Source organism: Mastigoproctus giganteus, unplaced genomic scaffold (assembly GCF_048544385.1).
Source record: "Mastigoproctus giganteus isolate SK-2022 unplaced genomic scaffold, ASM4854438v1 scaffold_15, whole genome shotgun sequence".
NCBI classification, from domain to species: domain Eukaryota; kingdom Metazoa; phylum Arthropoda; class Arachnida; order Uropygi; family Thelyphonidae; genus Mastigoproctus; species Mastigoproctus giganteus.
The window spans coordinates 597,335-741,513 of NW_028328292.1; the positions used below are offsets into that span (position 1 = coordinate 597,335).

The 144,179-nt window shown below is 37.5% G+C and overlaps 1 protein-coding gene across 1 annotated transcript; it reads left to right on the forward strand.

The window, feature by feature from the left end:
• Positions 1 to 564: 564 nt before the first annotated feature.
• Positions 565 to 77,584, forward strand: RpL4 (ribosomal protein L4). The gene is made up of 9 exons (XM_090389389.1): positions 565 to 661; positions 25,753 to 25,930; positions 30,491 to 30,736; positions 35,142 to 35,266; positions 42,237 to 42,366; positions 48,730 to 48,886; positions 62,396 to 62,479; positions 67,374 to 67,533; positions 77,420 to 77,584. The coding sequence occupies exons 1-9, from the start codon at positions 659 to 661 to the stop codon at positions 77,531 to 77,533; spliced, it is 1,197 nt and encodes a 398-aa protein (XP_090245515.1). The 5' UTR covers positions 565 to 658; the 3' UTR covers positions 77,534 to 77,584.
• The last annotated feature ends 66,595 nt before the right edge of the window (positions 77,585 to 144,179 follow it).

A 144,179-nucleotide genomic window follows, 5' to 3' on the forward strand; every position in this document is an offset into this window, starting at 1 on the left:
TCCATCCACAGTGCCGAGACGTATGACATACTGTATGACATATTAAGCCAGCATGCGACTGCCCGGCTTCGAGTCCTTCAACTGACTGCAATCTCAAAGAATCATCTAAACGACGATGGCTTGTTATCCTGAGTACTGGAAAAGGTGGTATCCCACTGAGCAAGCCAAGAAACGGGAATGAAGCGTTTTGGTCTCAACCCTTATTTTATAGTATGCGGCTCTGTAAGGTGGTAGATCTATTTCTATTGGATATTCGGAATTTGCATGCCAGGATTCTTATTATATCAAATGTACGCCGTCGGGCGAGTCACCGACGAATATTCAATAAAATATTCATGAAAATTATTTTGTCCTGATAATTTTTTCGAACAGTGTAGAAAGAGGACTTGTTTTGTGAATTCTAAATCAATACAAAAAAAAAAAAAGGGAGGAACACCGCTGTTACTGTGATAGTGTTATCGTTATAATGTATATTTTTGAATGGTGAGAAATGCATTAATTTCCTCTTGTGTGTAGCTTCTTTGTGTTTTAAAATTATTTTAAAGAGAAAACGTCTTTGTCGATAGGTGGCTCCTAGACAACTATTTTCCTCCATTTTGTCGATAACGAGGAATTTCTTAGGGACACGTGTCTGAAAGCTGTAAAGAAATTAGAGAAGATGGTGAGAACTCATTAATTTCGGTTTTTTTTTGTTTTATTTTTACTTAGTGAGATAGTACCCTCCGAGAACACAACTTATATTATTATTTCGCATTGTTTTATATATCGATTATTCATGTTCACTATTGGTTCTATTGATGACTACTGTGAAGTGTGATTTCGATGAAAAGAAAGGCATTGAGTTTCTATCATTGGTATAATTATGTGAAATATTGCTTATCGTTATTATGGTAGTATGGTGCACTTTGGAAATAAGCACCGCCCACTTTAAATTATTTGGATACTGGCCATGTTTGGAACAACTAATTTGACTTTCAAATAAGCAGTTGCTGTCCTACTAAATACCCCTTAATTTTTCGTCCATTCATATGTTATGGTAATAATTTTGTAAATGATATTTTGGATCTACTTTATCCCGTATTGCATAATGATTTTTTTTTTTTTTTTTACAATCACATGTGCATACAACCCTTCCCCCCCCCCATCTTTTACCTTGTTCACTAAAATTACATGTTATATTATATGCTAATAACTTCAATATCAGGCAGTGTTGAACATCATGTTTTCCCCTGGGACTTTTTTTTTTCTTCCCATCCTTTTCCCATACAGCATCCCATGTTGCTTGATAATCGTAATGTTCATCAAAATTTGGACCAATAAAAAAATCAACTTTATTAAAACATTAAATTATTAAACATTAAAACCAGTGTTAATTGTAAAATTCAATTTTGTTTAAAATTGAATTTTGCAAATTCGGTTTGTAAAATTCAAATTTAAAATAATAACCTGTTTAAAAAAATGCATTGTATACAGGAATAACCAGTGAAAATAAATGTATAAGTTGTTACAGTTATTTTTTTTTTTTTTAATTCTTCAAATAAAGGGCCCTAAATGAGGTCCCATTTTCTAACCCATGCAGAGGTACTATATAGTATCTTAACTTTAGTGTTTGGGGTGTTTGTTCTTAAAAAACATTATGGCCTTAGCTGCCAATGCACCATTAAAAATCAAATCAAATCTTAAAAAAATTCAACAATGATTAAAGTTACTAAAAAAAATTTAAAACACAAAAAGACCCCTTTATAACATCATTGTGTTATAAAATATGCCCAAGATTATTACTGTATTTAATACCACTCATATACCATGTAAATTAATAATATAGTTTGCTTATTCTCCATTTTATGGTTACACCTTGTCACCACATTGCAGGTGTGGCTGAAGAACAGTGATTTTCTGGCCGAGTTCTGTGAGTGGCTGATTACTGTGAATGCATAATTTCTTTTTGATTGTTTAATTGGATGCAAATCTGCTTCTGATTTTAACGGTAAATGCAAAATTATTATTAGCTTTGTTTTACTGTGTTGTTTAATCGTTAATGTGCTCGGTTATTGTTTAGTCATCACTATCGTGCTACTCTCTGACATTTCTTTACTGCCATGTTCTCTGCTGCCATCACTTATTCTCTTCCTTTTTTTGTTTTTTATCTGTCGTGTTTTTTTTTTGTTATTCCTTGTTCAATCCCAGTAGAGTGACTGACTGCAAAAATGTTGTATGGTTTAGAAAAGGACAGATGTAAGGCTGTGATTGGTGTACTAATGTGAATTTGATTGCTTCTGAGTACAAATGTTTTCAGTGTGGATGTTTGATGAAATTGGCCACACAAAAGGAGCTTAATAATGGTTTTAAGTGGGTCTGTTGAAAGAAAGGGGCCAATTCTCATCATGTTAAAAGGTCTGTTCATCAAGTATACCAGCTGGCGTGTCAGAACTGATGAGGTGAGGTTTTTTTTTTTTGTGTTAGAGTAGTTTTATGAAAACTTGATTGTTTTTGCAGCTATTGTATTAGTTGTTAGTGTAAGATTCCCTTTATACAGTTCTCTTGATGGGTGTGGAGGCATAACCCCCAGACCTCCACTTATATAAATTGGCCAGTCTTATATTGACCCTTATACTGACCAGTCAGCACCAGAACTGTTAGGCTTTTTTTTTTTTTTTTTTTTTTTGCGGCGCCTCCGTAGCCAGGTGGGAAGGAGCAGCAGTGCGTAGCACACGCTTCTTGATTAGACCGGGGTTCGAGCCCGTCACCACCGAATACGGAGGATGCGGAAAGGTCATTCAGGGAATGACCACCGCATATCCCGGAGCAATATGGCCTTAGTTGCTAATGCTCCTAAAAACCAAATAACAAACAAACATAACAAAAGCTTTTTTTTGTTTTGGATTTTATTGGCACATTAGAAACTATGGCTATGATGTGTAAAAACTAGGTCATGTATAAAAAATTTAAGCTTTCAGTGACCTCATAAATTAATCACCATGTTAAGATATATAATGACATACTGTTAGGCTGAGTAGATCTGAATTATGTGAAGGAAAATCCTGGTGACAGCACCAAGCAGATAGCAGCAGCAAATTAGCATTAGTAGAGGCTTATACAGCATCAGCCAAAAAAAAAAAAACCCTTCCTCTTTCACCCATCCATTCGCTCCAAAACGTTTTTCCACTTTGAAATTAATTTAAGTTATCAGCTTCCACAACGACAGATGGAAATTTATTCCAGCAATCTGGCTAAAGGCAAATTTCTGCACATTTGTTTGACAACTGTCTTTCCTCAATTTCAGTTTATGCCCACTCAGGTTTGTAATCTCAGCAAGAGGTAGAATCCCATCAACATTGAGCCTGCTCAATCCATTCAAGGCCTTATACACCTCAATCAGATCACCTCGCAGGTGCCAAGTCTCCAGATGCTGCAATTTGCAAAACTTAAGCCTTTCTTCATAAGAGCACCTCTTTGTTCCCCTCACTAGTCTTGTTGCCCTTCTCTGTACTCATTCTAGCAACTCTGCATGCTTCCCAAACTGAGGCTTTCAAACCTGTATGCAGTATTCGAGGTGTGGCCAGACCATTGCCTTATACAAGAGGAGAATCACCTCCTTATCCCTGCTAGGAAAATTCCTGTATATCGTTGACAGACCCCCATGAGCTACTCTTGCAGCCTGTCTGCAGTGCTCAAAAAACTTCATAGCTAATTGCACAATTACCCCCAGGTCTCTTTCATTCTCCGCTACCCTGAGTGTAACACCACACAGTTGGTACATTTCTCTGTGGTTACTGCTAGTCATATGCAGTACTTTGCATTTGTCAATGTTAAACTTCAGTTGACACTTCTTAGCCCATCTTTCCAACTTTGCCAGATCCTATTGCAGTAGCATACTGTCAACAACCCTACCAACCTTTGTATAATTTGCAAACTTCGACATTAAGCCTGATATACTTTCATCAATATCATTGATTAATATACAAAACAACAATGGGCTCAACAGCAAACCCTGGGGGGACTACAATAAGAACATTAGTCCACAAAGAGCAGTATACATTGATTATCACTCTGTTTTCTCCCGCTCAACCATCTTTTTATCATTTGTAGCAACTTGCTCTTAATGCCATACTACTCCAATTTGTACCGTAGTCTTCCATGTGCACCAGTATCAAAAACTTTCCTGAAATCCAATTACAGGGTGGCCATAATTAAAGTATCCCTATTCAGAGCTCGCTGTAGCTCTAAGTAATAAGCAGAATGCCACCAAAATTAGTAAGTAAACTATTAAAGACACGGGGAGAAGGATCCTCTGAAAAAAAAATTTGTTCCAAAATCTGCCGATATGGGATAATATGGCACTGTACAAGAGGAAAGACGTGACAAAGTACCAACAAATAAATAACTAAGACAAACCTTAACGAAATTACAAATTTTAATTTGTGCCTTTGCAAAAAAACAAAGAAACTGAATCGCACAAAATTTTTAGATCCAAACTAAAAAATATATCACCTAAGAGAGCAAAATTTTGCATAAATCTAGGTTAATTTAATTTTCCGCAGCAGAGAGCTATAAAGGCACAACGCAAACATCGCAAGTGTATTCTGTAAGTTTACCGTTAACAGTGTCTCACTCTGCCTGATTGTGCTTTTATTGCAAAGTTCTTCTACGTTAATGGATGCACTGCAGCAGCTGCTCTGCATGAATTTAGGTGCTTGCAGTTAGAAAGATGATTAACAAATTTGAGGAAATTGGGTCCTTTGTTGTTAAGCCTGGAAGAGGGAAGCCTGTTTCACCTCAGGTAGCAGTTGAAGTTGCAACGGCTATCTTCGACGAATCCATGGATACAGCTGCTGCAATTGGATGTCCCATATTCCACTGTGTGGAAAATTCTTCAGAAACTAATCCACTATTATCCATACAAGATCAGTCGCCAGCAGCAGCTGCAAAGAGATGATCCTGAAAAACAAATGGCATTTGCTCTAAAGATTTTTGGCCAGAATGGAAGTGGACGATGCCTGGCCACGGAACATTCTTTGGCGAGATGAGGCCCATTTTTATCTGGATGGGACTGTCAACACCCAAAACTGCCAGATATGGGCTTCAGAAGCACTGCATGCTATTCAGCAAATCCCATTGCACACCACACCAGACTGCATGGTGTGCAATGGGATGGCGTGGTGTGACTTCAAATTTCACCTATGGCCATACTTTTTCAAGGAATTGCACCCAGCAGGAGCAACCACTTGTTCTGTTACAGCAGCTTCATCATTCCTCAACTGCAGCAAAGAGGATGCTTGGATGGGACAATTTTTATGCAAGATGTGGCTACTCGTATCACACAACCAATACACCAGCTTTTCTGGCATCACTTTACTGCAGAAAGCATCAGACATTTGTTTCCCGTTTTGTGGCCAACATGTTAGCCTGACCTTACACCGGGGCCAGATTTTCCATTAGGCACCAATGCCTAGAGCCTAAGAAGGAAGGGTGAAATTTAAAAAAAGAGAAAAAGTTTACTCTTTTCACTGTGACTAATGAAAAATGAGCTTAGAAAACATGTGCGCAGTCGACTCTAGGAGCTTCAATTCAATACACATGTGCTATCTGGCGGCTAGTTCTTGAAATTAGAAGAAAAGAGATGGTCACTCAGTCAATTGAGGTGGATTGTTATTTATTATAGTTGAAACTTTAGTCACATTTTAATTGACGTGATTTGTAGTCAGTGTTAAAATACGTAGAAGAAAAATTTTATCTCCCCCCCCCCCACACACACACCAAACACAGTTCGGAATAAAAGTGCCGAGGGCCTACAAACACCAAAATCCGGCCCTGCCTTACGTGTTATTTTTGGCTGTGGGGTCACCTCATGGCCAATGTCTATCGAGGTAAAAAAAGTAAACTGCAGTCATTATCAACCCACTGCAGGATGGAAGCCTCCTCAACAATTCATGCTAAGGGAAAATGGACCATAATCTGCCATGCTGGTCCAGTGCGGGTTGGCAGATTGTCCGTATTTAGCAGTCAGGGGCTTGGACTCCAGTCTTCTCAAAGAGCATGTGTTACCGTACTCCCGCTCCTGACCACGCGGATGGAGGGGAAGTGTCCCTAACCACACATGCTGCATTACATTGTCCTTAAAGGACAATGTAACGCAGCATGTGTGGAACGTTACTCCAGAGATGTTGCATTCTGCAGTCGAGCACACTGCAATCGAATGCAATTTCTGGTCCAGAACAATGGTAATCACATTGAAAACGAACTCCACCATCAGCAACATCATTGATCATCAGGAGTAAACTGTGAGTTTGGAGCTGTGAAACCATTTCCTCTTCCAGTTTAGCTCAATTTCTTTCTGTTTTTTTGCAAAGAGCACAAATAAAAATTTGTAATTTCATTAAGGTTTGTCTTGTTTGTTTGTTTGTTTGTTGGTACTTTGTCATGTCTTTCCTCTTGTATAGCGCCATATTATCCCCTATCGGATGATTTTGGAACAAATTTTTTTTTTTCATGGGATCCTTCTCCCCATGCCTTGAATAGCTTGCTTACTAATTTTGGTGGCATTCCGCTTATTACCTAGAGCTACAGAGAGCTATGAATAGGGATACTTTAATTATGGCCACCCTATATATGATATCAAAATTATTTTTTGCATCCCGTTCCTTTGTGACCACAACACAGTATCCAATTAAATTGGTCAGGCAAGACTTAACAAACCAATGCTGTCTGAATTATTACTACAGTCTTGTCTAGATGATCCTGCAGTGCTTCTTAAACCAGTGACTACATTATTTTCCCCGGAAAAGAAGTTAAGCTAACAGGTCTGTAATTACTCGTGTCACCCTTTGATCCCCCTTTGTGAATTGGAAATACATTTGCACATCTCCAGTCCGTGGGATCCTCCTCTAAATCCAATGATTCTCTCATAATTATGACTAAGGGTTTGCTTACTTGTTTTGCTGCCTCCTTTAATATAACTGGATAGATCCTGTCCACCCTTGGTGCCTTTGTTATGTTTAAGTTCAACAATTTCTCCACTTTGCTCTCAGTTATTACAAAATCATTAAACTTCCTGTTAGAGTTTGATAAGCTTCTGTTCTCCACTTCTCTGTAGAATTCCTCATGTGAGAATGTAGATGCAGAATACTCATTCAGTTTGGCAGCTATCTAAATGCAGCTGTAAAAAAAAATTACAGAAACAACTGCTTTATCCATATCCCATTCAAAGATTGTGGTCTTACTGAAGCCGATTTCCTGTTACAAGTTTTTTGTTGTTTCCTACAACATTGTGCTCAATTCTTTTTCATATGGTTCCACAAAAATTCCTCTTGCTGTCTGATGTCATATATGGTTTTTGAACAATTATGCTGTTTTATTTTATTTAAGCAGTTAGAATATTTAGATAAGCTTTAGCTGATAAAATGAGTAGGCTGTGGCTTGCTCACTTCCCACACCTAAATCAACTTGATTTTTACATGTGGAGGTTATCTGAAATCCTTCATTTACACAACACCCATTAATAAAATTGAAGTTTTTAATTAGTATATTGAATAAAAATGCCAATAAACCTGAACAACACCCAAATTTTTCAACATATTAGACAGTCCATGATAAGTCATATTCAAGTGCAGGCAGGTCATTTTGAGCACTTCCTTTAATTAATCGGTGGTCACAACCCAGTTTAGCGAAGTACAGGTCACACTAGCCCTGTTGAGTGACCAAACCAACTTTGTTTTTTATTTATAGAGAAGGTTTTTGAATTCTGCTTTGCAGTATACCAATGTCTTTTTTTTTCTTAATCAATTTCTGTACTTTATTGTATCTGATTTTTGTTTAATAAGAAATGTTTTAAAATGCTATGATATTCACATGTGTTATTAAAATAAAAAAGTTACAGCTATAATACTATTCATTTTACTCTTTGCTATAATGCTATCGCAGCTCATTGTAACTCTCTTTTACCAGTGTACAGATTGAATTTGTGAATTGAATTCTTTTACAGATTGAATTTTTAGCATGTTTAATGAAAACTTTTCATCTGATGTAGTCGATAGCATGAAAATGAATAGCAAAACAGCATTGAAACATTTCCCATGCCGACTTGAGAAATTTTCTGACGCTCAGTAAAATTTTCTCTCACACTAATTTAATTGCAGTCCAGTGACTTGTTATGTAGTTCTGAGATCATCATTTGAAAAAATAATTAAGTTAAGGAATATGCAGTATTGATTGAATATTTGCATTATATGCATTTATCCAAAGTCTAGTCATCACTCAGTAAACTGTCAGTATCATCTGTAACTGACAGTTTATTCGAGCATTTTATCATAATTAATGCAACGCAGTTACATTTTCGAAGAGTTAATAATGGCTAATAAGAATGAAAAGGCAACAACGTCTGGTCTTGGTATGAAGACTATATAAAGGTAAGAAAAAGATTGAGGTTGAAAATTAAATTAAATGTTTTGAAGCAAACCGATTCTGGTCAGTGACGAGTGGATTGCGTGCAATAATTTAGAACTGGCAGTTTCAATTGTAAGAACAATTATAAAAAAATAAAGAATTAATTTTAGCAGCAGGGAGGACAACTGTTCCACTGCAGGCAACTAAATTGACTAGGGCCAGGCTGGCTATTATGATTGAAATGGAGAGACTTCTAAATAATTTTATTGAAAATAATACCCAATACAGAATTGTGTTAAGTTCAATTATTATTAAAGAAAAAGCAATTATCCTATATGAAGATCTGAAGAAAGCTGACCACCTCAAAAAATATGGAACCATTTTTAGGGTTAGTAAGAGCTGGTTCAATAGATTTGAAAAGCACTACAAACTACACAACATAGCAATCCAGGGAGAAGCCCGAAATGCAGATCAACGAGGAGCCAAAACTTTCAAAAAAGAACTTGTTAAAATTGTTGACAAGGGGTGTCACCCTGCTCAAGTTTTTAACATAGATGAAACAGGACTTTTTTTGGAAATTAACACCTAAAAGAAGTTTCATATATAAAGAAGAAAACATGCCTGGCTTCAAAGTGGCGAAGGATCAGGGGGGAACTTTATTGCTGGGTGGTAACACTGCGGGGGATTTTAAATTAAAACCCCTTTCGGTTTACCATTCAGAAAATCCAAGGGCTCTTAAAGGTTTCACTAAATCAAACCTACCTGTAATTTGGAAGGCTAATAAAAAAGACTTGGGTAACCAGTCCTCTTTTCGTTGATTGGTACTCTAAATTCTTCTGTCCCGCAGTGGAAAGATATTGTGCAAAAAAATAACCTTGATTACAAAGCAATTCTGATCATGTACAACGTGTCAGGACATCCAAGCAAAGAGAGCTTAGAAGACTTGAACAATCATATAAAAAAAAAATTTTACATGCCTCCAAACACTACTTCTCTAATCTAACCAATGGACCAAGGTGTTATTGCCACATTTAAAGCTTACTACATAAGGAACACCTTTTCCCAAGCTATTAAAACCATTAGCACTGGTGAAAATGTACCAAGCCTAAAGTGCCTGGGATGAAGCAACTCAGAAAACCATGAATGGAGCTTGGAGGAAAGTTTGGAAGGATTTCTTGAAGGATTCCCAAGAACCTGATGATTTGGTTGAGAATGTTAAGGTGCAAATTGTTGAGCTCAGAAAAGAAGTAGAATTGGATGGAATTGACAATGATGACGTACAAGAGATGACTGACAACGACAGGGATGGCCTCTCCAATGAACTCGTGGAAATGAGAAAAGAACAAGAGCTTGAATTGAGGGAAAAGATGATCAAGATCCTATATACGAAGAACTGATAAAGTCGCTGACTTTAAAAGGACTTAGTAAAGCTTTCAAACACTTTGAAGAAATGTGTGATTATTTCTAGGAGAATGACCCTGACATGGAACAAAGTTCCAGGAAATTTAAAGAAAGAAATGAACCCTTACTTGATTTTGTATGAGAGGAAGAGAGACAAAGTACAGTCCAAAAGCAAGACATTTTTCAGTCCAAAGATACGAAAACTCGACTGCCCAGGGCCATCAGATTAATAAAATCGTGATTTTAATTTGCATTTTAAGTTTAATTTTGATACGTAATGTGGTTACATCATAATTATATATGTATGTAATATAGAATATTTTATATGTATAAAATTTTTGTATATTAAATATTGACTGATATTTGTGCATCTTTTCACTGCCGTTTTTTATTGATTATATAATACTAATAATTGATTAGGAAATATCCCATGGTATAGACTGGAACTCACAAATACATGTTACCGTATGGGAATATGGCACTCTCTTAGTGCTGATTCACTTGCTGCTCTTTTTTTTTTTTTTTTTTTTTTTTGGAACGAATTTTCAGTGTTGAGTGGAGATCGCCTGTAGTTTCCTTCCAAATTCCAGAAAACAGTTAAGATCACAAAATTTCACCTTTGCACAATATCACAATATATGTGCAAAGAAAGTATAATGACAATTACACACAATTACATAGGAGTGTAAGGGCGGAAACACACTACTATCACTTCACAAGACTTCACTTGTATACATGTCATCAAATGTGGGGGAGCTATATCTACCAATTAGTTTATTGCTTGGAGAACACTGTTGTCATTGGCTGTATTCACAAGATAACACGTCAGGCTTCAAGGTCGAATGGCATTGGCAGGAGCTTAGATTTTTCTGTTCTAACAGAAATTTCGTTAGGCATGACAAGAAGAAAATGGAGGAAATGCTAATAGAAAATTAAATTAGAAGTAAATAATCTGTTTTGAGCGCACAAGTAAGTATATCTGAAAACAAATAACAACAACATCAAGGACGTGTGCCTATTCCAAAACACCCTCCACTTCGACCAGCTACTCGGCATACTCACCGCAAGTGTCCAGAATTAAATTTGCAGTATTTCAACATTCCTTAAACATACAACTAATTTTTCCTTAGCACTGATTGAATTTTTAAATTACATATTTTACCCTTGAATGTCATCCTTAATTGGATTATATAGGAAATTTAATTCTTCTTTATTCATCCGTAAGGACAATTTCATCTTCTAAGTCCTGAAATAAATGATGGAATTTGCCCTTTTCTGTTCACTTCCAGTTGATGTCGTGTATCCATTGCGTACTCTCTTGTTTTCTCGGCTATAAGAGAAGCAGATGCATTTTCAAAATCTGAAGAGGAGGATGAACTGTGGCAATTCATTTCGCTTCAACTTTCCTCAACGAGAATGACACATATACAACATTACAGGTTTCCAGACGTATCCCTTTTGGAATTATAATAAAATTTCCAAGGTACACCTTTTTTAACATTTGAAATGGGGAATTTGAAAAAAGAAGAAATCATAAAACAACCTGTTGAGATGATATTTAGGAAGAAAGAATTAACTGATGATAAAGTTGTTGTTGAAATGCAGCCTTAAAGACTCAAAAAAATGACATATCCTATTTACAAAGGGGGTTACAGAATATTTGTACAGTATTATGCTTACTTTGTAACCTTTTACATTCTACTTGACTTCATTATTTCATTGTAATGGTTTAAGGCTCAGGCAACAAACTTTTTTTAATTTAAAATTCCCAATATCAATATCGATTTGCTCTATGAAGAATATGTTCTGTTGAAATCATTCCATAAAAATGTTGTGACAAAAGACCTCAAAAATACCACAGATGTTTGGATAAAAAAATTTTAATGCGTACGAAGTACGTAATAAAGGGGGGGGGGGAAAGACCCATATCCAATCATCCAAGGTCCTGTGTTGTTGTGTTAGTAATGGGACTCTGCTGGGTCAGCAGCTCCCACAACCTACTGCAGCTAACGATCACCTGATGGTCTCGGTGGAGATGTTTCTGGCATCACCCCCTCGTTGAAGTCTGCGGTGATTTGTGCCACTGTTGCTCTCCGGTTGGCTGAAACAATGCTAGACAGGTCAACGGCCACGTTTATCCACCACCTTTCTCCAACCACAGCGCTGTCCATGATGAGATGTTATTCCAGAAATAGCGTATTCCTGATACACTCTTGATACTGTCGAACGGGGAATAGTGCAATTTCTATACCACCTCCACGAGGGTGACTCATGCGTCAGGCACTTGCTATCATCTCTCTTTCAAAGTCAGTTAACTCACGATGTTTATCCATACTGACATCAAATTACCATCTACATGAATGCAGTATACCTACATAATTGCCAAGTGATGAGTTCATCCACTAGCGTGAGGGATGACAGCGTCGCGTTGCCCAGGAAACAAGTATCCCATGAATGACCACATCTTAGTGTCCAGTGAAATTGGTCTGACAAGGTTTCCCCCTTAACAAACCCATGCTGTGTTTGAAGCATAAATGCATCCTCATCTAGATGATCCTGCATTACTTTTACTAGTGACTCCATTATTTTCTCTGGAACAGAAGTTAAACTAGCAGATATGTAATTACTGTATTCGTGTTCACCCTTTGATCTCCCTTTGTGAATTAGGGATACAGTTACACATCTCCAGTCCACAGGAACCTCCCTTGAATACAAGATGCCTCTCATAATTATAGCTATGTATTTGCTTACTTCCTTTGCTGCCTCCCCTAATATAATTGGATAGACATCTACGCCAGGGGCCATTCTTATGTTTAACTTCTTATGCTAGGATGAGGACCTCCTTGATCAGTTGAGTGGTTGGTAGTGATGGTTTGGATCAGGTCTTCCCAAAATTTTTTAAGGAGGGCCACATTTGGAATATTCAGAGTAGTAGGCAAGCTGGATCCAAAAATTTGTTTTGCGTTTTATAATATCTGTTTAATTAAGTAGTTAACTGCACACACATATATATATATTTAAATAATGGTTTAAAAGTTTAACATAAAATAAGAAAATATTAAGCTATCATTAGAGGCAGCAAAATGCACCTCCTCCACATGAAGCCCTGATATATCCAATAATTCAAAATAAAATAACGTAAAACATAAGCCAGTAGTATGGCAAAAAATGTAGAGCGAAAAATTAACATAAAATAAACAAACAGGTAGGGGAAGTAAAGGTAAGATATATAAACAGTAGCCGATAGTCCCCTATATAATTTAGCACTTTAATTCCAATTAACAAGACCGGTGTAAAATTTAAAATAATGCCAATTATAATATAATTTAGCGGTACCCCCCCCCCCCAGAAGGTGCTAGTTCCGAAAAAATGTGAAATATTACCAAAAAAGGGGTTTAAAAGAACTACTGAAAGAAAAACAAAATATCAAAATAATAGACTGACCATCATGCCCCATATTGACAGAGGACCACGAGGCCAATAATGGTCATAGAATCACTGCATTTCAATCGCTATACAAATCATCGCAAAGGCGAAAAGATCGAAGAACCAAACCACCCATTCCTTCTCCGATCGATCCACCAATGCAGAGGATTTGCACGGCGGTGGTCTTTATGCAGCGAGAAAAAATTTATAGAACAGACAGCACTCTAGATCAGAGCCACACCACTAACATAATGTAAGCTTAGTCGGCTTATATAAAAGAAAAGAAAGGAAATAGATGGCGGTATAGGCGCTGCTTATTTAGCATATCAACCCACTACTGCCAGTAGTGGGTGGTAGTGCTGGTGTTGCTGTGTCCACAGGAGATGTGCTCTCTTGTTCTTCATTGATAACAGATACCGATGTGGCCGTCGACTGTTGTAGCCCATTCGCGACAGTGCGACTAGTGGTCCGTTGCGATATTTTGTTCTGTGCACCAAGGTTGTATTCTGACGTTATGTGTGACATTGTGGCCCATCTGTTTGCTTGCATAATTCTGGCCATCCTCCTGACCTCTCTCATCAACAAGCGATTTTCTCCCACAGGAGTGCCGTTGAGAGGATGTTTTCTGTTTGTTGCACCATTCTCGATATACCCTTGAAATTGTGGTGTGTGAAGAGCAGGCGCCTCCGTAGCCAGGTGGGAAGGAGCAGCAGTGCGTAGCACAAGCTTCTTGATTAGACCGGGGTTCGAGCCCGTCACCACCAAATACGGAGGATGCGGAAAGGTCAGGGAATGACCACCGCATATCCTGGAGCAATATGGCCTTAGTTGCTAATGCTCCTAAAAACCAAATAACAAATAACACACGCGTGAAGAGTTCAGGAGAACTGCCGTTTTGAAAATGCTTTGTCCAGCATGCCTTGCACCTACTACCATGCCACGTTAGATCACTCCTTTTCCCTATTCTTGCTATGGTTTGTACGCTTAACTGATACTAGAAAGGTTGTTCTGCTGCATTTATATCCACAACTGTGGTCATGCAACTTGCAACGTTGTGGGATAAATGTTTGTGTGCACAGCAGGGGTGTACCTAATAAAGTGGCAGCACAGTGTACAAAGTAATACTTAAATAAAATAACTAAACATAGAAACGCCAAATATTTCAAGTTATTATTAGTAGTAGTAGCAGTAATAGTGGCATATGATACAAGAAAGAAAATTTATAAAAGCATCAACCAAAAAAAAGAGAGAGAGAGAAGAAAACCACCTCCACATCATCTGCCCATCCCCTCCAATAATTTGTCTTTTTCTTGAATTAACTCGAACTGCTCACTTCCACAACTGCTGGCTGAAGGCAAACTTCTGCATATCTATCCTTTGCCACCTTTCCTCATTGTGAATTTTTGTCCCCCTCATGTGTAGCCTGAGGAAGAATTCCATCAGCATTGAGCTTGCTCAATTAATTCAAAACTTTAAACACATCAATCAAATCGCCTTGCAAGTGTGTGGTCTCCTGATGCTGCAATTTACAGAACTGATGCGTGCTTGGTAAGACCACCCTTTCGTTCCCTTCACCAATCTCGTCCTTCTCTGCACCCATTCCAGCAGATCTACATCCTTTCTAAGATGTGGCTTCACCATTGCCTTATACAATATGATAATCATTTCTTATCCCTACTAACAAAGCTTATGCATATCATAAGTAAAACTCCATGAGTTATCCTGACTGCAGAATTATTCCCAAGTCTTTCATTTTCCATTACCCGCAGTGTACTACCAGACAGTTGGTATATTAATCTAGAATTGATGCTATCCATATTCAGGACTTTGTGTTTGTCAATGTTAAACTTCAACTGCCATATCTGCCTGCTTTTTTTTTTTTTTTTTTAGATCTTGTGGAAAAAGCTCTGATTACTGTCATTAACCACCCTGCAAACTGAGACATTAAGCCTGATATACCTTCATTATTAATGAATATAGGAAACAACAGTGGGCCCAGCTCTGGAACCCGAGGGGAACCACTAATAACATCGGTCCGTGAAGAGCACTGTCCATTAATAACCACACTCTTCTTCCACTTACCCATCCCTTTATCCAGAGCAGTATCATCATCAGCCATTTTCAATCCACTGCAGGATGAAGGCCTCTCCAGCAACTTTTGAGTTCCTTCCGTTTTGTGTGCAATGGCCATCCATTTACTACCCACAAACTCATGAATTTCATCTGTCCATCTCTGTTGTCTTCCAGATTTTTTCTTAGTCCATCTGTCATCGTGTCTTCGAGCTATGTGTCCTGCCCAAGACCATTCTAGTTTTGATAAGAATGTCCTTTACTTGCTTGAGTTTGCTGCGTAATCCATGTGTTTCTCTTATCTAACAGTCTGATTCCCAATATAATTTGTTCCATTCTTTGCTGTGTAGTTCTCAGCTTCTCTTCCATTCTTTTGGTGAGTGCTCAAGTTTCACTTCCATAAGTCATGGTGGGGAGTATACATTGGTTCATTATTTTACGTTTCAGACAAATTGGAATATTGCTCCTCAGTATGTGACTATATTTCCTTGAATGCTATCCATCCAAAATTTATTCTTCTCTTGACTTCCATCCATTTATCATTATTACAACTAATGACTTGTCCCAGATAAGTATATGAATCCACCTTTTCAATTACTGCTCCTTCAATCATTATATCCCTTTTTGTGGCATACTTGTTCATCATTACTTTTGTTTTAGCCATATTCATCTTTAGTCCAAAATCCTTACTAACTCTGCATAACTGATTAAGATTTTCCTCTAATTCTTTGGGATCGTGGCTTATGCCACAATGTCATCTGTAAATGGTTTAGGTACTCTCCATTTACATTGACTCCTTTCTGCGACCAGTCTAATCTTCTGAAAGCTTCCTACAGGGCAGCAGTAAACTTTGGAGATATTGTGTCTCCTTGTCAAATTCCTTTCTCAATTTTAAATTTGTTACTGTCTTTGTCTAGTCTAATAAAGGAGGTAGCATTCTCATATTTTCTTCAAAATCATAATATATGGGGTATCTATGCCTTGTACTTCCAGTGCCTGAAACATTGCCTTATGCTGTATGGAGTCAAATGCCTTTTCATAATCCACAAATGCCAGGCATAATGGTGTTTTATATTCATTTGCCTTCTCCATTAGCTGTGTCATTACATGAAGCTGATCCATAGTTGAGAATCCTGTTCTAAAGCCAGCTTGCTCTTTCGGTTGATTCTCATCAAGTATTCTTTCTAATCTGTTAGTAATGATCCTTGTGAACAACTTGTAGATGTGGGATAACAAGCTAATTGGTCTATAATTTCCAATTTCTGATTTATCTCCTTTCTTATGCAGCAAAACTGATTGCATTATCCAGAGCAGTAACTTGCCATTAATGCCATTCTTCTCCAGATTTTGTCTTTTATGTGCAATAGTATTAAAAGCTTTCCTGAAATCCAAATATATGATATCAAAATTATTTTTTTCATCTAGTTCCTTTGTTACTGCATTGTAGTATCCAATCAGATTGGTCAGACAAGATCACCTCTTAACAAATCCATGCTGTGACTACCGTATAATTGCATTCCTATCTGGATGGTCCTGCATTACATCTTTAATCTGACTCCATTATTTTCCCTGGAACAGAAGTCAATCTAATGCGTCTCTCATTACTCATGCCACCCTGTGATCTGTTGTGAATTGGAGATATATTTGGACATTTCTTGTCCACAGAAACCTCTCTTAAATCCAGAATTTCTTTCATAGTTAGGGCTAAGGGTTTGCTTACCTCCTTTGCTGCCTCCCTTAATATAATTGGATATTTTTTTGTGTTGAGCTTCAAAAATTTCTCTTCTGCTTTCCTCTGAGTTATCACAAAATCATTTAGCTCCCTGTTAGATTTTGACGAACATCTGGAATTCCTCTCCCTAAAGAACTCCATCGGTGAATATAGATGCAACATACCTATTCAGTTTGTTAGAAACCTGAGCAGGCTCAAAAACAGTTAAACTATTGACATCAAGTGGACAAATGTGATTTATTGCTTGTACTGAATTTGGGAAATGCAATGTGTACAGAAACAACAGACAGGATAGGATGGGAGGAGGGGGTTATACTGTTAGGAAACAAAATCTAAGGCAGTGCATCCAGTTGACATGGGTGGTTAGCGCAACTTTGGCCCAGTTTGGTAGTAGTAGTAGAGGCATGTGGTGCAAGAACGCAAGCGTATGAGCTTATGTAACTGCTACATAAGCTCATAAAAAGCAATTCACACATCCATGAATTGCTTTTTATGCTCATCCATGATTGGGTTGAGCACACTGAATCCCATCAGAATTCAGTGTGCTTAACCCATTCAAGGCCTTAATACCTCAATCAGATCACCTCACAGCTGCCTAGTCTCCAGGTGCTGCAATTTGCAGAACTTAAGCCGTAGGAGCCCTTTGTTCCCCTCACCAGCCATGTTGCCCTTCGCTACATCCTTCCTAAAATGAGGCCTCCAGACCTATATGCAGTACTCAAGGTGTGGCCTGACCATTGCCTTATACAATGGAAAAATCACCTCCTTATCCTTGCTAGCAAAATTCCTATATATTATTGATAAGACACCATGAGCTAACCTTACGGACTGTCTGCACTGCTCAGAAAACTTCACATCTGACTGCACACTTGCTCCCAGGTCATTTTCTACCAATCTAAGTCTACCACACCGTTGGTACGTTTCTGTGGGGTTATTTCTGTCCATATGCAGTACTTTGCATTTGTCAATGTTAAACTTCAGTTGCCACTTCTCAGTGCATCTGCCCAACTTTTCTAGATCTTGTTGTAGTAGCACACTGCCATTACTGTCATTAAAAACCCTGCCAACCTTTGTAACATCTGCATACTTGGACATTAAACCTGATATACCTTCATCAATGTCATTGATAAATATACAAAAGAGCAGGGGGCCCAACACCAAACCGTGGCGGGCTCCACTCATAACAATAGTGGATTCCCCCAGGTGTGAGACATAACTTCTTTGTGTAACATAAGCACTGGGAAAGCAAAAATAAAAGTAGGAGTGTGTTATAGGCCTAATGACTGATGAGTACAACAAACAGCTGTATAGAGAAAAAGTCAGCCAGTAAATCAGAATGTCATAATGGGAGAATTTACTTTCCAGATATTTACTAGGTTGGTCACTTGCACACTAGCAAGACTTTTGTGGGTTTATTTGGTAATTGCTTTCTACAGTAGCATCATGTTTGAGAGGCAACCAGAGGGGGTAATGCTCTTGATCTGATTATCATCAGTGATTATTCATGCAACAAGAATCTGAAGATAATGGAACCATTAGGTGACAGTGATCACAGTGTAGTGATGTGGGATTTAATTAAAGAAGTAACTACCATCATGGGTAAAGGGATGTGTTTTGCTTTTGTAAAGGTAATTGTGGTGGTTTCAGACAGTGTTTAAATTCTATACAGTGGGACCAACTGATGATATTATCAACAGCAAATTCTAAATGGGAAGCAATCAAGGAATTAATCTTGGAAACTACTAGGCTTTTCATACCAACTGAAATACTGTTTGTGGTTTCAGCTTAAATGGATATCAGATGAACTAACGAGACTCATGGCAGAGAAAAAAGTGCATGAGATGAATATAAATTATCAGACAACACAGAAGCGTATGTTAGATATAAGCTAGTCTGTATCAAGTGAAAAAGGAGCTTAGACAAGCGAAGGCAGATTATGAAAAATCTTTGGCAGAGAATGCAAAGAAAAACAGCAAAGACATCTTTACTTATGTAACCTTTAGAAGGAAGGAGATGAATCAGATTGATCCACTTGATATTGATGGTTTGACTGTTTATAATCCTACTCAGGTTGCTGACAAATTGAACGAATATTTTGCATCTACATTCACATGTGAGGAATTCTGTAGGGAAGTGGAGGCCAGAAGTTTATCAAACTCTAATATCAAGCCAAATGACTTTGTAATAACTGAGAGGAAAGTGGAGGAGAAATTTGTTGAAGTTAAACATAAGAAAGCCACCTAGAGTGGATCTTTAGCATCTTTAGATTCAGGGGAGGTCCCGATGAACTGGAGATGTGTCAATGTTTCCCCAATTCACAAAGGGGGATAGATGGGTGACACGAGTAATTACAGATCTGTTAGTTTAGCTTCTGTTACTGGGAAAATAATGGAGGCTGTTGTAAAGGAAGCAATGTAGGATCAAATAGACAGGACTGCAGTTATAGTTCAGACATATACTGGGTTTGTTAAGGGAAATCTTGAATAACCAATTTGATTGGATACTTTGATGTGGTCACAAAGCAACTGGATGCAAAAAAATAATTTTGATATCCTATGCTTGAATTTCAGGAAAGCTTTTGATACCGTTGCACATAAAATACTGCTGTACAAATATAGAGCAGTATGGCAGGTAAAGTGGCCAGATATATTATATGTTAAAGTGGGACAGTTCAAACTTAAAAAAAAGAAATGTGCCATTTATAGTGTTTATTACTACTGTTGCATTCAATCATAACAATTATTAAAATAATAAAATTAAACAACACTAATAATTATCATATTTTCAGTTGTACTTTTCACTGACGTAAATTAAAATAAAGGTATTAAAATATAACTATAGTCATATTTTGGGTAAAAATCGGATGAATAATGAATCAAACTCTGTTTTCACATTTGGATCTAAAAACTGTTTAATATAAACATTTTTTAATCTTTAATAATAATATCTATGTTCACTTTCCAAAAATGAATAAACAATGAATTATAATCAATAATCTAATTAATATTTTAACATCACTGTTAAACGTCACTAACCATATGCTACAGAACCTGCATATATGTATAGGTCAGCAGCTATTTCCAACTAAAACGAAGATGCTTATTTCCAGTATATATATAGCCAAAAAACCAGATAGTTTTGGTATAAAGTTTTGGTTGGCAGCTGACACAACTTCAGAATGGCTTTCCTTATTTGGGGAAAGATATGTTCCCAGCTAGTCAACCACTTTCTGAATATGTTGTCCTAAAACTAATGGGACCATGTTTGAATCAAGGTAGAAATGTAACCACTGATAACTATACCAGTTTTGAATTGGTAAAGTGGGAACTGTGAATTGTGCTTTTAAAGAAGTTCCAGCATCCATAAAAAAAGGAGACAGAATTATATTGCACTTCAATTTTCAAACTTGATGATTACACTTGGACAAATTATCAGACCAAAGCAAATAATGTCATAAATGTTGAGTACACTTTATACAAGTGTTGCTGTAAGTAATGATACAAAGAAGCCTGACACAGTATTATATTACAACTAAAGAAGGTACCAGGATTGATGGTTTAGAACAAAAAGCTAAAAAAAAAAAAAATTCAACAAAAGCAGGTTCACATAGATGGCCAGTTCACATATTTTATAATATATTAGATCTTGCAGTAATTAATGCTTGGATTATTTATAAAGAAGTGACATGGAAAGTTGTTTTTTTTTTTTTTTATGAAAACCCCAAACACGAAAGGTATCAAAACCTATAGTACTTAGTACCATGCATGGGTTGAAGGAGAAGTATGGGGGGTGGGGGGATGCCGGAAACTTTGCTCTAGAGACTAAACATGGGTTTCACCACTTCAAGCCTCCAATAAGCAAAGTGGTGGTATTTCACCGGTTGATTTTATATTGAATCTGGCTGAAGATCTCAAAAAAAGAATATACAGATTCACAGAAAGCAGCATCTCAAAATAAGCCTCCAGACCTGCATGAAGTACTCAAGATTCGGCCTAAACATTGCCTTGTACAGTGAGATAATCACTTCCTTATGCCTGTTAGCAAAGTTTCTGTGTATCAGGGTGGCCTACTAGTCGATCGCAGCTTTAATTTCAGTCAATCACAATGAATTTTAAATAAATGTATATATATAAACAGATTAGTCGAAATCTAAATATTGTTATTATGCACCTCACTATATACGCTTATTACAAATCCACTGAATCACTTGACTACTCTTGTCGCTGTGCAGCCCTAGGCTTGTCTAGTGAAAATGCACACAGTTACATTATGGAGAGCATATTGTATGCGTCGAATTATTTAGCTTACTTAATATTAATAACTGGACAGTACTTATATGTTTATTTAATAACCTTTGATTTAAAATTAATACTACAGAAAAGAGCAAACCGTATCATTTTCATCAAGAGTGGGAACTAGACTACTTTTTTGTAAGGATAAAAGAAAAATGTTTGATTCCGTGGCTATGCCCAAAAAAGGAAATTTAGAAAGGCACTTCAACTACACTAATTAGTAGTATTTCTCCATATAAATATCAATTGTTGACGATGTCAAAGGATCCCAAAGAAAGAAAAATTTCGATAATTTTGCAAATATGCAAGAGCATTTGCAAAAATATCCTGTTTTTGAATTTTATAGTGAGAAATATGTTTCTGAAATTGATTAAGTTGTGGATGATTTTGAAACCAGATTCAGTTATTTTAATACAATTGAAGACATTATTCAATATATTTCTTTATCCATTTAATGTCAACTTAGATACAAAGAAAAAATCGCTGAGATTTTTCAAACGGAGAAAATATTAAATGAAAATGAAATTATTACATTACAAAACGATGTCTTCCTAAAAGCCAGATCATCAGAAAAAGACTTGGAAATATGTTTGCCGTCTTTGTTTGTTTCAAATACAAAATGGCCGATTCACATAGACATGTGGAACCAAAACAGGAATTTAAAAGTTCACTGCATTTTTTGACATTTCGGTACTTCTCCTAAAATGAGGTCTCCGGACCTGTACAGAGTACTCTAGGTGTAGCCTGACCATTGCCTTGTACAATGGAATAATCACCTCCCTGTCCCTGCTAGCAAAATTCCTATATATCATTGACAAGACTCCGTGAGCTGCCCTGGCCACCCATCTGCACTGCTCAGCAAACTTCATATTTGGCTGCACAATTACCCTCAGGTCTTTTTCACTTTCTGCTTCCCTGTGTGTAGTATCACACAGTTGGTATATTTCTCTTGGGTTATTGCTACCCATATGCAGTACTTTGCCTTTGTCAACGTTAAACTTCAGTTGCCTCCACTTCTCAGCCCATTTTCATAACTTACCTAGATCCAGTTGAAGTAGCATACTGTCATTAACAACCTTGCCAACCTTTGTATCATCTGCAAACTTGGACATTAATCCTGATATACTTTCATCAATATTATTGATGAATACACAAAACAACAATGGGCCCAGCACCGAACCCTGGGGAACTACACTAATAACATTTGTCCACGAAGAGCAGTGTCCATTGATTACCACTCTCTGTAATTCAAGATTCAAGATTTCTAAGAGGTACAAGCTAAAGATTATAATGATTTATGCACCAACATCGAGCCATGATGATGAAGAGGTTGAAGAAATGTACACTGAAATTGAGTCTTCTAGATGAGCAGAAAACCCACTACACTATTATTATGGGGGACTTCAATGCTAAGGTTGGAAAAAGGCAAAACAGCGCAGAAAGAGCAACTATAGGAAATTTTGGAATTGGTGAAAGAAATAAAAGAGGTGAAAGACTTGTGGAATTTGCAGAATCTCAAGGACTGTCAGTAATGAACACTTTTTTCAAGAAAAGGGTGAACAGAAAGTGGACATGGAAGAGTCCAAATGGATTAACAACTAATGAAATCGACTTCATCCTCACTAACAGAAGATATATTGTGAATGATGTTACCGTCCTGAGTAAGGTAAATGTTGGAAGTGATCACAGAATGGTAAGATGTACACTTGATATAGATGTAGGAAAGGAAAGGAAAAAACTGACTCGAGTAAATAATACAAAGGTCTTTGAAATAACAGAGGAGGAGAAAAAGCAGTATGTACTGGAACTTAAGAACAAGTTTGAGCTTCTGCAGACTGCTCAGGACCAAGATATCGACGAGGAATATTACAACTTTCTGAAAGTGATAAAGCCCAAGAAACCTATAGGGAAACAGAAATCCAAAGAAGAAAAAATTAGTCAAGAAACACTTGTCATGATGAAACAAAGACGACAAATGAAGAGCAAGAAAATTGAGTATACTGAGTTATGCAAAGCCATTAGAAAGAGACTCAGAGAGGACATAAGATTTAACACAAGAAAAGTAGAACAGGCATTAAGGGAAAACAAAGGATTTAAATTAGCAGCCATGAGCAGTAATACAGAAAGACAAATGATACTGAAACTGAAGAATAGCGATGGTGTACTTATAAACAGCAGAGAAGGCATAATTCAAATAGCAGAAGACTACTATGGAGAATTATACAAGGAGCGAGGGAATGATACCAGCAGTGGGGAACATGGATTGCAAAGTAGCAACACATACGACATACCCGATATTCTTCCTGATGAGGTAGAACATGCATTGAAGAAAATGAAGAATCGGAAAGCCCCGGGGGAAGATGAAGTTACTGTAGAGTTGTTAAAATTGGGAGGAAGAGACATAACACAAAAACTGGCAAGGCTCTTCACAAAGTGCATTAGAAAAGGTGTGATGCCTAAGCAGTGGAATAATGCAATCATAGTTTTGCTGCATAAGAAAGGAGATAAATCAGAAATTGGAAATTATAGACTAATTAGCTTGTTATCCCATATCTACAAGTTGTTCACAAGGGTCATTACTAACAGATTAGAAAGAATACTTGATGAGAATCAACCGAAAGAGCAAGCTGGCGTTAGGACAGGATTCTCAACTATGGATCACCTTCATGTAATATCACAGCTAATGGAGAAAGCAAATGAATATAAAACACCATTATGCCTAGCATTTGTGGATTATGAAAAGGCGTTTGACTCCATACAGCATAAGGCAATGTTTCGGGCAATGGAAAGACAAGGCATAGATACTCCATATATTATGATTTTGAAGAAAATATATGAGAGTGCTACATCCTTTATTAGACTAGACAAAGACAGTAGCAAATTTAAAATCGAGAAAGGAGTTCGACAAGGAGACACAATATCTCCGAAGCTGTTTACTGCTGCCCTTGAGGAAGCTTTCAGAAGATTAGACTGGTCGCAGAAAGGAGTCAGTGTGAACGGTGAGTACCTAAACCATTTACGATTTGCAGATGACATTGTGGTCATAAGCTACGATCCCAAAGAATTAGAGGAAAATCTTAATCAGTTATGCAGAGTTAGTAAGGATTTTGGACTAAAGATGAATATGGCTAAAACAAAAGTAATGATGAACAAGTATGCCACGGAAAGGGAAATAATGATTGAAGGAGCAGTAATTGAAAAGGTGGAGTCATATACTTATCTGGGACAAGTTATTAGCTGTAATAATGATAAATGGCTGGAAGTCAAGAGAAGAATAAATTTTGGATGGATAGCATTCAGAAAATATAGTCACATACTGAAGAGCAATATCCCAGCATGACTTATGGAAGTGAAACTTGGGCACTCACCAAAAGAATGGAAGAGAAGCTAAGAACTACACAGCGAAGAATGGAACGAATTATATTGGGAATCAGGCTGTTAGATAAGAAGAGAAACTCATGGATTAGGCAGCAAACTCAAGTAAAGGACATTCTTATCAAAACTAAAGAACTAAAAATGGTCTTGGGCAGGACACATAGCTCAAAGACATGATGACAGATAGACTAAGAAAATAACAGAATGGTACCCAAGAGGAGCTAGAAGAAAACCTGGAAGACAAAGGCGGAGATGAATAGATGAAATTCGTGAGTTTTTGAGTAGTAAATGGATGGCCAGTGCTCAAAACAGAAGGAACTGGAAAGTTGCTGGAGATGCCTTCATCCTGCAGTGGATTGAAAATGGCTGATGATGATGATGATCTCAATTATGCCTGTTTGTAGTTCATAATTGCTAATCATTTAAGTGATTTGTCATAATCAAATAAATTGATCATAATGATCATTACCATTTTTATTAATGGTTTTTTCAGAATAATTTCTATACCTATTTCTCCCAGATAGGTAATGTAATGAACTATAAACAGTAAACTATTTCAGACATGTTTCAGTAGCATAGATTTCTCTTTTATTGTGTCATATTTACATAATACACAATTTCATTTTGGATAAGATTTTTGCATTTGGGAATAATTAATTATTTCTTTTTTTTTTTTTTTTACAGATATAAAGTAACTATAATAAAGTAACGGTAGAATGGTGGTTCAGAGAAATTACATTTGTGTTGTGGTCTAAGTATGCTGGTTGTGCATACTTAGATCTTTATGCTAAACATGTACTTTTAATGTCTTTGGAATATCAAAAGTTGTTGCTTAGCTTGCTCTGTTCTTCAGTGGAAGTTTGCCTTGGATGTGTAATGAAATCTATGGCAACAGTTATAGCGACAATTTTCAAGATAATATAAGTTGGTTATGTGTGAATAGGTTGACGTAGGGGCAGGATTTGCATAGTGTTAATACAGAAGCTGAGAGTCAGTCAAATGCTAATAAATTAATACGTTTAAATATTTAAGTTATAATTTAAAATAATTTATATATTGTCTTTTTTTTTTTAGGCTGTTGCTGCAGCTCGACCATTGGTCACTGTTTATAGTGAGAAGAATGAACCATCGGGTAACACAGTATCTTTGCCTGCTGTGTTTAGAGCTCCCATTCGACCTGATATTGTTAATTTTGTGCACATGAATATGGCCAAAAATCGGCGTCATCCTTATGCTGTATCTAAAGAAGCTGGTAACTATTTCAAAATTTTGAAAGTAATCAAGCTACAAAAGTTTTAATACTTATGGAATTTTACCTGCACTCCCATTAATTATTAACACATTCACATTGGTGCAACCTATTAGCGAATTGCTCAGTGACTGTTCATTGGGCAGAATGAGCTACTTCTGGGTCACCAGGTGCTGCAATGTATTCTTGTGCCTGCTTTACTGGTGTGTCTGAAGAAATATTTTTCACACTCCACCTTACATACAAGCTGTAATTTATGTAAGAAGCACAATAGTAAAGTATTTGAATATTTTATTAGGAAACTACTACCTTGCTTAGTAACTACTTATCAGATAAAGCAACCCAATGGTGGATCATTCAGAATTACAGAAATTCATTTGAATGTGACTGAATTTTCCACCTGTGCTTCATACTTCAATTACAGTATATTTAATAATATACTAATAGTCTTAGAATTATAAAATTACATTTCAAAATTTATCTATATTATTTTTAAAAAAATTATACTGTTTGTGAATAAAGGAAGCATTTTTTTTTTTCTGTCATCAGCTGCTGTAGTATTCATAAGTGACGTCTCTTTTCGTGTTGAGTGCAAAAGCACTTGTTGGCTTTCGATCGACTGCTCTTTCCTCCCCCCATCCTAGCTGATTTTTCTGACATTCTGTATCCTTGCTAACCCACCCTTTTTTTTTTTTTTTTTTTTTTTTTCAGAAAGCATTTCTATCAAAAGCTGTTTTGCAATAGCTTCTTGAAATTTAAAATTGGAAATTATCAGCTTTGAATTGGAGCTGAACTTTTTATCACAATATCAGGAATACCGTTTGTATCTTTCAGCATCCTGTGGACACTTACAAATATATCTCAGTAGCATAGATTTCTCTTTTATTGTGTCAGATTTACATAATTTACATAATACACAATTTCATTTTGGATAAGGTTATATGTTTTGATTTACATAATATTACTCAGGAATGTGTTTTGTAAGTGTTCTGTAAATACCTATATTGTGAGGCGAAAAGTGTTCTGTGACTAAAAAAGTTTGGAAAACGCTGCATTACACAAATATTGTAAGTGTATCCTTCTGGGTAAACAGAGCTTGTATACTTTGACACCATACCTGTGGGTTTTGTTTAAAAGGTATTTCTAAAACAGCCTGCCACACCGTGGAACCATACTTTTCATCTATCACATTTTTCCTGGAAAAGAAAAAAAACTTTTCGAAAGTTTGATTAGTTTCACTAACAGCTCACTGATTTTTAATATCTGATCATCACTTTCAATGGCATTATCATGAAAGTAAAAAATCTGTCTCTAGGCACTGCCTCTTTGATAAAAGAGTATACTTGTTTTTTGTCCAGTAGAGGCAAATTTCTGGGGCATGCCAAAAGAATCTGTTTATTTCTTCTTTAGTTGTGAATTTCCATTTCATTGACTTCTTATTTCTGTGACAAGTAGGCAAGCATAGATCTGTGCAACGTTTCATTTCTTTCACAATAAAATCTGTAACATCATTGGTAATGGGTGAACAATAAATTGTGAAGGGATTATCGGTAGGACTAGTTTGGCATTGCCAGCAAATTCTTGTAATGTCACTTTGATGAGATGCATTACGTAGATCATCCCACCGTTAACATCCTTGAATTTTGTCACCAAATGCCTCACAAATTTCATTGGTGTGTGTCTTTATCTTCAGTTGTGCAACTACTTTCAAAAGTAAATCGGAATAATCTTCTATATGTAATGTTTCAATAAGTACAGAATACTTATTGCAAACACTAAGTGACATGCTTTCCCATATTCTCCTGACAAATATATGTGATTGGTTTGGGGAAAGGGTTTCCTGCATACTCTGAGCGATCTTATTGGCCAGTTACGTTTTAGTAGATCTGAGTACAAGGCTTTGATAAGCTAGTAGGGTTCAGAGTTGTTTATTTTCAGGGTGAGAGTTCAAAATTGCCGTGAGTGACTTTTTTTTATTATTTTTTTTTATTATTATTGGCCAGGTGCTAAATGTGGCCGAGAATCTGCATTGTTCCTTTCCTTTTCATATGTAGCTGTTGATATACTCAAAGTGCTATATTCTAAAGGCACAATCGTATTCACAATCGTGTGAGTGCATTTTTGGTTCTGGAGATATTTTTGTATAGATATGTGGCTGAGCTGGCACAAGTTGAGCAGTTTCTAGGAGTCTACAGGACCATACTAAAATATAATTTAGTTTGTTTGCAAGCTGTCATTACATTTCCTATCTTATAACAAGTTGTATTTGGTATATGAGTATTGATTGGAAAATTCAGTGGCATCATCCTGCACATTTTATATCAACTGTATTTGATAGAAATATTGAATTATTACATGGGGACAGTTATTATTTTCTTTCAAAGATTGTTCTTGTGTACAGGTATCTGCCCTGATTGAACATAACTTTTATAGATTACTAAATTGCTTTTTTATATCTTCTTATTGTGCAAAAAATTAACACATATCATGTTTTCCTAAAAATATTTATCATATTTTCATATTGTTTATGCAGCACATAAAAGATAAGCAGACACTGGGAGATCACTCTCTTGCTTATTATATCAGTGACATCAGGCAGAGTGTTCACTGGTGGATTGCTACAGTTTTTGATATAAATTCTCTAATTATTCATCACTACATATTGCAAGAAACAACTTCTGAAATTTTCCTTTTACTTTCTGAACGGTGTGAGAGAACTGATCATAATATCAAATGTGCCATTTTATCAGTGGTAGTATCTGGCTGAGCATGTGTGATGTAAAGCCTGGCATGAACATGTTAAAATGCTTACTGCTTTACTATATTCTTTTAAAGTTATATTAAAATATTATAAACATTAATGCTCCTGGTTTTTATTGATATTAGTGTCCGTTTAAATTAAACTTTTTAGGTGCTATATGAGACAGCATATTGCATGAGGCTTGTTGTACATGAACTGCTAAACTAACTTTAAACAGTTCTAATTAAATGATCAGCAGATTTTTATGGGTCAAATTCTTACATTATGCTCCTCTCCCTTTGAGTTTTAAAATTACATCAAAAGAGTGGTGCAGCTTATGAACCATCAATTGGGAAAGATGTTACCAGTCAGTGGCTGGATGAGAATTGACTCAAATGTGGGGAGAAATTTTTCTTTGATGGGGCAAAGAACTGGGAATTAACTGCATGCTTAACTTTGTTCATGGCTAAGAATAGAAAACTGTATAAAAGGAATGAATCCATAATTCTTTTATGAGCTCTGGAAATGCAGGCTCTGGTTACAGTTTTTCAAACATGGAAACTAATGGATCTAATATTAACTATAGAATTTTTTATTCCTTTGCTGCAAATTTATGGAGAATTAAGGACAAACAAAATAATTAGGACCACAAGTTTTGCCTCCTGTCCATTGATGCTTATGTGCCACTGTTACACCTCGGTGATTCCAGTTGGTGTACATTGTATTCAATAATAGTTGATCCTCTCTTTCTCTCTCAGCTACAGCTGAGAGATTTGTTCAGCTGGAATAGCTCATCACAACATACCTTACGGGTATTGTCATGCTATTATCACTCTTATAATATATTAATAGTTCAATTCACACTTATTTGTATATAGTATTGTAATGGTAATAAGAGCTCTGAGAATGGAAATTAATATTTGTAAACTGTAGAATACAAAAACAGTAGAATTTTCAATTATAGATTAATGATCAAGCAGTAGACTATTCAAAAGAGAAATTAGGTTAAGTAATAATACCTCTTTTATAAACACACTCCACGCTTTATCCTGAATTGGGGTTTACAGTTTCACTTCTTTCCTGCAAGAACATGCATCAGCTAGCCAACAAACATTCATGTTCAACTCCAACATTGCCAAACAAATTCTCCTTCATTTGTACCTTCTACTTCTGTTCTTTGGAACAAGTCTTTTCCAGGCGTCTCCGTAGCCAGGTAGGCAGGAGGAGCAGTGCGTAGCACACGCTTCTTGATTGGACCAGGGTTCGAGCCCGTGAACGCCAAATACAGAGGATGCGGAAAGGTCAGGGAATGACCACCGCATATCCCCAGAGCAATAGGACCTTAGTTGCTAATGCTCCTAAAAAAAAAAAAAAAACCAAAGAACAACAAACAAACAAGTCTTTTCCTGTAATGCTAGAGCCTTCTGTTTGGAATTACTAAAGGAAATGGATTATAATTCTGATTACACTTTTCTTGCTCATTTATCAATGATTTTTCTTCACCTTGAGAGTTGATTTATTTGTAAAAATATTTTTATCCTTTATTGGAACACTTGTATTTGTAAATAATATCAATGTAATTGTTATTTGTCCTGTTAAGTGATGGCATCTAGTAATGCCTTCAATTCTAACATCTAACAAGAAGAGGGATTCGCTTTATTAAGTGTTAAGATGTAAGATGTAGTGATATGACTTACATTTGGGGGGAAAAGATGCAAAGCTATATAAACATTTAAGTTTCTGCAATTCTGAAGAGTGGATCTGGTCCACAAAACTGTTGGAAATAACACATTAAGTTCATAATAGTTACACTTTCTTTGTAGGCCATCAGACATCAGCAGAATCCTGGGGAACCGGAAGAGCTGTCGCTCGTATTCCTCGTGTTAGAGGTGGTGGTACTCACCGTTCTGGACAGGGTGCCTTTGGCAATATGTGTCGTGGAGGTCGAATGTTTGCTCCAACCAAGACCTGGCGCAGATGGCACCGTAAAATTAATATCAATCAGCGTCGTTATGCTGTTTGCTCTGCTATTGCAGCAACTGGTATACCAGCACTTGTAATGTCAAAAGGTATTTGGTTTTTATAATTTCCTTAGGAATACTGTATAAATTGTAGTTAATATAAAAGTTGCATGCTTTAGTAACCACTGACAAATATATATTTGTTGAACGCTGCTATTTTTAAGTAATTAATTGGAAGTCATGATTGACAGAGTTCAGAAACGTTGGGTTGCCATAAAAGAATGCTTGTTTTTAATTTAAATATTTATTAAATGCTATAAAAAATTTATTGTCCGAAAAACAGGCAAACCAGCAATCGCTGGGACATTCTACCTGTAATGGATCTAGATAATCCAAATCCCCTCCTGTCTCCAAGCTACACTGCTTTTAAAAGTCAGTTGTCGGTGGCAATGGCTTATATTAGGACAAATATGGTAAATTCTATAAGATCAACCAATGGTTTGTTCAAATTTTATGGAGGAATAGGTCATTGAACCGAGGTGAAAATGGTAGGAAAGTTTCAGCCTCCTTAATGAAGTGAAAGAATTTTTCTATATCAGTGGTTGCATCCCAGTTTGTTGGAATGTGGGCTTGCACTGCATCTGACAGGTGGCAAACTGTTTTTTATTTGTGGAAAAGATTTTTGGGCTTTGAATCTGCTTGCACTATATTAGTATATCTTTACTTAAGATTTCCTTACTGTATCTAAATTTTTATTTTTTTAATAGGAAAATTAATATTTAAAAAATGCTGTGCATTTTAAACATTTTTAAAGAATAAAAATCTTACTTCTGTTGAAGGCCAAAAAAAAAAGGTTACAGCCATAAAATATAAACAACATGAAGCTAATAGTTTCTTCCATTTTCCATTGCAGAAAACTATTAAGAGTATGAAAGTTCAAAATCGCATTTCAAATCGACATATTTTTGCTTATATCCTATGGAGCTGACATAATCAGTAACTTTTATTTATTATTTTTTTTAAAAATGGTTTAATAAAATATAAATGTAAAACTGTTAAGCCACTTTGATTTTAGAATTGATAAAATTGTTATGTGCAAAAACTCAATTTCATTGCACATATTCCTGCTTGTATATATGAGGTGCTAACCAAAAGTTCCCAAAATGTATTTATAAAATAGACTCGCCCTGGGTCTTATTCATTACTATCACCTTTGAGGTAGTCCCATTGAGAGCATAAACACCAATCCCAGTGCTTCTCCCATGATTTGAATGTGTCCTGAAAGTCCTTCATCGTAGTGTTCAGCACCGCCTGCAATTCGATTTGGATATCCTCTGTGCTGTCAAATCTGCGACCCTTCAGCTTTATTTTCATTCTTGAGAAGAGGAAGAAGTCGCATGGGGCTAAGTCTGTGAATAAGGGGGTAGGAACGATTCTCACATTTTTGGATGCCAGAAACTGCACCAGAGCGAGAGGTGTGTGGGCCGACGCATTATCATGATGAAGGATCCAGTTCTTTGTGCACCACTTCTCTGGACATTTCCTAATGACGGCTTCCCTTAACTGCCTCAGGACATTGCAGTAGAACTTTGCATTGCCAGTGTGGCCGGGAGGAACGAATTCCTTGTGGATAATCCCATCAATGTCCAAAAAACAGATCAGCAAGGACTTCACATTGCTCCCCACTTCTTGGGCTTTCTTTTCTGTCCCATATATTGAACAGTGGCACAAACAGCTTAACAGATTCTTTAAAGATACTGAATTTAAAATTGTGGCCAAGCCAATACGAAAATTACACACTATACCGAACAATCGCTCAGTCCTTCCCTCGTTCGCAACACAAATTAACGACCTGGTATACAACATTTCTTACAGTGATTGCGACTCGTCTTACCAAGGTTCAATGCGTTTTTCTTTGAATATTCATGTTAATCAACCTGCAGCGTCAGAATTAGCCTTTTGCACCGTTAACGAAAAACATACTTTTTTATTTAACGAGGCCAAAATACTTAGTGTCCAACGTAATTATATGCGACTATTAATTGCAGAAACCGTAGAAATGAAATTACACAAAAATTCTGTTAGTGTTCGTCGTCCATATCTCATCTCCAATTCATGGGCGTAAAAGCGCATGTGTGAAGACAAATAATCCCTATTTGAGTTTCATACTCACCCCTATTTGGTAATTTTCATTCCTGTGATCACGACATACGGTCGAAAAGCATTGTCAGCTTCGGGGAGGAAAATCGTTTTTTAATTGCGTTGAATTGATTTTTAATTATTTTTTTAAATTAATTGTTACTCTAATGTAAGTTTTTCATTTTAATTTCTGGGAAGTGTCATACGGAAGTGTTCTATGTAGTATATTGAGGTAAACTTCTTATTATTTTACAAATATTGATATCAACGTAGAATGTATTGAGCATTACACAGCTCTGGTTCATACTATCTAATAAAACAGAAAGGAATGTAACAAGCAGTGAAGTATAAAGCACACGCATGCACACATTTACATTACTATTTCATACACTATTATCTCTTAGCATATAGCTGAGTTGCATTATATCTGGTTTAAATAGAAAGTAAAATTGAAAAACAATTCGCACACTTGCATAGTAGGCTATTTTATTTATACTCTAAATCACTGGTCCCCCAACCTTATGACCTGCAGGTCACTATTTGTTGACCCACTTGAGAAATTTTAGTTTCTTTCTAAAAATCAAATTATGTAACATTATATTGTTATAGTAGTTTGCAAATTTGTATGCATTAGATGATGCTTTTTTTTTTCTAAATTTTATTAGATAATTTACCCATATAAAAAACTAATTTGTTTTTTATAATCAACTTCAATAATATAATATAAGGATTGTTAACTGTACAGATAAAAATTTGTTTAAATTTTAATACTGACCCATTAGATGACAAAGACTGACCCACTATAAAAAAAAAGTTGATGACTACTGCTCTAAATAATTTACTGAATTCAAAACAGGTCTTCTACTGTCCCTTCAAGGAGAAAGAGAGAAATACCAACATGGAGTATAAATGAAAATTAACAGAAGAAAAGATAAGAGAGCAAACGAAGACCCTGTATGCTCCAAAACAACAGAAGAAAAGATTTTTAGTCGACTTAATGGCAACTGTATGGTAGCAAAGCATTGACGGATATCCTTATTCAATCTGTAACAGCCTGTGATGGCACTTGGGGAAGGGGGAACCATGATAAAGCTTATTTTAAAATGCTAGAGCAGCTAGAGAAAATGTTACCATAATATTTTAATGTGAATGAATAAATAGAAATTTATTTATTAGTAGAAAAAGTAGAAATTTCATGAAACATCAGTACATATCAGCAGTTTTGTTTATTTTTTATGCTTATAAAAATGAAAAGTATAATCCATGCAAGCCGTACTCATAATACATAAATATGTACAGTGGGTAAGAGAGTTATGCTTTGGAAGGTGTCATATTATATTACATATTGTCAATGTTCATGGAATCCACTTTGCTGATTTGTATAATTTAAATCTTGAGGTCAGTTTCTTGATCATGACTATTGTTAGTCTGCTATTGCAGCGTGCATCTTCACGATTTTTTTTTATATGAAAACCCCGAACACTACTTATAGTACTTAGAACTGTGCATAGGTTGGAGGTTGAGAAGATGAAAGATGTTTGGGTGTTCTCAGCTCATACATAGCACTGGGATTGCTGTAGGTTTCTGTAACCTTAATAGACTTTGTCTCTTAGTACATGATCCTTTGTTTTCCATGTTTTATGATGTGAGCCATTCTGTCATAAAGGTTGGGAAATGCTTCTTTATATATGTGTAAGCATTGAAATGAATGGTTGGTGACAGAACTATCTGCCGACCGGGCTAGCCAGGTGGGTAAAGTGCAGCCTGGCAACCCAAAGGTTGCGGGTTCAAATCCCGCCTCAGGCTTGGATCAGAGTAGAAAATGCAAAAACCTTGGGAGGTGCAATATGGTCACAGAAGCCGGTGTGTGTGTGTGTGTGTGTGTGTGTCCTACAGGAGTACTCTTCCATTTTCCAAAATGTGTTGTGTATGTTAATGCTTTCCTCTGCTTTAAAAAGGGCAGCAAAATCATGGTGAACACAATTTATAAAAAGTGTTTGCTAAATGTATTAACTTTTTAACTTAACTTTTTATTTTAAAAAGTTAATTTTAACTTTTTGTTAGAAGCAAATTCATTCATTTTTCTAAGTCTGGTATGTAACATTATAGTATATCAAATGTAAATGAATGGTTTTCAGCCTTATTATTCCTATTATTGTGCTTGTGATTCATAAATCTAATTATTGCAGGCCAGATATTTGTGTTGGCATGGTGGAAAAATCAAATTTTTATAATGCAACCCACACATAGCTGCCAAAGGTGCAGTGCAAGTCCCTCATTGATTTGGAGTTCAGTTCTAGTTTGTGGTGTATTTCTGTAGTTATTCTTATTTGCCTTATGATTTTTATATATATTTTTTAATGGTATTTATTAGGACATAAAATTGAAGAAATTCCAGAAGTACCTCTTGTGATTACAGACAAGATTCAAGAATTGACTAAAACTAAACAGGCTGTTCATTTTCTTAGAAAACTTAAAGTTTGGAATGATATTAAAAAGGTAATTAAATATTTAAAATAAGCAGGAATTTTACATTCAGGATACAACTTATGCTAATATTAAAGTTTAAGTGTTGGGGTAGGTAGGTGAATTTTTTTGCCTTGCTTAAGAAATTTATAACTTGGTTTGAATAGTGAAGAACTTGTGGAAAATAAGAAAATAAAAAAAATTGTTAAAATATTCTTTAAAATGAATGATTTCAATTTAAAGCATTATATTTGGGTTTTATTTTAAAGTATTATTTTGTTTTTAAAGTTTATATCTTTATTGAGGATAGCCAAGCACCTTGCTTTCTTTTTTTTGTTGTTTTATATATATAGAAAATTATTTGGTAATGCAGTATGAAGGCAACTTGGAAGGTGAAGGGTAGGAAATGATGCTATTATAGCAAAAGAATGTTTCTGGTGTCGTAAATATATTAAATAGTCTGATAATTACTTTAATATATTTATATAAAATAATCCTAAAGATCTTTACCTATCTTTATACTGAAATTTTAGTGGTCGGCATATTTTATTTGTTCAAAGGAATGGTTCTGTGGGCAATCATGATAAAATAAATCAAAGTCTATAGATGTTTTTTGGTTAGAGCATTTGATTTTTCTGATTCTGGTATTTTATTTATTTAATTTAATTTTATTTTTTTATATTATTTTCAAGGTACACAAAACAAATGAAAAAGAGGCTGATGGTCTTCGTCACTATGAATAATGCCCAAGAAAGCAGTAAGACACTTGCATACAGCAGTATTCTGTGAAATAGGGTATTTACTAACCTGTGTGTCATGATGGGCAAGGATAATAAAGACAACCATAATAGCAAAAATAGTGAAGCATGAAGTGTTTATACTGGCAGAATATGCTGATATCCACCATGTATGGGTTTTGTGAAGTATAATTCTAGAGAAGTGGGAGGGGGGCGGGATCAATGGCACTTTCTGGGACAATGAAGCCCTGGTTTATTTTTTATTTTGTGAACAAGGGTTGCATGTTTGTTGCAGATTACAGCAATCGTGCTTCGTAATACCAAACAGACTATAGACAGCCGAGTGGGTAAAGTACCTGCCCGGCAACCCAAAGGTCGTGGGTTCGATTCCCGCCTCGAGCTTGGATCAAAGTACTGCAAAAACCTTGGGAGGTGCAATATGGCCACAGAAGCCGCCAACAACTACCAAATCAAAAAAAAAAAAAAAAAAAAAAAAGGGACTATAGACATTTTTGTTCGGGGTATATGTTACATAGATCTGACTGGATTATTGCAATTAGAATTCTTTGATATTTAGACATTTCTATGAATGTAATTGTTCATTATGGAAGACGAGCCATTTGGTGTTTGTGCTGTCAATGGTCTATAATAGTGTAACACTACCATAGTTCAACTGACAAGCAAAAGCATGGTTAAACAGACATTATTAGTATTGTCATTGCATCAGGATTGCTACAATCTCTGGACTTCAACCCACTTGATGGGGGATATCTGACGTTTCAGTACTCAGAGGCTGTCATCACACAAGAGAATGTGAAATCTCTTCCTTATATTCTCTTGTGGAGCAGTGCTCTATATCAAACCTAGGAACATTTGGAAACTTGCCTGCACATTCAACATGCATCAGGCATTTCAAAAACCTTAAATGAATCTGTCCTGGTCTTATGTTGGTCCAGTTTAAAATTCCCACTGCGTCAAAGGTTAGTGTTTCTGATCGTCTTGTGAGGGTATTTTTATTTATTTTCTCTAAATCAGAATTTATGCAATAAAGGTTGGAACATGTTTATTGTGTGGCTCTAATCAAAAAAAATTCACTTAACTTTATGGACTGTTTTTGTCATGAAGATTATACACAAGAATTCACTCAATGTTGATCCTCTTAGGATCAATATTGAGTGAATTCTTGTTACTTTTCATATACTGTCACCATTATATTAAGATTACCCTGATGATATATTAAGGAATCCTTATGTGCTGTGATGTAACAACTAGATCGTAGGTATAGCTCAGCTTAATTATCAGCACTCACCTCATAGTAATCTGCTTAGTTTGAAAGTTTCAACACGTACATAGTAGTTATGAAATTTTAAAATTCCGATTAGTAGCTATTTTTAACTTAAAGAAATTGTGAATTTAAAAAAAATTAGAAATTACTAAATTGAACTTTATAAATTGTTAAAATTTGCCTAAATAAGGAAAGTGCACATTCCATTCTATAGTTGTCTAATTAAAATTATGTATTAAAAATAAAATAAAAGTGAGATAAAAGCTAATAGCCGCGCACGAGTGACTTTCGAAACCGTCTTCAGTTAGCTATAGTGGAAAGAGAAGAACACGCAAAATATGTTATATACTGGTTAAGTTCCCGAAATGCATATAACTGGAATTTAGTTTAACTACTGTAATAGCCAAATCGATGAGCGGGGTATGATTATAAGATTGAACATGTTGTGTTAGTTCTGTACCCGATAAATTAGATTTGAAGCTATTAAAATGGTAGTAGGCACGTGTGTTAGAATTTTTTGAAGTCCCAAATTTAGCTGTAGTACTACCAATGTAACATGCTTGACAATCTGATTGACATCTAATCAAATATATGTTATTATAATCTTGTGTCACATATTCATATGTTGTCTTGTATGAATTAAATTTAGAATGTAATTTATTATAAAATGTAAATATTAACTTGATATCTGTATTCTTAAAAACCTGTTGAAGTCGTCTAGCATATTGTTGATAGTATGGAAGGATGATAAGGGATTTATGTATCTTATTCACATGGTTATTAATGTTGTTAGGGTTATTAATACTATTATGGACTTTAGTAATGGTTTCTTTTATTAGTTGTAATGGGTATTTCCCGTCGATAAATTTTTTAGTGAGGTATTGCAATTCTACGGGTAGATCTGTTTGTGTGTGACTATATTTAATAGCATTGTGTATCTGATTATAAAGAACTGTTTTTTTTTTTTTTTTTATGTATAGAGAATGGTGTGAGTAGTAAAGTAAGAACTTACCTGTATGTGTGTTCTTTATATTTTGATGCCTAAAACTAACCCCCCACAACTTGGTACATGGACCAGAACAACACACGGATTCGGGCAACTCTAAGTCACATTACACAAAAGCACACCAAGAAATGGGATATACTCACCAGAAGATAGAAAAAAATCCCAAACAACTCGGTTGTTAACATTTCTACACAAACATTTTCCCCTAATGAACTTTCTAGTTTAGAATATGGATTTGATTTTACCATTAACAGCAATCACTGTCCAGTTAAAGATGCCATGATTGAAATACAAACTAAGCTTGATAACCAACCAGATAAATATTGTATCATACATGAAACCAATGCTGTTTTTAACTCCCAATTAACTAGTAAACTTAATATTCACCAACAACAATTAACCCACACACAAGACTTCATGAAAAATCCGAACAATATAATACAAAAGGCGACACCATCGCAATCGTGGACAAAAATACATATATAGAGAAAATGTTACACATCCTGTCAGATTCAGCGACATACAGAGTTTACAACACGTTTAACATTAACAAACTTAAAAATAAACTTGGTGGGATCCTAAGGAAACTCAGAGCCAACAAACAAATTAATTTACACACCCTCCAACAAATAAGTATATGCAGTAATATTCTTCCACATATTTTTGGAATAGTTAAACTCCATAAACAAGATTATCCTTTGAGACCTATTGTTTCCTTTAAACAGTCCGCTGATGCTAATCTATCCATATTCCTCATCAAAATTATTTCACCTTTAATGAGATTTTCTCGGTTCGGGGTTTACAATACTAAGCATGCACACGAACGTATAACTTCCGTGACCATATTGAAAATGATATTCTCGCATCCTTCCACTTCATCTCCCTATATACAAACGTGCACATTGAAACCATGCTACTAGCTCTTAAAGAACTATTAATTAAAGACGACACTTTGACAAAACGTACTGACTTAAATATTAATGACATTTTAGAGCTCACGTCACTGTTACTTAATGCCAAGCAGTTTAGATTTCAAAATAAAATCTATGAACAAATTTTTGGCCTTCCTGTGGGCCTTGATATCTTTGCCCCTTTATCCGAAATCTACCTTGCTTCTATTGAAGAAAAAATACGTCAACCGTTTCCTCTAGGTATCAAATTGTATATGAGATACACGGTCGACTTCCTTTTGACACTTTACACTTTACTTAATAAAATTGACACTTTATTTAATACAATGCATGAGGAGCTCAAATTTATCCTTGCAGTAGAAATCTATACTAAAATTAATTTTCTAAATCTCACTATATAAAATCAGTACATTTTTAGGCACCAAAATATACAGAAGGAACACACATACAGGTAAGTTCTTACATTACTGCTCACACCGTCCTCTACATCAAAAAAGCAGTTCTTGATAATCAGATACATAATGCTATTAAATATAGTCACACACAAACAGATCTATCCATAGAATTGCAATACCTCACTAAAAATTTATCAACAGGAAATGCCCATTACAACTAATAAAAGAAACCATGTGAATAAGATACACAAACCCCTTATCGCCCTTCCATAGCATCAACAATATACTAGACGACTTCAACAGGTTTTTAAGAATACAGATATCAAGTTAATATTTACATCTTATAATAAATTAGGTTCTAAATTTAATTCCTACAAGACAACATATGAATATGTGACACAGGATTATAATAACATTATATATTTGATTAGATATCAATCAGATTGTCAAGCATGTTACATTGGTAGTACAACAGCTAAATTTGGGACTTCAAAAATTTCTAATACGTGCCTACTATCATTTTAATAGCTTCAAATCTGATTTATCGAGTACAGAAATAACACAACATGTTCAATCTTATAATCATAACCCGCTCATCGATTCGACTATTACAGTAGTTAAACTAAATTCCAGTTATAAAATTCTTCAAAATGAAGCTCTCCTCATTGAGCGGTTTAAGTGCCACATATCGTTCAACATGTTAAACAAGAAAATTCCAACAAACTTCTCCCTTATTTGGAATTTAGCACGTATAAAGTTTCCACGTGCACTGAGATGCATTTCAGGAACTTAACCAGTATATAACATACTTAAACCATTTTGAAGCTTCATCGTGTGGCTCCAAATGAAACTCTCGTCATTGAGTGGTTTAAGCGCCACACATCGTTCAACATATTAAACAGGAAAATTCCAACCAACGTTTCCCCTATTTCGAATTTAGCACATATAAATTTTCCACGTGCACTGAGATGCATTTTGGGAACTTAACCAGTATATAACCTACTTCGCGTGTTCTTCTCTTTACACTATAGCTAACTGAAGATGGTTCCGAAAGTCGCTCGTGCATGGCTATTAGCTTTTATCTCACTTTTATTTTATTTTTAATACATAATTTTAATTAGACAACTATAGAATGGAATGTGCACTTTCCTTTTTTAGGCAAATTTTAACAATTTTTAAAGCTCATAGTTTAGTAATTTCTAATTTTTTTTAAATTCATAATTTCTTTAAGTTAAAAATAGCTACTAATCGGAATTTTAAAATTTCATAACTACTATGTACATGTAGAAACTTTCATCAAACTAAGCAGATTACCATGAGGTGAGTGCTGATAATACCTACGATCTAGTTATTAATATCACCTATAATGAACTTAACATTTTAGCTCTATTATATTCAAGTCGGGAACTACAGAGAGGATGCAGACTTCATATCATGTTAGTAGTTAGCATTACTCTTGCTAGTGGCATGTGATTGCTTCAGCGGTGTGCTGGGACAGGATGAGGCACATTCATATATATGAACCAGTACCGTGTGTAACTTAATTTTGAGTAACTGCTTTCTTAAAGATTACTGGTGTATTTTAAGAATTATTAAAGCTTCCCCCTCCCTACACACACACATACATTGGTTTAATCATTTAGTTTTGTGAAAATTTGTGGGTACCAAGGCTTTGTTTATGTGCAATGCAGTGTTTCCCAAACTTTTTTTAGTCGCAGAACACTTTTCATCTCACAATATATTTATGGAACACTTATATTTGTGGAATACTTACGAAACAAAAGTTTAGTGGGAGCCAAAAAAGTGTTTGCTAATATTTTATTGCATATGACGCACTGTGCATCGGGATCATCTTTATTTCCAATATATGTAAAGCTGAAATTCAAATAGCTGTCATCATACTTTCATTTTGGTCTTTTATTAGTTGGTTCCTGTTTTTTCACTTCGGATTTTTGGGGAACAAAAGGCTGCAATTTTTTGTCCTTACTTTAAAGTGTGACAATATTGTGGTCATTTTCATTAGCCACCACAGTCACAATACTAGAAGTACTTGCTTCTCCTTTTAAAGTTCCTTTTTTCAGTCACAAATCCATGGTCATTTATTTTAATATGTCAAAATACTGATAATTATCAAAAAAAAAAATTTTATACAAGGAAGTGAGTTTAGTTATATCAGTTTGCTTCACCCCGTGTACTCCAGGCTAAACTGCATACGAATGACATATTAGATCACTACATTGCTACTTTTTTTGTAGATGTCATTACCTCTACGCATACTTCTCTATGCAAAAGCTCACCAAAATAAAGTGTTCCGTGGCCTATTTGATTATTAGTTTATGCCAGTATGTTAATAACCAAAAAAAAAAAATTATGTAAATTATAATGACACGAAAGTGGTGTGTGCTACAAATATGCAAAATTTATTTATTTATTATATATATTTTTTTAATTATTAATTACAATTTTTCACAGACACTTGTTTACATCTCATGGAACACAGTTTGGGAAACGCTGGTCTAATGCATTACCAGCAACAGTCGCCCTCTGCCCTTTGTTTCTGCAATTTTTTTTTTTTAACCAGATTTCTAATATTCAGTTTTTAGTTACTGAACTTACAATAAAGCAGTATAGGTGCGAGTTATACCTGATTGACTTTTAACTTTATATAGGTATACAAATCTAAGCGATTCAGAGCTGGCAAAGGTAAAATGAGGAATAGGCGAAGAATACAACGTTTAGGTCCTGTGATTGTGTACCGTAAAGATAATGGTTTAACACGTGCATTTAGGAACATTCCAGGTAATATACATGCTTTAAATATTCTTTTCCTTGTATAACATTTATGAAATATGTAGACTGATGTATACATTTCTCTGTTGTATAAACCATCAGATTATTCTTTTTATCAATCTGTACTGCATTGTGTGATATATTTTGCATGTCTGACACTTAGGTAATGTACACAGTGTGTACATTACCTAAGTGTCATTACCTTACTTGGAAAACAGTATCTTAACCAAATGTATGCTAAACTGAACATTAATTTCCCATATAAATTTGTGACTTGCCAAGATATGTTCCCAAAGTTTATGAATAATTTGATTTTTTTTGTGCGTACATTTTTCATCAAGCCATATTTTCAAAAGTATTTTCATTTTTTCCATTGTGCTACCATTGTGCACACGAGTAATTCACTGACTGCTCAGACTCATTTTTACATGTTTCATAATTTGTACTTGATCCTTCTCTGTCATACTTATTACTGAGTGAGCTGATTCTAACTCACAGCTGATAAATGCCATACTTTCTTTTCAATCACACATCTCGACCACATGATAAATACTTCAACAAGTTACTATTGGACTGAAAATGTGTTACTACAATAGCAATACTTGAAACTACCGAAAAAGCAAAGCTAAAACATTTGTTTCAGTTTCACTTTTGGATTTATAAGGCACATTTTATCTTAATCTCAAATAAATTTTCTGTTTATACAGATCAGATAGGGATCAATCACAGGGATCAGAGGAGTGTACAGTTACAGTAGTTGTTTCAAGGATAATATTATAGTGCTCCAGAGACATGAAACTATGCATAATTGCAGATGTATATATATAACATTTCTCTGATATCAGACAAAGGGTATTAATGTGGAATGTATGTTAAACAAGCAATAGCTGTATTTATTGATTGAGTTATTTATTAAAAATGATATTTCAATTTTATAATGGATATAACATTATTGATCAAGAAAAGGAAATTAACACAGCATTCTTATTTTGCTGCATTGTAAAATGCTATATGTTGCAGATGTGAAAATGACTGCTTAATATTATTAATTTTTTTTTAATAATTTTAAGTAATTGAGACTGTGAATACAATAATTTAGAGTTAAGGTGAGCATATTCTTAACTAGAAAAAGAAGAACGAGTATTTTCCAGAAGTGACTTCCTCTTCTGCTGTTAATTTTGCACGATACAGTGAATGGTGAAAGCTATATTCACATGCTGCAGACAATCATTTTCCCTGATGTAAGAAACTGCCCAAATTCACAGCAACTCTTTGTACAAGATGGTGCAGTGTGCGGAGCTCCACTCCTTCATTCCTCTGCACAACTGGCTGGATATCACTCTTTCCAGCATATGGATAGGTATACATGGACTAAGAGAGTTCCCAGCCAGGAGTCCCACTTTCATGCTGGTGGACTTTTCGTGGGGCTGGGTAAAGGAAAATGTTAGAGCAAAAAAACTACTGGTGAGTTGGAGATTACTATTCAGAAAGGGATGGATCTGTTCACAGAGATCTAATCACCTTATACAATAGAAAATAATTCGAGGCTTTTGTTACAAAACAGTCTAAGCACAAAATTAAAATCAGTTCAAAATAGTTTTGTCTTGATACCATATTGAAAACTATAATGAGGTAAGGGCTGGAGTTATACTGTCATGACCTTTTTGAAATACATTTATTTTCATGCTCAATTTTTGCTTTCATCTTGCTAGATTGTGAACCCCATATGTAAAAGGAATATTGCAATATTCTTGGTTACAATAAAGATCACCTCTTGGTTTCCATTGCTTGATAAAGCTGCACTTTATCAGGTTATTGGCATTTTTTGCATGCACAAATTTAAAAAAAAAAAAAAAACTTTCCACTGGTTGAAATATTCCTTTGAGCAACCATGTTTTTCTCATATCAGTTAAAAGAGACAAGAATATTGTCTAGGCTAGTGGTTCCACGACTACTAGCCTACATTAAATATATGATCCATGAGGTTTTTACTTATAGTTTTCTAGCTCTTGTCTTAATTTGCCCAGATGTGGACTTGGGTGAAATTAGAGATTGAAAAATTATGGGGGGGGGGGGGCCTCAAAAAAGATTTGCAGTAGTTGTGATAGAAGGTTGAAACAAACATCATGTATTATACTTTATCAACATAATGACTAGACAAAACAACACATTTTTGCCATCTCTCAATACACTTCTGTAGGCTAGTTTTGTAGAAGTCATCTGACTGTCCTTCAAACCATGACTCAGAAAGGACTGGGCAGGAAAGAGGAAGAAATCTGAGGATACAAGGTTTGTGGGCACACCTTTTGACAGCTTTCCCCGTCTCTTTTCTTTTATAGCAGCATGTGACTTTATGGGGAGGTTCGAATAATACTTTGCCATCACAGTACAGCCCTTTTGAAGGTAATCTGTTAATATTACACCATGCTGATCCCAAAAAAACTGACAGCATCACCTTGTCAGCATTTGGTTTGCAAACTCTGTTATAGCCGAGTGGGTAAAGTACCTGCCCGGCAACCCAAAGGTCGCAGGTTCGATTCCCACCTCGGGCTTGGATCAAAGTACTGCAAAAACCTTGGGAGTTGCAATATGGCCACAGAAGCCGATGCACCAACAACTACCAAATCAAAAAAAAAAAAAAAAAACTCTGTTATAACAGTTGCTGGGCATCCTGGGACTTCACCATGCATTGAGGGTTCTTCCACATTTGAATTATTTATATTTCTATCAATATGCAGCAACCACACTGTAAGCAGTCTTCTCCATAAACAGTAACCATTTCTTTGTGGATTGTTTTGGGTGTTTTCTCTTGCAAAAATAAGAACTGAATCGCTGATCTGTATTCCACTTTATCCATTGTGCCACTTTACTTCATTCAGCACTGCAAAGAAAAAACTCAATTGTCAGATCGAAACCAAAATTTGTGTGGTTGCTTTAGAGATTTCAAAGTATCAAACCAAAAAAAAACATTCCTCTTTCTATCACAACTACTTCTGAGTGAATACAAATCTCTTTGGATCCCCCCCCCCCTCATACAGTCTGTCCTCGTATAGCACGATAGTTGCGTTCCTAGAAACCCTCGTGCAATGCAAAATCGTGCAATATAAACAACAGGCCCTATGGGAAAAGTGGGGTTAGGTGCCGACCACCCAAGATTGAACACACATTTGGAACCAAAACATTACCAAACACAATAAATAATCGGGTAATTTTAATCGTTATAAAATACTTACGTATTTTATAGCGATTAAAATACGTAATAAAAATAATATTATATTATAATAAAGTATTTTTAGTATTTTTTAATACTAAAAAAGTATTTTTTACGAATAAAATACGTATTTTATTCGTAAAAAAATTATTATATTAAATAAAATAGTCGTAATAAAATACTTACGTATTTTATAATACGTAAGTACTGTATAAATTATAATACGTAAATCGTAATAAAATATTGCTAATGCTTTTGCTTCTATCGTAAGCAAACTTGCTTTTTGTTTGATTTTCTATCCAAAGAGATGACAGCCGTTCCAATTCTTTGTGTCTTAATCTAATGGATTTTAATTACACTTTGAGTTGTTCCCGCTATGAAAGTTGTTTTTATTTTCTCCGCATTCTTTGTAATTTCTCGGCGTTGCCTCATTTAGGTCTGTAGCACGTGCAATATCACATGGTCTTTCATTTCGCTCAAAACGTTTCACAATTTCATATTTTTTCTCTATTGACAGAAGCGGAATGGCCATAAGCCTTACGGGGGAAACCACGGTGGGCCGGAGGCCGGTGTGATTTTGGCCATAAACCGTAGTATGAGGCCACTATAAATTTTCCCGGGTAAGAATTTTTGATCCAGTCCGCCTCTGTTTATCGATATTCCTTTTTTTTTTCTCTCTGAATCTGCAGTGTCTTAGCCAGGACGCTTCCTTTTCACACCTTTTAAGTATTTTACTAATTTTTAGGGAATAAAGCACAATTACAAAACGAGGAGGCACGCTTGATACACATAAACAAAGCTGCGCGCGTGTAGCAACTGAATAAATAACACAGTAAAGCCCGAGATACACTATTAATTAACACCTCGCATTTTACTAAAGCACATTTTTGGAGGTTACTACCATAAAACAATAAAAACAATTTCCAGTTGCGTTTCTGCTAGTGGAATCTGTTATAAACTGGTAGTAAACTCCATCTAATTGCATTTGCGATTATATCGATAGCTGGAATTGTGTTGGTTTTTACGTTATTATGGTGAAATGTGTTTCCCCTTCACTGATATAAAACACATAAATACATTTTCAGAATCTTCTTCATTCCTATCATGTTGCGTTCAGTTGGGGTGATTCCGCGTTTGACTGCCATTTCTTGTAAACACAAAGGCGAATCGTGTATAAGCGAATTCGGTTCGTGTTATATAAGATAACGTTCCCCTATTTATAAATCGTGTATGGTTGAATTCGTGTAATGTAAACACGTGTTATACGAGGACTGACTGTATTTTCAAATAAACTGAGTTTATTTGAAAATAATGAGTATATGTGTGACAACACCTTGATATCAAAAAAATTAATATTATATAGTCTCTACCTATCAACATTCAGCTGCAACATTTCAAATAAACCTACTGCCCTGTTGGAACTAGTGTGACTAGATTGCCTTCAGCAATAGGAGAGTCTAGGATATTTGAGGATGTAATGTTGACAGCATCAAAACACTAGTGACCTGGTGCAGTGCATTCAGTCACATCTGTTGTGTAATTCTGCTTGCTTTCCAATTGCATTCATTTGTGCTGCAGTGCACATACAAAGGGTACTAGGAAAGTTTTGCAATACAGCTTTGTTTATTTAATTTTTTCAAAGTAATTTCCTCTACATTCAATACACCTCTCCATCCTCCAAAACCAATCTTTAAACCAGTTCTGCCAAGTTTCACTAGGGAGTAAAGCACACTCGTTGTCCCAAGCCCGTAGAAGGTCCTCATCACTGGAAGACCGCCTCCCTTTTAGCTTCATTTTCACATGCGGGAACAGTGCAAAGTCGCAGGGAGCAAGGTCTGGACTGTAGGGAGAGTGCTCGAGAAGTTTCAGTCCTGTCGTCAAATATTCGGTGCAGGCTTTGGCGCGGTGAGCTGGAGCATTTTCGTGATGGAGGTACCAGGTGTCCATTCTTGACTTTGGCCGCAGGTTCTTCATAGATCCAATGACTTTGGGTAGGCATTGTTCAGTATACCACTTAGCTGTGACTGTCTTCTGCGTGTCCAAAACGACACGTTCCACAATTCCACTCGATTTGAAAAATACAGCTATCATTTTCTTCTTTACAGATCAGGATTTTCTGACAATTACGGGTGTGTCGTCATCATCAAAGACCCAAACTTTGTTTTGAGCCTTGGTCGGCAGATCGTAATAGTACAGCCAAGTCTCGTCACCTGTCACGATGTTGTTCACATACCGAGATTGTCCCTTATCAAACTTTTTTAACATCTCCCGGCACCAAGTCACACATCGTGTCATCTGCTCTTCAGTCAGTTGATGCGGCACCCAGAGAGAACAAAGTTTCTTCACGTGCAAATGATCTTGCAGAATCGAACGAATTGCTGGTGCATTTAGGCCCAAAGTATCCTCTATCTGTTGGTAGGTCACTCACCTGTTTTCGTCAAGCATTTTCCTCACAGCAGTAACGTTTTCCTCCGTAACTGACGTTCGTGGCCTTCCCGGCCTCTCAGAATCCTGCAGAGTGAAATTTCCCCTTTGGAATTCTCTATACCACCTGAATATCGTTGTACGATGTGGACAATCATCATCTAGTGCAAGAGTCATTTCTTCTAAGCACTGGTCTATGGTTAAAACACGCACGAAATTATACCACAAAACTGTCCTTATCTCATTTCGTGACCACGATGCCATCGCAAGCACTTTACACTCTCACTACTAATGAATAACTGAGCCCATCGACTTGGCGCGGCGGCTACTATGCACGTATGAACATGTCTCAACATGCAGCAACAAGCAGCTTCCTGTGATTCATTGTTGCGTCATATTGCAAAACTTTCCTAGTACCCTTTGTATAGTTCAGTTGCTGGATATACTTGATGGCACTAATGTATTACACTTTGTGTAATACATTAGTTGTGTATTACACTAAAGTGTAAAATATATTACGCTTTGTAATACATTAGTTGTGTGCTCAACTATTGATTCATCTGATTTAGTTGAAACACTACTGAGATTAAGGCCTTATGTTACATCTAAACATTGTATATATTTCTATTGGGCTTGTATAATGAATTTATAATTTAAATGAAAAATAGTATGTGCTTCCATTGTTCATTTCTTTATTCATTGTTATTTAAATGTGTGATTCTTGTTACTGTTTTCAGGTGTTGAAACTCTAAATGTGGATAAATTAAACCTACTGCGACTTGCTCCTGGTGGTCATGTTGGACGTTTTGTAATATGGACTGAAGGTGCTTTCCGTAAACTGGATGCTTTGTATGGCACTTGGCGCAAACCATCAGTAATGAAAAAAAATTACAAGTAATTATAAGTTTTTGATGGATTTTCAAATTGGTTTCAGCCTTCAACTAATTTCATTTAAATTAACTAGAAAAGATTGAAATTTTGTCATTTTCTATGTTAATGAGCATATAGATAAAATTTTTATGATGACTTTATCATTAATTAGCCTAATTGCCCTCTTTTGAATGGAATCTAGAAGCATGGGAGAGGTTTTTTTTTGGGGGGGGGGCACTACCCCAAATGTGGAAACAATATTCCATGGTAGGACGGATTTGCGATTTGTACAGAGTGAACAGCTGTTTGGAAGAAGAGTAATGCCGAGAGCAAAAGAGAAAACCAAGTTTTTTAGATTCAGGGGAAGCAATATTTGTAGTGTGCTTGTGCCAAGAGAGATTAGAAGTCAGGGAAATCCCCAAAAGAGATATATCATCTTGCCTAGAAATCGGAGTGTCACCAAAGATAAGCATAGAAGCAGAAGAATCCTTTTTGCAAGATATAAGACAGGACTGAGTTTTAGAAGGATTGAAATCAACTAAGTTGTCTTTGCCCTACTGGAGAATTACCTTGGAGATCAGCATTTAAGCAATTGGTAGCAGATATTCGAGAAGTTGAAGCTGATTGAGCAGAGCAAGGTTTCTCAATGGAAAGTGGAATGCAATGTGCTGTCATCGGCAAAACTATGGATAGGGTTGCCAGTCAATGGAAGGTCATTAATATACAAGAGGAAAAGGGTGGGGAAAGAACTGAACCTTGGGGGACACCAGCATTAGTGGAGAAGTTGAAGACAGAGCCATCTACCATCACCCTCAGTGACCAATCAGAGAGAAAACTGGATAACTAATTACAAAAAACAGTTGACAAACAATAAGATGGAAGCTTGTTTAGAAGACCTTTATAAAAAACACGATCGAAAGGCTTTGAGATGTCGAGAGCAACTGCTTATGTTTCACCGAACTTTACCATTGAATTTGTCCATAAATGTGTAATACAACCCAGAAAGCCGACCGGGCTAGCCGAGTGGGTAAAATACCTGCCCGGCAACCCAAAGGTCGCGGGTTCGATTCCTGCCTCGGGCTTGGATCAAAGTACTGCAAAAACCTTGGGAGGTGCAATATGGCCACAGAAGCCGATGCGCCAACAACTACCAAATCAAAAAAAAAAAAAAAAACAACCCAGAATATCACCAGTGGATCGACACTGATGGAATCCATACTGGCGATCATTGATCAGACAGGAGGTTTCTAGGTAGTTTAAGAGTTGGCGGTTAATTGATTTCTCCATTACTTTAGAAAGAGTAGAAGTAATTGCAATGGGATGATAATTGGATGGGAGAGATTTGTCAACCTTTTTTGGAAATGGCTGGATATGAGCAAATTTCCAAGCAGAAGTGAAAACACCTTTGGAATAAGAAAGTGAAAAAAGGCAGCAAAGAACAGGAGTAAGTTCAGGGGCACATGTTTTGAGAACATGTGGAGAAATACCATCAGAACCTGGAGCTTTCTTAGCATCAAGGTTCATCAAAATCCTTCTGACATCCTTTTGGTATTTGCCGTTTCTTGACAAATTCTTGGTATTTGCCGTTTTAAAAATCAACTCCTGACTTTCCTGACTACTCAGACAAATCCCATTAAATACGTCCAAGTGCAAATAACCTGTTTCAAATATTGCATTAAATTACTGCATGTTCTCTTATGGTTAAGTTATAAATATAGGTATCTTGTTTCTAAGATTAATATATTGTTATGTAATAGCTCAACTCTAAGAACATCTGCTGCCTAGCTGTCTTTTGTTATTATTGTAATTTTCAGCTGTTTAACAAGGAATTTTGGAAAGAGTGTACATTAAGTGCTTTTTATTTATAGATACAGCTCATTGATACATCATGACACTGCACTTTAAAGGCTCGTCTGCATAAATCTTTAAGTTAATATTTAAGACTTCATAATTTAGCATGAAAGTTGTCTATTTAACAGGCAAGGTTAATGTCTGGGAATGAAGCAACCTTACATTATTCTTTCCATAGAAGAGTGACCCAAACTTAATTATGCAATGCTGCAGTATTCTTAGAATTACAGCTAGAAAAGTTCTAGTTAATATGCTACCAAACTTAATAAATAGTAGCAATAGCTTAATTTTCAGTACTTACCTTAATATAATCTGCAGTTGGGCTTAAAGTGAATAAGGTGGAAATAGACTAAAAATTGGATTTAATGTGGATGAGCTAAACTTTTGAACGGAGTTAAAATATGCTCAAGGAAATAGAAGTGCACGTCTTCATCCTTGGTTGTCATGAATTAAAGTCGAAAGGGATTGGAACTGTGAGAGTATAATCAAGAGACCAATAGCCGTAACAATGGGCTTTCGTTATTAATGTCTTCAGTTGGTATTAGTGAAGAAAGAGAGAGTGCATGTATTTAAAAGAACTCTAAGTTCCCGTGATGCTCTCTGATGCGCGTGGGAATCTCAGGTGCGTGAGATTCCAGACCCAACAGTTGTAGGGTAATTTTGCATTTAATACGTTTAGATTGATGTCGAAACCATTCTATGATAAGGGCTTCATACTGATAAATTCTAAAACTAGATTGTAATTTAATAAAGGGGATTGCTGAATCTACTAAAGGTTATGGGATTGTACATGTAAAGTATGGTATGTGGTTATGGGATTGTACATGTAAAGTCAGTTCTGTATTTGCTTGTCCCCCCCCCCTCGACGTGGGCACCTGTACGTGGTGAGGGGACCTCCCAGTGACGCTGCTGGACTTCCAGACTAGCATCACTGGGATCCAACGCCCACAGCCCAGGTTCCAGGCTTACATCAATGGAATCCGGCGTGTTTGCCGTGCGCTGCGACCCGTGGAAATTCGGAAAGGGGGATCCTGGTGGTTGAGGGGCCCAGCTTCAATACACCACTTTGGCCCCTGCTTCGACAAGACGGGTGGTCCTGGAAGGCCCGGCTAGGATCAATCGGCTAGTAGGCTCGCCTGCGAGGGTCAACCGTGTCAGTGCCCACGCCCCTACCCTCACTGTCCGAGGGACAGGATTCAGGCTGGCGGCGGTGCGGGTATAGTGTCTGGGTAGCCCTGGCGTTCCATTCCCGAGCGCATTTATTGCATGCCGGGTAGTGGGTGTCCCTTTGGGCTCCGTGGTGGGTGGGGAGCCCGGGCACTGAACAATTTAAAAAACTTCATGAATCCTGATAAACATATTCCTTCAGGGGCTCCAACCCGGTCCCTATCTGAAAATAATGACGGAGAGGCAGATAGCATTATTGCTACAAAGAGGCAGCGAACCGAACTACCATCAGGGCCTGTCCCAAGGTTCTTAATAATGCATTCCACCAGCGAAACACCGATTGGTAAAATGTCACCCTTTTTTATACAAAAAGGGTTAGATGGGTTAGCAGGTTCACCCAAGTCAGTTAAGAGGCTCCGTTCTGGGGACCTCTTGATTGAAACAAAAAATGACAGGCAGTCTGAACATCTACTCCGAGTAACATCAATCGGAGGTATACCCATAACAGTGACACCACACAGAACACTAAATTCATCGAGAGGTGTCATTTCGGAGTGGGACCTTCTCGACGTCACCGAGGAGGAAATCTGCTCCGAATTAAAGCCACAGGGAGTTACTGCCGTCAAGAGAATCACTGCGCGAAGGGATGGAAAAACTGTTAAAACCAGGAGTGTTATCCTGACTTTTAACTCTCCCAAACCTCCTGATGAGATTAAAGCTGGATACATCAACTGTCCAGTACGTCCATACATTCCGAACCCTTTACGGTGTTTTAAATGTCAGAAGTATGGACATTCTCAAATGGCCTGCCGTGGAGTCCTTGCATGCGCCCGGTGCGGTGCAAAGGACCACGAAACAACAGCATGTTCAGCCACTAAACCCACCTGCATTAACTGTGAAGGCGAACACCCGGCCTACTCACGAGCATGCCAGAGGTGGAAAGAAGAAAAAGAAATTCAACGGCTGAAGGCAGAGCTAAACATATCGTACCAGGAGGCAAGGAAAGCAGTGAAACCTCTTAACATCAAAAAACCTACCTACGCCCAGAAGGTAGCAGGGAGGTGTTCGATTGGGACTCAGACGGACATGTCCGTCCCTCCAAAAGAATCATTTACTCCCATCGCACGTTAGTTTTTAAGCTCCCAAAAACCTGCGCAGAAGGACCAATCAGCTGCCACTCCTATATCGGTACCTCCTAATGCTCCACAAATAACAAAAGCAAGTACAAAAGAAAAGAATAAGAAAGGTGAAATACCACCTAGTACCCAAGAAAACATGGATGTCGAGCAGAAGGAGGTACAAGAAGACTCAGTTTTGGAGCTCTTTGCTGAGGAGGAAATGGACACTGGACAGCATCCATACTTCCCCAGGAAGGAGAAGGCCAGAACTGAAAAAAGGTAAGCCCTCAGCACCTCGGAAGCCGCCTGATGGACCCACCAAGCCAAAATAATGGCTAAATTCCTACAGTGGAACTGTCGTGGATTCCGGCAAAATACTGATGATATCAATGCACTCCTGCAAAAGCACAAACCAGCTTGCTTTTGCCTACAGGAGACATTTAAAGGCAAATGACGACCCCATTATGCATAACATTACCATCATTCTTAAAGATAGAATTGTGGATGGTCCTGCTCACGGAGGAGTCGCAATCCTCATCGGCAACCAGATCCCATTTCAGCCTTTGCAGCTTACAACTAGCATTGAGGCTGTAGCAATTCGCCTTACGGTGGGGTTTTTACTGTCTGTTCTCTTTATTTGCCACCTGGGACTGACATCTCCCAGGGAGACCTTGATTGATCTTCTAATGCAGTTGCCTCCCCCTTTCTTACTTCTCGGGGATTTTAACGGACATAACACCCTGTGGGGTAGTGCTAACATCAACGGAAAGGGACGGGTCATAGAGCGTATGCTCAATGACAATGACCTTTCCCTTCTAAATACTGGAACAAACACCTTCTTCCACATGCCTACCCGTACTTTTTCTGCCATTGATCTCTCTATCTGCTCCCCTTCTCTACTCCCTTCACTCACTTGGGAAGTGGAGGAGAATCCATACGGAAGTGATCACTTCCCTGTGATAACCTCGTTACACAGTGGGAGACCATGTCTTCCTTTTAGGTTACCACGGTGGAAGTTTGATCAGGGTGACTGGAATGCCTTCCAACATCAGGCAAATTTTGACCTCAGTACAGTCAGTCAGGAGCCTATCAATGACGCAGTAAAGTACATCACAGAAATCATCGTCCAAGCAGCTGCGAATGCTGTCCCAAAAACATCTGCCCGGTTTCCACCATTTCCCAAACCTTGGTGGAATTCACAATGCACAACAGCAAAAAAGGCTCAAAACAAAGCGTGGGGGATATTTCGCCGATATCCTACCACGAACAACCTTATAGCCTTTAAACGCGCACGAGCCAAAGCACGCTACATCAGTCGTCAGAGTCAAAAGGAATCGTGGATCCGTTTTACTTCATCAATTACTCAGTCCACTAGTACTAAGGTGGTCTGGGAAAAAATCCGGAAAATGAAGGGAAAATACACAGCACACCCCTCATCGGTCCTTGAATATAATGGATGTACTATTGCAGACTCTACTGCAATAGCCAATGCTCTTGGGGAAACTTTTTCTAACATCTCTGCAACATCATCTTACTCCCCAGAGTTTCTGGTCTTAAAGGGCAACACTGAAAATCTGGCCCTTAAGTTCACATCGAAGGGTTCCCACCCGTATAATGGGCCATTTACTATCCACGAGCTGAAAACAGCACTTGCCCGTACAAAGGCCACCGCTGTTGGACCAGACAACGTCCATTATGAAATGATTAAACATCTTTCAACAGAATCCATGGACCATTTGCTTTTCCTGTATAACAGAATCTTCCTTGAAGAGCACTTTCTGGATACGTGGCGCAAGGCAACTGTTCTTGCTTTTGCTAAGCCGGGAAAGGATCCTAAATGTCCAAAAAACTATCGTCCTATTGCTCTGACCAGCTGTCTGTGCAAAATATTGGAGAGAATGGTCAATGCTCGTCTCTTTAGAATCGAATTTTCTAAATCGGTATTTAGAATCGAACGACCTTCTCTTCCTCTTTCAGTGCAGCTTCCGAAGAAACAGGTCCACACTGGACCACTTAATTAGACTGGAAACATCAATCCGAGATGCTTTCCTAAAAAGAGAACACTTGGTGTCCATCTTCTTTGACATGGAAAAGCGTACGACACAACTTGGAGATTTGGTATTTTAAAGGACCTTTACAACCTCGGTCTGAGAGGCCACCTTCCCATTTTTATTAAAAATTTTTTATCCTGCCGTTATTTCCAAGTTCGTGTAGGATCCTCCCTTTCGCGGCCTTTTTGCCAAGAGGAGGGGGTACCACAAGGATCTGTCTTAAGTGTTACGCTTTTTGCCATTAAAATAAATTCTATTTCTGAACAACTTCCAACTATAAACAGTGCACTCTATGTTGATGACTTCAGCATATATTCTCAATCATGCAATATGAGGGTTATTGAGAGACAACTGCAACAAGCTATTGACCGTGTTAACACCTGGGCCACGGCCAATGGTTTCAGGTTCTCACCGGAGAAGACCGTTTGCGTCCATTTTTGTCGCAAACGTAACCTCCACCCCGAGCCTGAACTACGATTTGGACAAAACACCATTCCAATTGTATCAGGGGCGAAATTCCTGGGACTCTTTTTTGACAAAAAGTTGACATTTGTTCAACACATTCGTCAGCTTCGTACAAAGTGTACGAGAGGGCTTAACATCCTTCGCTCTCTCTCTTCTACCTCTTGGGGTGCAGACTGATGCACTCTACTACGTCTGTACCGTGCACGTGTACGCTCAAAATTAGATTATGGCTCTCAGGTGTATGCATCTGCCAGAAATAGCGCTGTTCGTTGGCTTGACCCCATCCATCACCAAGCCATTCGTATCGCTACTGGCGCATTCAGAACATCACCTGTCCAAAGTTTGTATGTCGAAGCAAATGAACCATCCTTGTCGCTTCGACGAATGCAGTTGTCTCTACAATATGCCTTCAAGCTGAAGTCCCTGCCGGACCATCCCACATGGACATCTGTTTTCTAGCCACGATGGGAAAATCTTTATAACACACGACGGACCGCCAATCGCCCATTCGGCATTCGTGTTCAAGAGCTACTCAATGAGCTTAACATCTCGGTAGACAAGGTTGCTCGATCACCAAAGGACTCCATTCCACCCTGGCATGCACAAACACCAGCATGTGACTTCTCGCTGAAGATTGCGACGAAGTCTAATACTCCGTCTTCTGTCTACCTTCAGCTCTATTCACAACACCGTGCAGAACATTCTGACTTGCCAGTTTACACAGATGGCTCGAAGTCAGAATCGTATGTGGGATCTGCTGCTGTCTTTCCAAATAATACCATATCAGAGCAGATACCCCTTGACTGCAGCATTTACGCTGCAGAGCTGCATGCCATAGAGTTAGCTCTAGATCACATAAGAAAACACCGTTACCAACGGTGTATTATATATGCCGACTCAATGAGTGCACTACAGGCTTTATCAGCGATGTCACACACTAATCATCCAACCCTGTCCCGAATCCAGCAGATAATATACAGCCTCTATGTAAGTGGATTCGATATCTGCTTCTTCTGGATCCCGAGTCACATCGGGATTAGAGGAAATGATTTGGCTGACTCGGCAGCCCTAACGGATAATCTTGACCTGTTAATCCCCTATACAGACTACAGGCAAGTGATCCATAATAATTTCCAATCTCAGTGGCAATATTCGTGGCATCGACTGATTACTACAAACAAACTCTGTCGAATTAAGCCTGTGATTCATCCTTGGCAGTCCAGCTTACGCAGAGATCGCAAAGAGGAAGTTGTTCTTGCTTGGCTCCGCATACGACATTGTCATATTACACACTCTTTTTTGCTGAGGGCTGATGACCCTCTTATGTGCGAGCAGTGCGACACCATTTTATCCGTTGAACATATTTTATGTAACTACCAGTTCTAGAAATGCTCGTTTTACCGCTTTCAATCATCTGACTGAGCCGTATACACTCAGTCAGATTTTATCTGACAATGACCATGTGTCTGCTATTTTTAGTTTCCTAAAAACAGTAAACCTTTTTGCTCATATTTAAAAAAAAAAAAAAAAATCTTTTTATTCTAAGATTTATTATTGTTACTTCTTTACAAATACAGTCGAACTTCCCTATAACGAATTCGATAAATCCGGCGAAAAAATTCGTTATATAGAAATTTCGTTATACAGAGAATATCTTTTTTATTAGAAATTATTATCTAATTAGAAAATGAAAACGAATCTGCATTTATTTTTAATGTATTTTATTTAAAAAAAACATACTTATTTAAATTACGTATACACAATTTTCGCCAGTAAATATCACAAATTAAAAAAAATCTGTAATTTTCGTTTGCACAGTACAATTAAAAAAAAAATGTCTGATTCTCAAAGAAAACCTCACATTTGTTCAGAGCAATTATCAGGAATCTTTTCACAAAACTGTAGACCCATACGAACCGTTTTAAAAGCTTTAAGCATTTCTTCGCGAGTTGGCTTTTCTGCGGGTTGTTCTGATGCGTCTCTTCAGCGTCATCGTTAATTTCTTCGTGATCATGGTCGCGTCTAACACTGTTCAGCAGTATTTCATCTTCATTTGAATGTTCTGCTGTGATCCATATAAACATAACTATCCATTGTTATTTCATTTTCGATGTTTCCAGACGATTCTAATAATATCCAAAAGTTTTTCAGTTGTGAAAGGGGCTGGTTTTTTTTTTTAGGAGCATTAACAACTAAGGCCATATTGCTCCGGGATATGCGGTGGTCATTCCCTGACCATTCCGCATCCTCCGTATTTGGTGATGACGGGCTCGAACCCCGGTCTAATCAAAAAGCGTGAAAGGGGCAGTTCATCTTGTTCGTCCAGTCGTTGTTCGACTTCTGTATTCAATGCAAATCCCGCTTTCGAAAAACAATTTTGAATAGTGTATTCAGTGACATCGTTTGTCCAAACTTTTGTCAGTTCAGAGATGCAATCTCTAAGGTAACCTCCAAGTTTCTATTTTCTGAGAACGCATTGGCAGTCTTCATTATTATTCTCTTTCGATAATGAAATTTAAAATTTTTAATTATGCCTTGATCCATTGGCTGGAGTTTTGACGTTACGTTTGGTGGTAAAAACAACTTCGCACTTTTAAGTTTGGCAGGATGTGCCGGACAGTTGTCAGTTACCAACACGATTTTCCTTTTTTCTTTTGTTATACGCTTGTCTAGTTTTAATGTCCATTCTTCAAAAATATCACTTGTCATCCATGCTTTTTTTATTAAAGGTGCAGTCAACTTCCAAAGATTTTGTGCCTCTAAAACATGTTGGGTTTTCTGATATTCCGACGACCAAAAGTCTTAATTTTTCACTTCCTGTCATATTTTCTCCAACTAGCACAGTGATTCTTTCTTTGCTTTGTTTTCCACCAAAACATTTATCATCCTTAAAAGCAAGTGTTCTATTCGGTAAACATTTAAAGAATAAACCCATTTCGTCAGCATTAGAATCATCCTTACGCTCATCTTCTTCCAAAATCTTCTGGTATTGTTCCTCCAACTGTTGCAATCTTCTTCGCTTACATTAACACTTTCTCCACAAATAATCTTTTCCACAATTCTGTGGCGCTTCTTAAATTTTTCTAGCCACCCAGTGCTCGAATTAAATTCTTTATGTCTGAAGAACTGTACAAATTTCAGAGCTTGTTGCTTAATTATTAGGCTCGATATTGGGATATTCTTTTCACGTATCATTTGCACCCATTTTAGAACAGTTTTATCAACATCTTCGTATATACACAACTTAATTCGCTTCTTGTCTGCTCCTCCTTCAATTGCATTTAAAATTGATTCTCGATTTTTTTAAATTCGTAGATAAACTGCTTGCAGATATTGCCATATTTCTCCGCAACATCTTTTTTCTTAAAACCCTGGTCAATATCATAACAATCTTTGCTTTATCATTAATACTTAAACACTTTCTCTTCGACATTGTTTTCGCAATTGTAAAAATTACTGGACTGCACCGCAAACTTCGCTGCGCCGGCCATACAGTGAATTGTTAGTACAGGTACCGCCTACTCAATGAAGTTCGCTTGCCAATTCAACAGTATCACTCACTCCCTTTGAAGAAATATACGACTTTGTGAATTTCTTTTATTCCGCTTTCATGCATATATACACGAAAGAAAATTTATGATTAACATATGCTGTATGTTACTTTTCAGAAAAAAAGAAAAAAAAAGAGCATACAAGCCTATGTGATTGACGACGAACGAAAAAAAAAAAAAAAAAAAATTCATGAAAACCATCTACTGGGGGTCCAGTTAGACGAGAACGGACATATATAATGATTGACATGAAGGTCACGTGGTACAGTTGAGGTGAGAAGCGAATGTCACTCAATAGGCGTTACTAAAAACCGACTATGGTAGCATTCTATGTATTGCCGCCGCAGCATGCTAAAGGTTTACCTCAGCGAATTTCGCTTTCCCCTGAGCCAACATCAATTTACAAATCTACGCTATTTATTGTAAAGTTTACGACCACTTTTAAGAAAACCCATTTGGTTTAATAACTGTAACAAAAATGAAACAGAGACCCTCCTACGGGTGTCAACGGCCACAAGTGTTCACTAAAAGGATGATTATTTAATTCCAGATGGTAATACGCAATTTCGGAAGGAAGGAGGCAGTATATTTGAGCAGCTGTTTAGCGGTGAATGCTTGAAAATCTTCAAAAATGCTTTTACTAATTTTTTTTAAAAATTCGTTATAGAGAGACTAACACTTCGTTATATGGGGTTAATTTTACATGTAATTTCGTTTCAAGGTGCAATGTTTCGCGAAAAAATTCGTAATATAGAGAAATTCGTTAAATAGAAGTTCGTAATAGAGAAGTTCCACTGTATTTGTCTTTTACAGTTTATAATTGTTTTATACCCTGACTTAGTGACCTAATTCATTAGGTCACTGAATGTTTGACAAAGTTTTGGCGCATTATAGCCTAAGTTGCTGATGCGCCAATAAAACTCAACTAACCAACCAACCATTTGCTTGTCCAGTTTTAAAGCTATTATAATGATAGTATGCTCGTGTATTTGATGTTTTTGTAGAGCCATATTTTGAAGTAGTGCTTCCGATATAGCATGAATTACAATTTTGCTGGCATCTTATTAAGTATACTATGTTGTTTAAATCACAGATTTGATATTTATAAGTTTCTTTATAAGAATTAAACATGGATCCTAGTTTATTGTATGTTGAGTGAAATGTCGGTATTTGCAAATATTTCACAAAACTGTCTAGCAAGGTCTGTCTATGATAAGGAAGAACTACATGTAAATTGTTGTGTGTGTTATGTTTGGATGGATTATTAATATTATTTTGGACATTGGAAATAATTTTTTGAATTAACTGTAAAGGGTATTTCCTGGATATAAATTTTTCTGTAAGATATTGAAGTTCATTAGATAAGTTGTTTTGTGTTGAACTGTATTTGATGGCATTGTATATTTGATTGTACAGGATGGTTTTTAATGCTAAAAGGGTGGTGTGACTCATAATGTATTTTCAGGTGTGGGTGTTTTTTCTGAAAATTCTAGTTCTGAGTTGAGTATCAGTTTTATATATGGTAAGGTTAAGAAAATTTAATCGTCCATTTTCTTCTAATTCAAGAGTGTACTTTAATCTATTGTGAAAGGAATTAAATTTAGTAAAAAGTTTATCAATTATAGTTGTCTTACCAATTATAAGGATGTCATCAGCATAGCACATGTATAATTTTAACTCTGTAGGGTAAGGTTGTAAAATCTGGTTTTCTTTGGAGGCTAAGTATATTTCGGATGGGGGGGGGCTGAGATCCCTAATCCCATAGGTAAACCGAATGTTTGTTGATATATTTAGTTATTGAAATGGAAATGTCTAGTATCTAAGAGAAATGAAGTAAGTTCCAATATGCTATTGATCGAGAGAGAGAGAGGTATGATTGATTAGGATGCTATCATTGGTTAAGAAATCACATAGGGATACTATATCAAAGGATGCTAAATTATCTGTAATGGAAATAGTAATGGGATTTATTTTCTCAAATAATTGGATGGTATTATTAACTTTAAATTTAGAAAATTTGGTAAGGGGGAAATAATCTTAACCAGAAAGGAGGAAAGATTAGCAAAGTATGATTTATTGAAAGAAGTTATCGGTCTTGGTGGGTGGTTGTCCAATGTCCAAAATAATATTAATAATCCATCCAGACATAACACACACAACAGTTTACGCATAGTTCTTCCTTATCATAGTGACCTTGTTAGACAGTTTCGTCGAATATTTGCAAATACCGACATTTCACTTACATTTTCAGCATGCAATAAACTAGGATCCATGTTTAATTCTTATAAAGAAACTTATAAATATCAAATCTGTGATTTAAACAACATAGTATACTTAATAAAATGCCAGCAAAATTGTAATTCATGCTATATCGGAAGCACTACTTCAAAATACAGCTCTAGAAAAACATCAAATACACGAGCATACTATCATTTGTAATGGCTTTTCAAACTGGACAAGCTAATACAGAACTGACTTTACATGTACAATCCCATAACCTTTAGTAGATTCAGCAATCCCCATTATTAAATTACAATCTAGTTTTAGAATTTATCAGTATGAAGCCCTTATCATAGAATGGTTTCAACATCAATCTAAACGTATTAAATGCAAAATTACCCAAAAACTGTTGGGTCTGGAATCTCACGCACCTGAGATTCCCACGCGCATCAGAGAGCATCACGGGAACTTAGAGTTCTTTTAAATACATGCACTCTCTCTTTCTTCACTAATACCAACTGAAGACGTTAATAACGAAAGCCCATTGTTACAGCTATTGGTCTCTTGATTATACTCTCATAGTTCCAATCCCTTTCAACTTTAATTCATGACAACCAAGGATGAAGACGTGCACTTCTATTTCCTTGGGCATATTTTAACTCTGTTCAAAAATTTAAGCTCATCCACATTAAATCCAATTTTTAGTCTTATTTCCGCCTTATTCACTTTAAGCCCAACTGCAGATTATATTGAGGTAAGTACTGGAAATTAAGCTATTGCTACTATTTATTAAGTCGTTTAAATCGGTACCCTAAGGAATCCTACAATTATTCAATTATGCTACCAAACTTAATAAGTAGAAATTCTTTCTAAATTAGAGGAAAGTTACTTAAGCTAAAACATTGCTATTTATTAAGTTTGCAATGCTATGGTTAGTATGGTACAAAGACAGTTTGTTTCTTAGTATGACTACTAATTATTATTAGATAATTTTTCATAGATTCTTGGAAAATTACATTTCATTGAAGTGAAAGTTGTGTGAAAAGCAGGCAGATTCTTAATGGTAAGAGCATTCAGAATAATTTTTTTTTTTTTTTTTTTTTTTTGTAGTTTGCCAATGCCAAAAATGTCCAATACTGATTTGTCTCGTCTTTTGAAAAGTGATGAAATAAGGAAAGCCATAAGACCTGCAAAGTAAGTAAATTTTGTTTTATATATTCATGTTGGATTTATTTCTTACATTTTTGACTTATTTTCATTTAGATTGCCACATAGTTGTGTGGAAAAGTTAGCAAGATTAATGAAACCAGGAAATTACTGTACTTTTCCACATGCTGTGATTCTATTGGAAAAAAGTTACACAAGTACAATAAATTGCAATACAGAAATGCAATATTTGTGCTTTTATACACACACACATAGCCACTCTCCGATTAACATAAGGGTTGCGTTCCGCAGAACTCTACCCAAGTCGGAATTTCCCTAAATGCTTATGCAGCGCTTGCAAATTTGATTGAAGCAAAAAAGAAATGTTCAACAATCATGTAAATAGAATTATTTATTCAATTTTTTTACCTCATGCACAGGAAAAATTACAAAAATTTCAAAATTATATAATTACAAAAAGAGAGAGGAGACAGGCATAATGTCAGCAAGTTTTACCTTTCGAGCATCGTTGCCAGAATTAACTCTCCAGCTGATAAATAAGCTGCTACAAAGGTTAAGGGCTGTGAAATTTTAGAAGGGTTTTTTCTAGCACATCACAAAATTTCTCTGCAGCTGCAGAATCGGCACTAGTGATACTTGAACCTATTAAACCACCCATTGCTTGCCACAAACTTGGCTTGGGGTTCGCCATACTTATCCTTAATATCTTCATAAATACTTCTTGCTTTTGCTTGAATGGCCATTGAACTCAGGGGCACTTTCTTCGGAATCTGATTTTCCATCCATATTATTAATAGTTTTTCCATCTTCGATATAGCACCTGAATGCTGTTTTTTTGTCACTGTTGATGCGATGATCCTTTAACATGTTCTTTTATATGCAACCTGTCCCTTAATAGTATTCACTGCTGAAGCATCGAGACCTAATTCCGTGCAATAGATGACAAACTTTGTCCTGCTTCATCTTCATTTCTAAATCAATTTTGTTTTGTTTCCTAGCACTGCCAACACTTGCACTTTCTGTTGGTCCCTTTCCCTTCATCATCGTAATAAGTAAATAGGAATGAAGAGAAGATTCTGAAAATTTATTTATGTTCTTTATATGATTGAAGATTCCAGTAAAGGGGAACTCATGTCACCATAACACCGTAACATAAAAACCCACAGAATTCCAGTTATCAGTATTATCGCAAATGCAATCAGATCGAGTATAGAGTTTACTACCCATTTATAATAGATTGCACTAACAGAAAAGTCCAATAAACTGGAAAGTGAAAATTGTTTTTATTGTTTTATGGTAGTGACCTCCAGAAATGTTTTAGTATTAGTATTAGTATTAGTAACGGCCGCATGGTGCAAGAAAGCCTATGGCTTATGCTACACCAGCCAAAAAAAAAAAAAATAAAAAAATGCTTATGCAGCATGTTATAAGAACCAATTCAAAATTGGTTCTTATAACATTAGCATTAGCATTAGTAGAGGCATTTGATGCAAGAAAGCAAGCTTATGCAGCATCAGCCAAAAAAAAAAAAAAAAAAAAAACCCACTTCCACTTCACCCCTCTGTTCGTTCAAAATACCTGTCCAGCTGAGCCTTAAACTTATTTAGGCTATCAACCTCCACCACAAGGGATGGCAGTCTGTTCCACCAACCAACCACCCGCTGGCTAAAGGCAAATTTCCGCACGTCTATCCTACATCTGTCTTTCCTCAATTTGAATTTATGCCCTCTCAGGTGATTTTTCTGAGCTAGAGGAAGAATCCCATCAGCATTGAGCATGCTTAAACCATTCAAGGCTTTATACACCTCTATCAGATCACCTCGCTGGTGCCTAGTCTCCAGACACTGTAATTTGCAAAACTTAAGCCTTTCTTCGTAAGAGCACCCCTTTGTTCCATTCACTAATCTTGTTGCCCTTCTCTGTACTCGTTCCAGCAGCTCTACATCCTTCTTGAAATGAGGCCTCCAGACCTGTATACAGTACTTTAGGTGTGGCCTGACCATTGCCTTATACAATGGAATAATCACCTCCTTATCCCTGCTGGAAAAATTCCTGTATATCATTGACAATACTCCATGAGCTACTCTTGCAGCCCGTCTGCACTGCTCAGAGAACTTCATATCTGCCTGCACAATCACCCCCAAGTCCCTTTCATTCTCTACCACTGTCAGTGTAGTACCACAAAGTTGATACGTTGCTCTGGGGTTGCTTTTTCCCATGTGTAGTACTTTACATTTGTCAATGTTAAACTTCATTTGCCACCTCTCAGCCCATCTGCTCAACCTTTCCAGATCCTGTTGCAGCAGCATAGTGTCAGTAGTGTCCTTGACAACCCTGCCAACCTTTGTATCATCTGCAAACTTGGACATTAAGCTTGATATACCATCATCAATATCATTTATAAATACAGAAAACAATAATGGACCCAACACTGAGCCCTGAGGGACTCCACTAATAACATTAGTCCACGATGAGCAGTGTCCATTGATTACCACTCTCTGTCTTCTCCCCCTCAACCACCCCTTTATCCATAGCAGCAATTTGCCTCCAATGTCACACTGCTCCAATTTGTGTAGCAGTCTTCAAAAGCAGTATCAAAAGCCTTTCTAAGATCCAAGTATATAATATCAAAGTTATTCCCTGCATCCAGTTCTTTTGTGACTGCATCATAGTATCCAATCAAGTTGGTCAGGCAAGACTTCCCCTTAACAAAACCATGCTGTGTCTGAGCTATAACTGAAGTCTTGTCTAAATGATCCTGCAGTGCTTCTTTAACCAGTGCCTCCATTAATTTTCCTGGAACAGAAGTTAAGCTCACAAGTCTATAATTACTTGTGTCAGCCTTTGATCCTCCTTTGTGAATTGGGGTCACATTTGCACATTTCCAGTCTATGGGTACCTCCCCTGAGTCCAAGGAAGCTCTCATAATTATGGCTAAGGGTTTGCTTACTTCCTTTGCTGCCTCCTTTAATATAACTGGATAGATCCCATCCACCCCGGGTGCCTTTCTTGTGTTTATCTTCAACAGTTTCTCCTCCACTTTACTCCCAGTTATTTCAAGATTCTGTAGCTTACTGCTAGAGTTGAATACACCTCTGGCATTCCCTTTGCTGAATAACTCCTCATGTGTGAATGTCGATGCAAAATATTCATTTAGTTTGTTAGCTACCTGAGCAGGATCATCAACAGTTGACCCATCAATATCAAGTGGACCAATCTGATTCATCCCCTTCCTTCTAGAGTTTACATAAGTAAAGAACTCTTTGCTGTTTTTCTTTGCATCCCTTGCCAAGGATTTCTCGTAATAACAGAACATATGATAACAGTGAAAGTGTGGTGCAATTTCCATTATAAAAATCACCTTTTAGAGAGATAAATAGCTTGGTTAAATAGCGAAAATTTCAACTTCTGAGGTCTTCTTGGAATGAATTACCAAAAAAAAAAAAACAATATGCTGTTGGGTTCACATTACGATATTTTCACGCTACCTCCATTTATTCCTACGAGATGCAGAATATATTTCCATGATTTTTTTATGTTTGTACCGCCCAGTAAAACTTGCATAAAGTCGAATTTCCATAAGTCAAGTATTGCATAAGCCGGGGAGTGGCTGTATATATAAAGTGAGAACCTGAAAAATTCCAGATCCAGCAAGGATTGGGTCTCGAATTTGTTAGATTTGTGGTGGGGGGGGGGGGCTTGGCTGTATTGTAGAAATGATATGCAATATCTGTTATTTAGATTTATAAAATTCATTTTGCTTGGTAAGTACTAAGCATAAAGGAATACAAAGTTGATTCATACAATATATGAAGCTGTTCTTTTGTTTGCATATTGACATTTATTTGTAAAATAAAGAATTTGTTGTTGCATAAAAAATTAAGATTAATTTTAGAATATATATGTTAAGAAACACGATGCTTAATGCTTAAGTATATCATGACATACACTGCTACAAACTAACCCTAGCCAGTGCATTACAAGTTTTGATATCATTAAATTATTTTACAGTAATCAAAATGTTTTAATTTTAAAGATTGTCATAATGTAATGCTAAAAGATAACTTATCTTGTTATCATAATGCAAATTATATCCAAAAAAAGTAAGGAAGAAAAATTGCAACTGGAATTTTTTAGAAGCAGTTGCTGACCCTCTGACAGGATTGCCCTGGATAGAGTATGCCAGGGCCAGTTTTTTTTTTAATTTAAACAAATTTAAGTGTATTCAGGCATATTAATTCTCTTTTAAAAAAAATTAAAGATAGCTCCATCTTTCCTATTCAATTTCCAAAGTGCAAAATGCCAAAAGCATGCAAGGAGCAGGAGTTTAAAAAAGATTAAAAATATATGCTTTTAATATTAAAAAAATGGATCATTCATAAATGTTATGATAGATTGAATATATATGATTTCGTTCACAAAATGTGAACGAATTTAAATTTCTTCATGCTGATTTTAAAATGGCATACTCAATCTTAAGGTGCATTTAGAAGTCAGAAGAAAATGTGTGCGCCCATCAGAGGGTTAATGTTACTTTATAAAACTGTATGGCATGCTTGGTTTCACCGGATTTGTGTGACTGGAATGTGTAATTATTTGACTGAAGCTCATGTTTTAAAAATGTAACATGGTAAAATAAGAAATCAGAGTGCAAGGATTTTTTTTTTATATATATATATATATATATATATATATTATTATTATACATAATGGGTGTTCTTGTTACTTGTCCCTTACTTTTTGAGGTTTTGTTATTAAAAATACTTCTGTAGTAATGATGCTCTCCCTCTTAATATCCAACTCCATATTTAGTAAATAGTAGTAGCAAATGATGCAAGAAAGCAAGCTTATATAGCATCAGCAAAAAAAGAAAAACTAATGGTATTTAATGATTAATGTGCACATTCTTTTCTTTATTTAGTCACACCATCGAGCGTTACAAGCTGAAGAAGAATCCTTTGAAAAATATTCGTATTATGTTGAGATTGAATCCTTATGCTGCTGTAACCAAGCGTAATGCTATATTGACTGCTGCAAGACGTAGGAAAGAGAAACATCTTTTACTAATGAAGAAAAGAGGGGTAAATATACTTTTACTTTAATAAACTTTGTTATGCATTTAATGTACAGTAAACTGCTTTTAATTAATCAGATATAATTTATAGAAAAATGTTAAATTAAATCTTACTCTAATATTAATTTAATCCTCCGGAGATCAGTAGCCACACACTAAAGAGGAATACAAATTTTTCAGAAAAATACAGAGGTACGAGGAGTCAATTATAGAATAATGTTGATACAGATGTATTGCCCATAATTCACATTGTGGCAAATTATGATTTTCTGGATGAGGAGAGGGATGTTTGTACACCCCTAGCTAATTCTTTAAAAAAATAATAATAAATAATAAAAATCACTTGCAATAAGTCAAAGAAAACAGAAAATAGTGCATCATTTAGAGAAATTTGGTGGGGGAAAATGTATGCAGTAAGATATGATTTTATTTTCAAATTTAACATTTTTGTTGATATGTTTGTTTTTCATGTGTTGGTTCTATGAAGTACAGTATATATACACATGTTTTCGAAGTCATTTCAAATATGTCTATCTATGTAATAATTGTCTAGAAATATTATTAGCTGCTGCCATAACTTTTTATAATAGATGGCAGTAAAAGAACAGCTTTGAAAATCGGTGCAAAAACTTGTATCTGTTTAGCTAAGATCCAGTTTGGCAATACAGAAGCCAAAATTAAATTCTGATCTATAAGATGATCAAACTGACTCATATGTATCCTCTACAATACATATATGTAAAGGACACTGTTGCACAAAAAAAAAGAGTAACATTTTTTTCCCCTCTCTCCTCCCCATTTGTTCAAATCCTATTTTGGTATGAGAAACTTTTATGGATTTTTTTACATGTAAACTGAGTTAGTTTGTCTCGTGTAAGAGGTGTGGGGTTTTCCTTATAGAAATTTGTCTTTCTATAAGAAAAGGGATTTTTTTCCCCCACCTATCATTCCATTAAGTGAATAGATCTAATGAAATATGGACAATTGAAGGACACTGTTATACTGAAGCCTCGTGATCTCAGTTGCATTGGTGCAAATTAAACAATCCCCAATCCAACTTAGAGTAATTTGGGTTAAATCTAATCTTACTAGTACCCTTAGTGTTACCTTCTGTCTTAATTTTTGGTTATCTAGTCTACACCCTCTTAATTTCTGTCTGTGAGCTTTCATAACTTCTGTTCTTGTATACTTAATTTCCCACTAAACCAGTAATATCCTTTTTTTTTTTATCAAAAAGTTTATAAAAATAACTAAATAGAGTGGCAGTAAGGTGCAGCCCTGCTTCACTCCAATTTTAATGTTAAATCATTTTTTGATTCTTCAATTCTTACAGATTTCACATTTCTACACACTTTTTATTCTTCTTAGTACTATACAGTCGGACCTCTCTTTAACGAACTTCCGTAAAGCAAAATCAATTTTGCTTTACAGAATCTTGGTTGCAAATATAGCTGGTAATGAAAAACTGAAGCTTTTAGTAATAGGCAAAAGTAAACAACCCTGATGTTTCAAAGGAGTAAAGTCATTGGAGTTAGACTACAACAGAAAACTTTGATTGACAAGTGAAATTTTTGAGCAGTGGATTTTAAATTTTCATATAAAGATGACAAAAGAAAACGGAAAATTTTGCGTTGATTGTCAACAGCTGCCCTGCCCACCCTCACTCGGTAATATCGAAACTTACACATCTGAAGCTTGTTTTCTTCCTTCTGAATAATTTGTCTTAACTGTAAATAATGGACAAAGGCATTATCAAAAATTTGAAAATGCACTACCGAAGGCACATACTGAAAAAATATTGTACTGGGAATAGAAACCAACCAACCTGTAAATAAATAAATAAATAAATCCTTATTGTGAAGTAGAGTTGCAGCACAATATCCCATCACGGCGACGAGCGCCAGGGGTTCACATCTAGATAAGATAAGTACGGCATACAAATACAAAAGGCTACAAAATACCGATCACAAATGCAACAGAAATACAAATAAATAAATATCAAGGTTCAAGGGCTTTGATAAAGTTGTCTGTCCTTCTTGTTCCTTATTATGCTGTCGATGTCGGCATCCACACGGTTGAGTACGGGGAGCATCTGCTTGGGAAGAAATCTGTCAGTGAGAACAAGCCTGTTGTGGTGAGCCATGAGTGCTGGTACTGACCTTAGGCTTGGCTGTGGAATCCTCCAAGAGCAAGCGTTCCAAATATTTGGAGAAGATATCTGGCCTGTGATGAGTGGCTGTGAAGACCAGCCTCTTTTCCACGATCAGGAACTTCAACCTCGGGATGTCGAGTGCTTGTGCCATCATAGTGGTTGTGGTAGCGGGAGGTAGCCGAAGCTTGTTATTGGCCCATTTCAGTAGCCAGTACTCAGCGGTGTACACCTGCTTGAGGTTTGTAGGTGCAGCAGAGGCCCATATTTCTGCACCATACAGAATGGCGGGGTAGATGGTGGAGGTGATGAATCTTTTAACAGTGACAGGATGTCGGACATGTAGCAGCTGCTGCTTTGAGATCCACCGTAGACGAGAAAATCTGGTACTAATTTTGTCAATCTCTGGTTGACAAAGGACATCTTTTGGTCAAACAGAACGCCATGGTCTGTGTGTGGGGGTACGTTTGGTATTCGTACCCCTGCGAGTGAAACGTTGAGTACTGTCGGCATGGATTTAAGGGAGAATATAACCTGAGCAGACTTCAGTGGGTTGATTTTTAGATTGAAGTTTGCCAGGTACAATTCTAGATCCTTAAGTTGGGAATTGATCCTGTTGCTGAGCTGAACGGGGTTGTCGCCAGGATTAATTTGATTCAGTAGTTTGAGGTCATCAGCATAGCATAGGAGACCATTCGTTGAGGCAATAATGGGCACGATGATAGCTGTGAACAGGACACCGGATATGACACCCCCCCTGCAGTACTCCAGCAGTAATGTCGCAGGATAGGGTGTATTGTTGCCGATGGAGAATAAGTACCCTGTGACAGAGAAGAGATTCCAAAAAGCACAGCATATCACCTTGAATGTGAAATTTCTCCTTAAGTAGGAGGAGCAAGGCCAGGATCGACACGGCATCAAAGGCTGCGCTTATGTCGAGATAAGTGGTTGCTAGCTCAGCTCTTTGTTCGAATGCAGAGAGGATGCGTACTGTGGCGGCTGCCAAGTTAGTGATTGATGATTTTCCTGCGATGGCATAGTGAATTTCAGATAGTTTAGTCTGGAGGATTTGTTGAGTGATTGTGGGTAGCAAAGCCTTTTCAAGCGTTTTTAACAGACAAGAGGCAACTGATATGGGTCTGAACTGGCTGACGTTTGTGGCAAATTGGTTTTTAGGGACGGGGTACACTCTGTACTTATTCCACTGGAGTGGGAAATAATGCTCAGCGAGGCATCTGTTGTAGATCGAGAGAAGAGGGTTTATGATGAATGTGCTCAAGCATTTGATCATAAATTGCGGAATTCCATCCTCCCCAACAGTGGCTGTTGTGGGAAGGGAATTGATGGCACGTATGAGCTCCTGTTTCGTGATCTGGATAGTCCCTAGGACATCTGAAGGGTTTTCATAGTCAGGCTGGACAACTGTAGATGGGACTGTTGTTGTATTTGAAAACCTGGCGATGTATTTGAGCCATTCTTGAGGGTCAGGCATATGACTGAATCCACCATGTGGGGCAGCATAGAATGGCTTTCCTTTCCTCAGAGTGCGGTTTAGATTTACTTGAATTGCAGCAGCTTTCTTTCGATTAAAATGGGCCCTGGCGCGGGAAAAGGCGATTCTGTCTTGACTGCCATTCGTAAGTTTCCATTTCTTATGTAGGACTTGTTTCATTTTGAAGCTGTTGTTGAGGTCAGCAGTCCACCACGATCTGGAGCGGGAAGTTACTGTTACTCGTTTGGTGGCAGCATAGTCGGTGACGGATTTAATCCAGTTGGACAAGAGTGTCACTGAGAGGCTGAGGTTGCAGTCAATGAGGACATCCCAAAGAATGCAGGATGCTGCTTCTACACAGAGTTGAGGATTAAGGTATTTAGGTGCTGAAACGTATTTGACTATTTTGTTGTCAGGGATGTTGAAGTTTAGCACCTGCAATGACCATGTCGAAACTATGGGCTGGTGATCGGACAGGAAGAATGCGACGGGATCATCCTCAGCTGTGCATGGTGTTGAAGCAAAAGCGAGATCCAGTAGGTTCAATCCCCTGGTGGGGTTCTTATTGACCCATGTCATGTTGATGGATTTGAAGAACTCGCAGAGCCTGATAAAGAGGTGATGTCGGTTTGGAGGCAGGTTAAAATCACCACAAACAAGGCGTTGTGCGGACAGACGAAGATGGTTTAAGAGCCAGTTCCCTAGATCTTCAATAATTTCAATTGTAGGCCCTGGAGGAATATACACAGATGCGATATCAATGTGGCTGGAGTGGAAGCGTAGCGAGACTTATAATCGCTTCGAAAGCTTGAGTTGTAGTTGAGGTCAAATTCTCATGAGAATAGGGAGGTGTTGTACACTATGGCTACTCCACCGCCTCTAGATTGCTCCCTGGAGGCAGACAGCATGTGGTAGCCAGCAATAGCAGAGCAGAAGAGTGTGTCTTGATTAAGTTGAAGCCACGTTTCTGCGAGGCAGACCACGTCAGCGACCTGGGAGAGGAAGATCTGTTCTGCTGAGTCTAGTTTGTTCCTGATGGACCTGATATTTTGGAAGTACGCCCTGATGACAGGTGTTCGACGAACTTCCATCCTAATTGGAGGTGTTCTGAGTTGGCATGTTCTCGAGTGAATGGCACGACTTCCTGACGAAATATGGACTGGTATTTTATGGGGACCGTCGTATAGAGGACTCTGGATACTCTTATCATGGCGGGGGTGGTGCTTTAACTGTGGGGCTTGGCAGAGCAGTGGTATTAAAGGAGGACTGCTGAGATCTTTGGATGTTGTCCGAGGTGAGTCCAGTCAGCTGTGGGTGGTGACGTTGCAGACTTTGTTTTGGTGCAGAGGTGGAGGGTGGAGAAGGTGACTGGTTCTCCTATTATAGAAGGGTCGAATAATGGTGCCAATAGGCCAGATAGATTCGGTTCCAATTAAATTGAACAGGTCCTGTGGGCAGTCAACCTTGAACAATGTGCAGCGGGGGTTCCCGGTGTGAAGTTGCTGCACCTTTAGTCGAAGCGACATGATTTGCTGTGGTATTTGGGGCTAAGCGAGATATGAAAAGTCCACTAGAGGGTCTGGACTTCTGCCGTCTGGGAGGTGTGTGGGAAGGCTGCAGTTTGGAGTTAGTCGATGTGCCAATTCGAAGCCAGTCATGTGAAGCTGCACTTGTTCGTTGGCTCACTCTGAGGTTCATACGTGTACTTTCCTCTGGTTGCATGGGATAGGATGGATTTGCAGTGGGGTGAACTGGGAGTGGAAATTGTAGTCTAGAAGAATCCGCTGGTTCGTATATTGAATTTGCTCCGACACTGAGTCCCAGGCCTTGTGAAGATGAGAAGTGCGAGTGAGGTATAACAGGACAGGCATTGCGAGAAGTTGGGTGTGAAGGTGGAAGTGATGACTTTTGCCTCATTGGCATAGAGGTAGAGAATTCGTTATTGCAAGTAAGAGAGTTTCTACATACGGTGCCATTGACCGTTGGTGGAGCCTGCTTCTGTAATTGTGGAAACCTCTCTTTTGTTGAATGGCGATTAACATCAGTTGCCCTTTTCAGGTTCTTGAGCGTACGTGAATGATGGGCTTTTGTGGGTGGTTTTTGCCCTTTCCCATCTGTTTTTAGAAGCTGGTTGGAGCAAGGAACTGGCGCTCGACGATGTCCAGTGTTTGGCCGTTTTTCAGATTCATTTCTACCTTTAGCTTCTGATGGAGGGCTGGATATTGATTTTTTTGCTACATTTGGGGCAGATGATACTGTAATGGCCTTTGGGTAAATTTTATATAATCTACGAAGATCGTCTGAGTTCAGAAGGTTAGTGAGTTTGCTCGGATCTGCTAGCTTACTCAGTTCAATCTTATTATAGATATCAAGGAGTATAAATTTCATCTCCTTGTTTTCTTTGTGTAGCACTGTGATGTCGTCTTGTAGCTCTGCCAGTTGTGCTTTTGAGATTTCGTTTCCATGATCTATTTTCGCAATTGCTTCTGATGAGGGTGTCCTGAAGTTTAATAATTAATTCATTTTCGAGCTGATTAAATCTGGAGATCAACCGCTCGGTACTCTCAACAACTGCGTCCGTGGTTCCTGAACATGACACACCGGGTTCAGGTATCCTCAGTTCTAGAAGTTCATCAGGTTTAGCACCTGTGATGTCGGTTCTCTGCCCTGAGTCCTTTAACTGTGTAAACTGAGCAGAAAGTTGAGAGATTGCGGTCTGAATTTCGTTTACAGAATTCCTTAGTTGAATAAAATCACGGCGGGATACGCACTCCGGATCAGTTTGTAAATTGGATGGAGTGTCATCGATATTCCTCGAGTCATTTTCTGCTTGTTTGCAAAGTTGACATTTCCAACAATTTTTAATTTTCTTTGCGAGTCTTTTCAGATCAGCGTATGTGCTACATGGCCCACAGAGGCGAACGGCTTTGCACGAAGTGCACGCGAGAACATAGTCAACTTGATAACCACACCCTGTGCAGGTAGTAGGTTCGCTCGTGGCTGCAGAAACCGTAGGTATTTGCGATTTAAAGGATTATCAGCGTCCTTGAAGACAGCGAAAAACTGAACGACGAATACAGAATACGTGTAAAGTCGCTAAAGGCACCGTGAGTGAGTGAGGAGTGGGCAATGAGCCCTGAGGCGTAAATTCCAGAGATGTTTCAGACAAGATTAGTGTCGGCAGCTCGATTTGCAGGCTAGGAGTTCTGTATGTCGTCATACAATCCGGAAAAGCAACGGACAATTGCCTTTATCACAGAGAACAAAGTAATATTCAAAATTCAAAATTAACCCGAATCGAATTAAGAGCTGCTTGTAGTTATAGGTATAAGTGCACTTTACTGTCACAGAAAGTTAGGGCTGTCTTTCAGCCTGGGTTTAGCATTGATGGGGGCAACCTCCCCAGTCAAGTGCAGGGTATTTGCATGGCAATTGCGAGATAGCAGCGCCTCTCTATATCCCTGCTGCCAGCCACATGGTGACCACTGCGGTCTGGCAAACAAAGGATACAGATATTAACGCAAATAACCTGCTAATTTCCCAACAGAAATTTCAAATTTTCTTACCGGGGGAGTCCAGTACTTGACATCTTTGAGTGAGAACACATTTTGAGACAAGAACTGAAGTTAAAACACATTTTTTGAACGAATTTCTACAGAGCGTTAAACTGCACGTCTTCACTATGCGGCGTCCAGCTAAAGTTTTCTGTTATAGATTTCTGGATGTGCATATCAGAGTTGGTGAAAGTGTGAAGTCAAGGTGTGATGGAAACAACGATTAAGAATTGTTTTGCAAAAGCAGGTTTTGCTAAAATGCTAATTAACAGAGATGAGAGGGATGAACTACTAGAAGACATTGAGCACCACTGGAATGCCAAGCTTCATTCTTATAGACTGTGTTGGACCTGATCCTGTTCTGTGGATAACGGTGGGATTTATCAGTATGTGCTGCATCTGGAATGCTTGTAGTCCGGCTGGCCTCCATGGGCAAGGATGGAAACAAGGATGGTGGGTATAATCTGCTGATCACTCAACATAGGCAACAAAACCCAACAATATACTAAACTACACTACACTACACTCCACTGCACAAGCATATTCACCATTACATTGATTGGCTTTGCTTGGCACAGTATCTTCACATACAACGGAATTGCCATAGTGTATCCTGGGATGGGACTGCACACATGCGCACACACAAATTTCAATCCCGCCTCGGGCTTGGATCAAAGTACTGCAAAAAAAACCTTGGGAGGTGCAATATGGCCACAGAAGCCCATGCGCCAACAACTACCAAATCAAAAAAAAACAAATTTCAAGTATAACTGTCAGTGTTACTTAGCTTTGCTATTTAAATCTCCATATAGCTAGTTCTGTACCAATGGATTACACTAGGTGAAAAATAGCAGTGGTCTCAATGACCTTAGTCATTTTTTGTCATCCACTTTGATTTAATTATATTTACTGTTTGTAATACATCACACTTTATGATATTTTGTATCACAGAACATGTAGTGATTAAATTGGGTCCGTAAGAACTGTGTAGAAAGTTAATGCATGCGCAATTTATATTTATCCCAATATCCAGTTGATCATTAATTATCTATTGATTGGCAATATCCTCAAGACAGCTTGTATTTGAAACGCACCTATTAATCTGACTTAAAGTGCATTTCTTGAAGTTTGCTAACATATTTTCAACTATATTTTTGTAGTCTGGATCCTTGTTCCTGAGAAGTTTTCAACAACAGATCTCAAGCAAATTCATGCCGGTTTTTATCTTATTCATCGATCCCTCGTCAGCTTGCGAATTTTAGGTCCAAAAATATCTTGTTTTAGCTTCTCTTGGGTGATGGATGAAAACTTAGTGCAAAGGCAGTTATAGCAGGGACCTTCCTGAGACATGGCTTTCACAAATCGTTTCATAAAACTCAGTTTGTGGTCTACCAATGGTTATGAACTATGTTGTTTGATCCGAGCAACACTCTGCCCCTCTCTGGCTAAACCTTGACATTCCAGTGCTTACTCCTTGGTTGCCTGTTCCACTCACAAAAAGCAAAGCATTTTTGTATAGCCAATTTGTCCAAGTAACTTGCCTTGTCATTTTAAAGTCAGCACAGACCAAACAACCATGTTCTTCATACTTAAATATTTGTCAACAACTTCTTCAAGTTCTCATATGTTTCTTTCAAATGCAGAGTGAGCTACTCGAATTGACCTATATTCATTTCCACTGCAAAACAACACATCTGTGAGACTCCTTTTTGATGAGCCAAGAAGTCTCCACTGTGTTGTGTAGGATTATGACTAATTCCTAAATAGTTCATTTATATTACTGGAAAAAAACGTAGAATCTTACTCAGAAAAGTAGGGGACTAGTTTTTGTTCTCTATATCTGTACCATGAGAAAAATGTCCCATGTGCTAGATGATTTTTTGACTTAAGTCTATAACCAAAGAGTTCTGCAGATTCCTTTGATTTATTTAAATCTCTTACCAGATCATTGAGTGCTGTGAAAACAGTTGAGTGTTGAACTCAATGTCTCCAGGTGTGTAGACCGGTTTCGCTTTCAGCACTCCCTGCTGCTACACTATCCAATATATGCAGAGGGCATGAAATCAGCAGGATTCCATGCCCTTCTTACACTTTATATTGTATCCCTCTACATTAACTAAGCAAAAATAACAGTCACCACAGTGGTTTTTCGGCTCTTGCAATGCAGATTTCATAGCCCTCTTTTTAACATTTTCCCACAATCTCAGTGCTTCAACACAAGTTCGGCAAACTTTGTGGATACCATTCGTTATCTTGGTTACCAAGTTTTGCTCTAAAATGAGCACAATACATATTTTTTACAAATTCCAAATTCTGTAATATCTTGTCTTTGCTTCAAGACTACATAACTTTCACAAATATAACAAAATAAGTTTGTATTGTTCAAACACTTGCATGAAGACAGTGTTGCCAACATATGAAGATTTAGAATACAAGTTCCCAGCATTTACTCCTAACTTAAAACATTCGGTAATGCAACTCATGGCATCAACTTAAGTGATTTGTGAAAAAACAGTATGTAATAGGAAAAAAACAAATAACATTCCTGAAATCTGCCTAAAAAACTGAGTTAAAACCAGCTATTAGTTTACAAACAAAAACATGCAGAGTGGTGTAATCTACTATATTTGGTTGAGTTTGTATTTATTATATTATTAAATTAAATTCAATTAAATTAAATTGCAATTTTGTGTTGTAGATCGAAATTCCAGAGAAGAAGAAGAAGAAGCCAGTTGACAAGAAAACCAAAACAGCCCCAAAAGGAAAAGGCAAGAAAGGAAAAAAGGCAGAGAAGCCTAAAGTAGCTAAATAGTTTGCATCACATAGACCTGTATAAGTCCAAATAAACTATTCTTTCTGGTCATATGATGATTGTTTTAATATAACTTAAAACTGTTTGTTACAAGTTTTTATTTGGCGTAATCTTTGGTTTATAAAGAAACTTCTTAACTATTCTTTGAAAATCTGCTTTAGATTAATATTTTTGGTTGATCAGGAGGCCTCTATTAGTACAAACAAATACACCTACAGTTAAGTTTTGTTGGAAACTAGTTTTTGATGCAATTATTTAATTATATCAAATAATGATGGCATGAAAAATATGTTTGGGGTTCAATCACTACTGCCACTTCAATCTAATCTTAATAAATTGCGTGCCAAAGTTGGCTAAATATTTTCGAAAACTACTTTCGCATTTCAGAACAAAATGTATACTGCTTTATTATCCTTCTTAATCATACCAAATCTTTCACTCCAAGATCCTTGAAATTCTCTGCTCCCCTCTTCATTTGAACGTTTTTGTTTCTTTACTGGTTGAGCTGACATTCTAAACAATCTGTAAAGGGCAAATTACAATATTTATGAGAATATTTCTGAAGAAATATTCCCATTAATGAAGAATAATCTCCACACCACTTACAAACAATAATTGACAATGGAGGCTACACTAAATACTCAATGTGGATAATGTATCTCACATAACTTTAGAATTAACTTATGTTCTGAATAAATGTGTGAAATATACATTTTTTTTTTTTTTTTTTTTTTTCCCTTAATTTTGTTTCACAATTTTATCAGTACTTGTCACCACTCAGACTTCAAAAAATCACTTCATGAAATTTGAAAATTTTTTGGGATGCTTTGAATTTTGCATGCCCAAAAAATTTGTGTGCACCATGGATTGCCACCCCTGCAGTATGCAATTAATATATTCCTGTTAACTGCCCCTCGACGTGGGCACCTGTTCGTGGTGAGGGGACCTCCCAGTGACGCTGCTGGACTTCCAGACTAGCATCACTGGGATCCAACGCCCACAGCCTAGGTTCCGGGCTTACATCAATGGAATCCGGCGTGTTTGCCGTGCGCTGCGACCCGTGGAAATTCGGAAAGGGGGATCCTGGTGGTTGAGGGGCCCAGCTTCAATACACCAATTTGGCCCCTGCTTCGACAAGACGGGTGGTCCTGGAAGGCCCGGCTAGGATCAATCGGCTAGTAGGTTCGCCTGCGAGGGTCAACCGTGTCAATGCCACGCCCCTACCCTCATGGTCCGAGGGACAGGATTCAGGCTGGCGGCGGTGCGGGTATAGTGTCTGGGTAGCCCTGGCGTCCCACTCCCGAGCGCATTTATTGCATGCCGGGTAGTGGGCGTCCCTTTGGGCTCCGTGGTGGGTGGGGAGCCCGGGCACTGAACAATTAAATAAACTCTATGAATCCTGATAAACTCATTTCTTCAGGGGCCCCAACCCGGTCCCTATCTGCAAACATTGACGACGATCCAGATAGTACTATTAGTACAAAAAGGCAGCGAACAGAAGTAACATCAGGGCCTGTTCCAAGGTTCCTGATTATGCACTCAACCGGTGAAAAACCGATTGGTAAAATGTCGCCCTTTTTTATCCAAAAAGGGTTAGATGGGTTAGTAGGTTCACCCAAATCAGTTAAGAGGCTCCGCTCTGGAGACCTCTTAATTGAAACTAAAAATGACAGGCAATCCGAACATCTACTCCGAGTAACATCAATCGGAGGAATCCCTATAACGGTGACACCACACAGAACACTCAATTCATCGAGAGGTGTCATTTCGAAGTGGGACCTTCTCGACGTCACCGAGGAGGAAATCTGCTCCGAATTAAAACCACAGGGAGTCATTGCCGTCAAGAGAATCACTGCGCGAAGGGATGGAAAAATAGTTAAAACCAGGAGCGTTATCCTGACTTTTAACTCTCCTAAACCTCCTGACGAGATCAAAGCTGGATATATCAACTGTTCAGTGCGTCCATACGTTCCGAACCCTTTACGGTGTTTTAAATGCCAGAAGTATGGACACTCTCAAATGGCCTGCCGTGGAGTCCTTGCATGCGCACGATGCGGTGCAAAGGACCACGAAACAACAGCATGTTCAGCCGCAAAACCTACCTGTATTAACTGTGAGGGCGAACATCCGGCCTACTCACGAGCATGCCAGAGGTGGAAAGAAGAAAAAGAAATTCAACGGCTGAAGGCAGAGCTAAATATATCATACCAGGAGGCAAGGAAATCGGTCAAACCCCTGAATATCAACAGACCTACCTACGCCCAGAAGGTAGCAGGGAGATGTTCCGTCGGAACTCAGACGGACATGACCATTCCTCCCAAGGAGTCTTTCACTCCCATCGCGCGGTATCTCTTAAGTTCGCAAAAACCTACACAGAAGGACCAATCAGCTGCCACTCCTATATCGATACCTCCTAATGCTCCACAATTAACAAAGGTAATTACGAAAGAAAAGAATAAGAAAGGGGAAGTCCCCCCTACTACCCAAGAAAAAATGGATGTCGAGCAAAAGGAGGTACCCGAAGAATCAGTCTTGGAACTCTTTGCGGAGGAAGAAATGGACACGGGACAGCGTCCATTCTTCCCCAAAAAAGATAAATCCAAGACTGATAAAAGTAAGCCCTCAGCACCTCGGAAGCCGCCAGATGGACCCACCAAGCCAAAATAATGGCTAAATTCCTACAATGGAATTGTCGTGGATTCCGGCAAAATATGGATGACATCAAGGCCCTCCTGCAAAAGCACGAGCCGGTTTGCTTTTGCTTGCAGGAGACATATCTAAAGGCAAATGATGATCCCACCATGCACAACATCACATTTTTTCGAAAGGATAGAATTGCGGACGGCCCTGTACATGGGGGAGTGGCTATCCTTGTGGGTAACCAGACCCCAGTGCAGCCTTTGCTAATTACAACCAGCATAGAGGCTGTTGCAATTCGCCTTTCAGTGGGATTTCTATTAACTGTGTGCTCCATTTATTTGCCACCTGGGACTGACATCCCCCAGGCAGACCTTGATGATCTCCTTACGCAGCTGCCACCCCCTTTCTTACTTCTCGGGGATTTTAACGGACATAACACCCTGTGGGGTAGTGCTAACATCAACAGAAGGGGACGAGTCATAGAGCATATGCTCAATGACAATGACCTTTCCCTTCTAAATACTGGAACAAACACCTTCCACATGCCTACCCGTACCTTTTCTGCCATTGATCTCTATCTGCTCCCCTTCTCTACTCCCTTCACTCACTTGGGAAGTGGAGGAGAATCCGTACGGAAGCGATCACTTCCCCGTGATAACCTTGTTACACAGTGGGAGACCATGTCTTCCTTTTAGGTTACCACGGTGGAAGATTGATCAGGCTGACTGGACTGCCTTCCAACATCAGGCAAATTTTGATCTTAGCACAGTCAGTCAAGAGTCTATCAATGTTGCAGTTAAGTACATCACAGAAAATATTGTCCAAGCAGCTGCGAATGCTGTTCCAAAAACATCTGCCCGGTTTCCACCATTTCCTAAACCTTGGTGGAATTCCCAATGCACAGCGGCAAAAAAGGCTCAAAACAAAGCGTGGGGGATATTCCGCCGCTATCCCACCACGACGAACCTTATAACCTTTAAACGTGCACGAGCCAAAGCCCGATATATCCGTCGTCAGAGTCAAAAAGAATCGTGGATCCGTTTTACATCATCTATTAACCAGTCTACCAACTCTAAGGTAGTCTGGGATAAAATCCGGAAAATGAAGGGAAAATATACATCCCACCCTTCTTCAATCCTAGATTATAATGGATGCGCTATTGCAGATCCAACTGCAATAGCCAATGCTCTTGGGGAAACATTCTCTAACATCTCCGCAACATCCTCGTACTCCCCAGAGTTCCTGGTCCTGAAAAATAAAATGGAAAAACAAGCACTTAATTTTAAGACCAAGGGCCTCTATCCCTACAACAGGGCATTCACTATAGAGGAACTGAAAAGAGCCCTCGCTCTTTCCAAAGCAAGTGCTGTTGGGCCAGATGGCATCCATTATGAAATGATTAAACATCTTTCACCAAAATCTATGGATTGTCTGCTCCTTCTGTATAACAGAATCTTTACTGAGGGGCAGTTTCCGGATTCCTGGCGAAAGGCAATCATTCTTGCCTTTCCTAAGCCAGGAAAGGATCCAAAAGTTACCACCAATTATCGTCCTATTGCTCTGACTAGCTGTCTGTGCAAAATCCTGGAGAGAATGGTCAATTCTCGTTTAATATGGTATTTAGAATCAAATGACCTCTCCAGCATCCAGTGCGGCTTCCGAAGGAACCGGTCCACTTTGGACCATCTTATTAGATTGGAAGCATCCATCCGGGATGCTTTCCTAAAACGCGAACACTTGGTGTCGGTGTTCTTTGACATGGAGAAAGCGTATGACACAACTTGGAGATTTGGCATTTTAAAAGATCTGCATAGCCTTGGCCTTAGAGGGTATCTCCCCTTTTTTATTCAAAACTTTTTAGCCAATCGATCTTTCCAAGTTCGTGTGGGATCCTCACTCTCTCGTCCCTTCAGCCAAGAGGAGGGAGTACCACAAGGATCAGTATTAAGTGTCACGCTTTTTGCCATCAAAGTCAATTCCATCACAGAACAACTTCCTCCAACTGTAAACTGTGCCCTCTATGTTGATGACTTTAGCATATTTTGTCAGTCATGCAACATGAGGGTTATTGAAAGACAACTGCAGAAAGCCATTGATCGCCTTAATTCCTGGGCACTTGGTAATGGCTTCAGGTTCTCGCCAGAGAAGACCGTTTGCGTACACTTTTGTCGCAAGCGTAATCTTCATCCTGAACCTGAATTACGGCTCGGACAAAATGTTATTCCAGTAGTGTCAGACACAAAATTCTTGGGACTTGTGTTTGATAAAAAGTTGACTTTTCTCAAACATATTCGTCAACTTCGTACAAACTGCACGAGGGGACTCAATATCCTCCGCTCTCTCTCCTCAACGCGTTGGGGAGCAGATCGATGCACCCTACTACGGCTTTACCGTGCACTTGTACGACCCAAATTAGACTACGGGTCCCAGGTATACTCTTCAGCTAGAGATAGTGTCCTCCGATGGCTAGACCCTGTCCACCATCAGGCTATCCGTATCGCTACTGGAGCTTTTCGAACATCTCCTGTCCAGAGCTTATACGTCGAAGCAAACGAACCATCGTTATCCCTTCGACGTAAGCAGTTGTCTTTAAACTATGCTTTAAAGTTGAAATCCCTGCCAGACCATCCTACGTGGACATCGGTTTTTGAGCCACGTTGGGAAAACTTGTACAATAACCGTCAGACTGCCAACCGACCTTTTGGTATTTGTATCCAAGAGCTAATCAGTGAGTTTAACATCATGGTAGACAAGGTGGCACAAACACCAAAAGAAACTACTCCACCCTGGCATGCTCATCCCCCACCGTGCGACTTTTCCCTTAAGAAATGGGTAAAGTCTGAGACCTCACATCTGTCTACCAGCAGCTCTACTCTGCACACCAAGCTGAGCACTCAGACTTCCTGCCCGTTTACACAGACGGCTCGAAGTCTGAATCGTGCGTAGGATCTGCTGCTGTCTTCCCGGACACTATAATATCTCAGCAGATTCCTCCCGAATCCAGCATATACACTGCAGAGCTGTATGCTATAGAGCTAGCCTTGGATCACATTCGAACTTGTCAATTCCAAAGGTCAATAATATATTCTGATTCTTTGAGTGTATTACAGGTTTTATTATCTACGAGATATAATTCTCATCCAGTTCTTTGTCGGGTTCAGCAGAAGAGACATTCTCTTCATGAATGCAAGTTTGATATCCGCTTCTGCTGGATTCCTAGCCACATTGGGATAAAGGGAAATGATTTGGCTGACGCTGCAGCCAAATCAGCAACACCCACTCATAATCGCTGCCTGTCAGTCCCCTATACAGACTACAGGCAAATAATACGCAAAAAGATATATTCCCAATGGCAAGAACTATGGCAGAGACAGAGAACAAATACATTATATCAAATAAAGCCTGTAATAGAAACATGGCAGTCTAGTCTGCGCAGGAATCGGAGCGAGGAAGTTGTTCTTGCTCGACTCCGCATAGGACACAGTCATCTGACACATTCCTTTCTGCTGAGGGCTGATGACCCTCCTATGTGCGAGTATTGCGACACCATTTTATCAATAAAGCATATTTTAATAGATTGCGTTAATTTTACCCATGTTCGCAATATATATTTTACCGCTTTTACTCATCCGACTGAGCCTTATACACTCAGTCAGATTTTATCAGACAACGACCACGTGTCAGCAGTTTTTAAGTTTTTACAAGCTATTAATATATACACACATATATAAATTGGATCATTTATTTTTAAACTTATACTGCTTTTACACATTGATATATATATACAAATAATTTGACGAGGTAACCTTTTTAAAGGTTACCAGAATTCATTTTTAGTGTTATTTTAATCATTTCCTGGCGCAGTATAGCCTTAGTTGTTTTTGCGCCAATAAACACCAAATCAAATCAAATCAAACCTGTTAACTGCTTTATGAGACAAAAAAACATGCATTTGAGATATTGTTTCCATAGAGAAAATAATTTAATAAGGATGGGTTATATTTTTGGATGAAACTTTTTTTCTGCAGTGCTTCATGTTATTGCTTTATAAGTATATTTAATTAAATACAGTTAATTCTTAATGTGCTATATACATGCTACTGTAGAAAATAAAGATTTAAAAAAATTAAATGCCAGAATGAAACCAGTTTATACTGAATCAGAATATATATGAAATATACTAAAGAAAAATAAATTAATAAGCATCATCATTAATGGGTGTACAGAGCAGTCCTTGTGAATTGTTTCACTGTTTTCCTCCATGATACCTTATAATTTCCTGTTACATCTTTAACTCTAGTCATGGGGATTCCTCTCTCCTTTAATGCCTGCTTGTCACTATGTCAATCTTTTATGTGGTCTATCTATTGATTTAATTTTTGCTTCAAATAACTGTTTAGCTAATATCACATCTATCCTTTTTATGTGCCCATACCATCTTATGTTTGTTTCTGTTACTTTTCCATTTATTTTTTCCTTAAAACTCAGCCAAAGATTTAATTTTGTTTGATTCCTTTATTTCTTACCCAACACTTCAACAAGGATATCACATTCCCAAGGAAAATAATGAATGAGCAGCAACTCAACAGAACTCTTGCAAAGACCTTGGGTATTCATTATAGTGGTACTCAGCATTTTGAAAGAGCCTTTAGGAATAAATGTTTGTTCACGTTGGGCAGGTTAGAATTAGCAACTGTGTATTCACCATAAGAATATCAGAATAATTTTTTTAAGAATAATTGCTGTAGATAGACCTGAGTTCATAGTCTCAAGCAACAGTTTCTTTGAAGTGTTTAAGGAGGTGGAGAGGTATATAGAACCAGATGGGGATTGTCAAAAGGAATATCAATAAAAGCTTCCTAAAACAGTTTAAATTTTTAATTTTAAAAAATTTTAAAATTTTTTTGGAAAAAAAAATTAGGTACATGAATTTGTCATCTCATATTTTGCATTTTGGAGAAGGGGGATGTATAAGCCAGTGTATAAACCAAATTGGATTTAAACAAAGTCATTTAAAGGTGTGAAACTGAATTCCGCAGCGTCTTTTAGCTACCCCTAATGGTCATTTCTAATTTCCTTATATAAACCAGTAAATTTTTCGTATTATGATGGACTTTGAAAATAATTCTTTCACTCAATTTTTCACGAGAACTGTTTCACTCTAACAACATTAACGAACCAACGCTAGTAATGGAAGTTGGCCAGGAACTGGAGATATAAATTTAAACCTTTCTGAAGCCTTTCTTGGTATAGAAAGGTGTGTAACATGGTTTAGATTTTACAATTAACAAATATATATTGCTTGTAGCATTTTATCTGTAGTATTTACACTGAGTGGATGGAGATCATGGGATACCTACCTGATAATGGGTAAGCCCACCTTTCAGCAGGATAGAGACAGTCACGGCGAGGCATTGAGTCCACTGGTTCACGAAAGCATTCCACAGGTATTTCCATCCATGCTTGCTGCACCACTGTCCATAATTCCGTCACATTCCTGGGTGGAGGATCCAAAGCTTGAATGGACCTTTCCACAGGGTTTGTGTTTGGTGAACAGAGAGGCCATTCCATGGTGGTTCTTGACATTACTCCTCACTTGTTGGGCTTTCTTCAGTCAGGGCAAAGATGGGCTCTTCCACTGTGATGATTGTTGCTTGGTTTCTGAGTCATACCCAACTCTCACCAGCAGTGACGACTGTAGAAAGAAAGTTTTGATCACTCCTGTGATGCTGCTTTTGGTCTTTGCCCTAACCATGGCATGAACTTGGCCCCAATCCTTCTCATGTTCAACTTGTCTGCAAAATCTGCTGACACGTGCCATATGATAGTCCTACAAAGCCACAAATGTAAATGGTCCTGCTGCGGTCTTCACAAATTGCCGCCTGAAGTTTTACGACATTTTCCAGGGTGGTGCTTGAACTTCTTGTGGGTTTCTGCTTCTGTATCGTTTAGAGGGAAACAAAACTTTATAAGCACATTACTCTCACATCAGCCATCGCAACAATCAAAAACTATGCCAAAGAACTGCACATAAATATGCATTGAGTCTATCCATCCCAACACCACGTGGCACACTGATTCACAAAAGATGAATGCAGTGTTACCTGGTGCCACAAGTCTGTACTAGATGTAGTTTCCACACAACATTCAAGTTTCTTGAACATTTGTGTAGCACTTCTTATTAGGTACAGTTACATCAGTCCACATCTAGCAACTGCCAGCTATTAGAAACTTTGTTCTGTTTTAATTCTCCCTCCCTAATTTCACTCAAATTTATATGTTTAATATTTATGTATAAGCAGTAACACTTAATGCATGAATATAATAAATTTGAAAACTTAGACAGAAAATGAAGAGGAACATTATGAAGATATGCTACAGGAGCTAACAACTAGTAAAGCATTTCAGGAGAACTAGTTGATGTATTAGAAGAAAATACTAAATCTTTCAATAGAAAAATACAAATTAATTTTCTTTCTGCTTCCTTTTTCTACTGTAAAGCAGTGTTTCCCCAACTTTTTCTCGCGGACCCCTTTTGGCTTTGAAAAATAACCACAGATCCTCACTTAAATATGGAGTGTCTGGACAATGGGTATCCAATGTTAAAAATTTATATCTCAGAACTGATTTATTATAAGTTTACAATCTACTGTTTTTCAGACTTACAAATAATAACTGAATAATAAACTTGCTATTTTAGTATACAATCAAACGTACCTCATAGGCTACTGGTGTGAAGAATGGTGGTTTTTTTGTCTCGTGTTTCTTTACAGTTGGGAGCAATTGTAGACAACTGAATTCTCGTGTCGGGTATGGTGTGCAGTCTGTAACGATTATATTTCATTTTAAAAAAAAAGTAAAATTCAAAGTAGTCATTAGAGAAATCATCCACAGATCCCTTGGGATCTGCGGAACACAGTTTGGGAACAACTGCTGTACGGTATATGAACTGGGATTCTACTGTAATGCGAAATCATAATTAGTACGTTTAATCTCCCACTAAATAAAATTATGGAGTGATATTTCTAGATCACCTGTGGAGCCCTCTTGTCAGGCCAGGAAGGATTACAGACTGCAAAACATGAGTACTGTATCTGATAAAGCATGAGGAGAGACTAGCAGAATATACTAGTGTATAAAGATTGAACCAGTCAGGATAGATGGACAACTAATGTTGGATAGAGGGACAACTAATATTTTAGGGAATGAAGCTTACTGGCTATACAGAAGGAACTCCTTCAAAATAATCTCTTTGAATGAAAGCAGTGTACAGGGATGTTATCATTATGCACTTTTTATTTATTTATTATTATTATTTTTTTTTTTTCAAACAGCATTGCATAATCACTATACAGCTGTTTTACAGTATTCTTAGAGAAAATGAACAATTCCCTATGAGTAAAAAAATAATAATAATAAGCATGGTGATCAACTTCGTTGAGATTGTTACAATTCTTGGGGTCTTGGAAAAGAGCCTCTTCTTGAGAGAACTGGGCCTTTGTTTCCAGGTCATAGCCATACATGCCTAATTTTTCACCAGAATGATGGAAGAAGCAAAGTCTGGATCAGTAACAGCCCATTCATAAAGACCCTTACGTGTAAGAGCTCTGCTCTCTAATCATAGAGGATGGATGTAAGGTGTAAACTTGGCTAAAATGGATCACATTTTCAAAACTTGCTAAAATTGACATGTCTCATAAGGAATGCCAGTTTTACTAGCAAAAGTTGATCATGAACACAAGCAGTTGAATCATTGATTTCAGAAGCTGAGGAACAGCCACAGGCAAGGTTCAACTTCAAAAATGAAATGGCCCTCTAAACTGAGAACATGAAAATCCTTCCATTGTCTCCGAAAGCTGTTATGTTTGCATTATTCAGCAATAAAATATGAAATATAAGCCCTGTGACTTTTAATGACAGTTTTAAAGAAAGTGTGAATTGGCTTTGGATAAAAAGAAAAAAAGCTGAATGAAAGTTTTATGTCATGAATTGAGTTTTCACAGTAGTGCTGCTACTCAGAGAATTTTCTAACTGTATGTGTTAATTGTTTCCCTGGTAGCAGGCAAACTTTTCCCAGTGGTAGCTCTGATAGTTTTACACTGTTATCCCTATCACTTGTAACACAATACTAAATTTTGAATGGATGATTACCCTGTGCTCTTTAGTTTTATTCAGAAGAATAGGGGGGGGGGGGGAATCCACTCATTGAAAAAATGCACAAATTTTTTTCAACTGACTGTTAGCAATATCTCTCCTTTAAGATATAAACAGTTGTGGATTTAGAGAGAGGGTACAAGGAGTAATCCAGCTCTGCTCCAGACATATTGCAATGAACTTATTTACATAAACAGCATTATATTATTCAACCTCCCACCCTATTGAAAGTGGCTTGGAGATTTGCAGAAGGTTGGAAGTTTTTTCTGCATTAGCATTAGTAGAGGCATACGATGCAAGAAAGCAAGTTATGCAGCATCAGCCAAACATATATATAAAAAAAACTCCCATTTTACCCCTCCATTTGTTCTAAATGCCCTGTCCAGTTTTAAATTTATTTAGTCTGTCAACTTCCACAACAAAAGAGAAGTCTGTTCCACCAGTCAACTACCCACTGGCCAAAGGCAAATTTCAGTACATCTATTCTACAACTCTTTCATCAATTTGAATCTGTGCTCCCTCAGGTTCTTAATCTCAGCAAGAGGAAGAATCCCATCAGCATTCAGCTTGCTCAAGCCATTCAAAACATACGCCTCAATCATTTCACCTTGCAGGTACCTACTTTCCGGGCACTGCAGTTTGCAGAACTTAAGCCTTTCTTGGTAAGAGCACCCCCTTGTTCCCCTCACCGATCCTTGTTGCTCTTTGTACTCGCTCTAGAAACTCTACATCCTAAAATGAGGCCTCCGGACCTGTACACAGTACTCTAGGTGTGGCCTGACCATTGCCTTGTATAATGGGATAATCACCTCCGTGTCCCTGCAAGCTAGCAAAATTCCTATATATCATTGACAAGACTCCGTGACCTGCCCTGGCAGCCCGTCTGCCACTTCATATTCAACTGCACAATTAGCTCGCCTCCAGGTCCTTTTCATTCTCTACCACTCTGAGTGTAGTACCACAGAGTTGATATGTTACTCTGGGGTTACTGCTATCCATATGCAGTACTTTAGATTTTGTTAAACTTCAGTTAACACTTCTCAGGCCATTTGCCCAAATTATCTAGATCCAGTTGGAGTAGCATACTGGCATTAACAAGCGTTGTATCATCTGCAAACTTGAACAATAAACCTTCATCAATATCATTGATAAATATACAAAACAACAATGGGCCCAACACCGAACCCTAGGTAACTCCACTAATAACATAAGTCCATGAAGAGCAGTGTCCATTGATTACCGTTCTCTGTCGTCTCCCACTCAACCATCCCTTTATCCATTGTAACAACTTACCTTTAATGCCACATCTCTAATTTGTACAGCAGCCTTCCATGTGCAACAGTATCAAAAGCTTTCCTGAAATCCAAGTATATGATATCAAAATTATTTTTGGCATTCAGTTCCTTTGTGACCACGTAGTATCCAATCAAATTGGTCAGACAAGGCTTCCCTTTAACAAACCCATGCTGCATCTTAACTATTACTACAGTCTTGTCTAGATGATCCTGCAATGCTTCTTTAACCAGTGATTCCATTATTTTCCCCGGAACGCAAGTTGAACTAACAAGTCTATAGTTTCTTGTCACCATTTGAAACCCCTTTGTGAATTGGTGATACACCTCCAGTCCGTGGTTGTCCTTCCCTGGGTCCAAGGATACTCTCATAATTATGGCTAAGGGTTTGCTTACTTCCTTTGCTGCCTCCTTAAATATAACTGGATAGATCCCATCCACCCTAGGTGCCTTTTTTATGTTTAACTTCAACAATTTCTCCTCCACTTTGCTTTCAGTTATTACAAAATCACTTAGCTCCCTGTTAGAGTAACTCCTCGTGTGAATGTAGATGCAAAATACTCATTCAGTTTATCAGTACCTGAGCATGATCATCTATGTTAAGTGGTCCACTCTGATTCATCCCTTTCCTTCTAGAGTTTACATAAGTAAAGAACTCTTTGCTGTTTTTCTTTGCATCCTTTGCCAAGGATTTCTGCCTTCACCTGCCTAACCTACTTGGTGATTTGATTACAGACTAGTTTATATCTGCCATAGGCCTCTGTGTCACCTGATTCTTTATACGCATCCCATACATTTTCTTCTCTGCCATGAGCCTCAGTTCATCTGGCATCCATTTAGGCTTAAACCTTGAACAGTATTTCTTAGTTGGAATGAAAAGCCTAGTAGCCTCCAAAATTAAGTCCCTGAAGGCTTCCCATTTAGAATTAAACGTTGGCAACATCGGTTGATCAGAATTTAAAAAACTGTACAGAATTTAAAAACTGTCTGAGACCCCTGTAGTCACCTTTACAAAAGCCCTTCCCTTAAGCCTTGATGGTAGTTACATCTTTAAGTAATTCCAACATCAGCACACTGTGATCACTGTCACCCAGTGGTTCCTTTATCTGCAAATTCTTAATGCATGAATAATCACTGCTGATATCAGATCGAGAGTATTACTCCCTCTGGCTGCCGCTCGAACATCTTGCTGTAGAAAATAGTCATCCAATAAATCCACAAAAGTCTTGCTGGTGTTCGAGTGACCAAACCACAAGTTCCAGTCAATCTCTGGGAAATTAAAATCCCCCATTATAAGACATTCTGATTTACAGGCCCACTCTATTTCTTTGCACAATTGCTCATTATACTCATCAGATTCATTAGGCCTACAAAACACACACCTACTCTCATTTTTCCTTTACCAGTGCTTATGTCATACCAACTCAACGTTGCATTGTCCACCAACATCAATTGGATGCACTTCCTTAGATTTCATGTGTTTCTTAACTAACAGCATAATCCCTTCTTGTCTTGTCTATCCTTTCTGTACACATTGTACTCTCCAAATTCCAATTCTGCACTGCTTATGTCTGTGTGACACCATGTCTCTGATATCCCAGCAATATCTGCCTTTGATGTCTTGACTAGCACTTCAAGTTCATCAAATTTATTAACTATACTCCTAGCATTGGTGTACATGCAAGTACACGTGCATCTGTTTCTACTCTTATTTACCCTAACACAGCCCATGTATTTATTTGTTCCACTATGACTCCCAGCAGTACTGGAAATGTCCATTGCCTTGCTTTCCAGGCTGCTGCTCATTCTAATAGAAGCAGTGCAAGAATCACTTTTGTCTCTACCTGCGGCCACTGTTAACCTTTTAGTCTGTGTATCCCTCTCCCAAGCTAGAGGTTTCCAACTCACCTAACACTGCCTCGATAGCATCAGCAAATATTCTTGCACCCTTTCTATTTAAGTGTACCCCATCCCTGCAGAGGCAGTCTCTCCTGTCAACAAGCACAGACCAGGCTGAAAAAAATTCTACCCCTTGAGCCTTGCACAATCTCTCTAGGGCCGAATTAATCGACAAAGTTCTCATCATATACTCCCTCCTATCGTGTCTGGGGAGAATTGTAGACACTTTCACTTTCAACCCTAACTCACGACTTTTTTTTCAACATTGACCTGTACTTGTTCAGTAAATCTGCAGATCTCTTACTCTTAATGTCATTAGTTCCAACGTGTACAACAATATCACCTTTTGTGCCCTTAAAAAGATATCTGCTCTACAACGTCATCAACTTTTGCCCCTGGTGGTAGTAGTAGTAGTAGTAGTGGCATGTGATGCAAGAAAGCAAGTGTATGAGCTTATGCAGCATCAGCCAAAAAAAAAAAAAAAAAAAATCACACCATTCCCTCCAAATGCCTGTCCAGTTCCTCCTTAAATTTATTTAACCTATCAACTTCCACAACGACAAATGGAAATTTGTTCCAGCAATTAACCACCCGCTGGCTAAAGGCAAATTTCTGCACATCTATTCTCTACATCTGTCCTTTCTTAATTTGAATTTATGCTCCCTTAGGTTCGTAATCTGAACAAGTGGAAGGTCCCATCAGAATTCAGCGTGCTCAACCCATTCAAGGCCTTATACACCTCAATCAGATCACTGCGCAGGTGCCTAGTTTCCAGCCACTGCAATTTGCAGAACTTAAGTCTCTCTTAGTAAGAGGATCCCTTCATTCCCTTCACCAATCTTGTTGCCCTTCTCTGTACATGCTCAAGCAAATCTACGTCCTTCCTAAAATGAAGCCTCCAGACCTGTACACAGTACTCAAGGCGTGGCCTGACCATTGCCTTATACAGAGGAACAATCACCTCCTTTTCCCTGCTAGCAAAATTCCTATATATCATTGACAAAACCCCATGACCTGCCCTGAATATAAAGCAATCTGCATTGCTCAGAAAACTTCCTATCTGACTGCACAATTACTTCCAGGTCTTTTTCATTTTCTACCACCTTAAGAAACCTGTTCCACCTATCCTTCTTGCATAGTATATTCCCCGTCTTCCTGACAATAGAGTCACCAACAATAACTAGATCCTTTGGGACCAGCGCATTCTGCCTTGGAGATTGCCTCTGTGTTGCCTGATGCACAGGAGAGCTAGCGATTTTAAGGGCCAAATAAACGCCATGAGGCGTCATGGATTGCCCTAATTGCTTGCATCTTTCGGTCGCATTGCTGTTTCGCTGCCACAAAAAACTCGAAAGAACAACCAGCACACCTCGCCTAACACTACCGCTTAAAAGTTTGAAATCGCATTTCATTTTTATTAATTTTCAAAGTGTTTATTAAAATAGGGCAACTTATTTTCTGTTATGTATAAAAATCAAAAAACAAGTAATGTTTAAGCAATTTCTAGAAGATTCCTGAACGTTGTAGATGATTCTAAAATATTCTAGATAGTGGGAGTATTGTTTCAATGTTAAAGAAGACTGTATATGATTCTAGAATTTTTTGAAATAATATGAATTGAGGAGTAAAATCTGTAACTTATAAAATCAAACACCCGTCATTCAGAGTGGTGTAAGTTTTGTGATAAACACGGCAAGAAAGAAGGAACTGATTGTTGAAAGAAGAAGTGCTATTATAACTGTATAAATAAAGTTATACCTTGAAATGTATTGGCTAAAAACTAGGTGTTTCACTTAGAGTACAATCTACCATTCGACTATTCAAGGAGACTGCAGTTTAAAGAACAAACGTTCATGACGCCGCGTGTAACAACGTAAACAAAAGATAATACTGATATTTAAACGCAATCAACCACTTACCACCTGAAATCTGAGCTCAGTTGAAAGGAACAGAGAAACTCCCGTGTCTACATCCACTGTAAAACTATTTTAAACAATCAAGACTTCCTAATCATGTAGCGGTCCGAAAATCATTATTAAAACCAGAACATCGAAAGAAACGGTTGGCTTAGACTAAGAGCCATCAACATTGAACAATGGAAACACGTACAAACAAAAATATCAAATTTTTGGATCAAAGCGTGGAGTTGATGTGAGACGATGAACTGAAGAAAAAATGGTGCCACGTTGTTTAGTATCTACAATCAAACTGGTGGTGTTCCACCATGATCTGGGGCTGCTTCTGTTTTTCTGGAGTGGGTGACATTATCAGAATTGAAGGAATCTTAAGAAATGAAGCCTACAAAAAACATTCTTGAACATAATGCAAAATCCTCCGGACTTCGACATTTGGAGGAAATTTTATATTACAACAAGACAATGACCCAAAGCGCAACTCTAAGATGTGCAGGGACCTCCTAGCAACTAAACAAATGGCCACCGTAGCCTAGTGGTTAGGCGCGCGGGTGCATAAGTACACGTGCCTTGAGTTATTGGGGTTCAAGCCTGTGACTGCTGAATGCGGTGCTATCTTGTAATCTGTCTATCTTGTGAACTCCTCTGACCGTTTCGTCGTCCCGGAGTATAAACAGAATATTTATTTATTTAACAGGGGGCATTGCAAATTATTGGGTCGCCACCCCAATCGCCTGACTTAACTCAGTTTATACCAGTGCTTCTCAAACTATCTGTGGTGAAGGACCAGTTCCTTTTATTTCCAATCCGTCGCGGATTACTAACGTCCGAGACGAATTTCCAATTAGTCGCAGACCACACTTTGAATAGCCCTGATCTAGACCTTAAAGTCTGTCCATCTTCACAAAAATTTTGGGGAATCTTACAGATCGCTTGGAACAATGTTAGTCAAGTTATTATTAGACTATTATAAAATTGATCGCTAGAATGCCACGTCTGTGTAAAGCAGTGATAAAATCTCGTGGAGGATATTTTGATGAAAAATCAGTATAGTTATTAATATTAATCATTTCAATATTTTTTTTGTAAATTTTTCAAAGCTTAATAAAAAAAAATCTTAAAGTACAGTACTTTGTAGTGTGGGGAATTTTTTTTAATATTAAACCTTACATTGTCATAGCTAAATAACCCCTATTTACAAACTACCTCACACCTTTAACTAATAAAATTATAATGAAATTATTGCAACTATTTCTCAAACATAAAATTATGGGCCTCATTCCCAATCAATTGTGTTTGTGAGAGCTGAGCTAGTGTATACAGTATGCACTGTACTGGCTGTCTGTATATTTTTAAATGTTTAGTAACTAAGATAACCACTAGATGTCGCCACACTATGGCATTCTTATTTATCCTCCTCCTCTACCATATCATGGGCGCATTTATAGATTTCTAGCATTGGACTTGCAAATCTATAAACTACCAGTATACTTCAGAGGGAAGTGGAAAGTAAATGGGAAATTTTTTATCAAATTCTATAGGGATTTGTGGGAGCTGAGCTAGTGTATACAGTACTGTATAATATACTACGTAGACACGTATCTATGACATTTTTAAATCGTTAGTAACCCATAAGACCACTAGATGTCGCTAGACAACGTTAACAATTTTTTTAACCCATCTTAGCATAGCGCATTTATACCAAGAAAAAGTATCAGTATACTACAGAGGGAAGTGGAGAGGAAATAGGAAAAAAATTCAAATTATATAACCCCCGATACACTAATGCGAGATTTTCAGTAATGTCATTTCGCTTTATCCATTTTGCGTGTACGACTACGGGACATGTTACTGTGTAACTGCTACTTACACATTCCTAATCTCAGGCGTTGTATTTTAGACGTGAATACACAGTACGGATGCAAACTGTGTAAAATTCTGTTCGATCAGAAGAAAAATACCGACTAATTATCACTTTGAGGAAAAAATACTCAAAAAAATTACTAAGCTCTCGGCTAGATTCGCAAGAGGCCTTGTCCACACAATGTGAAAAAAATGGAGCGTACGCACTATTCTGGTAATTTCAAACGATAATCTAATATAACATCAACGCGAGCAGTTGTCAAATTACAGTGTCTTGGTGTTCAACTCTGAAATTCCTTTTGTAAAATGTGGTTTACTCAGGAGCAAATTATCATACACTACGCAATTTTTTTTTTATATATGAAAATTTTTAGGAGTGTGGGGGAGCACCTAAGTTATGGAGTTCGATGTTTGCCTGTCGAAAGTCTAGTAAAAGGAATGAAATAAAAAGTGATGTATGAAATTCGAGAGAGGGGGGTTAGTTCCTACTTATTGTTCCCTGATGACGCCTAGGATGTCATTTTATCGCGGCTGTTGCCTGCTCTTCGTTTCTAGTTATTATATATATTTATATATATAATTTTTTTTTATGCTTCTATTAGCTGAAACAAACATAAGCAAAACGTTTATCTTCTTAAATTTCATGTGATAGTTCTGCCTTAACAGCGATCAATCAAAATGCTTTCACCGCGATATCTATCACAATTTCTTTATTCTGTCTTTGGTTATTACACAAAGAACAAACGACGTTTCGGGGAATCTACTCTCTCTGATTTCAAGCTGAAATCATATCATATCTTAAGTTAGACAACTGCCTTAGTTACAACAACTGCGCGTAAAGAATAACTGATATAGTACAAGCGAAAACTGTTCTCGCATCTGAGATGTTGACACGAAACTAAAAAATCTTAAACTGTTCAAAAGAGAACAATGAATTTAATCAACAACATTCTCTCGCACTCGATGGTAAAACGCCTTTGTACGAAATCACTGAAAGCTGTTCTCTTACTGTATTAGATTATTTTATTTATTTATATTGTTATTATTATTTGGGGGAGAGACCATTTTCCAGACACGACGGCATGTCTTTTTTCAATTTCCAGGATGGTAAGCAATAGTGCTTACCATCCTAAAACCAAGCAAAGATCCGATACACCAAACAAATATAAATCCATAGCTCTAATCAGCTATATATATCATTTTAAATTTTAAAAAGCAATGGTAAATGCAACATTCTTAGGAGATACGGAAAACAAGTCTCCTCGAAAAACACTGCCATTTTAGATCGGCGTTGGACCGCCTTGTCAGAATTGCAACCAATATCCTTCACTTTCATTAAATCTGAAAAACAGATATCGGTTTCTTAGATATTGAAATACAGCTTATGATGCAGTGCGAGAGAGAACGTTTTGCTTAGAAAATATGCTTCCCTCATCCAAAACTTCGAAACATATCTTTTCAAATCGAGAAAGATTGTTTATTAAGAAGCCTCTCCATTGCTCTTAAACACCAGCTTAATGCAAATTAAGATAAATTCTATCGCGAACTAATTAGAACTTGAATAATCTAACAGCCGATTTTCCATAAAATTCAATAATTCCGAGATTTTACTTCATGCCAATAAAAAATTCTTACCGCACTCGAACTCTGAAGTAAGCACAGTAATGTACAATACATGCAGTTGCTATTGAAGTTATTGAATTATTGAATTGACAATTATTGAATTATTGAAAATTATTGAATTGAGCAAAATTATTGAATTGACAATTGGGACGCGAAAGAGATTCTCAGTTGCACAGTTCTTAGGTTGAAAGAGTATTTCGATCGTCATATTTGTAAACAACACCAGTAATCATCCAATTATATTTAAAGATTCTTTGTTCATGATTGTATCGTCCTATTATCGTATGGAGTTTATTTCAAAGCTTATATCGGGAAATTATTCGATCCAAACTTAAAACTATTTCCTCCAACACAATGTTCTCTGCACAGCCATAAGGTTATTTAAAATATCCTCAATATACTGTCTGCATGCTGAGACGATCGAAAAATTTTCTTTCCCCGAAAACAGCTAACATTAAGAAGCTTACAAAATACAGTGTACAGTATTCCTAATTGCCCTACTTGGACAACGCTATTTATCCCAGGCTGGGAAGAAGAAAAAAAAAAAAAAAAAAAAGCTGCAGTCAGTTTGAAATATATCTTAACATATTCACTTTGTGATCTTTCCTTTTAAAAGTGAAGGGGAAAAAAAAAAACACCTTTATCTAGTATTAGCTATCAGAAATTGTATGTTTTCAATTTCACTGCTCTTATAATATACCGGGATATACAGGTAGTTAAGAGCTGCATGCAGCAAAGATACCTCTAAGCTTGACATATTCACTGCATAAGCTTGCTTTCTTGCATCAAATGCCTCTACTAATGCTAATGCTAAAGATCATCTAGATATTCTTTATTTATGGTTAAGATTTGCAGTCCATACATAATCGAAAAGTGAGGCTGATTCATTGAGAGTAATATTCATTACTAACTTATATTAGCCTCAGTATGACGTGAAAATCCATCCTAAAGAGCAACAACGCGAAACTAGCAATGTATTTAAAAAAAAAAAAAAAAACAACATAAAGGCATTTTAATAACTGCGTCGATTTAAAAAAAAAAACACAGATCTACAATCACTCAATCAACTTTCCGCAGAATACAGTCAGCCTCGAAGAAATAGACGTATTTTTCCTAGATATAAACCAACATTCAAAAAAATATCAATTAACTCCGTAATAAAAATGCTAGACAGCCACTTTCAGATAACAGAACACTTTCTCTCAAGATTAAAATACTTGAACGAGAAGCAAATACTTGACTCAAGGCAGTACTTGCACTTTCAGTACACACCAAATAGAGGGGTTTCTCAGCAGAGTTTTACATTTTATGCGAATGATTTTAAGATGTTCAAATCGCATGATAGTAATGCCAATGACGCTGAACATATCTTGCAAGACGCTTGGTTTTTTTTTTTACACAAAAACAAATAAAGCCATGTACGTAGCATCAGTACTCTTGCCTGCAAATCACACATATTCTATGTATCTGTTTGCCCACGGCTGTCTTAAGAAATAGACGTCCTGGGCTAACGACATGATGCGCCATCTTTAGTCAGTGAAATATATATTTTTTTTAATGAATAATATTAAATACTTATTTTAAAAGTAAATATAGATTTTATTGTTCTTAAATCTAAAATACTAAGAGATGAAAATCTCAATCTAGCCCCTTTTCTTAATTATAATAAATATGAGAATTACCTCAATATCCAAATAGAGATCTTCTTTTTTCAATTTCCAGGATAAAATCAGATAAATTAAAATTACATTAAATTAAAAACACAGAATTTAAATAAATCAGGCCTGACGTAGCCGAGTGATCAGGAGCGAGGGTGCATAGCACGCGTTCCTTGAGTGGACCGGGGTTCAAGCCCGTGACTACTAAATACGATAAGTATTTGTATGGACGATTTATTGTAAACTCTACTGACTTGGTTGTCCTGCCGGCGTATAAACAGAAACTTTATTTTATTTAAATAAATAACCTAAAATACCTCGATATGCTCATACTTCCCGTTCGTGAACCCTCCAAGCACCGGAACACGCCGACATCAACCAGCCCCAGACATCAGATAACCCACGCACTAAAGAAGACTGAGCATATTTCCGTCAAGAATAAACCTTATTTTAAAATGCGTAATCTTTTTGTTATTAAAACCCAAATCTCCGTCGAAGGGACCAAACTTTTCATCTGTGAGACGCTTTCACCAGAAGGATAATAATACTGAAATCTCAAATGTTCCCCCCTAAATTTATACGTTGATATGAGAGATTATTGTCAATCGCGCATTTTAAAATAAGGTTTATTTTTGACGAAATGTGCTCAGTCTTCTTTAGTGCGTAGGTTATCTGATGTCTGGGGCAGGGTTGATGTCGGCGTATCCGGTGCTTGGAGGGTTCACGTACGGGAAGTATGAGCATATTTTAGGTTATTTATTTATTTAAATTCGGTGTTTTTAATTTATCTGATTTTATCCTGGAAATTGAAAAAAGATCTATTTGGATATTGAGGTAACTCTCATATTTATTATTATTGTTCTTAAATGAAAATATTATAATAGAAATTCTTATAAAAGCAATAAAACAGAAAATAAAAATAACACAAAAGAGGCGTTTAGATGTGTTAAGCGTCAAAACAATTAAGGCTACGAGACATCAGTATTTTGTGTCTGTAATAATGTGTATTCTTCGTTCGATTTGCTGGACGAAAAACCCGAGTTTCCGGTAGGAAAACCATGCAACCCTCGCCTTAGACAGTCTAACTCAGCCATGGTGCGAAAAACAAGAATTCCTCGCGTCATTGATGGAATTCGAATTCAAGCCTTTCAACACAAATTGGGAAGATTATGATGGCCACCGTGCTACCGCAACGGCCAAAAAAGAGGTATCTCTGCCTATAGGCCAATGATAAAGACTGCACTGTTTCTGCCTGTTTAGGTGGATGAAAAATCCAGGTTTCCAAGAGAGAGAAAAAAAATCATGCAACCCTCTCCAGCGACGGACTAACTCGGCCCACAGTGTGGATATAAAGAAAAAATATTAAGGTGTAACGCATCTGTATACCGGAAATTTCATGTTTGCTCCGCTTCCTTTAGACAAAACCTGATATTTAGTATTCCCAGCATGAATGTTACAAAAGTTTCCTTCAACAAAGATTTATCTTCAATCAGCTACCTTCATATTGTCCTTTCGAAAGACTTTCTCTTGAAGTTGACCTGTATGCAACACGACAGTAAAGGGTGCAAATGAGCACAACTTGGATTAGTGTAATATATACCATACAGATTGCGCTTAACTGCTACAGTGTTTTCTTTACTTTTCTCCAGTTATATTTGTTCTAAAACACTGGTATCCAATCTTTTTCTGTTTGTGAACTCTAAATAATATTAACTTTTGCAGTGAATCATTTTAACAATTCATTTTTTTTTTTAAACTAAAATCGATTTTCATTAAATTAAATGCATTTTTTCAATGGTCGGTAACAATTCTAGAATAAAATTTAAATTTGATCTTTCAACTAACCAGTTTGTAGTTACGTACATCATGATATTCCAATGTAATTCTTAAAATATAATTAAAAAAATGAAAACAAAACATTTCACCAAAATTAATGATCTCCTTAAATTTCACTGAATAACAGAATAGCTCGGTTGAACAAAAGAAAGAAATATAGTTTTAATTCTAGCCATCTATTATTGGATATTTTTACTTTAACGAGGCGCAAGCTAACTATGTTTTCTCATACATAAAAATAGGATAAGAAATTTAATTACTTTTTTCACAAAGGAATTGATATTCTAGCTTCGCCCCAACCAAAAACTCGTTAGAGCAGTTTTGCACTGTCTCTAATGAGCTTTTGGTCAAACCCAGTTGAAATATCTATCAAACTTTTCTTTTTATGCCAAAGTCATCGAGCTGATAAGGAAATATTCCAGTTTTAGTTTTTTATTTTTTCTCCAGTGCAAGTGAGGACACTTTTCGTACCAGTATATGAGGAAAAAAAAAACTTTTTATAATCCTAGGGGGAAATGGGGCCATATGTTCCCATTTTTCCTGAATCATTCCGATTTTGGACATAATGTTCCGGTGTCCTCCAAACAAGTTTTGCGAACTGTTTATCATATAAAGAGTGCCCCTCATGGGTAGCATAGTTAGTTAAATCGCCTTCCTCCCCCATATCGAGTCCCGTCGATGACGTAAGGAAGTTTTACGGGCATTTTCACAACATGGCTGAGTTAGTCGGTTTCGGTCGAGAGCAGCATAATTGTTTTTCTCCCGGAAACTCGGGTTTTTCGTCCAGAAAACAGAAAATCGACTTCAGACAACACGCAGTTTACAAACAATGTACACGGAGCGATATGGCCTTAGTCGCTGATGCTCCTAAAACCATACAACATTATAAAAAGGTATTTCCCTAAAATGAATACAATATACGTAGTCAAATTACAGTGAGTGTCACGGAATTATGACCACCTTCCTAATACCGTGTTGGGCCATCGTTCGCGTTCGCATGGATGGCCGCTATTCGCCTAGGTACTGGGTCCACTAAATGTCTGAAGACGTCCGTAGGGATTTGCAGCCATGCTGCCCTCAAGGCTTTCTCCACAGTGTCCGAATAGATAACGGTTGCGTGTCCATACATTTGACTCCTCGTTCCAAAACATCCCATAGGTTTTCAATTGGATTGAGATCAGACGAATTTGGAGGCCAATCATGATGGGTGATATCTTCACTGTATTCCTCGAACCACTCGTGCACAGTGCGGGCCCCATGACACTGCGCCTTGGAAGATCCCGTTTCCGTCCGGGAAAAAAAAAATGCAACATGGCAGGGTCTACATGGTCTCATAAAAGCTGTCGATAGACTTCAGTGAAACGTTGGTCCATACACATCAAGGGTTCTAACTCTTGCCAGAAAAACATGCTCCACTGTCGCCTGCCTGCATAGTGAGCATCACCCACGATGGGTTCATGGACTCTTGTTGCTTGCGGCACACATGAAGGCGTCCGCCAGCGTGTTTGCACTAGATATTTGGACTCATCTGACCAGCACGCTGGTTTCCAGTCCTCCAGGTCCAACCAGCGTGTTTTTGACACCACAGCATTCGCTTTAGATGATAATCAGCGGTGAGGAGAGGGTGGATCTTGGGTCGTCTGCTGTGGAGCCCCCATACGTCTGAGTGTACAGTATATCATCATTTTGGATATTGTTATTGCATTCCCCATATTGTATTGCGATGTCAACTGTCGTACAGAGACCTGCAGTTCAGCTCGTTCAACGCGTTGCACCCTTCGCTCACTACGAACATCTACTTTGCGTAATCAATTATAGTTGTCAGCGGGGGGGGGTTACCCCGTTTGACACCATTCTTTGTACACCTTAACCACGGTGGGCCGTGAGACATGCTGTTTCCGATACAGAAACACCTGACGCACGAGCCTCCAACAATCATGCCCTTTTGAAACTCCGTAATATCTTTACTACGTCCCATAACTGCTACTTTATCACTTTGACTTGCACGACCAAATGCAAATTACCACTGCTCCAGCGTACGAAGCTGTTCGGCTTTTTATACTACGAGCTATATGCCATACTCCATTACTGATGGGATAGTCATAATTTAGTGATCACTGAGTATATATAATAATAATATATAAATTAATTAATTTAGCACGGCAATTAACGCTATCGTAATAAATAGCAACTCGCACATTTTGCATTTAATTGTCGAAATGAGAGGACGTTTTAATAAAGCAACTACATGTTCGCTTGCCCATGCACTACTGCTGTAGAGTTGTCATTTTTTTTTAACCTTTAAATGAGGAGACAAAATAGCTTCAACATAAAGAATATGGAAAATAAACATGAAATATTTACTTGTATTTCTGGAAACAGAATTATATCATTTTAATATAAATGAAATAGTAGTAGTAGTAGTAGTAGTAGTGGCACTTGATGCAAGAAAGCAAGTGTAGGAGCTTATGCAGCATCAGCCAAAAAAAAAAAAAAAAAAATCACACCATACCCTCCAATTGCCTGTCCAGTTCCTCCTTAAATTTATTTAACCTATCAACTTCCACAACGACAGATGGAAGTTTGTTCCAGCAATTAACCACCCGCTGGCTAAAGGCAAATTTCCGCACATCTATTCTACATCTGTCTTTTCTCAATTTGAATTTATGCTCCCTTAGTTCGTAATCTGAACAAGTGGAAGGATCCCATCAGAATTCAGCGTGCTCAACCCATTCAAGGCCTTATAGACCTCAATCAGATCACCGCGCAGGTGCCTAGTCTCCAGCCACTGCAATTTGCAGAACTTAAGCCTCTCTTGGTAAGAGGATCCCTTCATTCCCCTCACCAATCGTGTTGCTCTTCTCTGTACACGCTCAAGCAAATCTACATCCTTCCTAAAAGGAAGGATGTAGATTACGAATAATTAAACAAATTAAATTAGTTATACTGTAATTTTAATTAATTTTAATCTTAATTAAATAAGAGTTAAATATAGATTATAGATTATTTTCGTAGGGTTGGATTGGTAGTCATAATTTCTAAGTCTCGTATCGGCGAAAGGAACGGGCCGAGTGGAATTCCAATTTGAAATACAGTATATATTTTATATATGTTTCAAGGGAGGCAGAAGAATCTCGCAATAAAAGTTAGTTAATGTACGCAGTGCTTTACATATCACGCGCTTTCTATTTTTCGGTTAAATTAACTGATTTTTTTCTTTTCTGTCATTAATAATCGTAAAAAGTAAATAGTTATTTCCTTATCAATTAATTACTAATATTAAAATGGAAAGGAACATTTAGTAAAACAGCATAAGCACCAATTATTTTTTTCGTCATGTCCGTTCGCCCCCAAATAACAACTGGCCTTCCAGGGGATGGATTCTCGTGAAATTTTATATTTAACAATTAGTATTAAATATAAAATTTCATGAAACGGTTACAGTTATTTTATATTTAACACTTGGTTTTAATGCAGTATTGTTTACATATTTGTAATTCCGGAATCATGCAAATATAGGAAATATATTTGCAAGATGAGAATGTCCGTGCACGCATCACGTGCACTAACCTTACAATACTGCATTAAAACCACACATTTAATCTACGAATTTCTTTTTTTTTTTTTCCATAAAAATTCTTTGGAATAAAGAAATAATAATTGCCGGATTTCTATTTGTCCGATTTTGATGAAATTTTCTAAAAGAGCAAAATATAAAATTTCATGAAAATCCGTCCACTGCGAAGTCGAGTTGTTACAGCGAACGGACGGACAGACAGTGAAGACAACGGGCAAACGCGCCCGTTGTCTTCACTGTATATACGCGAACGCGCTTTTAAAAAAATTAATGACAAAGAAAGACTGTTGTCAATTTCAGCGCAACAATTATTCAGTGTGGTATTTTGGAAGTCCCAACTTGCTAACTAACTTAAATACAATTTAACAGTGAGTGGGAGAAGCATATTGCATTCTAAATGTCCCTTGATGTTGCTTTTCAAGTCTACAAGGTACGAATGTCAGCATAGGCAGACCCAGTCGCTCAAATAACTTCAGAACTGAAAGCCAGAAGTGTTCAAATCGGTAGTATGAGGTGACCATGATGTTTAAAACCCACGACTCAACAACGTATCATTGGTGAAGCATGCCTACCACAAATCCTTTACATTTTTCATGATAGACATGGAAAGGCGCCGTCATGCATAAGCACAGTTATCTGTTGAAATGCAAGAATGAATTTATCCTGTAAAAGGACTGTTGCGCACAGATCGCTCGAAAAATGTGAGGGAACAATCATAAAAGGCTACCAAACCATATATAGCTACTCTTGGCGAATGCAGAGGATCTTCGTGGGTCGCATATGTGAGTTCTTTATGCCGTGGGGCATTTACAGCTCCCCCTCAAGTAGAGTGGGAGCTGTAAATGCCATAGGATGATCCAAAGCCATGAATCTTCTATTTCCATTTATGTCAGAAGGTTCTCTGTGAAGAGCAATTGGGTTTCTAGATTGCTACCGAGTAGTTGGTTGAATGACAGATCTTGTACGAGTAATGACGAAGCACTTCTTAGCACTTTAGGCACAGTTGTCTTAGCAACGTTAACCGTCTTGCTACTGCTGTGGACATCGGCCATTTCATTTGGTGTGGTGGATATTCCCACAACCATTCCAGAAGCAATGCATTTTCGTCCTCGTTCGCTTCTACTATTATTTATTTTTTTAATTAGTATCAGTTTTTTCACCCTGTTACAGCTATTGACCAGGGGATGTTTTTATATAGTGAAGCTTGAAATATAATGCGTATATGTTGGAAATTAAGTTATCGAAACAATGAATAACTATGAGCATGATCAAAAATATTATACACGACTTAAAATGATTATAAATTAATAATGCGTTAATAATTGAAAATTAACATATTATACACGATTTAAAATTTTATTATTTTATTTTAAAATTTACATTTACTTTTTTTTTATAAAGATTGTTGTAGATAGCTACATGCTATACTACAAAAGCACAATCACGTAGCCTTAGATATCTGATTTAACCAGACTGGATCAAATTACAAACATTATTCTTCGCGTGACAGTGTCCTTTCAAAATAAATGATTTTTCTTGACTGCTTGTTAGATTGGTAATTCAGTTCAAATGTCTACTTCTTCATACAAGGTCATTTCATAGATCGAGTCTTTCCAAGTGCAACAAGTTTCTTGATTTTTACACTTCTGACGCCTACCCTTGTTAATATTAATGGATACATCAGCATTTTTTGGCGTTTAAATTCATCTCTGTCGTCCAGATTACGACGTTACAATTTCATTTCGACAGTTATCTTTCGTATTATTGGAATTAGCCTAGAGCTATTTTGCGTTGATACTTGATCTATCTATAATTCAACCTGTGCTTCTTTAGATTCTCTACTCACAAAATCATGGAATCAAATGCGTTTTCTACCAAGCATTTAAATCGTGAGTTTGAAAAGGTAAAATATGGACTATATCACGCATTCTAAAAGTGGAGGCATTTGCCAACAGCGTAAACAACATAGTACAGATTTCTGATGCCACATTAAGTGACCATTCAAATAATTCAGTGAAGTAGAAAATCTCGCTAGAAGAGGTGCATCGCAAAGTAAGGTGCAGACAGGTGTCTTGTGATGCGAGTGCTTAATCTCTGAAGGAACCAAAAGAGACCTTTTAAGAACGGGACCTTGAAGACTGAACAGCGTCTGGCGACAGTAACCCGATCCGGGCACGTGAGAATGATATGATCCAGCTGTGTTTGTGACACAGCCGACTATTTCGAGAATAGCATGCGTTCAGAGATCTAGCGGAATGTCGGTTTTCCGTCAGGGGCCTTTCAGCAGCTCGAGCTGGTATTGCGCTAAAGACTTTGATTATCAGGAAGCAGAGAGAGAGAGGGCATTACTTTTGGGGACAACCGAGGGAAGCCTTACTAGTGTTATTTGATGTACGCATGCGTAGCGACATAGTGATAATAGAGAATGTTGACGTACGGAAAGAGTGGGATACAAGAACTCTTTCAGTTCGCTGTTGATATATGTTAGCGTTGAATAGAGACCTAATGTTACCATGGCAACAAAACAGCTGAAGAACTTGATTATAACCAGCATTCAAAATTTTATTGCATTATTGCCCGACTAAGTGGCAAAAGGCTTATCAAAACTAGGGCGAAACCGTTCCTGATGACTAGTCAGCGTTGTTCATTTACCGGTTTGGGAGCTGCATACTCAATTAACCTCACTTCTGTTTGTAAATATGCAGCCAAGAGGAAGCGCACGATTCCCAACCAGATAACTGAAATATGATCTTCCGGAGCGAGAATGTGGCCATTAACTTAGTATACAATGAATATCGAAGCGTGCACATCACATGACTCGTTTAAGCAGTCGGCTATGATTAATTTACAATGAAGCACTTGGTTACGTGCATTGAGACAGTGAAAGGCAAAATGGATTAAAATGAGATTTATAGAACATTTCCATCTATGAAATGCGAGCGCGCGCACTCCTCCCCCCCCGCCACCAAAGCTGTTGTGTTTTCTTTTCTTTCTTGAGAAAATTTTCACTCATTATGCACAGTAAAGGTGAAAAAGCACAAATAAATAACGTACAGTACTCACAACGCAACAGGGTACGAACTAGCCATAGGAGTCTGCGTGTACCTTGAGGTAAGGTAAGGCAGGCAACTCAGAAATCCGGAAGAATCTACTGTATTTCCTATACATAAACTGCGATTGGCTTAATCCGATAAAATGATACCTGAATACTAGTTCACACTGGCGAGGTTCTTGTTGTATAAAGCATGTACACGTCAAAAAAAACAGAGGAGTTCGAAATGCACGGGGGGATAAAATAATTGTTTTATTTGATAATTATTTTATTCTGAATGTACATGATCTTGCAAACACTGACTCAATAGCTGTATCGAGGTCTGCAAACGGGAATCAGTTACAGTCCTGTGATTAAACAAAACACTGAATCTTGACAATAATACAAATACATGTTATAATAAGCACAGGGCCAAAGACGTTGTAAGGGTATTTACAGACAACTAAAATAAATACATCAAAGCTACCACTGACAACGTTGTAAAATCAGTACACGAAAAAACTGTCCATGCTCCTCTGCAGAAATCTATCTTGCCACTGTCTGACGGATAAACTGATTCAAAAATTGAATTTAATTATAAATGCGTATCATACATAATGTTATTTTTCTTTTCCTCATTCGTAAACGTTGCTCCTGGATTATTTCATTCGCGAATGCGTAAAGAATGCCATCTAAAAGAAGCGCACATATTCAGCTTCTAAACTGTTAAAACAAAAGTAGGTTATTCTTTATACGACTTCCAGGGATTAGCTGACAGTAAAAAAAGCGGTGGGCAAGCAGTTTCGCAAAAATAGTACTGTATCGAAGACTGAACAACGAGACGACACTGGATCTATGGTGGCAGAATATTTTAGTAATTTTTTGCAAAAATAAGTGCCCTCGTGGGTAGATAATAACTGCCCTGTTGGTAGAATCGCGCCCTCCCCACACCGGGTGTAAAAGACCCAAGTTCGAGTCCCGTCGATGACGTGAGGAACTTTTATGGACCTTTTTCACAACGTGGATGAGTTATTCGGGCGAGGGTAGCATGGTTTTTTTACGCCTGAAACTCGGTTTTTCATCCAGCAAACAGAAAACCGACCACAGAACACACGCAATTTACAGACTATATTTACGGAGTAAAATGGTCTTAGTTGCCGATGCTCCTAAAACCCTTTTACAACAGCTAAAATAACCAAAGCTATGAGTGAAATGTCTCTGAAAATTGGAGACTTCAGAATTAAGTCTTCAGTTTTATCATAGCCTTAAGAAATAATTAAAGCCTAAAAATTTGGGTTTGAATGATTGCTAAATACGGTGCTGTTTCTTGTATTCTATTTTGTGAATCCTCTGACGATGTGGTAATCACAGAGTATTAAAAAAAAAAAAAAAAAAACTGGATGCAATGGCTTCCAAGCTACCACACAATTCTGAATAGCTTTGTTTCTGACACAACGCAAAAACAACTGAAACGTTTTTGTGTCGATTAAGACATCAAACATATCATTTGGAAGCCTGTATTGTACCATTAAATTGAACTACAACTTCTGGGCTAATCTGGAGTACCCGAACTGCAACAGTCGATACCCTAGTACGGTGTTTCACGCGATCTCTGAGAAAATAATAGCCAGCTTCCCTGTGTTTTGTTCTTATCAGGTTTGTGTACAAGCTCAAGGTAAATATTTTGAAAGATCTTTGTACAATCTGCTATTGATTAAATGACAAAATATTTTAATATTTAATATTTAAAATTAAAATATTCTTGTTTATACTCCAGCACGACCACTAGGTTAGGGTATCTTATGATTGTATTCATTATACCACTAGGTATAATGAATACAATTATAACAGTATTTAACAGTTACACGAACTTAAACTCAAAGCGCACGTGTTTCAGTACCCGCATGCTGACCACTCAGCTATGTCGGACTGTTATTGTCATTTAATTATCCAATATTCACTCTTGAGGATAATACAACAGTTAGAATCGCTGTCCTTCCACATCGTGAAAAGGGCCAAGATGGAAAGAGCTTTTATGGGAGGACATCAACTAACTCAACCGTAGCCCAGTTAGTTGATATCCAGCTGAAGATAACTGTTCTTCCCCAAAAACTCGAATTTTTAGTGCGAAGAAACAGGCTAATCATATTTAGTAGTCACCTGAACTTGAACCACGGTCACCCAAAAAGAGCGCGTACTTATGAAACCACGCGCCTAACCATTCGGTTGGTTGTAAGGCTTTAGGCGAATCAGCAACCTAGGCCATATTGCGCCATATATAATATATCTGTAAATTGCGTGTTCTGTGGTCGATTTGCTGTTTGCTGGAAGAAGAACCCGAGTTTCCGGGAGAAAAAAACAACTTACCCTTGCCTGAGATCGACTAACTCAGCCACGTTGTGAAGAAGACCTAAAAAAATTCCTCGCGTCAATTTTTTTTTTTTTTTTTTTTTTCATTTATTTGTACACACAATTATTACATAAAAATATATATAATACTTACAAAAAGATATCTTTACAATTTTATACAGGGTGTCTAAAAATATTGGTACAAACGTTTAGGCGAGGTAGGTAACATCTAAAGGAATGTGAATCGCATAGGAACCCATAACCGGAAACGTCACGGGAAAGTAGTAGCAGAGGCACAAGAAGCAGAAATGACACAAGACAGTAATTAGTGGCAAATATTTATTTGACATAATATTAACAATGGAGTACGAGATGGATGCGTTTCATGATGTTACAACAGATGCTCGAAGGTTCCACCATGACATGCGATGCATGCGTGACACCGACGCAGCATGGATTGCCGGACACGGTCGAACACACCTGGAGTTTCTTTGACAGCAGCGCAGACGAGTCTCGCCACGAGATCCATTTCCGTCTCCACAGGCGATTCATGCACGATAGATTTGAGGGCCCCCACAGAAAGAAATCAAGGCTCGATAAATCAGGTGAGCGTGGGGGCCAGGCAACGGGTCCACCACGGCCAATCCATCGACGCCCAAAACGCCTGTTCAAATGGTCACGAACACACCTTCCATAATGGGCAGGCGCCCCGTCATATTGAAACCAAATGTTGCGTCTCACATTTGCTGGAACATCGTCAAGTAACCCTGGTAGAACTTGTTCAAGAAAGATCCGATATTTAGTGGAGTTCATGCGGGATGGTAACAGGTATGGGCCGACTAAGCAGTCACCGACCATACCTGCCCACACATTTATTGCGAAGCGATGTTGTGCCGCATGGGGGCGCACACTGTGTGGGTTGTCCTGAGCCTATGAGCAATGTGCTGATTGAATAAGCCTTCCCGAGTGAAATAAGCCTCATCCGTGAACAAAACATAGGCTGGAAAATTCCAAGTCTTGAACACTTTCTTGGAGAAACCACTGCGCAAAAGCCACACGTGCAGGATGATCTTGGGGGAGCAGTAACTGAACCCTTTGGAGATGAAAGGAATGTAAGGAATCGTCGTGCCAGATACGCTGTACACTGCAACGAGACACTCCTAAGGCAGAGGCAACGGCACGTGTGCTGGTAGTAGGATTATTCTGGATGGCATTCAACACACTTTCTTCGATGGCGGGAGTTCACGTCGAACGTGGTCTACCCGCACTCCTGTTACCTCTAAATGACACATAATTACACAAATTTGGATGCACACGCACAAAGAAACGGTGGTCCGGTACATATCTGTCTGGGAAGCGTTCTCCATAAATTCGTTGAGCGGATCGTCCATTGTCCTCTGCTAATTCATACACTACGTGCATGTCTGCCAGCTCACAGTTCGTATATCGATGCATGCTCTTCGTGAGGCGACTACTGCTTGAATGAGTAAATCAGAAATTTTCCTTCTGGTAAACTGATGAACAGCGCCATCTACCGACTTACGGTGATGTTTCCGGTTATGGGTTCCTATGCGATTCACATTCCTTTAGATGTTACCTACCTCCCCTAAACGTTTGTACCAATATTTTTTAGACACCTGTATACATTAACATTTCGTTACACATATATAAGGCATTATATTATATTTGACCTCCTGGTGCATTGCATACGTATATCCCAGAGTCAAGGGTGGCTCCTAGGCAAAAGCCCATCTCCACCTAGTTCATCTGTTTTGGCGTAGAAACTCAACAAATCAAGCCTAAAAACATGTGCGAGGTATTTTACCACCGCCAATATAAAACAGCTACTGCCCGGTGCCCTTCTCTAGGTCCGGGTTTATGTTTTGTATTTGTGCCGAATGCACAAGTCCCGCACCCCCACCGGATGTAGTGCAATACCAGTGGGTGTCGACAAATGAATTACTAGTGGAGAACTTCCACAAATTATCGTCACTAACACCCAGTAATAATTATATTAAACAGATATATACAATACTTTTTTTTAAATATTCTCAGTCTCAGAATTCCTCAGAACGAAGAAAACAATATGTATACTGTAATATACAATGGACAATTAACAACACTGTCTACTCTGTCCGCTGGAACTTTCGAACCTGTTGACAAGTACAATGAGATAGCTACTAAATGATTCTCATAAACCTTGTGTTTCACAGAAACCAATCTTTCAATAACATTTGACATAAATCTTGTCAATAAGAATTGGCCAAAATCAATGCAACATTAATTAACATAAATCAACACAATAACAATCCAAATAAGTCAACACAATAACAATTAACTTAAATGTCGTCAATGACAGGAATCTGACTCAGGTCTTTTCCACCCAGTTTTTGTTATTATTGTTATTGTTGTAGGGTTTTAGGAGCTTCAGTGACTAAGACCATATTGCTCCGTGTATACTATATGTAAGTTGCGCGTGTTCTTCGAAAAACCTGAGTTTCCAGGAGAAAAAATCCATGCTACTATCGCTTTAGTCGCTGATGAGCTTTAGGCGCATCAGCGACTGAGACCATTTAGGACCATATACTGTATGTTGTCCGAAAATTGCGTGTGTTCTGTGGATGATTTTCTGTTTTGCTGGAAAAACTCGGTTTCCGGAGAAAAACCATGCTACCCTTGCCTGAGACCAACTAACTAACTGAGCCACGTTGGAAACAGGTCCATAAAAATTCCTCACTTCATCGATGGGATTCAAACTAGGATATTTTCCTCGAGATGTGATAGCAATTGTATAGCCTTACTGGAACCTTTTCGTATAGTGGCAGCATTTTCTTGGTTCCCAATATTCATCAGATAGTTTCGTTTAGACTTCATCTTTTCTCTAGAATGTCTTTTTTTATATGATTCTGCACTTGTTTAACACCAGACGAAACTATAAATTCTGAGCCCCTCGCGATTTTGCCAAACGCCATTTCTTCGGCAGTACGCGATCGTTAACAACCGTTCCAAACCAGCCTTCGAGCCCTCAGACTTCTCGGGTTCCCCTTTCCCACTCCCTCGCGGTGGTTGACCTGGTTAAACTGCAGTTTCATCACGGCTTAACACCCTTCACAAAAAAAGCAATTTAGTAAGCACATTCTTCACACCAATGACAGCTGAACAAGCTGCTGGATTTCATTTGTTGATGACATGAGCAGATTCCCGAGAATAGATTCGAACTACCCTGTTTATGAAATTGTTCCTCAATAAATGAAAAAAAAAAAAAAAGGAGGTATTACATAACTCATCAGCTTGGGTCATTCAACTTTTCGATAAAGAAGTAGTCCACACAAGATCCATATGTGTGTGGACTACTTCTTTCTTAAGATTAAATCATCTTAAGAACGAACACTTATCGATCGAAAACAAATCTCTCCGCACTCTGTTCATTTTCAGTAGCCCACGGAATCCGAAAACGGAAGACCAGCTGTCGCACTTGAGACAAACGTCAAAATAATTCAAACTCGGTTTGCTTGTTTTTCTGGATGAAAAATCCAGAGTTTCCGGCTGTGGGACATGCAACCCTCGTCTAAGACCGACTAACACGACTACGGTGATCACTGTTCTCTGGCTCTTAAAGCGTAGTCTTTTCCGAAGTAATGAAAAGTTGTACAGTATTTACTTTTGAAATGCTTTTCCCGGATTTCATTTTTAAACTGGTGTTTCTTGGGAAGCCATGTAAGGGCTGTCAGGGGACAGTAGATGTCTAGATTTCTTAAGTGTCACGTACTGATTAATGATCGGTTTCTGTTCGAACGTCTAACCGTGGTGCAAGGCCTGGTTTACATGTGTCCTATTCGAGGGGAAACAAGTCCAAATTTGTGTTTTTGTTGAATGAAAGTAGTTGAGAAATGGGAGAAAAATGGAGAATAGCTGCTCGCACATGAGAAGAGGCCATTAAGTACCTTTCTTCGGCAGTACACAGGACACCATCACGGAGACGGTGTATAAATAATGCTTCCCCAGTTTGCGGAAACTAGCATAGGTTTCTCAACGGGAGGAGTCCGCAAATTGGTCTTCATTAGGCGACATGTCGTGTCTTATTCTCGTTTATCATGTCTGCTATATAATTCAGTACAGAGGTAATTACACCTCTCTACGTGAACGCGGGTGGCTGATTAATCACTGATAATTATCTGGGCGACCGTCCTTACGTAACCTCTTTATTACCGTCACAACAGCCGAACCGTGAACCTGCAAACTGTGACCTCCCTTTAGGAATGAATTGGCATCTCTGGCAAGATCTGACATCCTTGTTCGCTTTGGATTTGCTGCAGAAACCGCATTAGTGAATTGGAATCAGAAACTGCATCAGCGGGAATTGGAATCAGAGTATGAAGAACGAAAACGTACAATTACCACCCCATTTCTGATTCAAATGCTCCACACCTAACTGATGAAGCTATTTATTATTCCATTCAATGCCTAAGCGAGGAAAGAAAGCGTTTGAACGCTTCCTCCCTCCCTTTCAATCTGCAGCTCGTGCAGTGGTCTCTTTGGTTTGAAATGTTAGTATAGATATTATCATTATATAGGGCTTCGTTTTGCTCCAATGTTTATTGACATGCATAAAAGCATTCAAGGAAATTTGTTAAAAATTGACTCTACAAGATAATTACGCCTTTTGAAGTTTAATAATTGTGTATTTCACTATCTTATTCTTTGCTCGCTTTGTTTCTAGACACTAAATGTCGCAACCTTACACGTCAGTAATGTTTTCGTGAAACTTCTAGAAGGTAATTAGTTGGACTAAGTTCAATAGCAAAGCTTAATTGACTTAATTGGTAATTAGTTGGTTAATAATTAAGACGAATTTATCTTTTCTGAAAATGAGCAAATTATTACCACATATCGTTTTTATCAAGTGTCTTAAAACAGGCCACGTTTGAATCCTGTCAAGGCGGAAGGAATTGAATTTTTACACCGTGGTCGAGTTAGTCAGTCTCGGGTGGGTTGCATTCCTCCTCCTCTTTCGGGTTTTTCCTGAAGCAAAAATGTCAGCCTTGAGCGAGGATTGCATGGCTTTTTCTCCCAGAATTTCTGTTTTTTCATCCCGCAAACAGAAAACTAACCATAAAACGCGCAATTTACGAACACTATATACCGACATCAAGCTTTCGTTGTCGTGACATAAACTGTAACAGAACCAACTAATGAACCTGTATGATATCTGCGATATAAAGTGCCAATATTCACATTGAGAGTCTATTTTCAAAATAGTGATCCTTTTATATTGCGGTGCCGTTGAACAGCGAAGTGCCATTCAACTTTTTACAATCTAGAGGAGTTAAATGAAGTCGAATTTCTTTCAAAATGTGTGCAGTATGACAACAGATGCTTATCGTATAAAAACGTATTAAGTGGTGTCAGGAACTGAACAAGTTCTCTCCATGTAGTCAAAACAACTCTAATACACCCAGAATTAAAATTAAAGACTACTATATCTGACATACAGTCCTGATATCTTTACGCCTTTTGATTTTCACGTGTTTGGGCCTCTCACAGAGGCACTTCAAGGTCGCAAGTTTGAGGAGAAAATGTGTTGTGAAAACTGTATACATTCTCCAAGAAACATTTTATTCTCTGACGGAAATCAAAGAGGCTTCTCAGTCGCTGGAATAAATGAGTATGGGTTGTTGTAATAGAGTTTTAAGAGTATCAGCGACTAAGGGCATATTGCTCGTGTATACTATTTGTAAATTTCATGTATTCTGTGGTCGATTTTCTCTTTTCTGGATGAAAAACCAGAGTTTCCAGGAGGAAAAAACCATGCTACCCTCGCCTGAGACAGACTAGCTCAGCCACGTTGCGAAAAAGGCCCATAAAAATTCCTCATGTCATCGATGGGACTCGAGCTCAGGTCTTTTTCATCCGGTGTGGGGAAATTTTAGCTATATGGTGCAAGGAAGCCTGAGGCTTAAGGCGCACCAGCCAAAAAAAACACTCCCGAGTTACCCTGAGAGAGAGAGAGAGAGAGAGAGAGAGAGAGAGAGAGAGAGTCAAAAGTAGAAGGGAATCACCAAGAAGAGAAGAATGATGATATTCAGCTCAGAACCCTGGGTGTGCCAAGCCCATACCAGATGTGAGCCCCTGGGGTAAAACTCTATTGAAATTCACTCATCCTCGTACAAATACAGCTCGCGGAAAAGTTTAAATTTCTCATTTTATATATTTTAAGTCAGAAACTTACTCTAATTGCTCAGTGCAAATTACTGATTGATTTTTTTTTTTTTTTTTTTTTTTTTTGATTTGGTAGTTGTTGGCGCATCGGCTTCTGTGGCCATATTGCACCTCCCAAGGTTTTTGAAGTACTTTGATCCAAGCCCGAGGCGTGAATCGAACCCGCGACCTTTGGGTTACCGGGCAGGTACTTTACCCACTCGGCTAGCCCGGTCGGCGTGCAAATTACTGTTCACACAATTAGGTCCTCTGCTCAGTGCAAATTACTGTCTATTACACCTAGAAACTACGCACAATCGCTTTACGCGAAGCTATGCAGACAGTAGCACCACAATTTTTGGAGGGGTGGTTGGAAAATACATCACTTATTGTCCCTTAACTGCCCAGTGCAAAGTACTGTGTACATAATTAGTGAATATGTTTAATCGCTTGATGCGGATTATATAAAAAGTATCATAATTTCTGGAGGGGGCGGCTGCATCTGCACAACCATACATGATTATGCGTGTGGGCTAAGCATAACGGTCGGTGCGATTTATGGAAAGAGGTAATGAATGGGCTCTAATTGGGGGGGGATGGTTGGGGTTTTCTAACTCTCCTAAGATACAGAATATAACGAGAGATTCATTTCGATTCATTTTAAACAATTATGAAGTTTCATCTTATACACCATCAGGCATCTCTCATATTGTGATGTTATACTTCATAACTGTTTTGCCATCATTACATCGCTCGGGTACCTACCCACCCACCGAAGAGGGGCCAAATAGCCCTGAAACGGCACCAGGAGGAGCCTGATGATGTCCGGAGTTTCCAAGAATAGGTAACAACAGCCTTCTCCACTGGGGAAGCGTTGCCTATTCGAGGAGTTTATGAGTTTTTGAGTGGTGTGAGTTGAAGGAGTTACTGTTCCTTTCTTCCTTTTACGGCATTTCCTTCCTCTACCTCTCCTACTATCACCTTCCTACACCTTTATCTCTTTTCTAAGTCTAATAGGGATAGTATGAGGATAACCGAGAACTTTATCCCATACCATATTTCAAAACGGTGCCGTCTGGGTGGTGGTATCCACTGAGAATAAGTAACATTAGTCTTCTCCTTTAGGTGAAGCGTTACTTATTCGAAGTAGTGCAATGTCAGGGCAACTCGTCGTGAAGGTACTCACAATATGAGATATGACTTAAACGATGCCTCTTTTGCAAATAATTTGCTAATTTAGAATTGACTGTGTACTAATATGATGCATTTTCCCTAACTTGTACAATACCGGTTTATTAATATTCGATTTTTCTGTATTGTTTTTATGTATGTTCCTCATTACTTAATATTATTACTTAATACAAATAAAAGAAAAATAAGAAGAATAAACTTTAAATGTAAACGTTAATAACAAAAATTAAATTCTATTTCAAAAAATGCGTACTTAGGGGCATGGACAAGGCCTGACGTAGCCGAGTGGTCAGGAGCGAGAGTGCATAGCACGCGTTCCTTGAGTGGACCGGCGTTCAAGCTCGTGACTACTAAATACGATAAATATTTGTATTGACGATTTATTGTAAACTCTACTGAGTTGGTTGTCGTGCTGGAGTATAAACAGAAAATTTATTTATTTATGTCCTTGCGGCCCACTACTTTCAGCATCTTATCTGTTTTGATCCGTAACCAAAAGGTTCAACGGGAGGAGTCCGCAAATTGGTCTTCATTAGGCGACATGTCGTGTCTTATCCTGGTCTACATACTGCACTTTTCTAGTATCATCACAAAAAGCTTGTCTTCATAACTCTTTCTGTGCTAGAGACATTCCCAAGCATGATGTTTGTTTCCAAATGATTAGGTAGTTGTAGCACACATTGTTTATCGGACCCTAAACCTTTATCCAAACTAGAGATTCTGTTGCAGGATTTGAAAGAATACGCAGTGGTTCAATAGGCTCTTTGTTTGAATACAGTTTATCTGTGTAGATCTACAAATCAATAAAAGCAATTTGAAAGTTTGGTTTTTCCACGCATTTTCTCGAAACTTGCTACCAGTTATGATACAAGTATATAGAGTTAAATCTCGTATAACGAATACCGTTTCAAAGAAAATTTCCCTATATAGAAAATGCAAGGGTAAGGGTAATCATAAGTAATCATTTTGGACGACAAATTTTTTTGTAACTGAGTTAGCGCACGGAGTTTTTATATTGCATATTAAGACATAATCATATTAAAATAAAAGTTTCTAGTAGAGATCTGAAGTTACTGAACAGTCAGCGATGTTCGTTTCTCTAAAGGTCGATGATAAAATTCCTTTTCAAGTCAGGAGAAAACTCAACTGTCTGGATTCATGAAAAATTGAGGAAAGTACAGACAAAAAGACACTATTGGTATAAGCAATTTTCGCTTGCACGTTTTAAACGAGGAGTCAATGACATTTGTGACCAGCCAAAGAGCGGAAGATTGAAATCTGTATGTTCCTTGGAGAAATCACAAAGATTTTGGATGAAGTGATTCAAAAATACTGGCAATAACCATATATGCAAACGATGCAAGCACAAAAATACTAAAAGAAAATTGCATTGACCATTTCAGACATATTAGTTTATAGGAAAATGCTGCAAATGATTATCCAAGCTGTTAACAAAAGAAATGTTCTCCAGGCAGGAGATTTGCTAAAAGAGCTATCTATCGCAGGACTGCAATAACTTTCAAGGAAATAAACGGCAATCTGTGGAATGGACATAAAAATCTCGAATTGTCAGATCAAAAAAAAAACATTATGGCCACAGCAGTAGGCCTAATTTTGGTTTGATTCTTTTAGAGAAAAGAGACTATAAATAAGGAAAGACATTACAAAAAAAAAGAAAGCAGGACACCAAATGACATTACACCATGATAATGCAAGGCCACATACTGTGAATATGACTCAGATGAAAACTGCAGATGTAAGGCGGAGAGTTTTTCCTCATAATTCATATATTACACGCTTGGGTCTGTTGATTTTTTTTTATAGTTGGACACATGAAGGACGATACCTTCATGGAAAACACTTTTTGAATCATGGGGAACTGAAAGAGATTGGCTGTAACAATAAGGTCAATCGGTTTACCACAGTACGTGCGTTGGAAAAAAAAGAGACCAAAAATGTATTGATAAAGAAGGTGGATACACAGAATAAAGTATCCATACTTTCCAGTGTTTGTTTAATAAAGGATATAAATTTCAACTTTGTACTTTATAGGCCAAAGAGGCATTACTTATGGACCGAACCTTGTATTTCTAGGTTCCTAGCTAACTTCCCTTATGATTAATGATTTGTAAGTCTCGCTTGCACGAGATTAATTTGACAAACAATTCAGTACTGTATAATGAATGATGTTCAGAGCCCAAAATGTGCTAGTTTATAAAATTAATGTGTTATTGTAAAATTATAAACGACACCATTCTAAAAATACGGTGATGGAAGCATTCGGTTAAAAAAAAAAAAACCTGTTTAAAAGTTTTTTAAAAGATGAGAAGAAGAATTAACTACATTCTTTACGTTTCCCACATTTTTGAATGATTATGTTTCTTTTTTTTCTTTTTTTTTTTATATACTCTGCAGTAACCGTAGCCGATTGGTCACGCGCCAGGGTACATAAGTACATGTGCCTCGAGTAACCGGGGTTCACTAAATACTGTGCTATTTTTCTAAACTTTAAAACCTTTTAAACGTTCAGAAACGTTAAAAATAAAAGTGACGTATTAATTACGTAAAAAGTAACAATAAGTTGTATCTGATGTACTGTTTTTCTAGATATGATAAGTCTTTTAAATAAAATAAGCTTTCAAAACGACACTCTGTGAACAAACATTGTTACTTTTGTATTTTCGTAAATTTCTTTATTGTGGATTTTAAAGTCGATATATAAGTAAAACGAAGCAGAAATATACTTATATATGACTAATATATATTTCTGCATTTATCTGCGAATTTTTTAAAAATTAAGCAGTCTTGGCATCATATTTCTCATCCAAGCCATAGGTGAGAGCTCATATTTAAGAGGTTACCGATATAGCATGACTTTCGTGAACTGGGTGGATTTTCTCAGCAGCAAACAATGGCTGCCGATTTATCAGCTGAAAAATGATTGAGATAATGCAAAAATTATGGGCGTATCACGTTTAATAAATATGACAGCGGTCACAAATAAAAAAAATTAAACACCATGAAACGAAATTGGCTGAAAGGTACTATAACCATTAAATATTTTATTTTTGTCTATTTAAAAAGCTATATTGAATACTTTCATCGAAATTTATGATAATTCTCTGGACCTGGTAAGTGAATTGAGTTTTAGGTCGATCAACAATGTTAGCATTACTGTTCACCCCAGACCTTTAGAAGAATTAATACGATGGGCCTTAATGAAGTTGGTCGTTTGGAGAGAGAGAGGTTGATGAACCATAATTTAAGTAATTTACAATTGAAAATATTAAGCAGCTTAAATTCAAAAGTGGAGAATTCATATGTCTTGTTGTCATAAGACTAAGGGATGAGGAAGGTAGGCACCTACTAAATTATATAATAAATGAGCGTACGGACGTAAGGGAATGATGCAGAGAAACAGGCTAACGCATGGCTACTGTTAAGAAATTCCTCGGTGACACATAAAACAAGTGAATCTTCATCTCCATTCACTGGATTTCTCGGTTTAAATCACTTCATTTAGTACGTGTTCCTGTTTTTAACGTTTCCTTCATTCTGTCCCGCTGGTACATGGCTGCTCGAAAGTACATTCGGAACCGCACACATTGCAACAGTTGGGGGTTAGAGGTCACATGTTAGGCGCCACTACTGACGACCAGCATAAAACGGCTTTGTTGTGGAGACCGCTTTTCTTAACTCTGGACCACGATTGGCTGTAAGCTCTCAAAGGATGCAGGGGGAAAAGAAAAGGGGTAGGGGTCGTCTTTCCCGGTTATCTTGCACAGAAAGCGCTGTTTTTATTTTTTCTTCGTGTCCCGGGAATACATTTAAGTCCATATAGACCACGTGCATTGCAATGGCTGGAAAATGATGTGGGAAAAGTATCTTCGTCTCTCGGATATTCTTCCTTTTGTGTAACTTCCCATATATACTTATTAAGAACTTTGTTAGACAGCTGGGGTGGGGCTTCTGTGTATATATAAATATATATATATATATCGTTCTTTTAGTAATTATTAAAGAGTCGCTGCTTAAATGCTAGGCCTCCCGTAGGAGAAATTACAGGCGAGTCGCAATTAACGATTATAATTAAAACGACGTTAGGTAACAAATTGATTTAGATAATTTGAAGGAAGATCGTAGACAGCTCGCAAAATTACAAACTTTTATGCCTTGGAGCATCAGTCAAACACAAGGTTCTAGAACACGACTAACAAATTCGTAAGTCAGGCGGCTGCATTCTGTTGGCAGTGAAGAAGATTAACTACAACGCCTGGAGAAGTGAGCAGGAAGCTGATATTTGATGCCTCATAGTCCGTAGCTAAAGTCACTGATGACACTAAGAATTTACTCACGTGAACAGAGATAATAAGATGGTGGCAATCTTTCTTTAGCAGCAAAAGACAGGATCGTTCCATTGCAACGTCTAATTCAAATGTGTCGCGAAAATCCCAGACGCAAATTCGAACAAGTGCGGAAGAGAAAAGAGATTGAGTTAATTGATCCATTAAGGCGGTCATCGATCATTTGTGTCCTGAGACTCCATCTACAATCAGACTCCTTATTACATCATTATTTACAGCTATTTTGAATTCAAATACAGTTCTTTCAAAGCAAGGTCTTCTTTAGGATACTGGTCCACAAAATAATGTACCTGAATTTTTCGTTTAAAACACGTTTAAGACTTTTAAAATATTTATTTTTTAAAAGTCACCTTTAGTAACTAGACATTTCGCCACTAACCCACAGATATACAGTATATTCCTTTTTGAAAAATTCTTTCATCTGTTAACAGAACCATTTTGAAGGCTGTTTTGACTTCAACGTTCGAATTGAACATTTCTTTTATTTTTTCTTCGGTCAGTTGGAAAAAACAGACCTAAAACATGAAAGGCGCGAGGTGGCAAATCTTAGCTATATGCAAGATGTTTGAAGGCCTCTTAGCCAATGGCGAAACTACCATACCGCCAAGTTCGCGGGAGGGGAGGGGGTGCAGAAGAGTCAAATTGCCTGACGGTTAGTCTTTTATGGTTGTTAAAGAACACAGGAAAAGCGTTCTAGAATTTCGCGTGGGGGCCAGAATTTATAGTTTCGTTACTGATCCTAGAGCATATTTTGAAGAGACAGGATGGCAACGTTTGTGTGTGTGTTACCACGAAGCGATTTAGTCTAGTTGCTATGACAGCGAAAGCTTTCCTCTCTCACGAATGGACTGTAAGCTCTAAATGAAAAGCTAGGCTATCACAGCATATTCCATCGCTTAAACATAATAATCGGTAATGCTACCGTAGAAGAGCATCTTACTCTAATATGATTCAGGAGCCTCTTCTGGGAGGGGAAGTAAATGCAGAAGGAAGTTCCTGAATACAAGAACACTCAGAATACCACTGTAATAGCAAGGCTAATATAAATTGTTGGTAGCTTATAGCTACTACTCCCTAATAGGTGTATTTGCCTCTTTATCCTTTATAATGCGCATATCACAGTTATTAAAGCGAGCCTATGACGATGTCAGAAACCACGCTGCAGCCATAATGGAACCTCAGTATACCTGAAAGTTAATATAGAATATGTTATTAAGAAATGATTAATGAGCTCTGTGATACATGGTTTTACAGAACCGTGCGATCCCTCGGGGATTATTTTTCTTTCCTTGTTTTAAATTAGAGGAGAGAGAAGAATTCCGCATTGCCATGAAAAAGCCTAAATTTTTGCTTCGAGACGAAGCTAACTTTTACGTTGGTAATTCTGAGTAGCCGAAATTTTCAGTTTTAACACAGACCAAGCGGTAGACGTGATATTATAATCAGAGTATGAAACTAAACAGTTAAAATTCAAAGCGATTCGCAATTGTTCTATAATTTTCCAATTCATGGAGAAAGTTGACCACAAATGACTAATACCTGCACTTTCGAGTGTTTAATTCTTGTACTGGTTAGAGTGAAAACGGATTTAATCCACATTTGAAAATTCTCAACTTACAATGAAATTAACACTATAAAAACAATCTAAAGCGACCAACAGTGATTGCAAATAAATAAGGCATCACTTTTGCTGAACGACTAATCGCATTAATAAATCGGTTGATATGAAAAATTCTAATTTCTGCTGGAGTGCAATTCAATCTGCTAAAATATTAAACTTCGTATATTCAATTGCTAGATTAGTTTAATTAATTATTTTTTTTTTTTTTTTTTTTTTGTGATCGTATCGGTAGCCCCTCTTCTTCATAAGTGTAGATGGCCCAGAAGTCCTGTTTCTAAGTCTAAAAAGGGATTAAGATATCCACGATCAAAAGTTATATGTTTAGATACCCGTTTACACCACAGATATCTGATGCCTTTAATATCATCTCTAACGGATATCAAGTGACTGAGGTGATGACTCCTAAAGTAATCGTCCTTTTGAAGCTTATAACCTAATAATACGATTATCGAATACGAATCTCAATGTATAATAATAGATTATTATTAGTACGTTAACTACTTATAATAACACTAGCCAACACGATTTTTACCTCCAAGAACTTACATGCTGTATTTAACCAATTTTTACGTAGATTTCGAAAATCCCCATTACAGTTTCACATCACCAGAGTTATTAAAATAGAGAGAGTTACGTCTTACCAAAATATGCCCATTTCGCATAATCTAGCCCGTAATGTATGACATACTGATTTATTTTAACAGATATCGGCTAATTCTCTTAATTTCAGCAATCGATTCTGGCTTCGGTTTTCTTGTGATGAACATAATCAGACTTCTACCTATGGTTCTTAGGTTCAAATTCCGATGCAGCAATTTACAATTTGAAGAGAGCGCACAGCATTTTTGGTGAGGTTTTTGTAGGCTGTGCCAAGGTTTTCCAAGTATTAACTGATCATGACATGTTCTCAGGGTTGTAAATCTTTTTTTTTTTTTTTTTGGTAGTTGTTGGCGCATAGGCTTCTGTGGCCATAATGCACCTCTCAAAGTTTTTTCAGTACTTTGATCCAAGTCTGAGGCGGGAATCGAACCCGCGACCTTTGGGTTGCCAGGCAGGCACTTTACCCACCCGGCTAGTCCGGTCGGCTGTTGTAAATCTATCTTTCAAACAATAGTGGAGAAGATAATAGTGATCAAGTTCAAGTTAGGAATTCCCCAGAAGCCTCCACTTCACAAGATTCGACTATCAGCAAGAAATTTAAGATAGTGAGGTACATTTAATCAAACAAGATGAGTTGAATGATTTGGTTCGAGACTTAAATTTGCCGAAAGCACAAGCTGAACTGTTACGTTCTAGCAGTGGAATATACTCGCAGCAAGAACAAAGATTTCAGTGTTTCGAAAAAGACATGAAAAGTTTTCGAATTATTTTGCTACGGAGGACAGTATGTGTTTTTGCAAAGACATTACTGAACTTCTGAAAGAACTAGGTGTCGTGCATAAGTCGATGAATGGCGTTTATTCATAAATGCCTCAAAATTAAGTTTAAAAACAGTTTTGCTTCATAATGGCAACGAATTTTCATCAGTTCCTGTGTTTCTTTCAGTTGGACTTAAAGAAAGTCATGAAAGTATGTCTAAGGTTCTACATGCTAAAAAATACCAGGATTATGGTTGGAACATATGCAGTAATCTTAAGATTATTGGTTTGCAGGGGGTTTCACAAAATATTGTTGGTTTTTGTCTTTGTGAGACAGCCGCGCGACAGAAGTACATTATGTTGTGCAAAACTGGAACAAGCGGGACGAGTTCATACCAGGACAATGTAATGTAAAATATATTCTTTTCGTGCAATCAAACAAGGTCCTTCTTCCACCCCTGCACTTCAAACTTGGATTGATAAAACATTTCGTGAAGGAACTATATAAAGTTTGGATGGTGACGGATATGCATATTTGAGAAGTGTGTTTCCTAATTTAACATATGCCAAACGTAAGGAAGGAATTTTCGTAGGACCCCAAATTAGGAAACTTCCGAAAGACGATGTGTTTGAAACTTAGTTAAAGGAGGTTGAATTGGCAGCTTGGCGATCATTTAAGGTGGTAGTATATGATTTTTTTTGGGTGATAGGAAAGAAGAAAACTATGAAATGTTGGTGTCTAATTTACTTGAGTGCTACAAAAACGGGGCTGTCGAATGTCGTTGAAAATTTATTTTCTTCATTCCCATCTCGAATTTTTCCCCAAAATCTGGGAGAAGTGAGTGATGAACAAGGCGAGCAGTTTTCGTCAAGATATTTCCATGATGGAAAAGTGGTACCAATGTCGCTGGGATACTGTAATGATGGGGGAATACTTCTGGTTCCTTGTTGAGGGAGAGTAAGCAGGAGTACAAAAGAAAATCCCTTAGTAGAAGCCATTTTTAAGAAAAATTACAGGTATACTGATTATATATTATTCCGCTATGATTTATGATAATTTTTCCAAGTTAAATGAGTATAATTAAATGAGAACGTATAATTTTTTTTTTACACTTATATTATAAACTTGAATTATACGTATATATCCCCTTTATTTTAACATTAAACGTTGGTACATCTTTTGACGTAGACGTGATAGAGACTTTTTATGGTGATTTTAGGAATCAGCACATTTATTTCCTCCAGAATCACTAATTTTCATTGCGGAGGTATGAGAAGAGTATTTTTTGTTGACTAGTGTAATTTTCAAGTTTGAGCCTAGCCTTCAGTTACCTGAACCATCCAATATTTCCATCCCAAAGAATTAGCCATTTTTTGATGTGTAAACATCTTTGGCTGCACCTACTAAATTTCGGACTGTAGTAAAATCAATTTGTCGTGGTTTTACGACACGGTAATGACGTCATTTAAAAATCATATCTGGTGAGTATGGGCTTGGCACACCCAGGATCCTGAGCTGGATATCATCATCCTTCTCTTTCCTGGTGATTCCCCTTCTACTTTGACGCACACATACACTCTCTCTCTCTCTCAGGGTAACTCGGGAATTTTTTTTTTGGCTGGTGCAGCATAAGCTTTAGGCTTCCTTGTACCATACAGCTAATAATAATAATAATAATAATAACGTCATTTCGGTTTCATAACAAAGAAAACGGAGTCGGCAGAGGAGATCGCGCAAAGAATCAAGGGAGGCGATTTTGGATGTCCTCAAAGCTGGCATAAACCAGCTGGTGGCAAGAAAACGTTTATGATTCGGGGCCTACCACTTAGGTGACTTTAGGCTAATCATTGCCACCCGTGGCAGAAACCTTTTGGTAACCAGAGAAATGGATATCTTGCAAAATTTAAAGTAAAGTAAAGCATTTAAAGCAAAGGATCACGGGAAGTGATCTTGGATGTGGTCAGAGCCGGCATAAACCATCTCTGAGCCCATCCAAGATCATTACATTACGTGCGCTTCAGCCTTACCAGTTGAAGCGCATGTAATGTAGGCGTTACAGTACCCGTCTGTATTACTGAAGCGTTGTACATTTCCATCAAGAGGCGAATCATAAACGTTCTTCTGCAACCAGCTGGGCAGGGCAAGAATATTTGAATCGGTTCGGGATTGAAAGATAACAGATTACAAGCTACATGTATAAGTACAATCTTTTGCTTGTCATTGGCCATTCTCGTTAAGTTGCAGAAGTCCTCGTCGGTCATCAAGTTTTTGCGTTTCTTTGCAATTGCATCGAGTTGGTTGAGTGTGGCGAACTTTAGATCCTTATTCATCTCGCTGTTTGGATGATTCTCAGAGTCAACGTCGTCGTTGTCTTGACACATCGTCTTACATATTTCAATCGTTTTGCGAATGTCCAAGTCCGATTCATAGAATTTACGATCTAGTATGAGCTCTTCATTGTCGTCATAGATCTTGACATATTTCATCTGTGACAGTATCTCTGTTTCCTAATTGCGAAATGGAATGTGCAGCGTTACCATCCCGCGCTTGTACTCGTTGAGATCCTGAGCCAAGTCATAGTTTCGATAGTGCATTATGCGTTGCGTGGATATCGTTTCTTGAAGATCTCGTAACGCTGCATGTGTAATTTGGAACGAAGCATGACAGAGTAACATGATCCAAAATGATAGTATGATTTAACAATACAAATACTTGTATTATTGCAATCATGCTATTCAACAAATGGCTACAATCAAATGGGTAATTAGGCTATTGGCTATTGGACTAACATCTTCCAAACGTTTATTCGGTAGAGTAAGCAGCGGGCCTGTGCATCCTATTTATCACTAACACTGATTCGGTAGAGTAAGTAGTGGGAGTGAGCATAAATTACATCCTTCATGATTTCGGTTCTAGCTGTTCAAAATTTAGTAGGTGTCGTCAAAGATGTTTACACATAAAATATCTTTTGTGCGTACGCACGTGATTTTTTTTTTTTATTATTATTATTATATGGCAGTGTGTGTGTGTGTGTGTGTGTGTGTGTGTGTGTGTGTGTGTGTGTGTGTGTGTGTGTGTGTGTGTGTTGGGCATAAGCCCAACTCTACCTTACAAAGCAGGCCTGGAAAAGTATGTTGAATTATCTGGGTCTGATTTTATTGTAGCGCAATTCGCGCATGAAATCCCGCACCCACTGGAGGTAGTGCAATACCAGTGAGTGCCAGCAATCCCACTCCCAGGATTGCCCATACTAGGAAGCCAGCAGGAAAAAAAAAAAAAAAAAAAAACACTAATAATCAATACTCTGGATGGCACAACTATAACCTTCAAATATCACAGTTCGACTGAATATTTCCTCATTTGCTGTTTCACATGCACTGGAACATCCAAACCCAATAAAGGTACTGTCCAGCAAATGTCCAACTATACGCCATGGATAATAGAACCATTAATAGAATCATTAGAGCACCAGTCCCGACGCAATGAATCAGGTCCAGCACCCCAGAATCCAGAAGGAAGTATTCATTATCACTGCACAAAAGGCAACTAACCAGAGCACAGGACCCAACACCATGAATCAGGTCCAGCACTCCAGCTGCTAGCCAGACGTAGAAACCAATAGTTGAACGCAACGTTCTCCAAAATCACAGAACCGACACAAGGAATCGGGTACAAAGAAACTCCATGAAGACAATCCAATCACCAGGTTTGTCTCGCAAAGAAAGGCTCTAAGAACAGTTCTTCTTGCAAAAACAGCAGCTGAAAACTCCTGAAATGAATTAAAACCGTCACGATTTGCAATAAGTAAATGTACTGTATCAAACGATAAGCCAGAAACATGTGCCATCAAAATCTGCCTTTAGTCTTCATACTCACGACATAAAAAATTACATGCATCCAAGTCTCCTGTTCGCCACATGTACAGAAAGGATCTGTCTCCAATCCTCTCTCATATAATTTGGCCCTAAGTGAGCCATGACCTGTTAACAAAAAAGAAGTATACATAGAAGGCGCAAACCAAGATGCCACGGTTTTTGACAATGCATAGTTCACCTGGGGAAGATATTTCCTCGTCACAGCTCCAACATCACCACTTTCCCATCTGGTCTGCCATAAATCCATTAATTTATTCCATATTCGTTATTTTTCTTCTTTAATATTATTCTCCAAATCGATTGTGATATCCAAAAAAGTTAACAACATACCTTTTTTCAATTTGTACAAAAAACCTCTGTAGACAATAAATAAATCCAATGGCATGGTACCAGCAATTACCTGTATGGCGTTTGTAGACGCTGTTCTAGGTACTTTCAGTAAAGTTAATAACATAGAGCGCTGAAGCGATTAGATCTATTTTATCAGCAAATCTAACTCCTCAATTTCAATAGCTGTATTCAAATCATCTAACTCATTTTCATGATCTTCATGTGACTCGTTTTCTCCTTGATTTCTACCTGAATCGATTATTTTCTTATAAAATACATCACATACAGCCAGGTGTATGCCATGTGCAAAAATAAGTGATGATGGCAGCTCATTAATTTTCCAAATTTAATCATCACACTCGCACCATCTCTGACGCATGCAACAACGTACCTATGAAAAGTACTCAGCCCGAATTCATCTAGCTTAGATTCTACTACTTTAACAGCATTTTCTGCAGAAAAAGAGACAAGAATTCTTACCATTCCTAAATTCACCTTCATCCATATGAGCGTTCATATTTAGGTATCGTCTTTCAGTGAAGAATACTCGTCAAGGGGTATGCTAAACCTAGAACCTCCATTTAATTTTGCCGAAATTTCATTTTTAACTTGGGCCTTACTTATATCATATTGTTTATATATAATACTCATTAAAGCACTAGGATTTACAGGAAGAGAATAACCTTTGTCTCGTATTGCCTGTCTTGTGAAGTTACTCTTTGTAATTGCATTTACAGTGTATCCATCTACAGCAACAAGTTTGCTTATAATTTCTTCTATAGTTTATTTCTCCTTCTTGGCAAAATACGTTAGCAATGTTCCCTTTCGTTTACCTGCAGAAGAGCATGCTTCACTGTCCTCAGCTGTTTTGCGCTTATCTGAGCTGACATCTTCAATGCTTGCAGGTGCAGAAGCAATGAAATTATCTATAGAGTGCTTCCATTTTGTGTCAAATTAAACTACTAGTTGACCAGCCACGACACAATAAAGTGGAATGACATTTTATGCATTTTGCACTTTCTTCTTTATGAAATATTTCCAGACAAAAGAATTTGAATCAGACATGGAGATTTGAATATGAAATATAATACTATGAATGATACAAAAAATTGCAGTGAAAGGAAAAAGAATGCACAACTGCACAGTTGAAAGTTGAAAGTGCACACGATCGATATTAAATGCTCGATAATTAAGAAGGTGATAAAAGCATGGTTAAAAAATACGGTGTTTACTCTATTATACTGTCATGTTAAATTTTTAAATAATATTCTTTTTATTTCAAAAATATGAATATGCGCTTTTTTCTTAACAAACTGTATATATATATATATATATATATATATATATATATATATATATATATATATATATATATATATATATATATATATTGTTATTATTTATTTTTATTTATTTAGTTAGTTTTTTTTTGAGTAATTGGTAATAAAATCGGGAATTTGGTAATACACCAAGCACGAAACTTGGCAACCATGGTGTCAGTTGCCAAATGTTACTTATAGATGAGATGTCTGGAATTGCAATAACCCTTTCATAATCCATAATTAACATCTCACAACTCATTATTGCATATCATTATATTAAAAAATAAATTTAAGACAATTTAATTCGCAGGAATTAAAAAACCATTAAATGCGGAATCCCGGGAGGGAAGCCCTAACTGTTACCACATCTGACATGGTTCCTTCCTTTAAAAAAGAAAATGAATTAAAAAAAAACAAAACTGGACTTCCCTTAAGAGACTGATCAGATTAATGAATGCCTCCCCTCTCGAATTCACTCCACCCATTATCACAGAGATGTTCACATTTTGCTGAAATGTTGCTTCTTAAGGATACTTCCAAGGCCACTGTTCGTTCGAATTGGCATTTCTAATTTGTTCGCCCTTCCTCAAACCCATTAGAACAAGTGCAGCCACAAACCACCATCGATTCGCAGCCGAATTTCTAACTCACCGAGCTAATTTTTTAATTCTCTTTTATTTCCTACAAGTGGATTGGAAATAATCCTTAGATAATCAAATTGAATGTTAATCGGTTTTTTCACTTTCCCAACCTTCAGTCCACAAATGCACTAGCGTATCGTTTACGGACTGAAAGTCGAGAGGACGAAGAACCTTTCCTGTTTGGGAGGATCACCATTCGCCATTACAAATACAGTATAATGAAATAAAAACTTTGCTGCTTACAATTATTTGCTGTACACTACGTATAAATTACACATTAACTTCCACGTTTGTTTTTTAATAATATAAAAATGCTTCTTTTAAATATAAATTTCTAGTCTTTGGTATGTCAACAATTTCATTCATCATTATACTCTACCCCAACAAATCTATTTTAAGCTGAAATTGTCTCTTCAGTTCTCTAAGTTGATGACAATTGTTTCTCTCAGTAGATGTTTGAAATACACAAATACTCCTCTAAGGCCGACATAGCCGAGTGGTCAAGCGCATGGGTGTATATAATACACATGCTTGAGTGACCCAGGTTCAAGCCCGTAACTATTAAATAGGGTGCTGTTTCTTGTATTCTCTACCTTGTTAACTCCGGGTCGTCCCGCAGTATAAACAGAAATTTATTTTGGTTTTTGCTGGCTGAACCCCATTTCTTTGATCTGCCTCTGCCTAAAAATTGCTTTATTTAAATAAATGCGCCATAATATCAACACATGATAAAATTTTTAAGACAGGACAACGTCCTTGTCATAATTTTTACTTACTAACTTAATTATAATAATAGCACTAATAAAATTCAGTAATCTGCGGAAATATATAACTGGCCTTCAACGCACAGTAAAATACCAAAGGTTGTTTGTTTGGTTTTTAGGAGCATTAGCAACTAGGGCCATATTGCTCCGGGGATATGCGGTGGTCATTCCCTGACCTTTCCGCATCCTCCGTATTTGGTGGTCACGGGCTTGAACCCCGGTCTAATAAAGAAGCGTGTGCGCATTGCTGCTCCTGCCCACCTGGCTACGGAGGCACCCATACCAACGCTGGCTGAGGCAAAACGAAGCAAGTAGTAAATGTGGCAGTCGTCTGTCGTTTCATAAAAATAATTAAATAAATAAAACGTCCTACTATACAACTCTCAAGCAAAGCATCAAAAATTTGTCTTATGGCGTATGGAAAGTGTATTTTTAGTTTATTATTGGTGAACAGTGGTGCCATTTTGTGTAACAGTTACTCCTTCCTTTAAAGATATGGGTATGTTATTTCCATGTAATTAATTTTTTAACATTACGGTTATTGAAATGAGATAACTTTCTGTTTTCGCACTGTTTACAAATATTAACTTACGAACATTAAATTTTCTTTTTTTTTTTTTATACTGTTAATAAAAAGAGTGTACATATATATATTTGATTGGGGGGTGAGAATCGATAAGTGCGGACACCCCTACAAGCAGTGATTGAGAAAATTTGAAGGAATAAGAGTGCATTATCAATTGATTAAAATTTACTCTCCGTAAAGCGGAAAATTAGGATCCACAGAAAAGTGGATGCTAACTTATTAAAAATCTAAGCATAATATAAAGCCAACTAAATAAAAAAATTTAAAACTTTCCGTATCGTTATTACTTACCTGTTGTATTGCTCTTATATTATTACTTACCTGTTGTACTATATTTTCTAGTAATGTTCTCTGTAATAATTACCTAATAAAATTCTATTCTCTTCGTAAATAAATACATAACTAGCTTTCACGCAATCCTAAAATAGCAATGCAACTAATGACTGAAGTAGAATACGTCACAGGTGGAAGTCGTCTGCTGTTAGTTTCATATAAAAAAAAAAAAAAAATCTACTCTCAAACAAGGAATAAAAATATTTCTTTAATTAATTAAAATTCTTTAAGTATTCAATTTATTATATACAGTATATATATATATATATATATAATTAGCAACCACTGGATCAAGATTATTGCTACAATATAGTGGTATGTAACCTAATACTAATTGCATTACTTATAGAACTGATTAAGAATTCGCTTTTAAAATTGAGAAGAAAAATTAATTTATCGCAGTAGTAGATGTCGCGTAGTGATCTTCATTTTAACGGGGAACAGTGCTACTAAGTCCACTTCTTAACCTGTTATAAAACAGCGAGATTGAAACGCAACAAGCGAGGCGTTAAAGAGTAAGTTAGAAGCAGTTTGTATACTTAAATTATGTTGATTGATTTCTTAGTTCACGATTAAAATAACGGAATTAAATTTTTTTGATATTTATTTTTAAATTAATAGAAATGAATTTTTCTATTAATTCTTCAACGGAGTTAACTAGAAATAAATCATGAAAATCGAGTTGTTTTAGATTAAAACCAAAGCAACTGTGTCATTATTTGTTTGGATACGTATTCTAAGGCCAATTTTTATGTTTGCGGGATGGCAAAAAAGGGGAAACCTTATCTGATAGACGAGAGCTGTTATCCATATTATTAAACAGAGAATAAATTAACAATATAAGTTTTAGGCAGAGAGGATAAGATCACGGGGATAAATCAGGTGCGAAAATTTTGATCGGTTGTGATGAATTTATTTAAGCAAACGGAGCGGGGAAAGTAGATACGGATGTTCAGTTATGGGAACTGGAAATTTTCAGTGAGTTGACTGTAACTTTGGGATTTGTCACCTTTAAGTTATATCAGCATGCTAAAAATTAAAAATAAATTTTCTGTTTATAGTCGGGGATGGTCCTCGCGTATAGCACAGTGGTTGTAATCACGGTCCTTCCACATTGAGTGGGGAAAGTCTGAGTTTGAATCCCATCCGTGACGCGTGGAATTTTTAATGGGCTTTTTTTTCACAATGTGGCTGAGTTAGTCGGTCTCAGGCGAAGGTTAGGTGGTCTTCCTCCCGGAAACTGGAGGGGGGTTCATCCATCAAACCGACCGAAGAACATGTAGTTACAGACACAATGCACTGATCCTTCATGGCCTTAGTTTCTATGGCGCTAAGCGCATAGTAACCTAATCCGGGACTACCACATAGGGCCGACCGGGCTAGCCGAGTGGGTAAAGTACCTGCCCGGCAACCCAAAGGTCGCGGGTTCGATTCCCGCCTCGGGCTTGGATCAAAGTACTGCAAAAACCTTGGGAGGTGCAATATGGCCACAGAAGCCGATGCGCCAACAACTACCAAATCAAAAAAAAAAAAAAAAAAAAAATCTACCACATAGGATAAGAGGAATTTACAATATATTATACAAGAACAGTACCATATTTAGCAGTTATATGGTACGCATTTGAATTGACTGTGGCTTAAACCACAGTCAATTCAAATGCGCGCCTACTGTACCATCGTTTGAGCACTCGGCTAAGACAGAACTAATGTCATAAAGGAAACAGTATTCTTCACCTAATCCAAATGTTGAAAGATTGAAACAATCAATATCGAGAATTTCTCAGTAAAGAAACCATTGGCAGTAAGGATCCTAGTATGTTAATCAAGATGGATGATGATGATGATTTTGAGCAACGTTTATAAAGAAAGTAGTTCTAGAAGCTGGAAATTTGTGAAATAGTGCCCACTTAAACCTGCGTGGAGTGTAATCTGCCTTTAATTTCTTAAAGAATTACAGATTATTCTCAGACGTTTCGTGGTACTTCTAGTACCACTTTTCAGTGTTAAAACAGCATAACTGGAAAATTATGGTATGATTTGCATAAAGTTGTTAATTTTGATTATGCATCAACAACTTTATGTAAATCATACCACAATAATTTACCATTTCTGATGTCTTTACAGTCACTGAAGAAGTGGTACAGGAATTCTTTAAGAAAACTGCAATTCTTACACTCCACGCAGGTTTAAGTGCTCATTATTTCACCAATTTTCAGTTCTTGATATACCTGCGGCTAAAAGAATATTTGAGAATTCTACTGGCTAACCTTTTGTACTATTCAAAAAGCATTTGTTCAATGCATAGACCACAATGAACTGATGAAATTGCCGTAGAAAAGAAAGTTGCAATGATTGATCAATTATCGTGAGGCTCTGATTAGTGAATATACCTGAACGCTAAAAATAAAGAACTAAAGTTGGGTTGGCTGTGGTCTTAGGGCAGCGCACATGCTTACAGGTACACATCTCAGGTCTGTAGGCCTCACTTTAGGAAGGATTTAGATCTGTGCAGAGAAGAGCAACCAGACTGGTGAAGGAACAGAAGGGTGCTCTTACCTAGAAAGACTTCAGTTATGCAAACTGCAGCGTCTCGAGACTATGAGATCTGATTGAGGTGTTTAAAGCCTTGAATGGATTGAGCAAGCTAAATGTTAATAGCATTCTTCCACTTGTTGAAACTACGCATAAATTCAAGTTGAGGAAGGAAGTTTGCCTTCAGCTAGCCGGTAGTTGATTGTTGGAACAGGCTTCCATCCATTGTTGTGGAAGTGGATAGGTTGAATAAATTCAAGGAAAAACTAGACAAATTCTTGGAGGGTACGGATGAGCCAACTTTGTAAGTTTTTTTTTTTTTTTTTGCTAAAGCTATATAAGCTTGCTCTTGTGCATCATTTGCCATTACTACTACTACTGGACGCATGGTCACATAATAATTGGACAGCGTCGTCTTAATGTTGCTATTCAAACCCAGAGTGTTCTTCTTCAGTGTGACTATTACTGGAAGAAAAAAAGTTTGAAACTTCTTCTAGTAATAATTTTTAACATAGAAACATAGTTGCTGAAATCTTAGGGACAGGGACAACATATTAAAGTAAAAAAAGTTGTTTTGGAACTTTGTGACAGGTTTGAGAAGTTTATGGAATTCAGGGAAACTAAATGTGTGTGGACTTTCTCGGAACGAGTCGGATTTCCGATGATATTGGCGATTTCTTGAATTGTTAGTCTATGGTCCTGCCAGATGGCCTCTTGAACATGGACACCTTTTCCCTGACACGGATTTTCCTCCAGTGATATCGGTCCTTGTTAAAGTGTTGTAATCAGAAGTATTGACAATCCTGAAGCTTTCCTCATCATCTACAAAAAAAGTGTGTGAGAAAATCTACCAGAGATGCACACAAATTTTCATGTTTTCTCATTGTTCAATTTGCAACATAATAAGAAAGTATTCGCTTTCCCTTCATAGTACTGTACATTTAAATGCAGAAAAAGAAGTCGACAGACCAAGACTATGTGAACGCAACAGTGTGTGTCCATCTAGTAAGAACCTGTTGTCAATAGTCCTGTCACCGTGAGAACTGTTAATAGCGCAATCTGGTGGGCTTGCAGACAGTAACTGCTTTACTTCCATTACCCGCCTCAGATATCTCCCTCCCCCTTCTCAAACATAGGTTAGTTGCCCATCCCATAAACTCTTAAGAGCAACCGTTTTCAGCATGCCGTATCATACATTAGGATGCCTGCGCGCAGTGATAAATTTCAGCAGCCTTTCGCAGGCAGACTGGTTCTTAAAGTTAAGTCCACCATTCCCTAATATCTCTGGATTTCAGCGCATTCTGATTGTCTTTAAAAATTCATAGGGGTGTATCGACACCGCTCGAGCTTGCTTTAATAAATTACCGAATACTGTAGAGTTAGACAAGGGACAGATCATTGCTGTGGTAGGGATGCGAAGGGACCAGAATACACAAAGATGCCTAAGTGTGGCGGTCACTCCCTGCCTGCTTACATTAGTCTTGCCCACTACAGATCGCGAGTAATCTGTCCACTAGTCACGCGCTGCGATATTCAGCGCGGTGCCTCTGAACAGGGTCAATCCACGGGACGTGTCAAGTTTCTCAAGAAGGCTTCCCAGCGGGGGACAAAATAGCTGGGAGCTCCGCAAATACATGCCGTAAAGGTGCATAAAATTCTGGTGCAAGAAATGATAAGGCTGTGCCACTCTCTAGGGGATTTGAATACACTTAATGAAGGGGGTGTGCCCGAGTGTGTAAGCACTGTGTGACTGCGCGTGGCGAGAGGATAAAAAAAAAGAAAAAGAAAGAAGCCAACTGGATGTTTTACTTTTCTGTAAGTTCCTCCACTTTCTCCCCATCCATACATTATGCACTCTCACGCAGTCTCTGTTCAGGTCATTAACCCTTTAGTCACCGCAATGACCTTTACCCAAGTCCACCGAGTGCCTAAAAAATTATTATTATTATTATTACTTCGAAGGGGGGAGGAAAAATAACAAATCTCCGGTCCGGGGTTAGGCTGGCTCCAGTCCAAAATTGTCAGCCAACCATCTGGTGACGGAAGCCGTTCTAATAAAGTTATCCTGGGCCATGCTTTTGGTTGTACCATCTGGGTTTAACGGAGTGACGAAGGTCGAGCAGGGAGCAGCGCGGGACTTATGTTTCAGCAAAACGACTTGCCCGCTTGGACGTGATGAACGGCAGGAAGGAGAACTTAGCCATGTGGACTTGATGAAGAGCTCCTTCAGGCATACCGAGGATCACGTGACTGCTCGGGAAGAATGTTAATATTACAATATGCGAGTACGAAGGTTTATATCGAGCGTTAAACATTTCAACCAACTGCCCAAAAGTCTTTCTGGTTAGACACAAAATGTCGACACACCGAGGGACACTTATTTCGCAGCGGATTTGATTGTCCAGTTTACATTAACTGAAACAACTTAATGTTTATATCTAAACTTAGATCAATCGACACTTGAAGGTAGAAGGCATTTTTCCTTTCCTTCTCAAATATATTCAGATGATTTTCTCCTACAAATAATATCTTAATTTTGGTTATACGGTAATTAACTACTGTCTTGAATTTTTATTGTGTAGGTTTTAGTTAACTACTTTCCGTCTTTTGAAGTGGTTTGGATTGTTGAACAGAGTTCACCATACTAAAAATAAAAAATAAATTTTGTTTATACTCCGGGATGACTACATAGCGTCAAAGGAGATAGGGCATACAAATCCATTATTGTATTTTGCAGTCATGTGGCTCGAACTACGGCCAAATGAAACGCGTGTATTACTGTGCCTCCTCCTCCTCCCAGGTTGATCACTCCGCTACATCAGGCAGTGCACTCAAAACTGTTCTTCTTGGGTGAAATAGTTGTGTAAGCACTACTTCCTCCTGCGAAATAATATAACAGAAAAAAAATGCAATTATGCGTATATTAAGCATAATTATGATGGAAACAACTGGTTTCTAGTTGTTTTTCATTTAGGCAGAGAGTAATTAAGACTATGTTAGTTTATCGTGTCTGCATATTTCTCGTATTCTATGATCATGCAGTCCTCACCCGAGACGGACTCACTCGACCACAGTGAAAACAGCCCATAAAAGTTCTTCCATCTAGACGGGATTTGAACAGGTCTTTTGCACACCAGATGTGGAAACATGGCAATCATATCCACTGTTCACCACTTGAGGGCATTGATTTATGAATATTAAAATCAGTTGTTTTATGTTTCATTTCATACAGTTCCAAAGAAAAACAGTCTTTGATAACAGTGTTAATAATATGATGATAATAAAGTTCGAATGCAAAACAAACTCGGATCTTTGATAATAAGGATCAGAATTACCAATCAGATCTTGCTCAAAGACTTAATCTCTCTAATTTCCATTTCTGATCCTGATCAGGAGCGTCGAAGGGGAAGCAAGCGTATCAGCTTCTCTGGGCCAGGAATTGGGATCCAGGATCCAAACATTGAACAGAGAATCTGTTTTTCAAACTGTGGTACGCGGCAAGATTTAGGGAGGTACACAGAAAATTGCTGAGCCATTAAATAGCTGTATTATTTGTGTATGTGTGCGTTAGTTTACCAGTTGTAGCAAAGTAGATTGATTTTGTATTTGTTTTAATATTCGAAATCAGAATGTCTGGAAGGTAAGAGAACTTTCATCATTCCACTATGAAAACTGCGCAGTATTAAATCAACAGTAGATACTGAACTTTAAAACACTATTGGATCTTCTTTCTTAATATAAAAGGCCACGGCAACTGTTTAAGAAAGAAAACTCGATGAAGTCTGTCATTGTGGATCGGGATTCACTCTAATAGCTGGCAGGTTTTTTCTCTAAGACTTTCAACTGCTTTTCGGCCTGTGTCACATGATATAGTTACTATCACTATTGTAATTAAGTACATTAAAGAAACACTAGAAATTTTAGTTCGCTGCTTTTTTTTTTTTTCTTTTTCTTTTTTTAATCTGGTTTCAAGAAGGAAACCAGAAAAAAAAAACAACTTTATCAAACAACTTTGTAAGAAATTAACTTTATAACCATCCGTGCTCTTTGTCTTATTTTTATTTATTTTCTGTCGAACGACCCTATAACTTGAAACAAATAAAACTTGCACGATAGCGCTACCATTTAGGATTATCTAGATTTAAGGTAACGTAGATAAAAAAAAAAAAGTTCTCCTGATCAGAACGCGAAATGCGTTTACTGTCAAAGATTGTGCTACAGCCGAAAATAAAGTTCAGTTTGTTATGATACTCTTATTGGATAAATAAATAGCAAGGGTTGAAAGCAGTTGTGAATATTTTATCGCCGCTGAACGAAATTAGTATAAACATTAGCAGTTGTGTTTTCTTTATCGAGCAATTTGAAAATAAATAATTTTTTGTGTCAACTTGTACTTATTTTTAGTAATGGTTTTAATATTTGTACCATCTTTGATTACATATCAGCGACTAGTTTTAGCATTCAGACGGGTCTATTTTCCCTTACAAGGTATTTCTAAAATATGTGCAAAATATTCTGGGACGTTTTTCATTATTCAGAATAAGAAGAAAGTCAAACATATGATACTGAATGATGCAGCGCATGGCTGTTTGAATTTTAAACACTATGGAGATTTGAATGCTAAAAAAATTATAATAAATAAAATAATAATAATAAATGGATAAGACGCGTACCCAGTAAAATGTTTATTCGTACTGTGTGTATCAGATTATTCTTATTTATTATTTTTTATCATTCAAAAGAGCTTTTTTTCTTTTTAAAATTCAAGCAGACGTGGCTACGTAATCGTTCATAATCGGACATATTTTTATTTATTATTTTTTTTTATTATTATTTTGGACCCTGGAATATGTCCCAGAAAATTTTTTTACACTTACTTTTGAAACACCTGTATATGCAATACTATATAGAATGTTTTTAAAGTCGCTGAACTCATATAATTGCGTATTAGTATTATAATGGCTGTTATAATTATAATTATATTATAATTAGTATTATAATGGCTTTTTCCTGCATCTGCTAAAAAAAAAAAAAATAAATAAATAATAATAATCTTGCCTTCCGGTCGGCAAAAAGCGGTTAATTCCGCTTTGTATGTCTTCGGTTACTTTCGGAAACAACATATAACTTGATTGACGTGTAGATCAGAAGCTTAACGATAGATGGCAGCACATATCATGCGCACGCGAAATCACGCGCCCAATGAGACCGTTTATTTTTTGAGTAAGCCATCGAGATAATTCTACAGAGATGCTTTATTGTGGCGCAATGTTTCAACCTCAATTTTCTTTGCAGAAGTTAGGCAGGAATATGAGCAATATTTCAGGATGTACAAATTGCCAAGTAAGCCCCCCCATGTGGGAGTTGATTTAAAAATTTCGCGAGACTGTTCTGCATAACCGACAAACCGCGTAACGACAGACCTAAAACATTGGCTACTGTGATTGGATGAGAAAGGAAAATGAAGTCCGCGCAGTCGAAGCAAATGGAAATGAAGATTTCCAACAGTTCCCACCGAAAAGCTGCTAAAGAGTTGAGGTTTTGTCCGTATGGGGTCGCGTTGTTCACAAACTGAAAGAACCAGGCAGAAAAGCGCAATGCGTTTTTCTTTGATCACCAAACCTGACCTTTCTGGGTTTTTTTGTGGAGATAACTTAAAGAGCGAGCATTTGTGAACAATCCACAATCGATTGAAGGAGTTAGGAGACACCAGCACATGGGTAACTGCTGACATTCCTCAAGATATATACTTCACCAAAAACATGTATCGTCGGGTTCGAGCTTGTTTGACACAGAATGGCAGGCAATTCCAACACCTCTTTTAACGCATTGTGGTCTTATACAATAGATCTACGTGTGAAATAAATTACATGTTGTTCTCGCAAGTGTAACCGGAGATATGAAAATGTTTGGGTTCAGCAACTTTAAAATCACTCTGTACCTATACAGTGTATACTGTATATCCATTGTTGTTGTAGTGAGGTTTTAGGAGCATCAGCGACTAAGGCCATATTGAGCCGTGTATACTGTCTGTAAATTGCGTGTTTGTCGTCGATTTTCTGTTTGCTGGATGAAAAAGCCGAGTTTCCGGGAGATAAACCATGCCACTATTTCCTAAGACTGACTAACTCAGCCACTTCGTGAAAAAGGCCTCATCGAAGGGTCTCGAACTCAGGTCCTTTCCACCCAGTGTGAGGAGGACGGCAATTCTACCAACTGCGCTACTACGAGCAGTGCTGTAGTCGTAAAATTAGCAGAAGTATACTTTATGAATGTTATTAATGAATGTTTTTATGTTAAATATGTTAAATACTTTAATAATAAACCAGAGGGTGTACTCTATTCACCTAGAAAAAATCTAGAGAGTATATGGCGTAAACTCTTCACTGCCCGCGAGAACATATATCCAGTCTATCATACCTACATAAAGGTATACGAGCATTTAGCAGTGAAGAAAATACTGGTGCACGTGCAAAGTAGAATAATAGAAATGGTTTTTAACGAAATAATATTTAAATTTTTTTTTTTAAATTCCTACTGTGTCGGTTGGTCTCAGACAAAGGTCATGGGGCTTTTCTCCAAAACACGGAGAGGGAGAAAGTGATTCAGACTGCGAGAGTATAGGAAATTCATTTCCTCCTCCTTCCCCTCAGAAATTTCAGAAGGTGAGGTACCATTAGCGCTGGAAGATATGCAGAAGGGCGGTGGAAATTTCCTCCCATCCGATTTTCAACAATATTGCTCTTCTGATTACTTGTGTAGTTTTACTGTCTGGTTGAACAAGCAGATTGTGGCTTTAATAACGTATTCGATCCTCTCCAAAGTCTTCGTCTTTCTTTAGAAGGGCCATCCTGAATTTCACTCAACGTTGAACATTGAGAAATCATTTGAAAAAAAATTTCATAATATTCTTCTGGAAAAATTAGTACAATAAGCCAAAATCCTCAAATAATTACTATTTGTTTAGAAATTCCAGCCCTTTACATATTAAATAAGGTAAATCAATTCAACAGGAAGCCTTTAAATTTAGCTTTCCTTCACTGATTCGTTATATATGGTTAACATACTCCACATTACATATGCTGACTAATTCTCCATCTATAATTAGGTTACTACGTTAGTCAGATATAAAAAAGTACAGTAATCGGGGGAAAAAAAATGTGGCCGAGAATAATTTAATAAAAATAACGCAGTGGTCAAGTATTTTGTGCGTCGCTAATCTTCTATAATCTCTAACCTGCAATGCCAACAATTTTGATGTCCTGGGTTCGTTCTTAAGCGCATTGTTTAGCGACATTAATATTAAAGATGCATGCCGACAACTGCCATATATGCGGACGAGAAAGAAGCGGAACATGGTCCTCAAAGGAATCTCGTAGATTCTTTAGAAAGTATGAAATTCTTTCTCAGACAAAGATCCTTCTTTTTTGGCTTCCTAGGGTTCTGGGGACCGATGAGATTCATTAACTTCATTAAGCGGCTGCTTTGCACATGCTGGTTGACTGTCGTTGTTGAGGGTGCATCGACTATTTTGGTCCTAGTGCGCCAATTCATATGATTTTTATCGAGAGAAATATCCCAATTGTTTCAAACATAAGACTTATGTGCTCTATTTGATTGATGGATATTTTTGGAGCTGTTGTTCCATTAAATTCTCAATACTGAATTAAGTTCTTGTACTTGTTCCACTTGAAAACAAATTCGGGCGCGTTGAACTTGAAGCTTTCGAAATGTTTCCTAGCAAATGTGGCTATTAGGCCTAAGATATTTCTCCCTGAAACTAAGTAGAGATGAGGGGAAAAAAGGATGCGCCTTAGGGATGAGAAGAAATAGGAGCAGCTGGAGAGACTTTCTGATTGATTGCTTGACGTAGGCTTTCAGAATTATGAGAAGTGTGTAGGTGAGGGTGGGAGCATGGTATAGCAGTGCATCATCTCTATAGACACGATAATTTAGGTCCCTAGCGAATCAGGGAAGTGCCTCTCCTCGTGACCTTCTAGTAGGGTTAAGTAAGGCGGAAATTTAATTAAGCCGTATAAATTGCATCCGCCTCAATCAGTTTTTCCTTTACGTCCCAAGTCACGTTCGCTAACTCCCCCACCATACTCTTGGTCCACTTACACAAAAATCTTGGCCCTTACGAACCCTTCGTGAGTAGAATATTTTGGAGGTTAAAATGCCCTGAAATAACGGACATTTGATCGCTTTGGCTCGTAAAAAGTAAATTGCGCATAAATGGATCTAATAGGATCGAACTGCAACGCTTATGTTTTAGAAAAACCACAGTTACCAAAGCGATTACAGTTGGTTCAAAAGTCGTATCACTCAAGCTTTTAAGACAATGATAGTGGCAGCAAAACCAGTCAAAATAAAGTTCAAATGTTCAAGTTGTCTCAAATCTCCGGAATGTATAGGAGTGGTAGTAGCTTAGACAAAAATTGTCTTGATTGTTTAGATATGGTATGGATGATGCTGAGAGGACTGGGATGACACTGGACGGCCTCCATAGCCGAGTGGTCAAACACGATGTTACAAAAGTGTACGTGAGTACTCTTTGAGTGACCGTAGTTCCAGCCTTCTTGACTACTAAATATGGTTCTGTTTCTTCTATTCTCTCTGTCTTTTGAACTCCTTTGATCCTGTGGTTGTCTCGGAATATGAACAGAAAATTAATTTTATATGTATATCGATTCATGCAGTGAGAGGCGAGTGATAACTCCAAGGGGAGGAGTCAGATCTAAGAGGGGAGTTTCTCCAGTCCATATAACAAGTTAATATACTTTAAATTTCATGTTTATACGTCTTATCTTCATAAATGGACCATAACCTTAGCAATCTTATCAATTCCGACGATTTCAACTTTGCATATTGTCTTTAGACAAAGTACGTTTTGAACGATTTCAGAATAGCCTCCAGGGTACTTTTTTTGTTATTTGTGTATTTTTGGCATGCATCTTTTCCTTTTCATTTTTGCTTGGGGTTATTTATTTATATTTTTGATTTTTCTCATGCTTAATTAGTGATTTGTTCAACTCATACGATTCTAACGATTGACCTAAAATAATGCTATCGTCGTACATACTGGATACACTATGTTACATACATATACACTCAGAGGAGTGTATATGTTTGTAACAGAGCTGTAAAGAATTATTTTCTTTTAATTTTATTACTTTGTTTTCTTTTCCTGGAACACCAAAAAAAGTATCACACTTTCCATAATTAAATCAAGTTTGCGAATTCGACGATCAAATTTCCATCAAGTGGATGTGGGAGAAACTTAAAATACAAAAAAAAAAAGATTTTGAAGGAGATTTAAATGGGATAATTTTGCAGCTGATCAAGAGTGATTAATATGTTTTTGAAAGGGGTCGGGGATCAAAATAAAGTAGGAGGAGAAGAGAGAGTTAAAAAAACGCCGAACTTTTTTCTTCCCTGAAGGAAAACAGACGTCAGCACTAGTTTCCAGATGAATAAAAGTTGGCTTCGAAGCTGTGACACAACTCCAGGATGTGGTTTGAATGCTGTGTGCGTACCAAGTCCTCGTTCTGTATCACAGGGGTGTGTCTCCCACTCTTCTACTCACACTTCTACGAATTCTATGAAACATACTGTCAGTCTAATTGTCAGGTGGCCGTGAGAGAAGGAAGATCATGAGCGCGAGTCTCTTTTTTTTTCACTTCGCAGAGAACGGT

What these genes read in the sequence shown, in the direction of transcription:
- RpL4 (XM_090389389.1), top strand. An exon ending in TTTGGAATGATATTAAAAAG is followed by an intron (nt 35,267 to 42,236) that starts GTAATTAAATAT and finishes AACTTTATATAG; the next exon opens with GTATACAAATCTAAGCGATT. An exon ending in TACTAATGAAGAAAAGAGGG is followed by an intron (nt 67,534 to 77,419) that starts GTAAATATACTT and finishes TTTGTGTTGTAG; the next exon opens with ATCGAAATTCCAGAGAAGAA.